Below are 107286 nucleotides of genomic sequence, written 5' to 3' on the forward strand. Positions count from 1 at the left end.
TGCCGACGTCGAGGGGGGAAACTGACACGGAGGGGGCCGCGGAGGCCCCTCTGGACCCGCTGGTGTTTCCCGTGGAGGATTTCCCCCTCGAACAGTCGAGGGACGAGACCCTTCAGCACGCCTTCGGCCAGGTGGTGAGTATTGATGGCTCCCAGCTACACCCAAACGCAGCACTCACTCACCCACACTTTACGGTGGTTAGGGACAGGCTGTATCGTGTAAGCCGTGACACACAGACAGGAGAGATAAATACCCAGTTGTTGGTGCCAAAAAGCCGTCGGGAAATGGTTTTCCAGGCGGCTCATTATAACCCCATGTCAGGTCACCTAGGGTACGACAAATCACTACACCGGATAATGGCCCGATTTTATTGGCCGGGCATTCGCGCAGATGTGAAGCGGTGGTGTGCATCTTGCCGTGAATGTCAGCTGGTTAACCCGCCGGCCATCCCCAGAGCGCCTTTGCGCCCGTTACCATTGATTGAGGTGCCTTTTGAGAGAGTTGGTATGGACCTCATCGGGCCATTAGACCAGAGTGCACGGGGATATCGCTTTGTACTAGTCCTAGTGGATTATGCAACGCGATATCCCGAAGCAGTGCCGCTGCGTAATATCTCTGCAAAGAGCGTCGCGCAGGCACTGTTTCACATTATCTCCCGAGTCGGGATCCCGAAAGAGATCCTGACTGACCAGGGCACACAGTTTATGTCACGCACACTACGCGAGCTGTATGAACTACTGGGCGTCCATTCAATACGGACTAGTGTTTACCATCCGCAGACCGACGGCCTAGTGGAACGGTTTAACAAAACACTAAAGAACATGGTTCGTAAGTTCGTTCACGAAGATAGTCGGAATTGGGATAAATGGCTAGATCCTCTGTTGTTTGCAGTGCGGGAGGTGCCCCAGTCCTCCACGGGATTTTCTCCCTTTGAGCTTTTATTTGGTAGGAAGCCCCGGGGTGTTTTGGACCTAGTTAAGGAAAACTGGGAGGAGGGTCCAAGCACCAGTAAAAACGAAATACAGTACGTTATGGACCTGCGAGCAAAACTCCACTCACTGGGGCAGATATCACGGGAGAATTTGCTCCAGGCTCAGGAACGTCAGCAGCACCTGTACAACAGAGGGTCGAAACTGAGACAATTTTCACCGGGAGATAAAGTGCTTGTATTACTCCCATCCTCTAGCTCTAAACTACTCGCCAAGTGGCAAGGACCCTTCGTGGTCACACGACGAGTGGGGGACGTAGATTATGAGGTGGTGCGTTCTGATAGGGGAGGAGCAACACAGATTTACCACCTTAACCTCCTGAAAGCATGGAGGGAGGTGGCGTCTGTTTCTCTGGCCACCACGGTGATTGAGAGAGATGAGTTGGGACCAGAGGTCATTAAAAGCGACAAATTAGCCCCGGTCTGTTGTGGCGACAATCTCTCACCGGGCCAGAGAGCAGACGTTGCTTCGTTGCAAAGGCAGTTTGCCGACGTGTTCTCTCCGCTGCCAGGGCGCACCTCTCTCATACACCACCGCATAGAAACGGCCCCGGGCGTGGCCATTCGTTCACGGCCCTATCGGCTGCCTGAACATAAGAGGAAAATTGTTCAGGCGGAGCTTCAGGCTATGCTAGAAATGGGAGTGATAGAAGAGTCCACCAGTGACTGGTGTTGCCCCGTCGTGCTGGTACGTAAGTCTGACGGGTCAATCCGGTTCTGTGTGGACTACCGCAGGGTGAACGAGGTGTCCAAATTCGATGCTTATCCAATGCCCCGGGTCGACGAACTCCTGGATCGGCTAGGCACCGCTCGCTTTTACACGACGCTGGATTTAACCAAGGGCTATTGGCAGATTCCCCTTTCTCCAGAGTCTAAGGAAAAAACGGCCTTCTCCACTCCGTATGGTTTATACCAATTCATCACACTTCCTTTCGGGTTGTTCGGCGCTCCAGCCACCTTCCAGCGGCTCATGGACCGGGTGCTGCGTCCCCACTCTGCATATGCTGCTGCTTACTTGGATGATGTCATCATTCACAGTGAGACATGGGAGCAGCATATGCAGCAGGTGGGGGCAGTGCTCGAGTCCCTGAGGCAGGCGGGGCTCACGGCCAACCCGAAGAAGTGTGCGGTTGGACGGAGGGAGGTACGGTATCTGGGGTACCACTTGGGCGGCGGGCAGGTGCGGCCACAGGTAGAGAAAACAACCGCCATTTCCGCCTGTCTGGCGCCCAAGACGAAAAAAGAGGTCAGGAGGTTCATGGGGCTGGCCGGTTACTACAGGCGGTTCATCCCGTCCTTTTCGGAGCTGACCAGTCCCCTGACCGACCTGACCCGAAAGGGTGCTTCAGATCCGGTCCAGTGGACGGAGCGGTGTCAGCTGGCGTGTTGAGAGGGTTAAAAAGCCCTCTGTGGTAAGCCGCTTCTGTATTCTCCTGACTTCTCTCTCCCTTTGGTGTTGCAGACCGATGCCTCGAACAGTGGGGTGGGGGCCGTTTTGTCCCAGCAAGTAGAGGGGGTCGACCGCCCCGTACTGTACATTAGCCGTAAGCTCGCCCAGAGGGAGGTGAACTACAGTACGGTGGAAAAGGAGTGCCTCGCCATACGGTGGGCGGTCGGCGCCCTGCGGTACTACCTCCTGGGGCGCCCTTTCACCCTCTGGTCGGACCATGCCCCGCTCCAGTGGCTCCACCGCATGAAGGATGCCAACGCTCGGATCACTCGGTGGTATCTGGCGTTACAGCCTTTCAACTTCAAGGTGATCCACAGGCCGGGTAACCGGATGGTCGTGGCTGATTTCCTCTCTCGCTCAGCGGAGGGGGGGGAGAGTCAGCTTGCGGCCGGCGGGATCCCGGCCTGAGTCGGGCGGTGGGGGTATGTGGCAGCGGGGTGGGGTTAGGGCGCCGGCTGCTGGAGTGAAGGGAGTGGCTCGGCCGGAGGCCAGACAGCTGATCGGAATCAGGTAATCAGTGCTGGAATAAAAGCATGTCGTAACCTGGTTCTGGTCTGTTTTGCAGTAGGCGGGATCCTGGAAGGGGGCAAAAGGACCTGTGAAGGTTGCCACGCGGGCAACGTTGAAGTAGTGGATACTTTTGTTTGGAGCTAATAAACGCCATATATGTTACACGAACCTGCTCTTCCGTCCATAATTTAACCCTGTGTGAGCGGAGAGCTCACAGTGTGATATCACAAGTAGGTGTGAGATCCTTCGATAGGAGGGGTTATGTGTATTCACACGTAGGTGTGCATTATGGTGTCTAATCAAAAAAGGTTGTGTTTGTGTATGTGTGTGTGTGTGTGTGTGTGTGTGACTGTCTTCCCCTAACCCCTGCTGTGGACCGGGGCTACATCAAATCTTATTTTAGCCCCTAAAGAAAAGCCCCCCATAAACATAATTAAAAAATAGTATTGATGTATGTTACCACTTTCCTTCTTCATCAGACAGCCCTTTCTAACGAGAATCTAAGCTAACATCTTCTATCGTTTCAAAGCCTCCTTCCTTCTGTGGTGATGCATGTATAGACGGCGTGTGTGATATGTCTACCCCCCCCTACCACCCACCTCTCTACTATATTAAAAGTCACCATACAAACTTTATTGTCCTATCTAAATTAGATTTGTGTTAATTAGTCTACTAGCTATGAGGGAGTCTCTGTCTACATTGCAAGGATTAGACCGATTGGTTGTAATATTTTGAGCCATTGACCTAGCTAAGGGTTTATAAGGAGATCTAATTTCTACAGCAAGAGAAAGGTGATGATGAACCATCCTGGCATTTCTTCTCTGTTTTCCCGACCTGGATCTGATCCTGAAAAACTATGGTAAGTACTTCATATAATTATTAAATGTTGTGTGTTAAACAACCTCTGTGTATATATTGTATTTATTGTGTATTAGCACTATGATTCATAATGGTTTTTAAATTTTGGGGAGACTGTTAACTAATGTTGAAGTACTTTAGTTTATAAAGGGATGGAGTCTCACACAGTGTCTGTGAAGGTGTGTGTGTGTGTGTGTGTGTGTGTGTGTGTGTGTGTGTGACTGTGTGATCCTGTCCTCCTCCCCCTTCCTGCCATCTTATCAGTAGAGAGAGGGGGGATGGAATTTAAAAACAGTTACCTTACACTTGTATTGTTCTCTCTAAAACACAGTGTCAGTAAAGTTGGGGGAGACTGTCTCCCCCCTTCCTGCCATCTCTCTGTTTTTTGCTGTAATGCCAGTAGACAGAGTGGTGGAATTAGTTTAAAACAGTCACCTTACACTTTAGTTGTCCTCTCTAAATTAGATTTAAGGTTTTTAAAATGATTAGTGTTAATTAAGCGCTATTGTTATTTTAGCGCTTAAAATAACAATAGATATAAGGGGATAGGAGTTCAACTTTAAAAATGCGCAGGATCATTCTAAGAAGAGTGAGAGGGCTAATGAGCCAGCACCATACTTCCTCTCTGCGTTTTCTTGACCTGGATCTGATCTTGAAAAACTCTAGTAAGTACTTTTTATTTTATAATATCATGTAATTAGTTAATGTTGCTTGGTGTGTGTTAAACAACCTCTGTGCATCTGTTGTATTTATTTTGTAACAGCACTATGGCTCGTAATGATTTAGAAGCTTTGGGAAAGTACCCCTCTATGTACAAATAATGTGGTGTAGATTTGTAATCAAATCTTTTTTGTGTGTGTCTCAGTTCAGGAAAGTCTGAACCAAATAAGAATTGGAATATTAGAGAGGATTAACTCTTTTGGTGGAACCGCATATGATTAATTCCCTGTGGAAAGTGAGTATATATGTATTTAAAACTGTATGTGTTTGTATCTAGCTTATTTTTAAAATCAAATATGTTTTTTGCTGATGTATAAAATATCCAAAATAACGTTTTATATACTTACTCTCTTGTTAAAAGGTGATGAAGTTTGCGGCGTAAGCCAGCCATCAGTGTACCATCACGACGACATATCTATACAGCGTGAAAACCTCCCCTCTCTGGAGTTTACATACAGCCTACCTTCTGCGACAAGTGCTGATCTAAGTTTGATCTTCAGTGATCCTCTCACTCAGAGAGCCAGACAGACTAGTCCCCCTGTAACACCCCCCTTCAACAGGTCTGATGCTAACCCCCAACACAACTAAGGAATTTGTTTTCTTTTAAGGGCCTAGGCAGATTTTGGCTTTTTTCTCTTGCCAAGATACTTTTAGACACACTTTGAGGTATGCAAAACCTTAAAACTAGAAAATGAAGTACATTGTCTGATTAGAATTTTTTCTCTAAAAGGCAAGTTTGTGATTTTAACACTTTTTACTGACACTCAACAGATTTGTGTGTAATTCTCTCACAAAGGAACAGTAAGTCTCTTACTTTTTTGGATACACTTTTATGTATGCAAAACCTTAAACATTTTTGAAAATAAAATACTTTGTCTGAATACATTTTCTTTAAAGGCACTTTTGATTTTAACGCTATTTCAATGGAGAAATCCAGTTTTGTTGACATCAATGCTTTATTCTCTTTTCTTGTGTTGCAAAACTTTATAACCTGGTAAAATATTCATTAATTTGTAAGGAATTCGATTTATTTTAATGGCCTAGGCAGATTTTGGCTTTTTTCTCTTGCCAAGATACTTTTAGACACACTTTGAGGTATGCAAAACCTTAAAACTAGAAAACGAAGTACATTGTCTGATTAGAATTTTTTCTCTAAAAGGCAAGTTTGTGATTTTAACACTTTTTACTGACACTCAACAGATTTGTGTGTAATTCTCTCACAAAGGAACAGTAAGTCTCTTACTTTTTGGATACACTTTTATGTATGCAAAACCTTAAACATTTTTGAAAATAAAATACTTTGTCTGAATACATTTTCTTTAAAGGCACTTTTGATTTTAACGCTATTTCAATGGAGCAATCCAGTTTTGTTGACATCAATGCTTTATTCTCTTTTCTTGTGTTGCAAAACTTTATAACTTGGTAAAATATTCATTAATTTGTAAGGAATTCGATTTATTTTAATGGCCTAGGCAGATTTTGGCTTTTTTCTCTTGCCAAGATACTTTTAGACACACTTTGAGGTATGCAAAACCTTAAAACTAGAAAATGAAGTACATTGTCTGATTAGAATTTTTTCTCTAAAAGGCAAGTTTGTGATTTTAACACTTTTTACTGACACTCAACAGATTTGTGTGTAATTCTCTCACAAAGGAACAGTAAGTCTCTTACTTTTTTGGATACACTTTTATGTATGCAAAACCTTAAACATTTTTGAAAATAAAATACTTTGAATACATTTTCTTTAAAGGCACTTTTGATTTTAACGCTATTTCAATGGAGCAATCCAGTTTTGTTGACATCAATGCTTTATTCTCTTTTCTTGTGTTGCAAAACTTTATAACCTGGTAAAATATTCATTAATTTGTAAGGAATTCGGTTTCTTTTAATGGCCTAGGCAGATTTTGGCTTTTTTCTCTTGCCAAGATACTTTTAGACACACTTTGAGGTATGTAAAACCTTAAAACTAGAAAATGAAGTACATTGTCTGATTAGATTTTTTCTTAAAGACTGTTTCTCTAAAAGACAAGTTTGTGATTTTAACACTGTTTCGATGAAACAATGCAGTCTTGATAACTTGACTTGACTAACATTACTTTTGTTTTTTAGATGCTTTACTTTGATTTCTTTCATGTTATTTTAACACAACATTACTTTTTTCATATTTTTTCAACAATACGGATGACATCAATGATTTTGTTCACTGTTTGCTTTGAGAGCAGAGTTAGTAAAGACCCCCTTCCTGCATCTCCAGCCTCATGCATCTTCTTGCTCTTCTTAATGCAGTCATTGACTTGTTCTTGAAGGGTGGTATCATATTTGCTCAGCAGCATAATAATTTCCAAGAAGTTCCCATGATTCAAGGCCACATTTTCAAGGCTATACGCTGCTTCATGACTACCACCCCTGTAGCTGAGTCCACGCTTACCAATTAATTTTATGACATTAACCACACGCTCCATAACTTGTCTTTTCTTCCTCACTTCCTCTCGGTGGGCTGACATTTGTTTGTCTCTCAGTAGGCTACTGATATCAGCTCTGCTTGCTCTCAGGAAATATGCATTTGCACTATCTCGATGCAACCCGCTTCTTTCATGCTCTTCAATTCTCTGGTGAACATGCTTCCATGCCTCCTTTCACAAAAGCATTGTCACTGGCAGGCCTGGCAAACATGAGACACAGCGAGCAATACAGAGAGTGCGATGATTCACAGTAAGTTAACCATTTCCTATTTGTCCCATCCTTGCTGTGGAATATTTTAGGAATGGCTTTCTTGGAAGTTTGTTGTGGGTGGTAAGAAAAAAATAAGTAAAAATCTTTTGGCTGAGGGCGAGCAAAATAATCGAAAGGCCTCTGTGTCAACTTCCTGTAGTTCCCTGTCTTTCTCCTCAATTGCAATTTCCCTGCTGGACCCTGAATCTTCACTTGTCCTTTCGACCTCCTCAGCGTCTGCTGGTACTGAATAAGAGCCAGCATAAGGATTAAACTGGTATCAACAACTATATGTAACAGTAACTTATTGAGAGAACATGAACATAGCTTGCTTATACTGTTGTCATTACATTTCCTTTGGTTGTGTTCAGTGTTTTCATAGTCATAGCCTATTGAAACAGTTTCCTCTGTACCTGCCAGTTCTGTCCTAGCACTGAGCTCTGCCTGCATCTCTCCCTCAGGGCCATCACCATCAGCGTCATCTGATAGTGTTACTGAATAAGGAGAACATGTAATCACATTAACAACTATTTATGAAATAACATTGTTCAAGAACATGTTTCAGGAATATTTTTGTCATCATTTATGTTGTTTTCAACTGTTCATAGTTTAAATCTCACTAATATCTATAACATGTTCCACTGTGGACTGTTTGCCCTGTACCTGCCAGTTCCTCTGTGCTGGTGCTTGGTTCTCCCTGTGAAGGACCGGCACTGCTATTATCTCCACCTTTGCAAAGGAAAAAAGAACGAGGAGCACAACTTATTTTCAATTGACACACGTGTCAGAGTACATTATAACTGTATAATGGCCTATTCAAGTTTACTTCACGTAGGCCAATGCCAATGTTGGTGGTTTTGAAGGAGATCCAGTACTATAGTTAATTATACAACACTTATTTTTATCACTTAGTTCAAGTTAGTTGACCCTGTATTTGCATGGCCTAATAACATACTTATTGTCTCCCCCTTTGTTGCACAGTTATTCACTCACAGTATTGGGTATGTAGCCCCAGTTAGCTGCACTCTAACGGTTATATTAGCCTATATATTTGCCTTGAGTAACATTAAGGACATGTTTGGGTTTTTTGTAGCCTCACAGTCTCAGTCACACAGGGTCTGCCACTAACATGACATTGGACTGAGAAACTGTTTTGTTGACAGTCAGTCGATGTGCACATCAGGCTACAATATAGAAAGAAATGTTGCTCATAATGTTGGCTAACTTACTTTCGGCTTCGTCATTCTGTACCATACGGGGGGTTCTGAATAAATCTGTGATTTTAGCACATTTAGCTGCCTCCTCCTCGCTGGCTTTTTTCTTTTTCTCCCTTTCCCTCTCTGCACCACCTTTCCTCATTTTTTTCGCAGGATGGGGGTCCATCCTTCTACAATAATTAAGCTTGCCATCGGCGTCAGTTCAGTCGGTCCAGTCCACACTAATTCAAACGGCAGCGCGCCCGCTGGTCTCGTGAGAAACGTCACTGTGACCGAGCGGGTCACAGAGTGACTGACTCCGCCACTGACAGCCGACACACACACACACACACACACACACACACACCAAACATTTCCTGCTCTCTTCCGTCAAATGAACCATGCAATTTCTTATTTATTTTACGTTTGTTTAATTATGGGGAATGATTATGTTAAGAGGTGGTTAACCTGTTTATGTTTGGGTCGGATTCTTTTGTTGAAATGTGGTTTTGAGTTGATTGTGTAACCTGTTGACGGTGAGCCTGTGGGAGGGGCTATGGGGTCAAAAGGGACGGTGTTCCTTGTATTTTTTCGGACTGTGTCACTCGGAAGAATGTTGCAATGATGAAGGCAACAGTTGGGACATGTTTGGGAGTTGGTTGCAGAGAAGGCAACCCAGAGCATGTTTACTCTAATGAGTGATGGACGGCCTGTTTGTGGATTTTATTTTGTTGTAACTTGTTCCGGCTTCGTTATTTTGTTTTTTTTGTTGCTGATATAAATAACGTTTTTTTGGAGCTTAAACAACCGACTAAGCCATGTATCGAATGGACGAATTGAACCCCGTCACATATGGTGTCAGAAGTGGGATGGCTAGTCGGAGGAAGCTGGGCGGCGTTGCGGAGCGGCGAACGGGACTACGATCCCGGCGTCAGCAGCAGGAGGAGAGCGCGGCTGCCGGGTCGGAGCGGGCATGGGAGACGGAGAACGAGGATGAGGACGGGTCCTGGGTGGGCCCAGCGGCTCCTGCGGCCTCGGCCAGTGGACCAGGGCGAGAGGGGTTCCTGTTGGCGGAGCTTCGGAACCTACGGACTTCTGTTTCGGTTGGTGATCCGTATCTTCGGTCAGACTCCGATGGCCGGCCTGGTCGGCCGGCGCCTGGGTGGAGGCACTGTGCGGTGCGGAGATTCCACAGTGCCAGTGCGGTGAGGACATGCAAACTGTTTGTTGCGGTTTGGGACGCATTGCCAAAGCGTGGAGGTGGCTGTTTGCTTTTCCAGGTTGCCGCACATCGCCAACCTTGGGGAGGGAGAGGATAATGTGACGGAGCGGGTCACAGAGTGACTGACTCCGCCACTGACAGCCGACACACACCACACACACACCAAATATTTCCTGCTCTCTTCCGTCAAATGAACCATGCAATTTCTTATTTATTTTACGTTTGTTTAATTATGGGGAATGATTATGTTAAGAGGTGGTTAACTTGTTTATGTTTGGGTCGGATTCTTTTGTTGAAATGTGGTTTTGAGTTGATTGTGTCACCTGTTGACGGTGAGCCTGTGGGAGGGGCTATGGGGTTAAAAGGGACGGTGTTGGTTCCTTGTATTTTTTCGGACTGTGTCACTCGGAAGAATGTTGCAATGATGAAGGCAACAGTTGGGACATGTTTGGGAGTTGGTTGCAGAGAAGGCAACCCAGAGCATGTTTACTCTAATGAGTGATGGACGGCCTGTTTGTGGATTTTATTTTGTTGTAACTTGTGATGGTTCGCTATTTTTTTTGTTTGTTGCTGATATAAATAACGTTTTTTTTGGAGCTTAAACAACCGACTAAGCCATGTATCGAATGGACGAATTGAACCCCGTCACAGTCACATCTTCATTATTCTCCTGAAATGTAAAGGTGCCCAATCGCTAGTCTGACAGGTGCGTGGTTCTCACTGCGCCTCATACCGGTGCAACTTTATTTTGGACACCTGCCGGCCGCATTCATGGATTTGGCCTGCAGTCACTGCATCTGGACAGAATTAAACACGTATTATTTTAGTCTTGTGTGTTTATTACAGGCCATTTCAGCAGCAGGCCAGATCATATTATGCCAGCCTCCCGATGGCCAGTCCGGACCTGGTGGTAGGGGGGGGGGGGGGGGGGGGTAGACATATCACACACGCCGTCTATACATGCATCACCACAGAAGGAAGGAGGCTTTGAAACGATAGAAGATTTTAGCTTAGATTCCCGTTAGAAAGGGCTGTCTGATGAAAAAGGAAAGTGGTAACATACATCAATACTATTTTTTAATTATTATGTTTATGGGGGGCTTTTCTTTAGGGGCTAAAATAAGATTTGATGTAGCCCCGGTCCACAGCAGGGGTTAGGGAAGACAGTCACACACACACAACCTTTTTGATTAGACACCATAAGGTGCTACTACAGTGGGGGCATTTCACACACATCACTCCTCCTATCGAAGGATCTCACACCTACTTGTGATATCACACCTCGAACAAAGGGGAGACGGGACTTAGCTAATTAGCATAATTGGGGGCGGGCCCACCTGTCACTTGTTATGCATACTAATGTGACGAAAGGGGTATGAATATTACTACTCTTCTCTGAGGCTTCTTATTTGTTTCATTAATAGTCAGCAATGTTAGTCCTACCTTTGAATACAACAAAAATGTAAGAATGAAATATGTCCTATTCCCCCCCTGTCGATCCCCCATTGTCCCCACTGACTAGACATGGCCTTGTTACCTTCCATACTTACACAGCTGATGAAGACCCTGGAGAGGCTGGTCCTGGGCAGGCTTCAGCGCCCTGTGAAGCCATCGATGGCGCGCTGCACTTCGCTTATCAACCTGACTTTGGGGAGTATGACGCTGTCCTCTCCCTGCTGCAGAGGTCCCTCTCCCACCTGGAGAAGGCTGGTGGCTCTGTGAGGATCATGTTCTGCCTTCAACACCACCCAGCCCTGCTCATGGGAGGCAAGCTGCAGCTCTTGGAGCTCTCGGAGTGGATCTCCACCTCACTTCGGACCTAAGATTGTCTGCAGTATGGGGCCCCACAGGAAACGGTTCTGACACTGTTTCTTTTCACCCTCTATCTGCAGACTACCCCCACAACATGGCAAACTGTCGCCTGCAGATGGTCCTCGGATTACTCTGCTATGGTCGGCCTCATCTCAGATGGGGAGTACAGAGAACTGACTCAGGACCTCACCCTCTGCTGCCAGAGGAACCGCAGCTCACAGAGGGGAGACTAATGGAGCGTTTCCACTGCAGCGGGTAGCTCGCTTTAAGCGTGCAGAGCCGTGCGGGGCCCGTTTTTGGTTGCGTTTCCACTTGGCCTAGTTTTGGCCCGGGGCTACTTTTTCACCTTTTTTCTGGCCCGACTAAATCGTGGTTCTAGGGCCAGGAACAACCAGGCTGAGTCGGGCTGAGTATGCTAAACTGGAGAGAGAATCGCTGGCAAGGGGGCTACAACTACAACAAGATCAGTGCTGGAATTGGGCCGGTACTCACCGGTACGCAGTACCGGCACTTCTGGTTCTGACCCATGGAGTACCGGCACTTCTTGCTCAGTACCGGCATGCTGGCGGTACTCCGGTACTCATGCACCGTGCCAGTACTCAACACTCTCCCGCCGTTCTTATTATACATCCATATATATATATATATAGCCGCCCGGTACTCAGTAGATGCGTCATGAGGTGCCGAACGGACATTCTCATCGCTCTAACCGCTGGAGTTTCACAGCGGCTGTCAGCTGTTTACTCCTGTCATTCAAACAGAACGTGCTGGAGAGGGGGCGGGGCTTATCTTCTCCATGTAAATACTGTGGTGGAAACGACTATGTCAAAATTAACCTATTTGACCGTGATTTAATAGTAATACACGTTTCAAAATAATAATAATAATAATGCCGAAGTAACAACATACTGAAAACTGTTAGTAAAACCACGTTTTAATGCTTTACAATTTACATACCTAGATGCACGTGTGTTGTGTTTATGCAGTGCAACTCCCACCCAGTGGGTAGCTATGTAGAGTGATAGAACAGAGCAGGCACGCCCCCGAGAGAAGGAAATCAAGTCACGTCACAAATTAGCATTTCTAAAATGTTAGCGTGGATTAATAAAAGTGCAAAAAGACAGCGGTTGTCGCCGGAAGAAACTTCAAATACAGAGAATGCTGTGCCTGTGTTGGAAATTGTGTCTGATGGGGAGCTTTCTTTGGTTGATCCTCCTGCTCTAAGTTCTAGTGCATTAGCATTAGCACTAGCTCCGCCGCCTCCTCCAGAGCCTCTAACGTTAGCTGCTGCTGGCGCAACTGCCACCACCAACACCGGGCAAAGCGATGCACCTGACTGCTGGACAACGGACCAGGTGCAATATTTTTGCAAGACCAATGCATGGCTCCTTCTTAAAGATAAGAAGCTAGGATGTCGGATATGCAGAGATGTCAAATCTTTGGGAATACACACTGGACAAGGACTGAAACTGTCAACTGAATGGGGTGAGTGTGCAGTGTCTCATTTCGGTGTTGACAAGGGCAAACAACAAGCTAGCCTGAGAAAAAAAATCAAAGAACATAAAGAATCACAAGCCCATGTAAAAGCTGCTGACATCCTTACATCTGCTTCACGTGAAACTATTCAACATCAAGTGCAGTCTATGCATAAATCTGAATTAGACACCACTATCAGAGTTTTTCGAACGGCATATAAAATTGGCAAACATAGCCGGCCATTCACAGACATGCCAATTGATTTGAATGTACAGAAACTGAATGGGCTGAACGTGGGCAGGGTTTTGCACTCCAATAAAACCTGTGGCGAAATCATCGACCACATAGCTCATGAGCTGAAGAAAAAAATGGCAAAAGACATTACAGAAAACCAAAGAAAACTCTGTGTTTTGGTCGATGAATCTACCACTATTAGTGGTAAAACGGTGCTTGTTGTGTGTCTACGCTCAGCATTAGCTGATGCTGAGCCCGAAACGTTTTTTTGGGAGCTGATCGAGTTGGATGGAACAACGGCTGATGACATCACAAAGGCGTTAATGGAGTGTCTTGGAAGAGATTTTAACGAGGACTTTTTAGGTCAGTGTTTCGTTTCTTTTGCATGTGATGGGGCTTCAGTCATGCTAGGGAAGAGAACAGGCGTTGCTACCCAGTTGTGTAGTAAATTCCCAAGCCTGTTTGTGTGGCACTGCTCCAATCATCGTCTAGAGCTGGCAGTTGGGGATGTGGTCAAGGAGGTCTCAGGGCTCAATCATTTCCAGATCTTTTTTGACAAACTCTATTCCTTGTTCCATGCCTCCCCCAAAAATCAGAGGCAGTTAGCGCAGTGTGCGCAAGCAGTCGGACAGCGTCTCCTGGTGATAGGGCGTGTTTTGTCCATCCGCTGGGTGGCTTCAAGTGAAAGGAGCGTCAGAGCAGTCTGGGAAAACTACCGAGTGCTTCATGATCACTTCACAAATGCTGCAAACGACACGAGCAGGGATTCCAGAGACAGAGCAAAGTACAAGGGCCTGGATGATGTGCTCACATCTGCAACGTTTGTCAGCAATCTGGGACTGATGTACGATGCGCTCACAGAGCTCAGCGACCTCTCTCGGCAACTCCAAAAAAGAGAGATGACACTGCCTACAGCAGATAGGCTCTTAACTCGAGAAATACGAGTTTTGAATCCATGGTCACCATGCCTGGCCCACACATGACTACAGTTCATACAGCTCTAGCTGAGAAGTCCTTCAAGGGTGTTGCCCTGCATGAGAATGGCAGGCTTGTACAGATTCATGCAGGTCAGTTTTTCCGCAGTATGGTAGAGAATCTGAGACACAGAATGACTTCCACAACCTCCTCTCATGTCAGCACAAGAGAAATCCCATTACATGGCCGGGAGGCCCGGGACAATCAGCTAATCCAGGACATGAAAGTTACCCATCCTGGAAGTTGGCCTGAAGAGGAGTTAGACGTACAGTATGGGGACGTAGAGGTGCTACGTTTGTGCGAAGTGCTGAAAGTGGACAGAAGAGAGACTGTTCAGGGCTTTCGCGAATACAAGGAAACCAGGGCATCCCGTACACCTGCTGCCATGGAGCCTCTACTGAAAGCAGTCCGAACCATCGCTGTCTCCACTAGTGAGTGTGAGCGGGCATTCAGCTGCATGAACGATATCCTTACTGCAAAAAGGAATGCTCTCTCTGTCAGCCGACTGTCCAGCCTGGTTTTCATTAAATGTAATGGACCATCACTAGGACAGTTCAATCCGGAACAGTATGTGAGGTCCTGGCTGGCAAAGGGAAGGAGAAGTGCTGATGAAAGAGCCTGTCCAGCTCCAGCCCCTGATACTGATGTCCCCAAGGCCTTCTGGAGCCTTTTCTAACAATGTGAAGTATATTGCAAAGCAGCTCACCCAGTGAGAAGACTTTTGGCATAATGTGCCGATTTGTACAGATCCTGGAGATAGAAGGACTTCAGACCAACCAGGGAGTTATCTGATCAGCTTGGTGTTCAATGTAACTCTTTACCATGGCTCAGACTTTGTTACTTGCAGTTACAGTTTCTCATTTTAGATTGTGCAAATTTTGCATTTGTTTTTACATGTTCTTTGTTCATGCTCTTTATCATTTTTCTGAGTTGGAAAGTTAGATTGCATCATAGTTTACTTTATACATATTTGTATTCTTCAGTGGTGAAGTATATTGCAAAGCAGCTCAGCCATGTGAGAAGACTTTTGGCACTTTTTCGTTTTCTGAGTTGGAAAGTTAGATTGCATTCAAAATGTACAGAAATAGTTAATTTTGTTAAAGCTTTTTATAAAAAATGCTTCTGACCAGAGCTTTGTTTCCTTGTCATTAATGTTGAACACCACCAGAGGGGCTCTCACCTGAAAGGTCTCTGCTTCATGTGTCTTCAGCAGAAGATCTAGACTTTGATTGCTATATTTTCAGTTAATATTGACCTTACTGAGCTTTAGCCATATCCGCTGCCTATCATAAAAAATGTTAAGTACAGTGAACCTTTCTAAAATATACAGTAGTAAAGAGACAAACCCACCAGCATTATAGTAGCCAAATTCTTGTTTGTGGGCTGTATATATAAAATTGACTTGAAAAAGTTGCTGATTTTAGAGTACTGGCACCTTTTTCATTCCAATTCAAGCACTGAACCAGATGAACATATTTGACCGAGAATTAATTGTAATACACGTTTCAAAATGATGCCGAAGTAACAACATACTGATACCGGTTAGTAAAAACCATGAATTAATGCTTTGACAAGTCTGCAGACAGACGGCAGGCGAAAAATCCTTTTAAAATGCGTGTTTTCTAAATGTAGCTTGGCTAAGCTAACGTTATATATGCTCCGACCGTCCACACTCACAACAACGGCCTATACAGACATAAATAAACCAGCGACTGTATTCGCCATGACACAGGCAGTCTGTGGTTTGTACTTGTTTAACTTTTGTCAAGTTTCTGAACAGATATGAAGAGCTGTGAGCTCTGAGTGCTAAGAGCTAACGGCTGTGTTGTTTTTCTGGGGCTCTCATTGAAGATGACGTCACGGCTCCGCCTACACTGCGTTACTATAGTAACTGCCCCAGTTCCTAAACTGTAATGGAAACGCAGCATTAAAGTGAGCCGGGCCTAATAAGGCCTAACCAAACCGAGCGAGGCCGAACGAGGCCTGCAGTGGAAACGCGCCATAAGGAGCTGGTGGTGGGGTTAGGGTTATAACTCTGTTCTTTATCTAGAGAAAGGACAGAACAGACTGCATCTGCTGAGGAGACGGAGGTCTTTTGGAGTGCTGGGCTACAGACCTTTTATGACTGCTGGGGCATAACAGAATCCAGCTGCTGACAGGAAGAGACTGCACTGATGGTTAAGAAGGCCATCCCTGTCCTGGGGAGTCCTCTGGACACTGTGGGGTACCGGAGAGTGATGGCTAAGCTGTCATCCTTGTTGGGCAACATGTCCCCCTCCCCCCTCCAGGTCCACACTGTGCAGCTCCTTCAGCGATAGGCTGCTGCACTCCATCCTTCCTGCAGGAGTAAGACCACCATGACCCCTGGTAGACCCCCACACACACAGCAACACATCTGTTGTGCAATATATACACTTTTTATACACATAAAACTTCCACCTGTAACAACAATAATGCAATTTAACACTGGGCAATATATACTTATATACTAGTAAATATAGTATTTATTACCATCACGCTGCAGCTACTTCATTATTTTGTTTCACTTTTTAAATGTTTATAATGTTACTTACCTTTTTATACTTTGGATTTGTTATCACTAATATTTTTATTTTACACGAGTGCTTGCCACTTTACTTAATACTTGTTTATTTTTGTCTCTATCATTATTGTTATTGCTATGACAATGTAAGTTTCCCCTTTGTTGGACTAATAAAGGAATTAATTCAGATTCTAATGAATGACATTTCATTGGTGAATTGTAATGCTTTGAGTCAGCAATAATGATAGGAAATATTATAGACAAACTAAAAGGCTATCCATTCTGGCATTATTTGGCTCATGATTATATATAAATCTTAAAATGCCAATAGTGTATATTTTATAATACCAATTGATTAACATTACAGGGACTGTATGGTGGCCCGCTGCCTCCAGGCCTAGACCTTATCTCATTGGCTGAGCTCACTAAGCCTGACAGGATTAGCACATGTGTAGCATTTGATAGACTATATGTGCTGTGTGGTCACTCTGCAGCAGTGCATGTGGTCATGCAACGGTTACATTTGTCTGTGATACCTCTATCAGTATATATTACTAGTGGCCCTGGCCGTATTAATTAAATAAAAAATCAGGCTAGGCATATTCTGACTGTACTGCATGTCTTTAGTTGAAACCATTATTTATTTAAACATTTCCGAATGTTGATTGATGCAGTAGCACAGCTTACTAACTACAATCAGTCACTGCAGGTTGGCATAAAAAGGGTTTCAAATGATTACATCTACTGTATTTATCTAGCACAGTTTAACAGTTAAAACAGGAAAATAAAAGTACTTTAAATCAAAATAATTTTGAGCAGAAGCAATTGCTAGATTAATCGACCATTTCATTGGAAGATAAATAATTGTTTGATTTATTTTTAAAGCAACACGCTAAACATTAGTTTCCATGTTGCTATCTTTGCTTTATATAATTAACTTTATATAGCGCATTGGATATGTTAGGTCTTTGAACGGGTAGTCAATAAGACAGCTGACCACTTCTTGTTGTACTTAAGGATATTGTACATTTGCACTGTGTTCTGATTACCTAGATATTTATCAATTAACCAAGGAATCAATCATCTGCAGGTCATTTGGAAGTAGAAATACTAGATGTTTGCAGCCTTATAACATTTCATGGATTTAATTTATGAAAGGATAAGTCTGATGAAAGTCTGTATTTTTATTTTTATCGACAAATCCGAACAAAAAAAACTGTGAATGTATACTAATACATATTTTTAGCCTGATATATCTGCTTCCTCTGTGCCATAGAGCTCCATTGTTATTAAAGGTCCCATGTCATGGCCATTTGTACTGATCATAATTCCATTGTTGAGGTCTACTAGAATACATTTACAATGTTCAATGTTCCAAACTCACATTGGTTTCTCATACAGCATCTCTGTATAGTATGTGTATTCACTCTCTGTCCTACACGGCTCTGATAACTTCACATCACATTCAAATAGGCATGATAGTATTCACTGAAATGGTCAACCAGCTTGTAAACTATGTATGTTACTGGAGCTGTGTGTACCATTCAGAACAATGAAGAATACATCAGTACATTTGCTTAAATGTGTAAAGGCAAACTAAGCTGATTCAATATCAAGGCCGGCCCTAGACATTTTTGGTGCCCTAGGCGAGATTATGATTTGGTGCCCCCCCCCCTCCAAGCAATACACAATAGAATATATAAAGAATAAATGAAAAATCTCTACAAAAGACCAATACACTACAAAAACAGAAACGTATTGACATAGGTAATATACATAAAGGTTTCAAATGTATTCATTAATGTATGAACATGTTTTAATTGGGGGTGGATGTCACATCCCCTAGGGTCCGGGGGTATTTTTTTTTAACATTTTAAAGTAAAATGCTTCAATCTGGTGCACTTTGAGCACACAATTACTAGAGACCTGATAGGAGGTACAACTCTAAAATACCCATATGAAAAAGATCGGTTTACATTTTAATAACCAAATAAGTATGTGAACATAACCAATAACCCACAGCCAATAAATGTAACATATTTATTTATGTTATCCTTATTATTAATATTGTAGTTATTAAATGAAAATCACTCATCAAACAAAAGTAGCTTCTCTTAAAACTTTAAGAAAAGAAAGTGCAAATGTGGACACAAATATAGCCAACGGAGCTCTTACAACTGAGGTTATTGCAAATAAATTAAGATAATGAACAACATTACACACACTATAAATCAAATGAAACAGGCAATCAGAACAACAAGTCTCTGCTATGTTATTGTGTCCTTTAATTAGTCCACATCCTTAAAGTCGGACACGTCTGGACTTCCTTGCTGCAAATTCATTTATTGTATCGTCAAATGATATTTGCCCCGAAACCTCGCGATTGATGCTTATTAAAGCTAATCCATTGAGGTGTTCTTGAGCCATTGACGACCTCAGGTATGTTTTAATGAGCTTCAATTTGGAGAAGCTCCTCTCCCCAGCAGCAACTGTCACTGGAATAGTGACAGCGATCCTGAGGGCCACCCACATATTTGGATACACTTCGTTCATTTTCTTCTCTTGTAGGAAAGTCAGAAGTTCCAGGGTGGTCATGTTGGCTTTTGGCAAAGCTGGGAAATTCTGCATCTCCAGTGCAAGTTCCCTCTTATCTAGGTCTGACTGTCCACCCCAGCTCAGGGTGTTGCTGAGTGTTCCACACTGCTTAGTCAGATCTTCCTTTGGCAGGTCAGGGAAGTTGAGTAGCACCCCAAACTTTTCCTCTACTTCACCTAAGGCCTTGAATCTCTCCTGCAGTGATGCAATGGAAACATCCACCACCATATTGAAAAAAGAAACTTTGAGTTTCTTTAGTGCATCACTCACTTGCTCCTCCGGGGACTCATAGGAGAACTGTCTCTTGGTTGTTCTCAGCCTCTTCTGCTTGAGAACAACTTCCACATTCATTTGGCCACAGATGTCTTTGGCAGATGCTTGGGCAGAAGCAAATCCATTGCTTCTGTAGCTGACCAAAGAAACCTCTGTTTTTCTCAGCAGGTCAACAGCAATATCCAGCTGCATTGACACTGATTGCAACATTTTGCTGACATGTTTGATGTTGGTCAGGATGTCATACCATACCACAGTGCATATTGCAAAGCGGTATGATCCAACCTCTTCAGCCAAAGATTGTGCCTCCATTTTTACAACTCCATCTGTAGCTTTATCCCTCATCTCTTTAGTGCATCTCTGACTTCTGCAGCCTAATACCTTACAGCCTCTATGCTGTTGATCCGACTCTCCCATCTGGTATCAGACCATGATTTCAATGTGATGTTCACATGGCTTTTCTCACTGTATCACTCAGTGCTGGGCAGTCAGCAGGATCTGAGGGGACTGCAATGGTGGACTCACATACTGTGCTCGTTATTCCTTCACCTGCAGGCAGGCAATCCAAACATGCAAAGAAGTTATTCATGCTTCAGTTTTCATTATTTATCATAATAATAACAATAATAATAATGACAAAGAAGTAGTGTATTAACGATTACACAGAGACCATAAATGTTTGGCAAAACTTACATTCTTCAGAGTGTGATGTACATGGGAGATCAGATGTTCCTTCTCCAGCAACTGGGGGCTTTTTGAGGTATTTCTCAAGTGCAGCTGGAAAATTATAGGGTAGATATTAGCACATTACAAGCAAAAACATGTATATACAGTCAGGCAAAAATAACTGCTGCAATCTGCCTCAGCTGTATGCAAGTTCACAACTGGCCTATATAAAAGTTAGGTCTGGACTTTGAATCAGGGGGTAGCAAGTTCGAGTCCCACTGCAGTCAGCATGTCGTTGTGTCCCTGAGACACTTCACCCCAAATTGCTCCTGTGGGGATTGTCCACAGTACTGAATGTATGTAAGTCGCTTTGGATAAAAGCGTCTAACAAATGACATCAATCAATCAATCAATCAATCAATGTTTATTTATATAGCCCAATATCACAAATGTTACATTTGTCTCAGTGGACTTTACAGTTTGTACAAAATATCAGTATGACAATACGACACCCTCTGTCCTTAGACCCTCACATCGTACAAGGAAAAACTTCCGGAGAAAACCCACAGTTTAAAGGGAAAAATGGGAGAAACCTCAGGGAGAGCAACAGAGGAGGGATCCCTCTCCCAGGACGGACAGACGTGCAATAGATGCCGTGTGTAAATTGAAAAGATAATACATTTGCAACATAGGTAGTCCAAATGTTTGGAAATGCATGTGTGTATAATAGTAAGATGAATCCACGAGGATATCCATCCAGGACCTATGATCCAGGACCACAGCCACGACTCAAGATCCAGGGCTCGCGATCCAGGACAGAGGAGCGCAGGATCATCCATGACTCCGGATCCCGGCGTATATAGACACCAAAAAGAAAGACATTTGGGGAAGCTGGGTTAATCGGAACATGAGAGTACACAGGTATAGACAGAGAGAAGGAAGAAGTAAAATGTCCCCCGACAAACTAAGCCTATATCAGCAAAACTAGGGGCTGAATCTAATCAGCCCTAACTATAAGCTTTATCAAAAAGGAAGGTCTTAAGCGCACTCTTAAAAACGGATAGGGTGTCTGCCGCCCGAACACAAACTGGAAGCTGATTCCACAAATGTGGAGCTTGATAAGAAAAGGCTCTGGCTCCCATTGTACTTTTAGAGACTCTAGGAACAACCAACAACCCTGCATTCTTGGAACGCAATGCCCTAGTAGGACAGTAGGGTATAATGAGTTCTTTAAGGTAAGATGGCGCCTGCCCATTAAGGGCTTTGTAGGCGAGAAGAAGAATTTTAAATTCTATCCTGTGTTCTATAGGGAGCCAGTGTAAGGCAGCCAGAACAGGAGTAATGTGGTCCCTTTTCCTAACTCTGGTTAGTACACGAGCCGCAGCATTTTGAATCAGCTGAAGCGACTTGACTGACCTCTTGGTACACCCTGATAATAAAGAGTTACAATAATCCAGCCTTGAAGTAACAAATGCATGGACTAGTTTCTCTGCATCGTTTTGAGGCAAGATATGCCTGATTTTTGCAATGTTACGTAGATGGAAGTAGGCGGTCCTTGAAATTGATTTTATGTGGGCGTTAAAGGATAAATCCTGATCAAATATAACACCAAGATTCCTTACAGTCTCACTGGAGGCCAAATTAATGCCATCCATAGTTAGTATATCCTTAGATAATTTGTTTCGTAGATTCTTCGGGCCAAGTACAATAACTTCAGTTTTGGTCGTGTTTAACATCAAAAAGTTTAAGGTCATCCACGTTTTTAAGTCCTTAAGGCAGTCTTGAATTTTATTTAGATGATTAATTTCATCAGGCTTGATTGATAAATATAGTTGAGTATCATCCGCATAACAATGAAAGTTTACAGAATGATTCCTTATAATATTGCCTAACGGAAGCATATATAATGTGAACAAAATAGGTCCGAGCACTGAGCCCTGTGGCACTCCATGGCTAACTTTGGTTTGCGTGGAAGATTCATCATTGACACGTACAAACTGAGAGCGTTCAGATAGATAGGACCTAAACCAGTCTAAAGCAGTTCCCTGTATGCCAACTAAGTGCTCTAGTCTTTGCAATAAGATATCATGGTCGATAGTATCAAATGCAGCACTGAGATCGAGCAAAACAAGAATAGAGACACGTCCCTTGTCAGAGGCTATTAGAATGTCATTTGTGACTTTAACCAGAGCTGTCTCTGTGCTATGATGTGTTCTAAAGCCAGACTGAAAAGCTTCAAATAAATCATTGTTTTTTTAAGTAATCACACAACTGTTTTGCGACCGCTTTCTCAAGAATTTTTGAGAGGAACGGAAGATTAGAAATAGGTCTATAGTTGGCTAAAACCTCTGGATCGAGGTTGTGCTTTTTAAGAAGCGGTTTTATCACTGCTACTTTGAATGATTGTGGAACATAGCCTGATAATAAAGACATATTCATAATATTTAATAAATAAGTGCTAATTAATGGAAAAACTTCCTTCAACAGCTTAGTTGGAATTGGGTCTAACATGCACGTTGATGGTTTAGAAGAGAGAATCATTGAATTTAATTGTTCAAGGTTTATGGCTGAAAAGCATTCTAGTTTACTATCTAGTGTAATATTAGAACTTACGTTTCCGGGAGCTGTTGATAACACTATACTGGTCAAAGGCAAGAGGTCATTAATTTTGTTTCTAAGAGTAACAATTTTATCGTTAAAAAAGCACATAAAATCATTACTACTGAGTGCTATGGGAATAGAAGGCTCAATCGAGCTGTGGCTTTCTGTCAGCCTGGCTACAGTGCTGAAAAGAAATCTTGCATTATTCTTATTCTCATCTATTAATGAAGAGTAGTAGGCTGCTCTCGCTTTACGCAGTGCTTTCTTATATTCATTGAGAGTAATATGCCAAATTAAACGAGATTCTTCAAGTTTAGTAGAACGCCATATCCTTTCAAGTTGTCTCGACTTTTGCTTTATTTTGCGGGTTTCGGCATTATGCCATGGAGCTAGTCTATGTTGTTTTATTTTCTTCTTTTTCAAAGGAGCAACAGAGTCTAATTTTATTCGCAGCGCATCTGTAGCACTATCAACAACATGATCAATTTGGGGTGGTGTACATTTTGTATAAGTTTCCTCCCTTACATGCAGACATGCTATCGAGTTAAGTATTGGTGGAATCTCTTCCTTAAATTTGGCTATAGCACTAACAGATAGGTTTCTGCTGCAGGAGCTTTTGACTAATGCTTTGTAGTCTCGTAACAGTACTTCAAATGTTACTAAGAAATGGTCGGATAAAGCAGGATTATGCGGTTCGACTAATAGTTGCTCAATTTCAATACCATAAGTCAGAACAAGGTCGAGAGTGTGATTATAGCAGTGGGTTGGTTTATTTACACTCTGACAAAAACCAACAGAATCTAATATAGAGTTAAATGCAACAGTAAGGCTATTTTTATCATCGTCAACATGAATATTAAAGTCACCTACGATAATTACTTTATCTGTTTTAAGAACCAAAGTTGATAAAAACTCAGAGAATTCAGATAAGAATTCTGAATAAGGACCTGGTGCACGGTACACTGTAACAAATAAGATTGGCTGCAAAGTTTTCCAGGTCGGATGCGTAAGACTAAAAACGAGACTTTCAAAGGAGGTATAATTTAATTTTGGTTTAGTATTGATAAGTAAACTTGAGTCAAAGATGGCTGCAACTCCACCTCCTCGGCCCGTGCCTCGGGCAATATGAGTATTGATATGGCTGGGTGGAGTGGCCTCATTTATGCTGACATATTCTTCATGTCTCAACCAAGTTTCAGTGAGACAGCATATATCAATATTATAATCTGATATTAAATCATTTACCAATATTGCTTTAGATGCTAGAGATCTTATGTTTAAGAGACCACATTTAATCTTCCTGTTTTGTTGCACTGTAGTAGTTGTTACATTTACTTTGATTAGGTTATTATGTATGACACCTCTATTAGGTTTTACCTTGACTTGTCCTTGGGCAGACACACACACCGCTAATATTGGGTATTTTATTGGGTTCGGGATTCCTATGGATGACTGCCTAGGAGAGAGCGCAGAGAAGCGTGTAAGACTGCGACTCCGCCTCCTGGTCTCAACTCCAGTTTGTCATGGATTAAGTCCACAAAGCCCTGAAATGTTTGCCGAAATGAGATCGGCACCTTCCAAAGTAGGATGAATGCCGTCTCTCTTAATCAGACCAGGTTTTCCCCAGAAGGCTGTCCAATTATTTACGAAGCCCACATTGTTTGCTGGGCACCACCAAGACAACCAGAGCTGAAATGATGACATGCGGCTATACATGTCATCATTGATCAGATTGGGGAGGGGACCAGAGAAGATTACGGTGTCCGACATTGTTTTAGCATAACTACACACCGACTCCACATTAAGTTTGGTGCATTCTGATCGGCGTATACGAACATCATTACCACCGACGTGAATAACAATCCTACTGTATTTACGTTTATTTTAGCCAGCAGTTTAAGATGCGCCTCAACGTCGCCCGCTCTGGCCCCCGGAATGCATGTGACTGTGGAGGCTTCGGTCTCTAATTTCACGTGTCTCATAATAGAGCTACCAATAACCAGAGTTGGCTTCTCAGCGGGTGTCTCGCTGAGTGGGGAATATCTGTTAGATACGTGAACGGGTTGGTGGGGACCTGCGGGTTTCGCGTTATGCCCCTTCTGAACAGTCACCCAGTCTCCCTGCTGCTCGGGAGTTGCCGGGGGACGGCTAATAGGAGCTACCTTTTGCCGGTCCGCACCGGCTAACATGGGCTTTACTGTAGCTGAGTTCTTTCTAAGATGCGGAGCCGGGCTTCTATGGCTATGATTCCCGCCTCCAACCTAACAACTATACTACATTTAACACATGTACCGGTACCAGTAAAGGAGGTAGGGAAGTAACCAAACATGAGACAGTTAGAGCAGGAAATAGCACCCGAGGGTGGGGAAAGAGCCATGGCTAGCTATCAAGCTAAAGTAGCTACCGTTAGCAAACCCGAAAAGAGTGTAGGCAACTGTGGAGTTACAGTCGCAAAGAGAAGGAGAGTTGTGAGTGCTTAAGTTATAGTAACGTGTGATTACAACGTCAGGCAGTTGCCGTGATCAAGAGTTTTAAAACGATCGATTAAGTTAAGATAATAAGCTATCAGCAACAGAACAGGCACACGGGATACCCGGAGATGACAACAACCGGAAGTTACAACATGCTTACCGCAATAGTGGTCCGACATGTAATGTAATGCACATGCACTGCGTCAGGCCGTTGTGTCCTTGGGCAAGACACTTCACCCGAATTTGCTCCTGTGGGTATTGTCCACAGTAGATGACCATTACATGTATGATCTGTATGTGTCATGTGTATTTGTAAAGCGCTTTGAGAGTCTTTGATAAAGCGCTATAATAAATATAAGGATTATTATTATTATTACATGCCCATATTGGTTGGTCAGCCTCACTTTATACAAAGGAGCAGTTATCCAGATAGCTTTCTTCTGGCTAACATTCACATTATTTCGTTACAGAAGCATATCAAACAAAGCATTGCACAATAATTAGACATTAAAAAGAGCAGAAAATAAACAAATTCTAAAATATAATAGAAAATAAACAGAAATATAAATATATATATTTATATACACACAAGTTGACCGTGAAAATAAACTATCTGACAAATTAAACACTATTGGAGGATCAATGTACAGCTATCACAATAAAAAAGTAGTATATTATTTACAAAAAGATTATATAAGAATAATAACATAAATAAAAACTTTAAATCATTTGTATTTATCATTCTGTATCAGAGGCTCGCGGCTAGCATGGCATCAAAGCTACCTCAGGCTACCTCCTTAGCTAGCTAGCTAGCTTAAAATCAAATGTCTAACGGTACAGTACATACTGACTTTTTTCTTTTTTACACAAACCGACGTACCTCTGTCTTTGACTTTCGATTCCTCCTGTTCGTTTTTCCGTTTCCTTCCCGTTGTCCCTGAAGGCTTGGACCTTTTCATAATGCTAATTGTTTGCCTCTTGCTGTTGCATCGTTGCAATCTCAGACACTTTCAGCTGGAGCTGCCGCGTCACTTTGGCTGTGAGCCGCGGCCCGTGGGTGCCAGATAAGCGACCATCCCCCCCCTTTCATCACTTACAGTTACTTACAACGCCCATCGTAGGCCTACAGGGCAAATGCAAAATGTTTCCGCCGGCCCGGGGTGCAAAGGGTGTTTACTTTATTCAATTATTAATGTAAACGTATTACATCAAGGGCATACAATTAGGCAGAATAAAAAAAAACATTTTTTTTTAAATTGTGCAGCGCAGCGCCTCTCCAGATCTGGCGCCCTAGGCGACCGCCTAGTTCGCCAGTGGGAAGGGCCGGCCCCGGACGCAGTAACACAATGTTATATTTTGTTCGCTTTATAGGATTTTAACACAATAGGTTTTCCTGAAATATCGGTTACCTTGGTTGGTTATTGGCTAATGGTTACACAAGCCAAATAAATCGTTATGACAAGTGGCCAAAATCTGATCAGCTCATTTTTAGACAGGTTTTTATATAAATGGATCAGGACAAAAAGGGAGGGGGTCTTTTTTCCTGAAACGTTCAGAATCTCTTTACACAGAGGGGACACAGGTTTATGTATAAAAGACATGAACAAGTGGATTTTGCAAAATAGGTGACCTTTAATGAGATAGCTTTGTATACATTGTTGTCAGGACCAGTTTTTTTGTTAAAATGTCATACATGGGTGTTGCACAATAATTAAATGTTTCTGAATGCAGGAAAACAAAAATATGTGCTTAGGGAGGACACGTCTCTTGCAATAATGGAAAATGTAATATGCTGCAGCTGCAGTATTTCTATAATAAGCTTTTTTTATTATCAAGGAAAACGGAAAGGACTGACAAAAATGTCTGTGTGTCCACCTAATATCAATTCAAACACCATGACACAATTCCATCAGATTAATGATAAAAACCTAGAGGACATATACAACTTCTGAAATCCTCCTCCTGCTGCCTTGATATTATTCCAACAGGATTTTTCAAAGATGTTTTGCCTTGCATGGCCTCAGATCTACTTCATATAGTAAACAAATCTCTTCACTCAGGTATTTTTCCACAGGCCCTGAAAACTGCAGTCATTAAACCGCTCTTAAAAAAGAATAATCTAGATGCTTCAGTAATGAACAATTACAGGCCCATATCAAACCTGCCATTTCTAGGTAAAATCATTGAAAAAGTTGTTTTTCAACAGTTGAGTAATTTCATGCTTTTAAATAACTGTTTCGATGTGTTCCAGTCAGGCTTTCGTCCAAACCACAGCACTGAGACTGCTCTTGTAAAGGTCTTTAATGACATCCACTTAAACACAGACAGTGGCAGAACTTCAGTGTTAGTATTATTAGATCTCAGTGCTGCGTTTGACACTGTTGACCAGAACATTCAGATTCAGATTCAACTTTATTGTCATTACATAGTACATGTGCTAGTGACGAAATGTGAGTTAGGCATCTGACCAGAAGTGCAAAATAGCAGTGCAGGAGTCTGCATAATAAGAATAATTATAAATGGAATTATTTTAAATAGAATAATTATAAATAGGCTATAAACAGATGCATATATACAGTGTAAACGGCATTGACAGTAAAATATATAAACAGGTGGGTATGGGCTTGAGTCTATCAGGGAGCAGAGTTCAGCAGGGTAACAGCCCTGGGGAAGAAGCTGAACCTGCTGGTCTTGGACCGGAGGCTCCTGAGGCGCCTCCCAGAGGGTAGGAGGACAAACAGATAGTTTGCAGGATGAGAGGTGTCTTTAAAGATGTTGTGCGCCCTCTGCAAACACCGTATTCCCTGGATGTCCTCGATGGCAGGGAGTGGGACACCGATGATGCGTTGGGCGATTTTCATCACCCTCTGCAATGCCTTCCTGTTGAGCATTGTGCAGTTCCCATACCAGGCTGTGATACAGCTGGTCAGGATGCTCTCAATGGTGCAGCGATACAAGTTCACCAGAATCTGAGGAGAGAGGTGATCTGAATCTTGGAGCCTCTTCTCTTTAACATCTACATGCTACCACTGGCTCAGATAATGAAAAACAACAAAATAAGTTACCATAGCTATGCAGATGACACACACATTTACATAACCATTTCACCAGGAGACTATGCTCCAATTCAAACACTGAGTAAGTGCATTGAACAAATCAATGACTGGATGTGTCAGAACTTTCTCCAATTAAACAAAGATAAAACTGAGGTAATGGTTTTTGGAGCCAAGTCAGAACGTATAAAAGTTAGCACTGAGCTTCAGTGTGCAATGTTCAAAACAACAGATAAAGCCAGAAATCTAGGTGTAGTCATGGACTCTGACCTGAGTTTCAACAGTCACATTAAAACTGTTACTAAATCAGCCTACTATCACCTAAAGAATATATATAGGATTAAAAGACTAATGTCACAGCAGGATTTGAAAAAACTTGTCCATGCTTTTATCTTCAGTAGACTCGACTACTGCAATGGTGTCTTCACAGGTCTCACTAAAAAATCTATTAGGAAGCTGCAGCTGATTCAGAACGCCGCTGCTCGAGTCCTCACTAACACTAAGAAAGTGGATCACATCACTCCTGTTCTGAAGTCTTTACACTGGCTTCCTGTGTGTCAAAGAATAGATTTCAAAATACTGCTGCTGGTTTATAAAGCTTTGAATGGTTTAGGCCCAAAATACATTTCTGACCTCCTGCTAAATTATGAACCATCCAGATCTCTCAGGTCTTCAGGGACTGGTCAGCTTTCTGTCCCCAGAGTCAGAACTAAACATGGAGAAGCAGCGTTCAGTTATTATGCTCCAAATATCTGGAACAAACTCCCAGAAACCTGCAGGTCCGCTGCAACTCTGACTACTTTTAAATCCAGCAAGAAGACTTTTCTTTTTGTCGCTGCTTTTAATTGAGCTATTCATATCTTAGACTGCACTGTAACTTTTATCCATGTATTTTTTCTTTTAATGTTTCTTTTATTATCTTTGCTTTTTAATGACTGTTTTTAAATGCCAAAGGTGGGGTAGGTAATTTTGGAGAAACCAGCTCGAGTGCGCTAGAAGCCCCTCCTCCAACACACACGAACGGGCCGGCTAAAATGATTGGTCGTGCTTTTTACAGTACCACGGCTTCCACAGATGAATTGTTTTTATGGATTTTTTGTCAAAGCACTTAAGATATTCATTGCTATCGGGATGTTAAGAGCATTGCATGGAATATAACAAAAAGTGTATCTCGAGCCGGTTTCTCAAACGTACCTACCCCACCTTTAATGTATTTTATTTTTGTAAAGCTAAATATAAATAAACTTGACTTGCCTTTAAACCAAGTATTATCTAAGAGAAGTGTTTGCAGCAGTATTAGTCGGCTATGGTTACACACTTCTCGTCAAGGCAGGTTGGAGATACACTTATAACAGACATATCGTGCTTGATATTGTCAGAATACGTTTTGCATTGTCGACAATTGGTTAATCCGACAGACCCTGAACGCATCATAAGAAACCCATTCTGCATGCGTCATTACGCACAGCGACGTATTCCTTTTGTCCAATCAGGTGAGGAGCCTGGAGCTCAGGAAAGAAGCAGATGATATGGCAGCTTTATGAGCGACCAGGTGGAACTTGCTTTGTTAACACGGCTAAACCTTTGATTATGAAAACACATTGTCTTAAATACGGCAGCTGCTCGATATGATTTACTTAATATTGATTTCCGCGTTCTCCGGGGCAGTCGTTACGTTGATATTACAGTTCTTGCTGATATACCGGAGAAGCCCTGAGCCCATAGGCAGGACAGTGCAGTATGTCAAAGTACTGCCTGATAACGCATTGAAGGATTACTTTAATACCCAACATGCCGAGCCAGGCCAGCAGCAGCCGGACAGTACAGCATCCAGACAACAAGAGGCCGTGTCCGCGCGGCAGCAGGAAGCGGCTGTCAGCGGCGGCAGCCCCAAACAACAGCCGACACCGCCTTCCCACGAGCCCGGGGATGCGGCCAAGGCTGAGACCTGCCATTTCCTAAATGCTATATTCCTGTTCCTATTCAGAGAGTTCAAAGAAACTCCTGTGGTTAGACACTGGCTCACCAAAAAGATTAAGGTGGAGTTTGAGGAGCTACTGCAGACCAAGACCGCAGGACGGCTGCTGGAGGGACTCAGTCTCAGGGACATATCCCTGGGTAATTCTCTGCCGGTCTTCAAGTCGGCCAAACTTATGAAGCCGATTCACCTGAACGAGGACGGCATGCCCGAGGAGCTCAACTTTGAGGTGGACATTGAATACAATGGCGGCTTCCACCTCGCCATCGACGTGGAGCTGGTGTTCGGGAAGTCTGCCTACCTGTTCGTGAAGATGAGGCGCGTGGTGGGGAGGCTGAGGCTGCAGTTCACGCGCACCCCCTTCTCCCATTGGTCCTTCTCCTTTCTCGAGGACCCGCTCGTGGACTTTGAGGTGAAGTCCCAATTTGAAGGAAGGCCTCTGCCCCAGCTCACCTCCATCATAGTGAACCAGCTGAAGCGGGTCATCAAGAAGAAACACACCCTGCCCAACTACAAGATCAGGTAGGCTCCACCACACACTGTTTACCTTCTCACAACACACTGTTTACCTTCTGAGACAACAACAGCAGAAACCCATGGCTGAAGAAACGCCTCAACACATTCCAAGACCACCTGCAGCTGAGGGTACAGCAGACTAGTTGATGTTCATGTGAGAAAAAACGACATACTGTATGATCTCAAAATGAAGCACACAACAATAATATTGCAAGATGCACTCTTGCAAAATCGAAGGAAGCACAATATTTGTTAAATTCTAAACATGTTTAAATACCATTATGAATAAAGTATTGTGGAGCTTCAGAGATATTCCACTCTAAAAAAATCCTATAGCAGAGACTTAACAAAACATGTTTGGTACACATGCAAAACATTATCACATGATTTGAATCCCAAAAAGAAAAATAATCATCTTTGATTCGTGAAGTCGTGCAGTTGTACTGCATACACATATGTGTCTCACTTAATTTGACTGTAGGCTACTATGTTAGCATGCAACGGAAGTCAATGAACTGTTTGTTGGAGGGACATTTAAGGGTCAATATAGACTACCAAATTCCACTAAGGGCTATCAGAAATGACTACCTAAACTAATATATAAATAGGGTTTCCTATTCTCACGAAACAAGTAAAAAGTGCTAAAGGTCACAATTAGAAGTGCATCCCTCTGAAATGAACAGTTAAAGTGTGTACAAAAATAGGCTTCAAGTGCCTCGAGTTTTGGATTCCACACTTTATTCCACTGGAAGTTCATACAGAGACAATATTATATTGATAGTGGATTCCAATGAGGCAAAACACTGGCTCATATTATGAAGAGAAAGTCAAAAAGAAACATTTCTGACATTTTATTTAATTTTTACAAAAGTGTCTTATCAGCATTATGTTAAAAATTCCAAACGTTTTTTAGTCTACATTAAGGGACTATTAAGTATATTTGAGTCTATACTTTATATCTCTCCACTGTGACTAGGCTATACTGTGTTAAAGGGGACCTATCATGCAAAAGTCACTTGTTGATGTCTTTTATACATAACTGTGTCCCCGGTGTGTCAGGGAACTCATGCAGCATCAGAAAATAAAACCCTCTCTCTTCCTCCGTACCCAAATCTTTTCAAAACAGGGGTACAATGAGCGGATACAGATTTGCTGCCGATCTGTTAAAATCAGTTCGGTCCGGAGTTTGAGAAGCCCTGCTTTATGCAAATGTTTGTTTATCATTGGAACAATGACAAATATTCTCCTGAATATTATCAATACAACAACCTGGAACCTCTCTCTCTCTTACACTCCCTCCCAACCCTGTGTACTTCTCTGCACTGAGCCAGTTGCTCAAACAGACAAGCCTGTTTGCAGTTGTCTGCGAAATGCCGCTCCTCTGTCTTCATAACAGTCAAGGCATGAGAATGAAGTTCCCACCTTGGGTCAAAATAATGCGCTGTGATGTGCAGTCGACACGTTGGATGCGATCCGAATGATCTCACACAGTCCCTCGTCCTCCACAATGTTAATTGTCCTGCAAGCTGTAGCCACCGCCACCCATTTAGCTATTGCTGTTGAAAGATTGCTGCTCTTAGAAGTGTCCAGGTGTCTCCCCGGCAAACTTTCAAGTGTTGTCTGCCGCAAGCGAGCGGCAGGAGCGGGGCTGTCAGCATCAGCTGTGTGCTTGGCTTGCTGTCTTGTATCCATATCTCTCAATAGAATCTCCCACCATCCAACTAACAAGAACAACAACGTCAAGCCTTTGGGCTCTGAAACTACGGGGCGGGCCGAGGACAAATACACATGCGTTAATCGCACGTTAAATCGCACGTTAAATCGCACGTTAAATCGCACGTTAAATCGCACGTTAAAATAATTATTAATAAAAAGTTATTAACGCGTTAACTTGACAGCCCTAATTTTTATATATCTGAGACCTATGCTATTGTCTAAAAATAGCATGTTAGGTGACCTTTAAGTAGGGATGGGTACCGAGCCCCGGTATTAAAGGGGCCCCGGGGCTGAATTATTAAAGACCGTGGTACCGTTAAGCTCCGACGTTAGCGGTCTTTTTAGCGGTACTGGAGACATGTACAAATATGTCATATGTATTATTGCTACACAAACATTATATTGCAGTTTTAGTGTCGCCAACTCCGTTTCTAATACGCACAAAGACTGCAAAATGCTTATATGATTATTTTTAGTATTTTCGATCTCTCTCCACCGCCTGCTTGCGAGGGGGCGGGGCAGTTTACACACACGCAGCTGCTACATGCAGCAACACACACACACGGAGGAGATGGCGGAGAGAACGCGCTCCGAGGTGTGGTTAAACTTTACCCGTCTCAATGCTCGTTGCCAAAAGTGCAATAAGCGTTTAGCATGTAAGGGCGGTAACACGAGCAGTTTGTCTAAACATTTAGCAAAAGTGCACCACATTCAGACGGAGGAATGCACCGGGTTCCACTGTCTTTCTAGCAGCTCTGTAGCCCCATCCACGAGTAACGTTTCCACGTCAGGTGTTATGTATGCTAGCAGCAACACACGGAGATAACTCAATGATACAAACATGGGTTAATGATTAGAGGAAACTGAGTTATTTATTTTGTTAAAGTTTCAGCTATTCTGTTTACAGTTCTGTCATCAGATTATTTAATACGATTTGTTAAAACACTGTTGTTTCTTTTGATGTGAAATATTATGTATTTAATTTAAATAAAAAGCAATGTTAGTTTTGTTCACAATTAGTTTAGTTAGTTTACCTTTTTTTTTTTTCTCCAAAAGAACCGATAAAAGTACCGTTAAAAGACCGGACCGATAAGCGGTATCGATAAAATTAGTAGTACCGTTAAAACCTTAACGATACCCATCCCTACCTTTAAGTTAATAAGCTGTTGGAACACTTGACCTATATAATGTACTTCAACCTTGCCTTTTAAATAGCTTTACATTTTTAATGGTTTAGGAAGATAATGACCTTGATAATAGAATCATCCTACATGACTTTTTTGTCACCACAGGGTTTCACTCAGTTCTGGAGATCGGCTGTATTACAGGTTTTTTTATAATCTCAAATCAAGGTCCACTTATTGACGGTTTATTTCAGAACCATATCATAGTCTGCAGAGGACGTGGACCCTGAAGACTGAGATGCAGTTAAAAGCTCTAAAGCTACTAATGGCGCGTTTCCACTGCAGCGGGTAGCTCGCTTTAAGCGTGCCGAGCCGTGCGTGGCCCGTTTTTGGTTGCGTTTCCACTTGGCCTAGTTTTGGCCCAGGGCTACTTTTTCACCTTTTTTCTGGCCCGACTAAATCGTGGTTCTAGGGCCATGAACAACCAGGCTGAGTCGGGCTGAGTATGCTAAACTAGAGAGAGAATTGCTGGCAAGGGGGCTACAACTACAACAAGATGAACATATTTGACCGTGATTTAATTGTAATACACGTTTCAAAATGATGCCGAAGTAACAACATACTGATACCGGTTAGTAAAAACCATGAATTAATGCTTTGACAAGTCTGCAGACAGACGGCAGGCGAAAAACCCTTTTTAAAATGCGTGTTTTCTAAATGTAGCTTGGCTAAGCTAACGTTATATATGCTCCGACCGTCCACACTCACAACAACGGCCTATACAGACATAAATAAACCAGCGACTGTATTCGCCATGACACAGGCAGTCTGTGGTTTGTACTTGTTTAACTTTTGTCTAGTTTCTGAACAGATATGAAGAGCTCTGAGTGCTAAGAGCTAACGGCTGTGTTGTTTTTCTGGGGCTCTCATTGAAGATGAAGTTACGGCTCTGCCTACACGGTGTTACGGCTCCGCCTACACTGCGTTACTATAGTAACTGCCCCAGTTCCTAAACTGTAATGGAAGCGCAGCATTAAAGTGAGCCGGGCCTAAAAGGCCTAACCAAACCGAGCGAGGCCTGCAGTGGAAACGTGCCATTATAGGCCTTGGGTTTGGTCATATTCTGGTTTACACCTTTTGAAACGATTTTGTTTGAAGAAGTAAAGGCCCGACACACCGGGCCGATTTCGGCCGTCGATAGATGTCTGGCCGTCGATGAGCGTCCTGTCGCCCTACTCAGATTAGGGCTGCAACAAACGACTAATTTGATAATCGATTAATCTATCGATTAATGAAACGATTAATCGACTATTCAGACTATTATGCCTTGCACAATTTCTCAAACGCTCTTATTTAGCCATCAACTTTTAGATTTAGCTTGAGGCTGTTTTAGGCATGTGGAAACTAACAATGAAGACAATAAAGATTAATACTTGATTAAAAAATGCATATATTATTACATTAACTAAACACATTTTGAACAAAACTAACATTGCTTTTTATTTAAATTAAATGCATAATATTTCACATCAAAAGAAACAACAGTGTTTTAACAAATCATATTAAATAATCTGATGACAGAACTGTAAACAGAATAGCTGAAACTTTAACAAACTAAATAACTCAGTTACCTCTAATCATGAACCCATGTTTGTATCATGTAGTTAACTCTGTGTGTTGCTGCTAGCATACATAACACCTGACGTGGAAACCTTACTCGTGGATGGGGCTACAGAGCTGCTAGAAAGACAGTCGAACCCGGTGCATTCCTCCGTCTGGATGTGGTGCACTTTTGCTAAATGTTTAGACAAATTGCTCGTGTTACCGCCCTTACATGCTAAACTCTTATTCCACTTTTGGTAACGAGTATTGTCGACATCGAGACGGGTAAAGTTGAACCACACCTCAGAGCGCGTTCTCTCCGCCATCTCCGCAGTGTGTTGCTGCATGTAGCAGCCTTGTGTGTGTAAACTGCCCCGCCCCCTCGGACACAGACGGGGGAGAGAGGTCGCGTCTGGATTGGAAAGATCGAAAATACATCATAGACGCATTTGTTTGTCTTTTTGAATATTAGAAACGAGTTGGCGACACTAAGACTGCGATATAATACTTATGTAGCAATAATACATGACATATATTTTTTAAATGTCTCCATTACCGATAAAAAGACCAATAACGTTGGAGCTTAACGGCGCGTAAAACACACGTGATGACGTCACCAACGAATCGACGACTGAATTAGTTGGCAACTAATTTGGTAATCGATTAAGTCGATTAGTTGTTGCACCCCTAACTCAGATTGGTGTGTCCAGCACCGTCGTGTCTTTTCGGCCGTGCCAACACCTTCCGACAGCCTCCCAATTCAACATGTTGAATCGGGAAGCCGTCGGCCAAAGAAATCACTCTGATTGGCTGTTCAGCTTAGCGAATCAGTGTATGAGAAGCGAAACGGAAGTGAAGAAGGCACACACAGACGGCTATTATTTTTAATTTTCCAGTACCGCACTAAACATGTTTTCGATTATAAGTCGTTATGTGAAACAGTCTGTGAAACAGTCTGTGATGGACGAGAGTGAAAATGGAATGCACGCTATTTGTTGTTTGTATATATCACGCAGTCTGTCTTCCGGTTGCCTCTTTTGAATTAAGAATACACACTACTGGTAAGGAGAGTTATTGCCACTCACACATGCGCAGTGCGTACGTATTACTTGGCCATCTGCTGAAGTCTTCGCGGTGTTTTCAAGTGCGACTTTTTGGCCAAGACGCAGGAGACGTGAGGCGACACAACAATCGGGTCCGTCGGGACGTGTTCTTTGGTGTCAGTTTGGTGTGTCAGGGCCTTAAGAGAAACCTAGACAGAAATACGGAAGTAGAAAGAGTTTTGAGAGAGAGAGAACAAAACGGAAACTTGTGTTATGAGGTCCATTTCTGCTTTCTCTTTCTGATGTAATGGTAAACTGAATTAGAGCTATGTTTTTGTTTCACTGTTGACTAATCTTCTCGTAATTGTATCACTTATTGAAATACGCACAGAGCCCAAGGTGACCTCTTCAAATGAAATGCAAAGATATTTAGTATAGAAGGGAGAATTTGCTTATTATTTTTATTTTATTTTGGGAAATACATAGTTTTCACTGTGTTGTTGCATACACACAATCTCAAAAACACATACATTATTGTTCTGGGGAGATATGCTCAAGGGTGCCTCTGTATTTCCCAGAAGGCCCCCCTGCTGGACTTGAACCAGCTCCCTCCCCAAAGCAAAGTCCCTCAGCCTCCCCAGTGATACAAACAGTGATGCAAACATAAATAAACGTTTGGGTTATTTAACTATTGTGTGACATTTTCTAGACCAAAGAAACAACATGAATAGAACAAATAACCAGCATATTATTGATAATCAAATACTAGTTAGTTTTAACCACATGTGCAGGGCTGCACATCACTGGTGCGCACCGGGTCATTTGAAACAAAGCGCATTTGCGTACCAACATTGAGAGAGGGAGAGAGAGAGAAGAGAAAATAGAGGAGAGAAGAGAGAGAGAGAGAGAGAAAAAGATATTTGCGAGTTGCATATGAACCATGATATGAACTCAGGGTCGGCCCGTAGCACTGGCTAGATGTTCGCCTAGGGCGCCAGATCTGGGGAGGTGCTGCGCTGGCACTTCTGGGAGGGAACTTTTTTTTTTGACCGTTGGGGCTCATCCTAATATTCGGCCTTGATGTAACAATATTCATAATTAAGTAAATGTAACACCCTTTTCACCCCGGTTACACGTTTCATTTGCCCTGTACGATGGGCGCTGTAAGTGATGAAAATGGGGGATGTTGGCTTATCTGGCGCCCGCAGCTCACAGCCAAAATGCGAGTGAGCGAGGGAGAGAGGGAGGGTGCACCGGTACCAGCGCTGTTGTTATTAGAATCTGGTGCCGTGCTAGCTGCTCTAACGGATATAAGAAGAAGATGTTTCTACAATAATGTGGAGGGAGAGTCCTCTCCAGTCAGACTGAGAAGCTGATAACTACAGCTCAGTGAGGTAAAGGACTCTTAGTCTAAATTCAAACGGTTTGGTCACAATTTATGTAAACACATATTTCCAAGGCACTCCTTTATAATTATTGGAATGAACAGGTTTTAAATCATTCCAATGTATACTATAGGACAGTAACCAAAGATATCCTTTAAAACTGGAGGTAAGGTAAAATAAGATATGAATGAACAACACAAATAAAATAAGTTTCATTTGTTATTGGCTATGGTAGGTTATTGGTTATGTTCACATACTTATTTGATTACATCCACTTGTCTAAGATGACAACAGAGACTTTCGACCCAAAACCAGCTGTTGACTTGTGGATGCAAGCAGCTAATCGCAGACTCAACCAGAGAGGAAGAAGTAGGCCTACATCATCAGCTACCATGTCTGACAGAGAGGAAGACAGTGAGGAGAACAGTCAGGAGGGTAGTGATGACAGCTTGTAGGATTACTGGTCGTGCTAATGTTGTCTTGTGTTCGCCTCTGCATGTGTGTTCTGTGTTCACCTCTGCATGTGTGTTCTGTGTTCACCTCTGCATGTGTGTTCTGTGTTCACCTCTGCATGTGTGTTCTGTGTTCACCTCTGCATGTGTGTTCTGTGTTCACCTCTGCATGTTCTGTGTTCAGTGCCGTGTGTCTGGCAAATAAAGTCAAGACCCCCTTAAAAGTTACGGTTTATTTCATTTTAAGGATGAGCACCAAGCAACATCTCCAGGTGCTCCTTTGAGAACTAGGGCAACAAAGTTATGTGCACCCCTGCACATGTGCCATTTACGCTGGGGACGCTTTTTGAAATGGCCAATTTTGTCCCCACCACTTGGTATCATTGTTTGACAAATGTTCTGATGAGAACACTTTGAGAAAGGTTTATCTGCACAACAACATGTTTTATTTTGAGAACAGTTTATTCGTTCACACTAATATTTCTCGGGACCCAAGTGGTGTAGTTTGGAGTTATAGTACTTGTTTAACTTTTGTCTAGTTTCTGAACAGATATGAGGAGCTGTGAGCTCTGAGGGCTAACAGCTAACGGCTAACGGCTGATGTTGGTTTTGTGTTTCGCATTGAAGATGACGTCACGGCTCCGCCTACACTGCGTTACTATAGTTACTGCCCCAGTTCCTAAACTGTAATGGAAACGCAGCATAAAGTGAGCCTGGCCTACCAAGGCCTAACCATACTGTACTAAGCCGTGCAGTGGAAATAAATGGTCTGCTAAGGCTAAAATTCCTGTGTTCCCCCCCCCCTCCCCTCTGAAACGCCTCCATTGGACTCCTTTGTTTACTTCCTGAAAATAGTGACATCACTATGTAACACTTGCACTTCTACTGTCTAGCACTCTCACGCATTGTGCGTTATACGCTACGAGACGGAACATTTATGATACATCTCTAAGCAGTTAAACAATCACAACAGAGCTGGCCAGCGAACCAATCAGAGTAGACTGGGCTCTGGTTTCAGACAGAGGGTGAAAAGAGGTGCTGCAGCACAGAACAATAAAGACAAAACAAAAGAGCTTTTTGAACATTAAAGCATGGGGACAGAGGCCCGCCCTTCCCGACAAGCAGATCACGCAGACTGCACGGGGCCTCATCTTGCGGAGGGAGCCTCATCTGATGCGCAAATGCGCCCCCCCCCCTGGTCGCCACTCGCGACACAGAGGGCCTCATCACATAACTTTGCTTGGGGCCACAAGTTGGCCAGGGGCAGCCCTGTGGGGACATGTCCAAGTAGAGGCACTACATACTAATATGAACCTGGAAAGGAGCAGAATATGTCCTCTTTAATACGTCATCTTAAGCCAGGAGAGGCAGAAAGGCCTTTTTGTGTAGTCTTTAGCCGCTTTCACACCAAGTACTTTGCCGTATTTAGTTCCCAGCACTTAGTTCCCCATGGAAAGATTACGCAAATGAAGCCGCTGACGTCACTTCGTCTTCTTCTGCTTTGGGTTTACTGGCAGGCCGCAAACAACTTCACGGCGTATACTGCCACCCGAAGTCCCCGCAGCTTCTACTGAAGCCTTGCTAGTAAATCGCCAGAACGCCGAGACCTCCTCATCACTCCCATGTTTTTTTTTGTGTTGCCATAAGTTAGTCTCGCTCCGTTGGTGCGCTGGGCTAATAATGCTAATGCCAGCAAATACAATGGCGGCTTCACAAAACTTTTCAGAGTTTTACGGGGCGTGGTTTGCAATTCGCCCAGAAATTTGAACTTTTTTCTCCCCAGGAAAGTACCTGCTCTCTAGCAGGGACTGAAAAGGGGGAAAAAAATTCTAATGAACTAAGTTCTCTTTTTGGTGTGAACGCAAAATCCCAGGAACTGACGGAACTAAAAGGGAAAAGTACGGGGAAAAGTACTCCGGTGTGAACGCGCCTATTGGAGAGCTCAGGATTCAGGAAGAGCTAAATAAATGCCATTCAGCAAGGATGTTGTGTTGCGATAAACTGTTAAATGCCTCATCAAAGGATCTGTGTTGCCTGTCCAACTGTTAAATGTAAGTGTTAAGACTTATTTACGGCCTGTGAGTTGTTTCGGAGAGTACTGCAGCACACAGAGGAAGTCCAAACGTGCGTAAGTGTGATTCTCCCACGATCCTGCGGAGTGAGCAAGCATGATGAGATGATGTAATGAGGAGCAGGATGAGAGAATGAAAGCTGGACCTTGGGATTTGCTGAATGGCACAGATGGTAGTTCTGTAAAGGGGAGGGCTGGGACCGCGGCCTGCTGGAGGTAATCCAGGCATTACAGCACCCACGTACAGTCACTACTCCGCTATGGGGGAATACTGTTTCAACGCCAATCCTGTGATGCTCTCACTTTGCCCCAGTCATTATTCCAGCTCTCTGCTTGGAGAGAGACAAGTGGTGGGGGGAGAGGAGGAGCAGCATGTGAATTATGAGCATCATTCTCCACCTAGGCTTGCTAATTTCTTTACTAGCTCTTTTCTGGAACTTTCCATCATATCACAGTGTCTTCATTTGTTGATGGAGTCGTCATGGAGGGGGCTCTGTTGCGTGTTATAATTTCATCTGAAGTCCTTTTGGGGCATGTTGGTTTACAGGTTAGGCATCAAATTCCTTTTTCGTCCTTGGAAATAAATAGTTTGACACAATATTGCCAACTCCACGTCCACTAACAAGCTTCTACATGAGCTTTCAACTAGAGGTTGATCGATTACTAATTTTTAAGCAGGCCGATAACCAATTTTGGCATTGAATTCTTAGGCTGATTCTTAATCCTGTTATAAGATGTTTTTATTTAAATATTATTATTTTTCATTTTATGCTTTATGCGAAACTTTTATTTCCAAAATCACACGAAAAATACATTTTTGAAGCTTGTAAAGGGACGAAGACAGGCACCTCTCATTCGCAATCTGCTCTTCCGCAGCGCCGCCCCCCCTCCCTCCGGCTGACATTATGAATTTACGCATATAGTAATCATAAATAACACGGCAGGGTCCGTTTGTTTTCATCTGATTTCAATTAAACAAAGTCTTGGCTTTCAGAATATTAAACTTGTTTCGGCAAATTCAGATGATAAATACAACTTTGAAGCTTGTAACGGCATAATTACAAGCAGGCATAACAACAGCCGGTGTTTCTCATGAGGGTTTTCTCCGGGAAACAAACACAATACACACAAACGCAAAATTACACAAACACACACACACACGTATACCAGTGCATGACATTAAGGATTTTGGGAGATGGCCCTGTGGGCCATCTAAGCTAATTTACAGATGGCCCTGAGCCCAATAGAGATTGCCCTGAAAAATGCGCGCGGACCAAATGACGCACAAAGGGCTTGGGGGGCCTCCCCCTAGAACATTTTTGATTTTTGTAGGTCTTAGATGCTGTCTGGTGCATTCTCTAGACTGAATTATAAGATGAACCACCACAATATTATATTGTACAATTTCAATTGTATTCTTCATTTCACTTGTTTGTTTGTTCTTGTTTGTGTTTGCTCGCTTGCATGCCCTGAATAGCTATAAGAAATACTTAAGTTGTTGGTCAAGACACTTTCCATCTGATGAAGGCAGATGCCTTCCCAGATGTAAAAAAGTAGAAAACATTACATTCAGTTATAACTGCCAAAACTAAAATTATTTACACTATTATGGCCCCTGTTAAAAATGTTTGTAACGTTATCTACTGTAAGTTGGTCGAACGAATGCCTCCTCATCCGGAAGCTGACCGAGCAGCAGTCGAGAGGAGCCGAGCGCATCCGCGAAGCACACAAAATGGGGACGTCAGAGTTCCCGTTAGCCGGCAAATCTAAATCTCTTCGGTCAAAATGTCCGGTCAAAATAATTTCCCTTTAGCGCAATACCGCTTCAGTTGCGCCACTTATGTGACAGACAAGAATAGTATGTGACAGACAAGAAGAGTCCATTATAATGTCTAACACTTAATGTGGAGAAAGAGATGTCCTGTATGGGTTGATTGTGCGTTGATCTGTTGGTAATGCCTGGGGGTTCCGGTGGGCATGTAAACAAATGCATAATGCTGCGCTATACTTTGTGGCCTCACCCAGTTGCATACATAGCGACACTTATTGTTTAGGTGTCTTTTAATAAGCAGGTAGTCATATCATTAGCTAGAACTAGCTGGATCTGATCGATATGGACATAAACGCGAGTGAAGTCTAATCTGACGGGAGAGAGAGATCAGCTGCTGCTGACGAGTCGACACGCAGCTCTGCATGATCACATGCAGCGGTGAGCGGACAAAGCACACACTTCAGGTTAGAATATCACACGTAGCTATTTTAATGACCTCTCAAACTACCTAAACTAGTTATAGATATGTTTAGTTTTACTGTCGGGTCACTCATTACTGGATCCGCGAGCTGCATGATACTGGCATAATAGATTGCCCGATCGGGCAACCAGCAGGTGAGGCTTCATTGCCCGATCGGGCAACCAGCAGGTGAGGCTTCATTGCCCGATCGGGCAACCAGCAGGTGAGGCTTCATTGCCCGATCGGGCAACCAGCAGGTGAGGCTTCATTGCCCGAGCTAAATACTAGATGGCCCCGGACCATCGGGCAGTCGTTAATGTCGAGCAGTGGCGGCGCTAGGGGGTGGCTACTTGGGCTCAAGCCCCGGATGTTTTCTGAAAAGCCCCGGATGTTTCACTTAAATTTAAAAAAAAAAAAAAAAAAATGTAATTACATTTTTTTTTAAAAAACGTCTCGGGAGTAATGTGCAGTACCGGAGTCCACCAGAGAGGCAGCCACTGTGGGACATTAGCCTGCGTACTGCGTATCCTGCCCTGAAGAAGAAGTGATCCTTCCTAGTGCCTGACGAGTTTTAAGCTAATAGCCTACACAGTTATGGATATTAGAAAGTTATTGTCATCGAAGCAGGCCACAAGCTGCAGCAGCAGCAGTATCAGCAGCAGCAGTATCAGCAGCTGACAACAATGTCATCACCAGCAGTCAAGAAATGGATGTTTCAGGTTTGTTAATCTCATGGTGATATCTCTGGCTGACTGAGTAAGAAGTGAAAAAGAGCGATGTAACGTTAATGTTATAGCTAGTAAACATGGAGTAACCACACTAAGTATACCCTTATATGTTAGTATGTATACAGAACATGACTACAAATGATCCTAAGATGTAACGTTAACCCTTCATAACTCAGTCTACTTTTAAGACACTAAAATAATTCCAATTTTTATTTTGTTTTCACGCGTGGAATTATACCGGCTCTCGTTTCAGTACACATAACAACAGAACTGACAGGCAACCCTCTGAATCAGACTCCGATTGGCTGTGACTGCATCCACTCAGAGTGTCCGATTCAGAAACGTGACTCTTACGGCCCGTCCACACAGCGGCGTGCGTTGAAGCTTCCAACGCTTCTGCCCATTCACTTTGAATGGGGTGACGTCACTTTTAGCCGAACTGCATCGTGGGAAGCGACGCGGAGCGTTGCTGGAGTGGCTCGCTGCAAAAGTTGAGCAATGCTCAACTTTTGACGCCTCGGCAGAAGCGTCAGCCAATCGAATCATATGCCAGTACAAGCTCTAGCCAATTAAACCGCTGCTTGTGTGTCAGGGGTGGGAGATTCATGTGATTGGTTGTTGGTCGAGTGTCAGACACGCCCGCCGGCAAGCGTCAACGCACGCCGCTGTGTGGACGGGCCGTTACACTCTTTACGTCACAAACAAAGATGGTGGATGAGAATAGATCTATAAAACGATAAGCAATGCGCCAGAATCAAGGTGAGACTATCCGCATCCTTTAAAACTCTACGCACATTCGTTTCACCTTAATAAGTAAACGACTATTTGAGTGAGTTAAGGCATTAGTTTGCTTCATTAAAGGGTGTTAATGAGTGTTCTCCAGTGCCTTTTGTACGCTTTAAGGTGTTATTAAGGTAGGGTTAATGTTGCTCTCAAAGTGCACCAGATTGATGCTTTCAACTTCCCGGGGGAGCATGCCCCCCGGACCCCCCGAGAGGAGGCGACGACCCCCCTAAAGGATGTTCGGTCCACCCCCCACTTATAAAAAATAGCACTGTACCCCTGCACCCCCAACCCAACGACTCCTGGGCTAAGCCCCGGATCTCCTACAATCCTAAATCCGCCTCTGATGTCGAGCCCTGTATACACACAAACATTCGCGAGCTTCCCCCAGACCAGTAATCCAAACGAAAATATCTTCCCTCCGTAGTATTTTGATCATTTGCTCCGCTAATAATCAATCAGATCGATGGATTCCAGAGAAGAGAAAACTTTGAAGGCCTTTTTCTCAAAATGATGACTCGGTGACAGTCATTATATAATGTGACATATTTCGCTTAATATTTGGAGTACAAAAACAATCCTGATATCATTAGAAAGCTAGGAATCTCCTCTTTCCAGCAGTCTATACAACTCAAAATGTGTCTTCGGGTCAATGCGACTGATTTCGATAGAGCAGGTCACATATCATTATGTTATTAAAATTGATATAAATTACTATACTGGAGAAAAAAAAATAGCAATTACATTTTTAGTTTTTGCTTCAACAGTAGTGATGGCATTTAGATTTGGTTATGTCAGGGCTATAGAATATGAAATCGAATCATAAAGAAATGTATGCTAACGGTTTACCTGTGTGCTATTGGTTTGACTGTGTGCTAACGATTTACCTGTGTGCTAACAGTTTACCTGCGTGCTAACGGTTTGACTGTGTGCTAAAAGTTTACCTGCGTGCTAACGGTTTGACTGTGTGCTAAAAGTTTACCTGCGTGCTAACGGTTTGACTGTGTGCTAATAGTTTACCTGTGTGCTAATGGTTTGACATTTTGAAATAAGACCTTAGTTTCAACACATTGTTTTTAACCTACTGTCCCTTCTATTTGAACTCTGCTTAATTCACTGGTGATGTGCTTTTCACTTTGGTACATATTCTTAGGCCTGTCACGATAATTAATTTTGTTGGACGATACATTTTCCCGGAAATTATTGGGATAAACGATAAAATTGTCGGCACCGTTGTAAGACCATTTTAGACCACTGACATAATGATAATATATAATAATAATTCAAGTACATCCTTTCAAACAGAACTTTTTATTGAACATTCAACATTGCAAATGAAATGTGAAATAATATTCAAATATATAAATTATATATATAATAAATAAAACAAATACATTTAAAGGTGCGGTAGGTAATTTTGGAGAAACCAGCGCGAGTGCTCTAGAATTTGAAAATACACAGCCGGAAAAAATCTGTCACTTCCTTACAGAGCCCCTCCTCCAACACACACGAACGCGCACATGACCAATGAGGGCACAAGATAAGTTTGTGCACAGATGGAAGGCTGACAGGCAGGTAGGCCATCCAGTTATTTTAGCCGGGCTGGCTCAGATGATTGGTCGTGCTTTTTACATTACTACGGCTTCCACAGATTACATTTTTTGATGTATTTATTGTCAAAGCATTTAATATATTCATTGCTATCGGGATGTTAAGAGCATTCCATGGAATATAACAAAAAGTGTATCCAACATGTTCGCATTGTCGGGCAAATGCATCTTTGATAGCAAACTGTCAGGAATGTGGGGGCTCTCCATCTCCAGCTGCCGTGTTTGCTCCCAGCTGGGAAAACGGAATGGGGTGGTTGTGTTTCAGGTGCAGTTTAAGGTTGGTCGTATTGCTAGCTTTTGTTGCTACCTTTTTAAAACAAATGCGACACTTCAAGTCCGTAGGTTCGCCTCGTTGATTTGGCTTAAATCCAAAATATTCTCACACCGGAGATGTGGTATTAGGTTTTGCAACTAGGGGTGGGCGATATGACGTAATATATCGTCGTGACGATATTAGGTCTCCACGATAAGCTTTTTCAGTATATATATATATCATATCTACCGTGATAAAAAATAAATAAATAAAAACTTGAAAAAAAACTTGAAAAAAAAAACAGATGTGAAAGACATGCTCTAAAGCTGTCTAGTCAGGATTCAGACAGTATTGCACTTCATTTATTGTCTTGGTTGATTCTGTTGGCTTATATTTTTATTTGCGTGCATATGAAACGCTAACCATTCCCATTGAGATCATTAAAACTGTCATTTGAACGGCGATCAAGCCTGAAGCCACAGAGACGGACACGATCCCCTGTCCGGCTAGGGTTAGCCAACACACTCTCACTCCATAATCGTCCAGGAGCGACGTAGGGCTGCACGATTTTGTGAAAAAATGTAATTGCGATTTTTCTGACAAATATTGCGATTGCGATTCGAATTGCGATATTTATTTTTAAGCGACCCAACGGAAGTTTATTGTAAAATGCGGCCATAACTCCGGCAAGGAAGGTCGTATCAACGTACTCCCGTCTCTAGCACCCCCACAGCCCGAGCTACGAGTGAAAGAACTAAACTTACATGAAACTTCCATTGGGTTGCTTTAAAGCAGGGGTGGGGAACCTCCGGCCCCCGGGCCGTATACGGCCCGCGAGACAATTTGATACGGCCCTCGAGGTAACACACGCAAAAAAGAAAAACAATTAAGAAATCTAGACCGCAAAATTATTAAACAAGCGAGTGCCTGTTTTTTTTTTTCATTTATAAAGACGTTGGCACAGGCTACCGGGGAAGTGGACGGCGAGGAATCTTAGAGGGTTTTTACTCCAAAGAGCGGGGTACTGCAGCTGGAGCTGTTTTCTGGTGGCTGAGGGAACAACAGACCCCGCCTCATAATTCCATTGTTGAGGTCTACTAAAATACATTTATATTGTGCAATGTTCCAAACTCACATTGGTTTCTCACAGCATCTCTGTATAGTATGTGTATTCACTCTCTGTCCTAAACGGCTTGTTGGAGCTCCTGCCCCCCCCCTCCCTGTGAGCTCAGTGGCTGTCTGCGAGACAGCGCGAAACTCAGCCTGGGCACACACACACACCCGCAGCCTGGCTGGGAGTTTGTGTGTGCGCCCAGGCTGAGTTCCACACGGTCTCGCCGACCCCACACCAGTGAGCCAGCTCACAGTATCCCACTCCTCGCAGCAGCGAGCCTCGCAACGTCCCGCCGAGTGTGTGTGTGTGTGTGTGTGTGTGTGTGTGTGAGGAAGTCCGGATTGGTCCAAACGTAACGGCTCCGTGGACGTAACGTAACTGCTCCGTGGATTGGTCAATTTGGACCAATCTGCGGAGCCATTACGTTACGTCACTATACCCGAAATACGTCACTATACCCAAGAAGTAAACAATGAAAAAAGAGAAATCCCCAACGAGGCGTTCTGGGGCAGCATAGACAGGTATTTTCTGTGTTAGAGTTTTACTCGCTACAGGGTGTACTTTGAGGGTTTGTGACTCTGGTGCACATAACTGGTACGCATGCGCGGCAACAATTTGAAATGCGTTCCGTCACTTGTGTCACAAAGCGCATTTGCGTACCGACGTACTTGTGAAGCTTTTCCAGAAGGCGGTTAGATCACCGGACGACCGAGTCGGTCTCCGTGTACAGGGCTGCTGTTAACGTCGGTCTGTACAACGGAATTGTGCCAAAACTACGCCAACCGGCTGCGGAGGGAGACTCCCCCCTGTCACTACCCGATCTGCAGCTCTTCCCGATCTGCAGTGCGCATGTGCGAGATGGTCCGCCATATTGGACAACTCCGGACGGCAACCCAAGTAGGACACTTGACACAGTGGCTTTTGGCAAATCACAAAAAGAAAACGTGAGAGAGATAAGTTATTGTTATTACAACGTGACTTCTGTAAACCGTGATCGTTTTTCTCGCGTCCAGGAGAGAAGCTTAAAAAGGAGACTAAATGGAGTCTCTGAGAAGGTCCAAAATTGGTACTTTAATTAATAAAAAGCGCGGTAATGTTACAAACAGGATATTGTTCAGTCAGGAGAGAAAGGCTGCAGCTTCCTCTCCCAGGTGCTGGCCGTGCAGAAGAGACACCACGTCTTTCCCGCTTGCTGGCTGTTCGCTCCTCCTCTCTGTGAGCTGTAGTGACGTAGGGGACTTTCCCCCCCCTCGTTCTTCTGTGTCCGATATCGCGTTAAACAGAGGATTTCGACATTTTACATTCATTGCTTACATGCCTTTTCTCCTCCTTATCTCTTTCATAACTTTATATGTAATACATGTTAACGGCGTCAATAGCCACTTTAATGATACTAATGGACGGTAGTCCCGGATGTCGTCATGAAGGATTTTCAGAATAAAAGCTTGGTATTGAGAACTTCCGTTTTTTTCCAGAATAAAATAGCATTTAAACTGACGGTATGTTTAAGATACATTATGCCATAAAACATTGATTTTAATTTCTAACACTTCACTATTATTTATCAACTCTTTTTATTGGGTTCTTTTATTTGGGGTTAAGTACATTGTCAGAATAAGCGAGAAATTGATTTAACTTCTGTTATATGCCATACATTTTTGCATACATTCACAGTAAATATTTATTCAGTATAACAGTCTAACAGAAGTTACATTTCTCACTTATTCTGACGATGTACTGAACCCCAAATAAAAGAACCCAATAAAAAGAGTTGTTAAATAATAGTGAAGTCACGTTGTAATAACAATAACTCATCTCTCTCGAGTTTTCTTTTTCAGCTTTGCCAAAAGCCACTGTGTCAAGTGTCCTACTTGGGTTGCCGTACGGGGTCAAACTGCATGTTTATCTTTGGCAGCCAGGTGCATAAACACACTGAACAGTTGTTTTTGAGTAATCAAGCACCTCTTCAAAGACACATTTGATTTGGTTATTTCGAACGTGTAATATAATAATGAAATGAAACAAGAGAATTATGATACTGTAGAAACGTAAGCAGTATCAAATTGATAAACTAAATATTATTGACTTACAAATGATATATAAACAAATGATCTACCTAATTACACATCCGAAAAGGCGTGGGAAGGAGTTTACACGTATTTAATCCCACCCCTTCTCCCAAAAACTAAATTAACATTTTTGTTTTCTTTTAACAAAAATGTATTATATCAATATTACTACAATATATATATTTATTTTACGTTGTATGTCAAATTTGATAAGACAAATATAAAAGACTATCTTTTTACATCTGACATACAAAATACATTTGTTATTTAAAAAAAAAAAAAAAAAACATAATAAGAAATTGTTGGTAATAATTATAATTTAATTTCTGTAAGAAAAACATATTTTCATGCATTTTTAGATCGTTAATAACAAGCATTACAATGGCTAAAGCAGGGGTATTCAACTAAAATTCAACGAGGTCCAGTTAGAGAAAATCTCCCCATGCAAAGGTCCGGAACATCAAAATGTCTAAGTTGCTTCATGAATTAGTGTGATATATATTGAAGTAGCTGCAGCTTTATCAACGTCTGCATGTAATCAACAACTGACTGCCAATCAAATAAAGAAAGTACAATTAATAAACAACAATGTTTATTGTCAATTAACATTGACACAGTAAATACTGTGGATATGTGTAATGTTCCTCTCATTTAAAAATAAAATAGAGAAAATAAATATAATAGCTTTTGAAAATATGTGCATCTTAAAAGTGCTTAATTTTAGATAAATAAAATAAAGTGTAGCAGCAGCTTGAGTTTCCCTTTTTCTTTGTTAACCGTTTCACATCATGACTTAACAGTTTCAGCCGATTATAGAACAATATCAGTCTTTACACATCATAACAACTGAACAGTTTTAAAGTTTATCTTTCTTTCCCTCTTATATTGCAGTCCCTCACTCACTTTTTTTTATTCAGTGTGATAATTGAGCTCGAGCTTGTCCTGCCAGGAGTTTAGATCTGGGCTGAAATGGTGTCAGGCCCATTCTCATACACACATGCAGGTGCTCATTGGTTAGCCTCGGTTAGCCTGCGCTGGAACGATATTTATTTTCTGTGACCTCAGTTCTGACTTGAGAGGGAATGTTTGGTCAAACACTTTGTGTTTTGTCTCATAGTGGCGTTTTGGCACTTTTAATGAGCGCCACGGTCTCTGAACAAATGAGACACACTGGTTCTGTGCTCCCAGTGGGCAGGATGAACACAAATGAGTCCACTCAGGGTTAAAAGCTCTGTTCTCACTGTCCACTTTCCTCTTCTTGGAGAGCGCCATGTGTAATTATTTGTCTCTCCCTGTCTGCCACTAACACGCCTGTTCTCTCGCCTCTCCGCTTCTCTCCCTGTATCGCTAATTATTCTCCTCACTCACTCTCCGCTTCTCTCTGCCGCGCTCTCGTCTCTTCTTCTGTGTTTCTCTCCCTGTATCGCTCACTCGTCTCTTTCGCCCCCTGTCGGCAGCGGTTAAAATAGAATCGCCCCGTCAAAATTGAAATCCCCTATTAATGTATTGATTATAGGTCTGGGTCCGGACCGCGGTCCGCCTGTTGCCGACCCCTGGTCTAAAGAGACTCGCTGTGTATGAGACTCAATACTCGCTGGTTGTACTTTTGTGGGCATCCAATTCGCTAGGTGGCGATGTTGCAAAACAACTAGGGTCCCAGGAGTGCGGTCCCAGGAGTGCGGTCCCAGGAGTGCGGTCCCAGGACCGCGGTCCTGAAACTGCAGTCTCTGACGCTGCAGCTTCATACAGCGCGCCGGACTGGCAGCCACATCCGCCAGGCTAAAATGCTGGTCACATCCTTATGTAAACAAACACGCATGTAAACGGCAATTTATGGAGCTCAGAAAAGTTATCGAGTCCATTTTTATTTATCGTACGATAAGTCAATGTATTGATTATCGCGACAGGCCTACATATTCTTCCAGTCATAGAAGTGTTACACTGTAGACACTGGCCGGACACTGGGCCTCTGATGAGTCAAAGGTTTCCCTCCATCTGTGGACAATGCACTGTTCATAAAATCCTCTGTGTGTATGTGGCCACCGGACACTACCCACAGCTTCTTCAGTAATGTGATGATTTGTCTGAACAAAGTCCACTATTCACAAAACAGGGAGCCTCTGGCCAACAGCAGTAGCACAGAGAGCCTGAAATAGAAAGGACGGGTGTTTGTGTTTCTATGTGTGTTCTCAGACATCATGTTTATACATTACAATGAGTGTTTTTATCAAAACAGCCTGATGCCCTTAGGGAGTCAGTTCTCTACCAAGCACCTCGCCCAACACAAGTAATCTCAGTGTGTTTAGCTGGTTACCTTCACAACAAATAGTGCAAACCAGATGCATTCCACTCTGAGTGCTGAGTCACACCTCGGGATGGGCCGCTGTTAAGATGTTCCAACTGGTTTGATATTCAGGCGACAGCTGTACGGAATTCAACACTCAGCAGCGGGAGTGGAACATAATGAGAGTAACGTCTCCAGCCCACTGGGTGGAGGTAATGCTTCTGTAAGCTGGTTTGACAACAGCAATCAACCCTAGAAGAAGCAGAGCGGGCAACTCATCAGCCTACACATCCTTTTTATATGACTTATAACAACAATTTAAATGTGTTATTGTTTTGCACAGTTCTGAGATAAATGATTCCATGTCTCATCTTATCTGCCAAGGAAAGATACACTTTGTAATAGACAGTGCCCCCTCCCAGCTGGGCTGAAATGTAAAGCTCTTCATGTTGGTTATTACTAATGCAATTCAATTTAGATGTAATGCTGTGATGCTGTTGGCCCACTACTGCCAGAACGTTTCATAATGACAAATGTTTTCTGGTGTACATACAATCAATCAAACAGGTTCAAGCTTGTACATCGGACACCTTATAAAGCTGTTGGACAGTTTTTTTAAAACTGAGTTGTGATTTATTTGTTTACTGAAAGTTGACAATTGACTTATTGTATTCAGGGAATATAAATATATTCAGAATCAGAATACCTTTATTAGTCCCACAGAGGGGAAATGTTCATCAAACTGTGAATGAAAGAAAACCCATGCCTTTTCTGGCAGCTATGATGGACTAAAAGCACCCGTTATGTCTCTTGTTATGTGGCTCATCTGTATGTGTGCAGTTGCATTAGTTATTGTTTGAGGAGATTTATTTGGGATGCACAGTCAGGTAACATCTTGAAATAAAATGTGTGTTTGTGTTTCTCTCTCTCTCTCTCTCTCCAGATACAAGCCCTTCTTCCCGTTCCAGGTGCTGCCCTCTCTGGGTTCAGCTTGTGATCTGGACCTATCCGTCCAGGAGAACATGCTGGTGGAAGGCCGACTCAGAGTCACGCTCATTGAATGTAGCAGGTGAGACACTTCTCTTCTCTACTGCCCCTATTTGTCCACATATGTTAATGTATTTTTGTTCTGGGGCTGTTCTTCCTGGTTTGGATAAAGTGTGCTTTTGTGCCATCAAAAATAAAATGGTATGCAGTTTTAATGCACACACACAGCCTCACAAACTCAGGTTTTTAAAGAAAAGTCACCAAAATGTCCATGAAGTTCATTTCCATTTTCATTATTTTGTAGGAAAAAAACCATTCACTCAACTGACACAAACCATGACTGAGAAGGAGTAGGGAGTAGAAAACATGTCATTTAGCCAGCTCCTCACTCACTTCCTCAGTTGTTTTTGATATCACCAGTTCATAACCTGCATGAGTTGCTTTTGTATCAGCCTACACAAGTCTTTCTAAGGGGAAGTAATAAACTGCCAGCTAACTAGGTCATGAGTTACATTTTAAATCGAAAACCTATAGAAATTAGCTTTCTTTTTTACCCTGAAATGAAATGCAGTATGGGCGATTCGCCCTTTTTTTCTCCACCTGCCTAAAAGAACTAAAGCAATTTATTTTTTTGTCGTTCAAAGATTAATTCTTTGGCTTAATACTTTTTTCAGTTTGAACCACTGACATGCTCACCATTAGAAAATGGACAAAGTGACACCATAAATCCAATGTCCTGATAACGTGGCCCCTACACACCGGGCCGATTTTCGGCTTCGATAGATGTCGATAGATGTCTGGCCGTCGATGAGCGTCTTGTCGCCCTACTCAGATTGGTGTGTACTGCACCGTCGTGTCTTTTCGGGTTAAAGGTCAAAGGCCGTCGGCTAAAGAAATCACTCTGATTGGCTGTTCAGCTTAGCGAATCAGTGCATGAGAAGCGAAACGGAAGTGAGGGACCCAAACAAACTATTAAGAAGGCAAATCTGAGACACGCTATTAGTTGTTTGTTTATATCACGCAGTCTGTTCTTCTTCTCTCGGTTATCACGCAGTCTGTCTTCTGGTTGTTGCCTCTTTTGAATGATGAATACACACTACCGCCCCCTGCTGGTAAGGAGAGTTATTGCCACTCACGCGTGCGCAGTTCGTACGTGCTACTTGGCCGTCTGCTGAAGTCTTTGCGGTGTGTTCCAGTGCGAAACATGGCCAAGACGCAGAGACGTGAGGCGACGCAACAGTCGGGTCCGTCGGGACGTGTTCTTTGGTGTCAGATTGGTGTGTAGGGACCTTTACACGTTTGTTTCTGTCATTGTTAATAACGGCTGTCATGACCTTTCTGCTTCTTTTGTACATTTAGATACTCTGTGGTATATCCTATGAATGCAAACTGAACATCTTTGAATTGTAGTCAAAACCAGACAATGGAGAACATCATCATTAGTTTTTTTGGGAACATTTCGGATTTTTAAAGACTAAACCACTAATTACTTAATCCGGAAAATAAACAACAGATTATTGGACAATGAAAATAATTGTTAGTTGCAGCCCTAAATAATAAATTCTGAATAAGGGATACACTAAATAAAGAACATAATGTAATAAATAATATAACCCGAATATAATCTGAATCTCTACTGCAGCTGCCATTACACACAGTTTTTAAGACTCTAAATCAGCTGCTGTTACATCCCACTGTCTTTGTCCTAAACTAGCAGTTTACATGGGCTCCCAATTCCACTGTTTAATTAGGTCATATCACATGATCTCTATTTAAGTGATTACATACCAGGTGCAGTATGCCCTGAGTGTCCAGCAGAGGGAAGTATCCTCACATATACCATGACATGTGAAATATAGCCAAAGAGATGGTAACCTTATTAAGGTAGATCAGTCTCCTAAGATGACCATACTGGTATCAAACTATTCCTGAGATATAGCAGTTTCTTTAGAGAGAGAGATTTACAGATCTGAGACTAGATCGGGAGTCCTTTTCTTCAGTCTCTCTGGCAGTGATCTCCTCAGCACACCAGGGGGCAGGAGGAGCCAAACAAATGCATGCTCTGCTCCATCACCATAGCAAACAGTCAAGAATGGTGTGCTAATCGTGCTGACAGAAACAGATGGGGAAGGTTGGGATTGCACCTCATGGTTTGGTAAATATTTGAATAAAGAGTTTTTTGGCCGTGATAGTCTTTGTCTTATAATATTGCTCTTTCATAAAAACGTGGGACATACAAAAGACAAATTCAGATCTGACAGGCTTCAATGAGCCACAACTGTTCTCACAGGCCACAATCCAATACATTTATATTTAGTTATAAAATCAGTGAAGTGCCCCTTTAAGATAGGATGGTGGCCATGTGTGACTTCACCTTTTTCCCATTGTTTTTCCCACTTCAAACCAGTGAACAGAGTATTGAGAGAACTGATCGTTAAATATTCTGCTGTACTTATACTCAAAGTGCTTTTCATTCTACAAGTCATCATTCACACCTCATGCAGAGCAATGTGCCACTTGATGTGTTATTCATATAACACATCACGGCAGCCACGCCATCGGGAGCAACTTAAGCCAATTTCGATTGAAGCACTCCCTCGCAGTCACAGTTGTAATCGATATTTAAGAAACATGAGTACAACTACGTTTTAATTAATTCAGTTTTTAAAAAGTCTTTGTGTGTCCTGTGATCTGTGTCCTGTCCCTGCAGACTGTTCATCCTGGGCTCCTATGACAGAGAAACCTACGTCCACTGCACCCTGGAGCTGAGCAGCCACCAGTGGAAAGAGAAGACCCGCAGCTCCATCAAACAGGTGGGTTCCCTTCAACACCCCACTTTACTCTCTTTCCTCCATGTGTGTCGTCCCTTCTTAGGTTCCTGGGTAGCAGGGTTCAAGAACTTGACTTGGATTTTGAAAAGTTGTAGCATTGATTTACCAACAAATAAACTATACACACTCCATGTGTGGACAGAAGCATGCTTTGAAGCTTTCACCGTGATTTAATATATTAATAATCCCAAAAAGAACACAATATTTGATAACCAAATCAACATATATAATTCTTAGGTTTTCATAGAAGGATAGCACTGTTTGTTTTGTGTAGCAGTGTGTGTGTACAGTAGGTGTGGCACCTAAACTAGCCACTGAAATATCATCAAAAGTCAAACACAAACCCTGCCTCTACAGATATTGGACACCTTGTCTTATTGACACATTAATTCAAGCTTATTTTCATCTTCCTTGCACTAATTAGATTGTCCCATTGTTGACATTTAAAGCACATGGAACATTTTCAGGCTCCTCCGGCAAACCTTTTCTAATTGCTGCAATTTAGAGATATTACAGTTATCACATCAGGCCTGTTTGGAAGTGACTAATGACCGCTTCACAGTGAAATGTCAGCCCTAATTGCTGGCTCGGGCTCTCGCCTGCCTAATGCTTCTATCCCCGCCACACACCTCGGAATGACATTTGGATTGCCTAAAGATTATTTGTATTGCGTTGAACAGTAATTGTTCTGCAGTTTGCTCTCATGTAATGAAAGTTGAACGCTCTTCCAGCAGGGGGCAGTGAAATATTGTGAGTTTATCTCATTACACATAATACATATTTTCTCTCTCATTCCAAAACAACGGTTACATTTACAACATGGGTATTGAATTTGTCATTTTTATATTACTTGAGTTTACACAAACTGAATAAATTCAAATTAGTTTAAGTATGACATTTTTGGGAAATATGGTCAGGTTCCAACTGAAATCAAAACTTGATGGATAATTCAACCTGCTGTCAGTCAATGTGACCTTTCTGCTGCTATTGTTGGACTAACTTAGTTTTATTGTTATGTTATGAGCAATACTCATAATATTCATGTTGAGTCTTGCTTTTTAGAGATGGAGTAGTCCGGTGATTTACTTGATTCCAGATCTATTATTCACACAAAGTTGAGATCTACCGTAAAACCCCGCATATTAAACAACATTAATTTAAGACCTATGGATGTATAACTTAATTCAAGCATAAACCTTCTCTCACATTACATTTGCTTCTCTTGTTATTTGGAAAAATAATTGTTAGTTAGTTTATAAGAATTATGCCTTTTATTATGTTATAAGTATGATTTGATTCCAACTAGACATAGGATGTTCTGTTCTGAGTGTTAATCCCAGAGCATATGGGTACAACGTTAGATTTGTCTATTGTTTTAGGGAAGTATAACCCTAGAGGTAGTGTTTCGCTGAACACATTATAAAACTTAAAGAGTCAAATGTGTGATTTTGGGCTTTACAGATAAAATGATCTTGACTAGTCTGGCTTCTCAGCGTGTGTGGCTGAGTGGGGAGAACTGGTTAGAAGCGGTTGGTGGTGAACTGTGGGCTTCAGCTTTAAGCTGCACGTCACAAGCCAAGAAGAGAGCCATACTGTAAGTGAGCAGAACAAATGATGGATAACATGTAGAATGGGTGGTTATCCACTTCGATCAAGAATATAACCACATCAACTTCGTCAAGCTATATCGGCTAAAGTATGCTACCGGCAACACAGAAATAAGGGAAAACCGGAAATGACAACACGCTTACCGTACGATGTCGGTAGCCCTTAAGGTGCAGCCAGTAATCCAATAAGTAATCAATATGTAAATTGTTCCCCCCCAAACACTCAACCAATACAGCCACCAGAACAGCCCTTTCCAAGTGGACACACTTCAGAGCACTTGGTCCATTTTTTGTTAATACACACATACAAATGCAGATTCACGTTGGCATTTGAGCCTGATTTATCAGACTTCTCCAGTGTGCATGTCCCCAGCAGGACTCTGTACTACGGATTAAAGGCTATACCATCCTGGAAAAGGTCAATTCCTCATCCTTCTCTCCACTCCCTTTCTCCCTGAAGATTGCCAGATATGAGTTCCTCTCTTCTCTTGTGAAAATAGCTGCATGTCTTGTGTATGTTAATGCTTTTCATGCCATTTAAATATGTTCTCATTTAAACCAGTGTGAGCCACTTGCTTCTGCTTTTCACTGGACCATGCGTCTGTCTTCCCAACGGAAGTCATCAGGATCAGGGTCCTTGGAGAGTGTTCAGCAGGTTTATCAGTGCTTGTGTAAACCTTCTACCTCCCAGCCTAGAATCAAGTTTAGTTTCTCATTGTACACACAGTCACATAATAGAAGTCACATAACCAGTTAGAATAGGCCTGAGAAACACAGGCTGGTTTTTAATGAGCCTTTCTGAGGCCTTCTGTTTGCTCAGTGTTTCAATTGCCAAATTAAATGTCATGCTTTATTTGAATAGTTAAATGTACAGTCAGCATTGTGCTCATTCCACTCATTTAAATGTATGGCGTGTCCTCCGCTGCCGAAGACAACATCTGGCATCCTTTTCTATCCATTTGTTATACTTAAACATTTAAAAAACCGTCAACTTAATAAAAAATGGTGAGACAATATGAACTTATTGCAATTAAATTGTAATGGCCTAAATGTTGGCAGCCAGTGTAAGTAAGAAGAAATGTCCATGCAGAAGTTCCAAAAAAACTGAAGCTGTTTACAAAGTTATTCTAATTGATGTTATTGTTTTCCATCATCTGAGCCAGTGATGGTATGTAGAATGGAGGTATCAAATTATATTTTGAAATTTGAACATGCTCTATTTCTAAGAGGATTCAAATCTAAGAATTGCTATAAGTTATTATTTTACCACACCGCTGTTAGGTGACACCATGCTTATTTCTCTGGAAGGATTCTCTTAAGTCATGTTTGTTGTTCTTAAACATGTCCGCTGCCATCTATTGGTCGATCTTTCCTTCAGCCACTTGCATGTGCACACACAGCACCTGTGAACTGGGTAAATTAAGCCTTGTTCCATTACACGGTGGGAGATTGGGTCTGGTTTTTATTTATTACTCATTTATGGTGTGTTGAGGTCGGGGAGGGGGGGGGGGGACTCTGGCAGGCGTGTTTGCACATCTGCCCCGTCGATTCCATCGCCGGCCCTGAAGTGTGTGTGTGTGTGTGTGTGTGTGTGTGTGTGTGTGTGTGTGTCATTCGGTTTCCCAGACTGTAGCACCAGTGATTGGGAAGTCGTAGAGAAATATGGACCTCTTCTCACCTTTACCTGTACTGACTCAGAGCACTTTCAAGGGTTAGAGCAGACCAAAAGCCAGATATTTGTCTTCCGTTCTATAACATCTCATATGATGGATCTGCTTGTCATCTAAAAGTCAAAAATTGCAGATTTTGTTTTTTTGTAGCTTGAATAATTAATTTGCAAAAGTTTTATTATTCAATTTTCCCAATGTTTTTAGTATTATCACTTTTGACATTAATCAAATGGAAGGAAATGGAATGTATTCATTATTGACATACATCTGGTATATTTAATTAAGTGGTAATAGTAATTATAAAGAGTTCTTGCAAATCTGTCTCGCTGAGCATTCAGAGCTTTTTATAATGAAATACTGTAATAATTCCAATTGGACTGATGAGAGCCGTCACATCTGAGGATTCTCTTTCTGGTTAATCATATCTAGAAAAATCAGTCTTGTCCACAGCTGTTACATAAAACCTCAGGATCAGCCACGGCTCTATTTCTGATCCTCTCACTCTGTCAATACACACACACACACACACACACACACACACACACACACACACACACACACACACACACACACACACACACACACACACACACACACACACACACACACACACACACACACACACACAGACAACTGGCCTTAGAGAGGGAGAAGGCCATTTTATGCATGTGAGACACACACACACTGGTTTGTTTGATGTTCCACTTAGGGTGTCTTTGTGTCTTTAATCTGTCCCCGACACCCGATGAAAGACAGTTGGTTGATGAGGTGACACACGCACGCATGTAAACACACACTACAACAAAGAGTGTTTCGAGCAGCAGATGGGCCCAACCATTCGGGACTTAGTGTAGTAACACTTCCATCATGGTATATTTATTTTATATTGGTATAACATTACCATGTGGTAAATTTTCTTGAATATCATTTAAGATATGCAGGGGTTTTTCTAGAAAGATATAGTATGAGGGCAACGCTGTGGGTCTGTTGTATATAAGATATATACATTCTGGCGAGAACATGGCGCCCGTATAAAAGATGGCGCGGCGGACATAAACGCGACGTCGGAGCTCTAAGTAATAGCTGCACTCCTGCTGTCACAATATATTTCATCATAGTCTGTTTTGTAAGTTTGAATGTTTAAATGTTTTCGCAAGTGGAACTCTTTCAGCTTGTCGCAGTCTGATGCTGTGTTAAGGACTTTAAATGAGGAAAGTAGACAGTGTCATTATGCTCTGTCTCTCCTTCCAGAAAACAAGGCTAGCGGCACTGTTTGTCGTGTCAACATGCACATCCAGCACATCATCAAATAGTACCGTGGCTCAGAGTCCTGCACGGGTCTGATTTTCAAGACCCGCTCCCGCCCCGCACCCGCGACGTGCAATACCGAACCCGCCCCGCTACCCGCACATATTGCCAATTAGTTCCGCAACCCGACCCGACCCGTCGGCACAAGATCCGCAACCCGACCCGAACCCGCCTATATATGAGCAGTGAAAACATGCAATTATTAACACACGCAGTTGCATATTTGTCTCACACCAAAAGCCTCCCAGACGTTGGATTTCGCTCTTGAGGAAGAGTTATTGAAAATGCTGTATTCTCCGCTAGAGAGCTTCACCTCAGCCATTTAGAATGTGACACGCTCAGCAGCAGATTGATGCGCTGCAGAGGTTATGATTATGCGCGGTCCCGCGGGGGAGAGGTCTGAGGATTTAAACATTAAACTCAATTATTATTATTTTAATATATTTATTATGTAATAGCCGCGACCCGACCCGCATCATCTTTGTTTTTACCCAGAACCGAACCCGGAAAAAAGCGTTTGAAAAAATACCACCCGCGAGTCACCTTCGGGTACCCGACCCGATGCAGGACTCTGCCTTAGGGAGCCTAACACACACACTGTTAAACCCCGAGCCTGTTTTTCAGGTTTCAGGCTCGAAAATGACATTCCCAGAACAAATGACCATATCTTCCCTTCTAAAAGGGTTACATTAATAATCTTTTTTCTCAAAGTAATGATAAACCTGTGAGTTGGATGTAAAAAAGTCAGAATCAATATAGATGTTTTTATTTTAAAGAAAATTCAGATTGAACATGGTAAAAAAACTGTAAATTATAGTGTCCGTCCAAAATATATTTTGTACTTATAGTGAAAACTAACCTTGGATGATGGGTTAGTAGACTAAAAGCTTTAGGAATCCAAAGTACAACATATAATAAGTACCCTTTGCAAAACAGATTTAGCACAAAAAAACCCTCTTCTGGGGCCATTTGGGTGGATTTTCCATATCTCTGGCCCCCCTTGCTGGATTTTGACATGTGACATCTCTTTCTGACCGTCAGAGCCAATGGAATCGAGGGGAACTCACACATAGTCCTTATTTGGTAATGTGTGTGTGTTAGACTGCCGCATCGCCAAGACCGGAAGCAGCAGCCACTCTGGTGGCTACCATTAGCAGCTAACTTTTGCTCTGCGATTTTTACATAAAAATGGAATTATGGATTATAAATGAAATAATTTTTTTATACAGAGACGTTAAAAACCTATGGATTAACCGATTCAGCCGCGTTTTTTCTCGTTTTACTGCCATTGAACACGTCTTTTGATCAGATTGACAGCTACGGTGAGACGATCTCCCTAGAAGCTCCGTAAAGGTACGTGTTGTGATGTCTGTGTTTGCTTCCCCTGTCGCGAGTTCGGATCACTCAGTGATGATACTATATACCTAAATAATCTGTGGAACCTCAGCTTTAATCGGATATCTTGTAAGTGCAGCTACAATAAGTAATAAGGGTACTTTTATCTTGAGTTCTGTGACAATGTCCGTTAGCATTTTTCGCTAAGGGGTCATTTAGATGCTTCTTATGAGACTTGTGTTTTGTTTTGGTAAAAATGGTTTGTATCGTCAGTTAGCTGAGATTATTTCCGTTAATCTGGTATAACACATTAATAGGTTCTTAAATATTAAGATCCCCTGAGACACAGTGTCGTGAAAAACTAACAGGGTCCCCGCCGGCGGGGACCTTGGGGTTTAACAGGTTAAGTTGTAGCCGGTGCCACATTCATGATTAGTTTCCGCCTTGCCGTGCCAATTAAATGGCCTGTTCTAATTCTGTCTGACAACGGCTGGCCGCGCAGCAAACAGCAGATTAAAGACATGAGAGGTTGGTCCCACAAGCTGTTTATTTCTAATCGCTTCTTCCATGAATCAATTCACCTCAGAGGAAACTCAATAGACCAGCTGTTAGGTGCATGACAGACGGAGCTACAGCCATATTACAGATTTCTTGCTATTTTCATTTGGAATGTATTTCTTTGATCCTATAGGCATGATCTAGTAGATAAACGACCTGTTACTCACTGCAGTGTCTCAACGGCACACTGTTTGGTAATCAGCCAGATTCTGATCCCAGGATACTTGAGCACTGACATTTTTAACCAGCAGTTACTTGCACTAGAGATGTTTACGCATTTAAATACAGTATTAGGCAAAGTGTGAATATGTTGTTTACAAATATTCTTTCTCAGTTTAGTTATTTGTATTCTGAAGCGTCTGAATGAAAGATGTAGTAAACAAAATATCCTTTGTCTCGCTGGATTATTATAGCATTTTACTCGTTTTCTTTTTAACTTTACTTAAAGATATTTCGATTTGAAAATACAGAATATTTTCTTTATTTAGAAACATTTGGTTTTGCTTTATTTTAAGATTGTCATTTCCAATTATTAACATTATCATAATGGTTTCCTGAAAATAACTACATATACTTAACAAATATTATAGAAAATAGGAACTCCCCAAGAGAAATGCTTCATATAATGCCAAGTAAATAATAACAGTTATTTATTTATTATTGGAAATGTCATTCTCAATAATATGTTGAACTTTGTTTGCTTGTGGTCAAATCCCAAATGTTTGCCTGTTCAGAAACATTTGCAATCGGCACTTCTGGATCAGACTAGGTCATGCTGGTGATGTATTGTTATCCTGTAGATTGGAACCATTGCCTTTATTTGACCTACCTATATCTTTCCTGGAAACTTGGTATCAAATGAAAAAGTCCAAATGAAGCGCTGCCAAATATTTGCGTATCACATGCACCATGACTGATGTTTGACATTTTGATTGAGTGCGTTGGAAAAGATCCTGCGGTGTAATGCAAACAGAAAGTTGATGTTGATTTAACAGCTCTGTGTAATCCTGGAGTAACTGATAGAGGAACTCGGTCTGAATGGCCTTTCTTTTCATCAGCCAGGATCTGACAGCTAACGTGACGTAGGCTCGTCTGTTTTTCTTCTGCTATGTCACTGTTATTTAGAGTGATGGTAACCACTGAGTTTATGTGCTCTTTGTACTTCTCCTTAACAACAATTATATTATGTAAGATGTATTGTGCTGCAGCAGAGACAAATGGAATAAAAGCATTTATTTTTGTCGTGTGCTTCCTCCCCAACTCGAAGGGACGGGGTTGTGTGTGTTTTAAATAGCTTATAGTTTTGTTAAAGGGTCGTAACCCCCCTGTCGTGTTCGTTCCTCCCCCCTTTCTTTGGTGTTCATTTCTTAGTCTGTTATATACGGTGGCCCTGAAGTGCAAGACACCACAGCATTTCACAAAACACCACAGCATTTCACAAAACACAACAGCATTTCACAAAACACAACAGCATTTCAGAAAACACCACAGCATTTCACAAAACACAACAGCATTTCACAAAACGTGCAACAACATTAACATGAACCTTTCTGTTGGTCGCTTGTTAGCAGACCCTTCACGTGATGGCAGAGCGAACAGGTACAGGCAGGGTCCATAATGATAGCCCTATAGTTTAAATCTACTACCCACACATGAACATATGGAAATGGGCTACTATTTTAAAAAATAAATGTATTTATTAATGTATTTAGGAACCTATCCATGTGATTTTTAGTGGGGGTGGACCTCAAATCCTCTAGGGGGGTCCAGGGGCATGCCCCCCCGGTAAGATTTTATTTTTTATTTTGGAGTTAAATGCATCAATCTGGTGCATTTTGAGGGGAAAATAAAGAGACTAGATCTATGGAAACACCTATATGAAACAGAACTGTATACATTTCAATAATCATAAAATCAAGGCCATAACCAATAACATACCATTTCCAATATGAAAAAAACACTGAAACTTGTTTATTTATTTTTGGTTCATTTATAGTTGGGAGTGTGTCTGTGCTCCTGAATCAGCCTCTCCTGTCTCCCTCCTCTCCCTCCTCTCCTGTCTCCCTCCTCTCCCCCCTCTCCCTCCTCTCCCCCTGCTCCTCTTTGAGGCAGCAGCAAAGACTAGTTTTCTCTCAACAAGTTTTAAAAGTGTATCTTACCTTTTTTCACCTAGTTAACTTTTTATTTATTTATTCATGCATATTTTACTAATCACATTACATTTCATTTAGCTGACGCTTTTATCCAAAGCGACTTATAATGACCGATTACAGGGACATTCTCTCTGGAGTAACTAAGGGCTAAGTGCCTTACTCAAGGGCACACTAGTGGTGGTGTTCCTGGCGGGATTTGAACTCACAGCCTTCCGATCTTCAGCCCACCTCACTATCCATTAGATCAATCACTACCCTCTCAAATGGAAATATGTGTTTACATAAATGGTGACCACACCGTTTGAGACCCACTGAGAACTTAGACTAAGTTAACTATCTAAACACTCAGAGTGCTTTACCTCACCTGAGCTGAGGTTATCCCGAGCTTGAATGACACACAGAGACCAATCAAGGGCTTTGATTTATGATCTGTATGACAGTGGCCATGTCGGCAGGCCACATCATGTGGACAGCCAGTCACCCTGTGTGAGGCAGGCCACTTAACAGGCCAGAAGGAGGCGAGATCAGAGCAAGGGAGCGAGGGATCATTGTCTACAAGTTAATCGATCGCAGATGGCGTCGTGGTCACGGACCAATAAAAAAAAATATATATTGACATTTTTTTTTTTTAAATACCTAAATGGGTCGCGAAATATACTTGGGCGGCCGTTAATATACCTGGGCGGCCCGCCCAAGTATAGTCTGTGTGGGAAACCCTGATATACAAAACACAGACTGTCTATGTCATGGCGAATACAGTTGCTGCTTTATTTATGTCTGTATGACGTTGTGAGTGTGGACGGAGCAGCTACAGGTTAGTTTAGCCTGATGGATCGGATTCCATACAGAAAACACGCATTTAAAAGCTTTTCGCCTGCCGTCTTGTCTGCAGACTTGTTAAAGCGTTAATTCGTGGTTTTTACTAACCGTTATCAGATGTATGTTCCCAGAAGCAGAATGGCACTCTAGGTAAAAGCCGCTCCCTGAAGAGGGAGATAGGAAGAGTGTTTGCATGACAGACAAGCGCTGGTGTTCAAAGGCGAGGAAACACTGAAATGCCAACTTGATAACGGGGGAATTGGTGTGTTGCTTCTTTCTGAACCAGGGGTAGTGGTTTAGAATTGAGTTGTCATTTATTAAACTAAGAGGATGTAACAGTAGTGGCAGATTGATATTTGTTTATATCGGGACAATGCCAGCTACAGAAAGGAGTGTGTGGGCAACAGAGCCACTGCTGCTGTCCATACAAGTGCAAATTAGGCGAAGCACCTTTTTGTTTGCCTCTGTCTCCATAACAACTCCTTTGTTCTTAATGCTTTTGAGAGCTGCTTCCTATGATAAAAAGGCAACTTGAAAATTCAGATTGAGCCACACAACAAACACAAGTGTTAAACTAAACTAGTTCATTTGACTCAACATCGGCAACTCACTGCTACAGCGTACATCTATCTTTTTTCCTACAGAATAAGGTTGTGAGTTAGTCACTGATACCATCCCATTATTCCATGTGTTGTGTTCAGGGTTTGTTTTCTGTATGGAAATTCTATGGATCATTGTGAATACACCAGAGCAGGGTAGGGTGGGTGGAGGTGGTCAATAGTTGTGAAATCATAAATGGAGAAAAGAGCATCTGTGAGAAAGGAATTGTTATCTGTAACTGATAAACCAACAATACTATCGTTATCTATATTTGGATAGAATATTGCAACTGGGTAAGCTTCATTCAACAGTTGCGTTAAATTGTTGTATTTGACAACATTTAGTATTTATTGGTAATGCATTAGTTTTGCTTTAAAAGCTCTTAATATTGGCATATCATTCACTATGAAATATCTTTTTCAATCTGACCTTTTGAGTCACTTTGAAGAAATGACTGATGCATGGACAGAGATCCAAGATGCTACTGGCTCAGGCACTGCTCTTATAAAGTCATATTCCATGGAAAGATGATGTGTTTTTGTCCCTGTCGTGAATAGGAGAGATCTGAAATGTTTGGGTGCGGACTTCATGCTGTGATTTAACACACGTCTATGATACTGTGTTTGAGAACACGCACGCAGAACATCAGCGTCACTGTTAACCAGCTTAATAAGTACTCACGTAAACACCTGGGCAGCTACCGGCCATGCACACCCCCCCGCCCTCCCCCCAACATCACCACCCTGGCTGCTAATTGGATGTGGCAGGGAATTGTTGCGCACTTGCCTCGCAGCGACTTGTACCCTATAACCATACACAAATCGATCTGACATGTGGTATTAGATTAAATTACCAAGCAGCGCAGTGACAGGGAAAAGGATTTGCTCAACCCCCCACTCCTGTGTCTCACACACCCTCCCAGACCTGTGGGGAGCAGAGGGATGTTCAGCCAAGCAACAGGAGCTGCTGCTCCATCAGAGCTCTCCGGAAAGATGGCTGTAAGAGCAGCCTGCAGCCCCCCCCCCCCCCCCCCTGCAGACGGCTGTCAGAAACACATAACCCTCCCATGACTTCTGCATGAAGGCCAGTCCAAGCATTCTGCTGAAACAGTGATGTTTACAAGCAGGGGTGGGAGGGTTGTTTTTAAAAACGTAATCCGTTACAATAACTAGTTAATGTCTAAAAATGTAATCAATAACCAAATCTGAATATCCAAATATAAAGGGAATGTATCCTGATGAATTTGTTACTTTTGGATTACCTCAATATGCAATGCAAATAAAAACAAGAGATAATAAATAACAATAAGATGTTTTTTACTTAAGTGTAGGTAACAATGTAACATTAGAAAATAAGAAACCAAGATATTTCATATACAAAATGTAGTGCAGTAACGTTTACAAATGCTGTTTGAGCTGCATACATTCATCAAAAGCATAGACTGTATTTTTGTTGAATAAATCAGGTGCCCACTTACTGCCTTAAAAAAGAAATGTATTTAAAATCAAGTATTAAATTAGCCTAATTGTCAGCCAGGAAGAAAATGTATTTCTTACTTCTACCTATCATATATCAATCTTTATTTAAAAATGTATTATAGCACTGTCATCCAGCTAGTAATCTCTATTTTTTATTTATGTAACTAATCTGATGACTTTTTTTATATAATTGTTATCAAATAGTTACCTTTTTAGTATCCTTATTATGTAATCTCTTTAAATGTTATCCATTACTCCCCAAGCCTGTTTACAAGTACAGCTGTTGTGATAGACAACAGCTGTCATCTTAATATAGAAAGTGCTGTGAACATGACAGTTTGTGGAAAGATCCCCGCAAGCCAGTTCACATCCACTCGTCATTTGTGATTTGTGTCAGAGCTGTTTCTGATTAGCACCAAACTAAAAATAGTGTTAGGAATCGGTTGTGAATTTAGTAGACAGAAGCTCCTTTTAGTCATGCTCTTCAGCTAGCAATAGTATACTTTGTTACTGATATGGAATGACGGATGGATGGATAATAGCAGAGGGGATGAAGGTTTAGAATAAAGGAGCATGGTATCTCCTGCTCCAGGACCTGATGCCGCTCTGATGCACACACACGGCTCGGAAAAAACAATGTTTACGTTGTCTTCTCTGTTTCTCGTAAGGTCTCCCTTTCTGTTGGTGGCTTGTTAGCAGACCCTTCCCATGACAGCAGAGCGAACAGGTACAGGAGGCGTAGAGCGAGGGAACATTGTCCACTTGTTAATCGATCGCAGATGGGGTCGTGCTGAGACGGAGAGAAAAAACAAATGAAACGGGTCGCGAAGTATGCTTTGGCGGCCGTTAATATACCTGGGCGGCCCACCCAAGTAAAGTCTGTGTGGGAAACCCTGGTATATATTGCATACATAATAGAATAGGTTTCACTTAGTTCTGCCTTTCAGTTAGTTACATTTCCTGGTTCCCAAGCCAAATATGAAAGTACTGTTTGTCTGTTGGATCTCTGCTCAGATTAGCGAGTTCATGGCTTTATTTGTTTGTTATGCAAGCAGGCTCTGGTTAGCACTGTCAGACAGTGTTTTAATGTAGGTAATGATCTTATGTCATTTTTTTTTCATTGATGTTAATCAAATGTTATTCATATTTACTTTCCAAAACTTGCTTGGGTAACATGAAATGTTATATCAGACCAACAAAAGCTATATGAATTGAAGTGATGAGAAGTTCAGTGAATAAATATATTTCATTATAAATTTGAGTGTTAAATCAATGTAATTATTTTAGACATACATTTGCATTGCTTAAATCTACAATCTGCCTGCTATGCTTACGTCTTCAAACAGCTCACATAGAGCTGGAGTGCCCAAAAGTGAGACAACAGCTTGTTTTATTCCCCATTATGTTCATTTTGTTCCGCAGAGAGTAGAGCTTCTGTTTTATCGAGATGATTCGTGTGCTATCCCCTTCTTTTGTGACACGATACGTCAGAGTACAACAGAAAGTCTCATGCATGTCTTTTATGGCAGTGAGTTTTTGTTCAGGGATCAAAGGACGCCTGGGTTCGGTCCTGGAGGTAGAAGAGATAACTTTAAAGCAGTGATAGCTGCCATTTAAACATATGAACCTTTCATTTGTTCTCCGTGGCAGTGTAGATAAAAGAGAGGCTGGATTTGCTGAAATGGGTCTAGAATTGCTCCATTTACATGTGGCCAGTTCAGGGCTGGTGCGTTCTTTGTTTGTCTTTTCTGCTCAGAGACAAGGAACCAAGAGCTCCATGTTAACAAGGTTAGTGAGTGTTCACCCGGAGAGGAGGCTCCACACACACACACACACACACACACACACACACACACACACACACACACACACACACACACACACACACACACACACACACACACACACTCAGGGAGTCATATCTCACTCTTTTATAGAACTGTGTTTCCCTGCCAAACTGAATCATCACAGTGAACTATTTAATGCACTTTATCACCCATGCAACCAGTTTCATATAACAGGGTCTGGTCTCATCTGGTTTAGGTAAATATATAGATATATACTTTATTTATCCCAGAATCGGAAAGGATTTTGTTGCAGCAGCAGTGTCAAGCATTACACAAGTAAAACATTTTCAAAAGATACAAATGTAATACAAATAGAAATGTATTTGATCTGGCGTTAGTCACTGGACTAACACCAGCATGATTCTTCATGTAGGCACACTGATATATGTTTGTTGATTCAAGGTTTATGTTTGTGATTGATGTATGTAAATTGTGCTTTAGGACATCTAGTCCTGTTCCTCAGCTCTGTCTCAGTTAGCCTGTGTTGCTCTGCATGGTTTCCTGGGCTCAGCTTCTTTCTACCCTTACAGTACACACAGTGTTTTACAGTCTGTTAAATGCAGCTTCATTGACACTTCTGAAACAGACTTTGTTGTCTGGGTCTTGTGAATTGAACGCCGAAATCATGAGTATAAAACCAGCTTTTTTATCTATAAATGTTCCTTAGGTTTATTATAGTAATTACATTGGGACAATACATGTAATCAGAAAGCAAAGGATATCCAGGTGTATATCTTTCACACACTGCTGCAGAGCTGTAGTGTTATCAATGGAGCTGTGTGTGCACTGACATAATTAGGCACATATGAGTGTCTGTGACTGCATATATTGGGGGTGTAAGTGTGTTAAAGGGAGATTGCCACTATTTGCACTTCAGAAGAAAGGGCTTGTGTGCTTGCCTTTGTAAATCTATTGTAGGCAGCACATTGTGTCGCAGCTGTATACACACAGCTACGTTGCCCATCCAATAAGAGATGTTCAGCACCTACTCACCTTTCAGCAGTTCTTACACAAAGGGCAACATGTCAGTGCCCTGAACGTGTGTGTGTCCGTATTGGAGCAGAAGATGACCCACTAAGCACTGGTACAGGACCTGAAGGCACCGCCTTCCGTGGGCCACGCGCCGGAGGAATATGTCGTCGACTAATAAGAACACTCACTGCTCTGCTTGGGAGAATTTCAGGCATCACACTGATTTGTTGTTTGGTTTGAAAATGATTCTTATTTCTTTATTTCCTTTATATTTATATTTTCCTCCATGTTTTTCAAAATACAGCACAACATTGTAAGGATCCAAATGACCACCTTGACAATATGGCCCCATTTTCTTTTTCTACTTATATATATATATATAATGGTAAATGCCTGAATAAATAGTGCTTTTCTAGTCTGAGAGTCCAGAGTGCTTTCATTTATAGAATAATATCATTTGTATTACTAAAAACATATTCAATATCACAATTTACCAGAGTCCAAAAAGAAAATGGAACTACTCAATTTCTTATTTAATGTAAAAAAGCAGCATATGTTTGGAATTATATGTAGAAATAATGAAACATCACTCAAATGGATAATTGCTTTATTGTCCAAGTCCAACTGAATGAAGGCACAAAACAAGTAAATGTGAACATATTTTAACAATACATAAGACTTTAACAATTTTGCAGTGCAATCAAACATGAATGAAGTGTGAAGACCGCCATGGAGATTCTGGGTTATTATACACTCGGCAACATCTGTTAAACATCTGTTCTGTCATTGTGGCAGAACAGTCTGCAGAGATGGTGAAAGGGTCAGTTGTTCATAGTAAACCCCGTAATAAGGAGAACAGTAGAATGTTCTGATGTCTTAAGTCACATTTTGGCGTGAACTGTAGATATCAGTGGATCCATCCTGCCTTGTGTCAACAGTTCAAGCTGTTGATATGGTGTTAGAAATATTTTCTTGACATAAATATACCCCCTTAACACCATTTACCCTTCCCTTAGTCCCGCCCCTTACACACTCATGGCCATTCAGAGTGCAGCGTTGGCCAGCGGCATCCAGCCTCTGACAGCTGTGCAGTTAGCAAGAGATATCTATCTCTAAAATCAGGGGTCTCCAACCTTTTTTAGGATGAGAGCTACTTTCAAAAAATAACACAAGTCGTGAGCTACTTTTACTCCTCTTTTTTTTCGTTTTTAGCTTTTGCAGTGTATATATTTAGCACAATTTAACATTATTATATGCTCACCTTTAACCTTTGTGTTCTGTTTGGGTCTGTGGGACCCGTTTCCAGTGTTTACTAAAATAACATGTATGCAATTTAATAATTTTTAACTGCTTTATTTAGGGGGGGACCTCACATCCTCTAGGGGGGTCCTCACCTCCTCTAGGGGGGTCCGGGGGCATGAAACTCCCGGGAAGATGTGTTTTTGAATGTTGAAGTGAAATGCATCAATCTGGTGCACTTTGAGCACCACATGAATGTATGGATACAGCTCTCAACACTCAGATGAAAGGGAGCTGTTTACTTTTCAATAATCCAAATATCTTTAGAATATGATCACAACCAATAACAAATCATTTATACTTGTTTATTCTATAAACTCCTCTCTCTTATCTTATCTTACCTAGTTAGCATTCTTTCTTTTTATTTATGCATATTTTATTAATCACTCCCCTTTTAAACTGTATTTTTCATTTTGTACTGTCCTATAGTACACATTGGAATGATTTCTTACTTCTTTTTACAACTATAATAAATAGATAACTGTGTGCATTGGAAATATTTGTTTACATAGATGACCAAATAATTTGACACACTGAGGTAATTTAAACTAAAGTGAACTATCCAAACACTCCCTTTCATCACCTGAGCTGTAGTTATCAGCCTCTCAGTCTGACAGGAGAGAGCTCTCCCTCTCCTTGTTGTAAAAACAGCTTCTAATATCCGTTAGCTCTGAGCTAGCACCAGATGCTAACAACAAAAATCCCCGTAGCTGGTGCTTTCGCTCTCTCTCTCTCTGTCTCGCTCGCTCACAGAGGCTGTGTTCTTCTCCGTGGCGATGACGGCTTGCGTTAAATAATAATAATAAACATATTTGTAAAGTGGGGGGACACAAACCGGATTTCTAAAAGTGGGGGGGACATGTCCCCCCTGTCCCCAGTGGAGATTACGCCATGCGTGTGTGTGCGTCAAGTGCAATAAATAAATAAATATGCAAGTTGCAACACACAGAGTAAAGCTCTGGCCCTCATGTGCTGTATAGGCTGGCACGACTAGGCTGTTCAATGGGGCTGATGTGTTGTGTAGATTCTGCCAGAAGGAAAGGTCAAACTCCTTATGAAGCGGTGAGCTGCCGCTCCACATTGCTTTTCTTCCCGACTGCAACGCTGGTCCCGCAAATCAAGCAAGAACGTGATTGGTCGATATTCATTGTGGGGGTGGGGGGAGGAGGGGTGTTAGATAGATATAGAGTTGTAGTAAGTAGATTGATGTTTCATTTATGCATAGGGTAGATTCTTTTAATTACATTTCCTTTTTTTTGGTGTATTTTTTACATTTTGGATTTGCTTGGCGAGCTACTTATTGAGGGCTCGCGAACTGACGTGTTGGAGACCCCTGTCTAAAATCATTACATTTCTATATTTAAATCAGTGGAGCTGTCATTATCCGAGTAAGGCACATCCTTTACCGAGCACCTGTGATCTATGCCTGCTACTGAAACCAAATGCATACACATGCTGCTTTCTCTTTTAATGGTTGTAGCATTGAATAAAGATCTTCCCTGCTGCACAGGAACAGTGTTGCTTCTTAATTACATCTGAAGACATTATGGTTCACTTACACTGTGATCTGTTTAACCTGTTTTTGTTGAGTAACTTTGACATCCTGGTTTTATCATTCAATTGTCAACCTTTCTGTTCTGTTTTCTAAGAAAGAGATTATATTCCATCAGCGAGGGCAGAAGGTGACAGTGTGGGCGCCATGCTTTCTCTGACGGAGTAGTAGCAAGGCAGTTATGTGGGGTTAACGCAATGGGTTTGAATACATATGTTAAATATACATTCAACTGTATAGCGTAATACATTTGCCAGCCGAATTGTGATCAGAAGTGATGCAGCACAGGGTGAATAACTCAATGAGCTGATTGACTCAATCAGCTGCAATATGAGGATAAATGATTATGTGCTATTCCACTTCAATATCCTGTTAATGTCAAATTGATTTTGCATCTCCTGTTGTCGTACGCAGCCAGATCCTGAGTGTTTTTCCAGCAGAACCCACCTGCCTCAGTAATGATCATTGTGTGATGTGAAGCTGAAGAGGCCTATAGCCTGCACACTACCCCCCCCCCCCTCCCAGCAACCCCCGCTCTGTAATCAAATCAAGTTTTATTTATATAGCACATTTTTAAAACGATTTTTGGAAGAGCCAAAGTGCTGTACATATAATAATTACCTTACAGTAAGGACACTATACAGTAAATACAACAGCACAGGTTGTACAGAATATCAGTATGAGAAAACGACACCCTCTGTCCTTAGACCCTCACATCGTACAAGGAAAAACTTCCGGAGAAAAAACGCACAGTGTAAAGGGGAACATGGGAGAAACCTCAGGGAGAGCAACAGAGGAGGTTAGTGTCCTCATGGAAGAGCGGTAACACGGCCAGATCAGATGAAACCTCAGAGAACTTAAAGGGATAGTTCAGCTGTTTTGAAGTGAGGTACTTATCCATAGACAGTGTATTATCTACAGTACACAGGAGGACCAGCATGGACTGTAGGCTATGCTCTGCTGTAGATAAGGGCAGCAGCAGTTTGGGTGTACACTATATTCACAATGGTTTTTAGAGACTTACCTTGTAGTCAGTCCAGCTATCTATGCTCTCGCTGAAGCAGCCAGATTCCATTGACAAGAACTGTCATTTTACCAGTTATCGTTTATAATAATAATACATTTTATTTTGAGGCGACTTTCATAACACCATACATAAAAAAGAAAAATTCAGCAGTGACTGTCTTTGTCCACAAATCCCTTTGGAGTAATTGTGATCTTGTATATAGTTTCCGGGTTATAATAAATACTTTTAAAACACTTTTTTGTCTTGCCAAGCTACATTTCTCCAGCATTTGTCATGATTCCATTTATTTTCAGATAGCTTGAGTCTGGTAACACTGCAGAATGGTGTATGCTTCCTGCTGTGTACCTCATACTAAAAGAATGAGCTGTGCTACTAATTAGGCATGAGGATGGATCAGGACTTCCCCTTAGCCTTCAGTGAATCTGCCCCACCCCCACCCCTTGTTTCAGCTTGTATACATTATCTGCTTATTGGATGGCCAGCTCTAACTCAATCACTGCCTTCACCCAGAACAGTAACAAATGACAGGAAGGGAAATTACAGTCATTCGTCTCCGTCTACCCCCATCATGCCGGCCCCTCTTTTCTCTTTTTAAACCAGGACACCTGTACCACCCTCCTCTGCCTCCCCCTTCTCCACCTCATTTGGCCCTTCCTCTATTCCAGAACATATCCTACCATACATGTGTCTGATTACAAGAGATTTTCAGCTTTCCAAAGTGGAAATCACATGGGTTTCACTTAAATTCACTGATGCTCATCACTATAGGAGACACACACTTAGCTTTTATATACGACCTGTCATGCTTAGAACAGGTGACCTCCGCGTCACAACAGGTGTCTTATGATATGTGCCTTGAGCTGTAAGAAGTGGCTGTTATTAGAGCAGGGGGTGGGTTGATTGCAGCTTTCTCCTCTGCCATACAATACCACTTTCAGTTTGAGTTTCATGTTGAAGTGCTGGAGGCCGATGTCTGTCATGAAGCATTTTTCAATTTACTATTTATTCTCATTCTTATTTTTTTACATAACCTGACAAATTAGCAGTATCTGTTGTTAGTTGCTAGTTTTAGACTTTTAACATGAAGAAATGTAAAATTCATACAATTCTCTTAATATCTAATGTAACTATAGGGAAAGACAATAATGTTGAGATATGAAAGTTGGAAATATTATATCAAAAGTGCAGACTTTGTAGTGAAAAAGGAATCCATTCGGCCCATCATTCAAGCTCTCCCAGGAAGTGTGACTTATTCTGGGCATGTCCATGGATAACTACTTTTCGGCCAAAGTTTGACTCAGAAATTGAAATTATATCGGAAACAAAAATCACCTTCAATTGGGACATTGCTTTTAGGGCTTCTACATTCTATACACCCTAACTCCAAAACTAAACGCCTATTTGGAATACTGAGAGTAGCTGCAAGAAAAGCAATTACAAGGAAAGGGCTCAAACCTGACACATCTATAAACACTTTGCATGACATAATAAACAACATATTGTCAATGGAAATACCTTTTCCCTGAAACTTCAGGAAAACCAATTTGAAGAAACTTGAAAATTGTGGAAGCGATGTATTTTAGACGACCATTCCTTTAGTTTAATCGTGCTTTTGTATAATCCCTGCTGGTTTTTTTTTCTTCATCCTTGAAACCAAAAACCCTCGCTGTCTACGGTTTTATTTATTATTATTATTATATATTTTTTGCTTGTTGATTTACTTATTTATTGTACCTTGGTATGTTTGATATTTTTGGGTCACTAAAAAATATGGAACTGTTAAAGGAGCAAAGTGCACCATAAATACTATGGAACTCCAAAAAAAAAAATGAAAGGAATATTTCAACTGTATTGACCATAATTAATGAATCATGTTTTTGTACACAATTCTAGCAATACATAAAGTAGATAAGTTGTGGCCTTTGACTTCTTTCATTGTAAATGTTCTCTTGTTACATGTGTGCATCAGACGGAGGTGATCAAGGGGGCATGTGGCAGCGTGGGGATGACGTTCAGACACGTCCCTGCCAGTGAGGGGGATGCAGTGCACGTCAGCATCGAGACAGTCACACCCAACTCCCCCGCAGCCCTGGCAGACCTGCAGAGGGGAGATCGGCTCATCGCCATTGGAGGTTTGAGATGTTTTTATTTGGTAACCATCAGAAGATTTAAAAAAACTGTCAGGTCTTTGCTATACTGAAAATGTATTTCCTGTTCTTGAACTTTCTACAGGAGTCAAGGTGACGTCTTCAGTTCAAGTGCCCAAACTGTTGAGGCAGGCCGGAGAGAGGGTGGTGGTTCTTTATGAGAGGCCCGTCCGTCATCAGGCTCACTCTTTTGGAAGCCTTGGAACTCTTCAGGAAGGGTTTGGGCAGCTAGAAGAAACAGGATTTATTCCTCAGCCGGGGGGGTATGAAGAAGACCCAGCTCCCATCACCACCCTCTCCGACATATCAGACAGCAAAGACATCGACTCTGAGTTTGAAGAGTTGATTGTGGACTCCAAACTTAGCCAGAATGTTGGCCCTAACAGCAGCACCACAAATACCAGTGATGCTAAGGAGGAATCCTTACTCACCGTTAACCAAAGCCCCAAAAGGACTGTGGCCAGCCTGGCCTCCAAGCCCCTCGGTTCCATATCCCCCATACTCAACCGCAAGCTAAACCTGGTGGGTCTCCAGTCGCCACTAAAGCCCCAACCCAAAGAATCTCCAAAGCCCTCTCCACAAAGGACCAATAGTGATCCAGTGGAAGGTCTGCAACGTCCCACTGTCCCTCCCCCACCTCCTCCTTCTCGCCCCCCAGTGCCGCCAAGACCTCAAATAAGGTTGACATCAGCCTCTTCAGAAACCAGTATTTTGGAAGGCATTGATTCTGTTACAGCTACAAATGCTGCTGTGGCTCCTACCGTGACTTCCAGCAGCAGCAGCGCTTCTGAAAAAGCTCCAGAAAAAGCTCCTCTCACTGGAGCCAATGAGGACAAAGCTGTCACTGATAAGACCTGTGGCAAACAGGCTGAGGTGAAGCAGCCTACCAGACCAGCAGAGTCCACTGATGAGCCGCCTGGCCATCCCACTGTGACCAGCAGCAGCAGAGCCGACCAGGCAAAGGACAAAGCTTCAGAAAGCTCCTGCAGCACACGGGACAGTCTGGAGGACCACTCCCTCTGGGAATCCCCAGAAACCCTTATCCGTCACCAGACCGCACGCTGGCCCAAAGCCTCTGTAGTGTTTGAGGTGGAGAACAACCAAAAGTACCTTAATGTGGCCCTGTGGTGCAAAGATCCCTTTAAGTTGGGCAGTTTATTGTGCCTTGGTCACGTCAGCCTCCAGCTGGAGCATGTTGCCCTGGAATCTATGGCCACATCTTCAGCAGAGTACCAGAGCACCTTCAGGCTGGGGCCTCCGGAGCCAAGGGCCAACGTCAGCCGCACTGCGCTGCGCAGTCTCAGCACCCACAAAGGCTTCAATGAGAAGCTGTGTTACGGAGATGTTACTCTGAACTTCTGTTACCTCGCCGAGGGGGAGCTAGACTATCCAGGAGGGCTGATAGAGAAGGAGCGAGAGGGCAGTCTCCAAGATGAGGATCTGAGAGAGAGGGAGCGGGAGCAGATCCACACTGCGCAGCGGGATGACCTGGCATATGGAGCCATTCAGCTGGTGGAGGTTCGCCACAACTTCCAGGACACACAGTTCCAGAACCCGACGTGGTGTGAATACTGCAAGAAGAAGGTTTGGACAAAGGCCGCCTCTCAGTGTATGATCTGCGCCTACGTATGCCACAAGAAGTGCCAGGACAAGTGCCTCACTGAAAACCCCCTCTGTGTGGCAGCCACTGAGCGCCGCGGAGCTGACCCTGAAGCCAAATCCACCATCAACCGGGCCACCACCGGCCTCACCCGCCATATTATCAACACCAGCTCCCGTCTGCTGAACCTCCGCCAGGTGCCCAAAACTCGGCTGGTTGAGACGGTGGCTGACTTGGTGCCTGGGACAGTGGAGCCCTCACCCAAGCACACCCCCAACACTTCAGACAACGAAAGCAGCGACACTGAGACCTACACTAGCGGGGCCAGCCCCTCGAAGCAGCCTGTGTGCAGCGGGGGCAGCAGCAAACTCGTACGCAGGGAAGGCGGGCTGGATGACAGCGTGTTCATCGCTGTCAAGGAGATAGGCCGCGACCTGTACCGGGGGCTGCCCACAGAAGAGCGCTCCCAGAAGCTGGAGCTGATGCTGGACAAGCTGCAGCAGGAGATCGATCAGGAGCTGGAGCACAACAACGCTCTCCTGCTGGAGGAGAGGGAGGCCACAGATTCCCGCCGCAAGGCCCTCATCAGTACTGCCCTGGCTAAGTCTGGGGAGAGGCTCCAGGCCCTCACCCTGCTGATGATCCACTACCGGGCCGGCATCGAGGACCTGGAGTCAGTGGAGAGCTCCTCCCCTTCAGAGCAGCAGGGCTTTAAAGCAAAGGCAGTGGGGCTGGAGGAAGAGGCCCTGATAGGGACGGAGGTGTATGACAGTGACATATGCAGCCCTGTGGACGGGCAGCTGCTGGACAACATCACTGAGGAGCAGATCTGTGTGGAGGCTCTGCACTGAAGGACACAGAGAGGAAAAGAAGAGAAACATGTGCTTTGGCAAGAGCACCTCAACAAAATGTGTCTACTTTGTTTTTAGAGATGGGGGAGTTTCAGCAGTCCATTTTAAATATAGGATGTGTTGGGTCCATTGTTTGATTCACACATTTTTTTTATTTTAGTGTGAAAAATGAAGGATGGAAATACCTCCCTAACAAGAATTCATATATTGATGGTTTGATTTGCACAACGTGATGCCGTCTCCATGCTCTTGGTTTTTAAAGGGAAGCTTCAGAGCTACACTATGACCCTCATTCGTGCTGCATGTGGATCTTCCAGCTGGTTTTCTGTGGCTTCAAACTGTCATGTAATGCATTGAATTACTTTTGCTTCTTTGTCTGTAAGAGCTTTGAAATAAGGACTTAAGAACATGTGCACATTTCTGTGTTCTACTCCTCTGAATAATTTGAATGGAGAAGGAATTATTGTTACGTAATTATTTGTTTTTCTGTGAGTAAAGAGCCCATATGAAGGTGATATATTTGAGTCAATAACAGTGTGAATATTACTGAGACAGCAGCGTTGGACATCCAGCTCAGTGGAAAAGGTCATTAGAGTTCAGACCCTGCAAGAGCTCACACATATCTTTGTTTTCAGCACTTTTTTTTACTGTAACATGTTCGGATTTTAGTAGCCACTGTCCTTGGATTTATTGTGATATTGTATATAGTTTGCCCTTTCTTTTGGTTTATTGGTTTGGCCAGACATGTTTTACTGATCTATATTTCCCATATTCTTCTCTCCCCTGTGTGGGTGTAAAGAGGTTACCGTCCTGGGTTAAAATTAATACTTTTTTGAACCTTTTTTTGTCTTGCCAAGCTTCATTATGTTCAGCACACCCTGTCAACTCAATGTTGGCACATTAATAACTGATCAAAACTTTGATTGGGTTCAATTTGAGAAATACATCTTTTTGTATTATTTTCTCTGAAGGAATGTTATCCAGGAGCTTTCATGATATGAACATTCTCTTAACAAATTTGTATTTGTTGTGAATGAAAATGATTTCCATGCCTCGATAAATAATGATGTGATAAAGTGCAGATCCTTTGCCTTCGTGAGTTGTGTTCATGCCCAAATGAATGTATGTTCAGCCCTCTGTGTGTGGTGTGTGTGTTACAGCTGTTTGGCACTGCCTTCCCCATTCCCTTGCTGAACATCAAGCATTAATGTAGCCTGTTACAGTGACTCTATCAGACGCAGCTCCAAAATGCTTTGCTGTTCATCTCCTACCCTTCAGAGATTATTATTATTCACACTGGAATAAATAGTGAGAGGAGGTACCATCTAACAGAAACTCTAAAACACTGAACATTTTGGATTCTATGCTTTTGGTTTTTATTCTGAAGATTATTTTGACGTGACATATTCCCACCACAATTACAGTTGAGTTTGTTGAAGATAAGTCACTAAGAATCAGTTAATGGCTTTCTAAAACTATCAAAGCAGTCAGTGGTATCAGTGTGTCAGAATTGTGAGGCATGGAGGTGAGGAACTTCCATATTGTTTTTCTAACGCCCCAATAGACAGGGTTGCATGGCCTGTTACCGGTACATTTAGGACTAGGATTACAGTTATCTTAAAACATCTTTAGATATTCTTGCATGAATTAAAAAAACAAGCTGAAAGAAGATTTAACACTGAAAATATAAAAAGCCATCACCCAAAGTGCATTGAACACCAGCTGAGTGAGTCAGCAGAGGGCAGATTTACTCTGACAGGATTGGTCCACACTGAGGGACCTGGAGAAGTGAAGAGCCAGACTCCTGTTTGTGTCGCAGATATGTTGCTCCAGTAGATATTTGCTTGCTGGCTGCTATACTTGTTTATCTCTGTCACTCTCTGTATATCCAGATTTTTTTTGTGCAATATTTTTGTAGAAAATTAAGCTAATGATTCCCATGTGTGTGACTTCCTTCTCCTTTCTTTGATTTATGTGTCTATCTGTCTGGTCTAGCTCCCTGAGGGTTTTTGTGGACCAGTGAAAATGTAAGAAGCACTGTTTTGCTGCTGCTGCTGCTGTTACTATGTGCTCCTTCACAGATCACATGCTTCTGCGCCCGCTCCATGAAACTGCTCTTGCAATATGGCTGCCCATCATGGCTTTCAGTAGATGGAGATGGTGTTTGTTTCTCTTTGTGTGTGTGTGTGTGAGGGATGTTGTATACTGTTTTTGCAAAGGCTCATGTGATGAAGCTTTATTGTACATAACCTAAATAAACAAGCTAAAATGATTTCCCATCATCCTGCTTCGTGTTTGAATCGGCTCACAGAATGATACTAAAGGCACGGTCTGCCATCCACCCACAGCAACCCTTCAGACTTCTGTTACATCTGAGTTCATTTTACACCTTTTATATATACAGTCTATGGTTTACATGTTTATGGTTTATATATATATATATATATATATATATGTATTAAAACATTTGTTTTTATTTAAACACCTTGAATTTCAGGGGGGGCGTGGGGCTCCGTAGGCAGGGCGCAGCGCCCCTCCAAGACAATGGTGGGGGAAACACTGGGTTTATGATATCACTGCCCTGTTTAAGACACGAGTGGATCTGACTTTTAGTAAAAACCATGAATTAATGCTTTGACAAGTCTGCAGACAGACGGCAGGCGAAAAACCCTTTTAAAATGCGTGTTTTCTGAATGGAGATCGGCTAAGCTAACGCAGTATATGCTCCGATCGTCCACACTCACAACAACGGCCTACAGACATAAATAAACCAGCGACTGTATTCGCCATGACACAGGCAGTCTGTGGTTTGTACTTGTTTAACTTTTGTCTAGTTTCTGAACAGATATGAGGAGCTGTGAGCTCTGAGGGCTAACGGCTAACGGCTGATGTTGGTTTTGTGTTTCGCATTGCGTTACTATAGATACTAGCCCAGTTCCTAAACTGTAATGGAAACGCAGCATTAAAGTGAGCCTGGCCCATAGACATATAAAGAGTAGACGCCGCATTGGCTGCTGGGGCGCAAGAAATACAGCCGCCATCTTGGACCGGTCATCCTACCCATAGATATATATATAAACAACCCAGTCTCACGGCATTTCGTGTTCACCAACACGATTTTTAATCTATTGATTCGTGTTCACCAACACGATTTGCCCCTTTTTTTCGTGTTGCACAGCACGATTTTAAAAGCAATGTATTTCTACTGCCTGCAGCACGTCTTTTTCTCCGGTCGGGTCGAGGAAGCCCGGAAGCTGTGTGGTTCATAAAAACATGTTCTTACTCAATATCAAGCCACAGTTGTTGCTTTTATTTGAAATCGTATAATTTCTGACTTTTGTTGCCGTCTGTGAGGAAAATAAATGGGTCTCAGAGCCTCAGAATACGGAAATCTGTATTTTAAAATATTTTTTTCCTTCTAATTCGATATTCTTTTCAAAATAACACACTGTTATTTACTCACCAATAACACACAATTATCCTTGCTTTTATTTATTGGTTTAATTCCATAATCTCTGGCTTTTTTGGCGTCCGTCAGGAACTGAATTTCAAAATAAAAATAACCGGAAACAGACGTAGGCCTATAACTATAAGGGACATTTCGAGCATCATTGCGATTGTCAACATTTCTGAGTTTAGGATGGCCGAAGACACTACACTACCCATAATCCCCAGCTATCGTTTAGGACTACAGTCCCCGTAAGGTTACGCAGAGCGTCAAACAGCTGTGTGAAATGGAACGAAACCACGCCAGACTATCCAAAACTGGAATCCAACGCCCCCCCCAGAACTACACATGGTGGCTATTGTGTTTCGCAAAATGTTCTATGGGACGTCTCTACTGAACGTTTTCGTTTTTCCCACAATTAGAAGTTGCCAGTATTAAACACATTGGTGTTATCAAATGTAAAACATATAATTAATAAATGGGTGAAAATCGCTTGTGTCCATAATGCGCAGCATTAATACCCACATGACAGCTCATTGTTACTTTGTAATTCTACTCCACTACAATTCAGAGGTTAACCTGGTATTTTTACTCCACTGCATTTATTTGAGTTACTTTGCAGATTCTGATTCATTATGTGAAATATAAACAACCCTTAAATCAGACTTTAGTTACACCTGAGTAAAATTCAGGTAAGGTGATTGTCAAGTGCCAACAATCAGGAGAGATATTTGATAGTTGGTGCTTGAGAAGACTAAACATGTATCTGTAATTGACGTGAATGGAAACGAGTAATAAAGTATATTCATTACTCGTTATTCTCTACTAATAGTTAATTAAAGACTGTATATTATGGCTATTTTGCACATCCCTTTCAAGATTTTCAAAGGTGTATTGACATATCATATACACAACTACGGTGTAGTTATGCAATGAATGAAACACTTGGGTCACAGGTTCCTCAACAGTGCATTACAAGACATCTATCAATATGTGTGTACCTCCACCATTAAACTGTCATATTCTGCACATTTCTTATTCTATCTACATACATAAGAGTATAATTCATATGTATAATATCAGTTAAAATAAGTGCTTCAACATAGTTAACATTGCAGGAAAGCAATATATTAGACGTTAAGTACTTTGTCAGGCTTAATATTTATCTGTAGATAGATGCCCCCAAAAAAAATTCTTATTTAAAAGAAGACCTTAATATGTTATTTAATGTTTAAATAAAGGTTAATTCGTTTTTCTGTTTTGCACCTCCTCCTATTAATATCTTTGTACATTCTGCACTAAACTGTTTTATTGTAGAGATCACTTATAGTATCTTCTTGATTTTTTATATTCTATATTCAGGGCTGCACATAACTGGTGCGCAGGTGCACATGCGCACCTCGGCCAAAAAAAGAGCACCGGGTCATTTGAAAAAAGGCGCATTTGCGTACCAACATTGAGAGAGAGGGGGAGAGAAGGGAGAAGAGAAAAGAGAGGAGAGAGAGAGAAAGAGAAAGATATTTGCGAGTTGCATATGAACTCAGGGTCGGCCCGTAGCGCTGGCGTTGATTTTCGCCTAGGGCGCCAGGTCTATGGAGGCGCTGCGCTGGCAGTTCTGGGAGGGAAAAAACCATTTTTGACCGTTGGTGCTCATCCTAATTTTCGGCCTTGATGTAACAACATTCATAATTAAGTAAATGTAACACCCTTTTCACCCCGGTTACACTTTTCATTTGCCCTGTACAATGGGCGCTGTAAGTGATGAAAATGGGGGATGTTGGCTTATCTGGCGCCCGCAGCTCACAGCCCAAAGTGCGAGTGAGCGTGGGAGTGAGCGAGGGAGAAAGGGAGGGCGCTGTTGTTATTAGCATCTGGTGCTAGCTGCTCTAACGGAAGAAGAAGATGTTTCTACAATGATGTGGAGGGAGAGTCCTCTCCAGTCAGACTGAGAGGCTGATACTACAGCTCAGTGAGGTAAAGGACTCTGAGTGTTTAGATAGTTCACTTTAGTCTAAGTTCAAACGGTTTGATCACAATTTATGTAAACACATATTTTCAAGGCACTCCTTTATAATTATTGGGATGAACAGGTTTGAAATCATTCTAATGTATACTATAGGACAGTAACCAAACATATCCTTTTAAAACTGGACTTTCGACCCAAACCCAGCTGTTGACTTGTGGATGCAAGCAGCTAATCGCAGACTCAACCAGAGAGAAAGTAGTAGGCCTACATCATCAGCTACCATGTCTGACAGAGAGGAAGACAGTGAGGAGAACAGTCAGGAGGGTAGTGATGACAGCTTGTAGGATTACTGGTCGTGCTAATGTTGTCTTGTGTTCGCCTCTGCATGTGTGTTCTGTGTTCACCTCTGCATGTGTGTTCTGTGTTCACCTCTACATGTGTGTTCTGTGTTCACCTCTACATGTGTGTTCTGTGTTAACCTCTGCATGTGTGTTCTGTGTTCACCTCTGCATGTGTGTTCTGTGTTCACCTCTGTGTGTTCTGTGCCATGTGTCTGACAAATAAAGACCGGTTTATTTATTTCAATTTAAGGATGAGCACCAAGCAACATCTCCAGGTGCTCCTTTGAGAACCAGGGCAAAAAAGTTATGTGCACCCCTGTCTATATTTATACTTTCCCCCTATGAAAGTATGTACGTATGTAAATATGATTTTTTTTTTTTTTTTAACTTTATTTAACCAGATTGGTCCCATTGAGATCATAGATCTCTTTTTCAAGGGAGACCTGCAGCATATAGGTTCCACATGAAACATAAAACAATAAAGGACATCATACATTATATTTACAGGATACATTTACATAGTTAGACATTTACAAGTGGCCATAGTATCAACAAGCATTTCATTTAGCCTAGCTTTAAAAACATGCAGAGGAATGCTCAGTTTCAATTCTTGCTGAAGATTGTTCCAAGCAAGTGGAGCTGCGCACATAAAAGCTGTCTTACCTAAGACAGTCCTTGCTCTTGGCACATCTAACAATACTACATCATGCGATCTCAGACAATAGCTGCTTGCAACTCTCTGTGTTATCAGAGAGCAGATATAATACGGGAGTTTACCCAACAAAGCTTTATAAATAAACGTGTACCAATAACTGAGCCTCTGTACAGTAAGTGATGGCAGACCTGCCTTGGCATACAGGGTACAGTGATGAGTAAGTGCTTTACAATCTGTGACAAATCTCAGTGCGCTGTGATAGGCGGCATCTAACTTGTTCAGGCAATAGGCAGGTGCATTCATATACAACAAATCACCATAGTCCAGCACAGGTAAAAAGGTCACAGAGCCTTTTCCTGGCTTCAAAAGAGAAACAGGACTTATTTCTGAAAAAGAAACCTAGTCTAACCCTCAGCTTTTTAAGCAGGTTATTGACATGAAGTTTAAAAGTAAGACAATCATCAAGCCAGATACCTAGGTATTTATAACAGGTAACCACTTTGAGTACTTGTCCTTGCATAGTAACAATATCCAAAACAGGCTCTGGTGTCTTTTTAGCTTTTGAAAATAGCATTACCTTGGTTTTATCAACATTTAAAATAAGCTTAAGTTCAGCAAGCTGAGTCTGAATAATGTTAAAAACAGCCTGTAATTTAACACCAGCCTCCTGAATGGAGGGACCTGCACAGTACATTACGGTATCATCAGCATAAAAATGTAAAGTAGCTTCATCCACATTTCCCCCTAAACTGTTGATATATATGGAGAAAAAAAGGGCCTAAAACAGAACCTTGAGGAACACCATTAGCTATGTTTAACCACTCAGAAGACAGCCCATCAAAGTGAACACATTGGGACCTTTCAGAGAGGTAGTTCACAAACCAACCCACTGCATGGCTGGATATGCCGATACTGAGTAGCCTCTGCTTTTAAGATGCGATGATCGACGGTATCAAACGCTTTGGAAAGGTCAATAAATAGAGCTGCACAACTCTGCTTATTGTCTAAAATACTCGTAATGTCATTCACCACTTTCATTGTGGCAGTGATGGTGCTATGTTGCTTTCTGAAGCCTGACTGATGTTTAGACAGGATATCATTTTTACATAAAAACACCTTTACCTGTTCACTCACTAAGCGTTCAAGAACCTTGGCCAGAACTGACAATTTAGAGATAGGTCTATAGTTAATTAAAATAGTTGCCTCCCCTCCTTTCAGTAAAGGCAAGACATAAGCTGACTTCCATACTTTTGGAATTGCATTTGTGCTGAGGGAGAGGTTAAAAAGAGTAGTAAGAGAAAGAACAATAAAATCTGCAGCTATCTTTAAAAAGAAAGGTTCTACGTTGTCCGGGCCAGCCGGTTTCTTAGGATCTAGCTTAGATAAGGCTTCATGAACAACATTGACAGTAAAAGGAGTAAAACTGAAAGGGTTTTCCAGACCACATTGTTCAGAGTCACGGATTGGGGTGTTCACAGAAGCAGAATTAGAAACAGAATCAAACAGAGAGCCACAGGACACAAAATGCTTATTAAAGCAATTTAACATAGTGGCCCTGTCCGATATAGTGCCAGATGCTGTGGTAAGGCAAGGAGGTAGCTCAGTACGGATCTCACCGGTGGAAATCGATTTTATGGCTTTCCAAAATGTCCTAGGATTATTTAGGTTTTCTGTGGTAACTGACAAATAGTACTTCGACTTTGCACTTTTGACATTTGAAGTGAAGCTATTCCTTAGCTGCCTAAAACGCAGCCACTCTACCTCTGAGCCTGATTGCCTAGCCTTTGCCCAGGCCGTGTTTCTCTCATGAAGGAGACTAGACAGCTCAGCAGAAAACCAAGGATTGTCTCGTCCCTTTACTCTAAATTTACGCAGGGGTGCATGTCTATCAATGATCTCCATAAAACCAAGATAAAAATAAGACCATGCGGTTTCCACATCAGCACACAGATCGATTTTACCCCAATCAAAATCAAACAGATCATGCACAAAACCCTGCTCAACAAAATGTTTTTTGTCTCTCTTAATGATGATGCGAGGTTTAACCTTTTGGACCTTAGTGTCCCTAATTGTGGCTACAACACAGTGATCGCTCAGATCATTTGCAAATACTCCCACAGATAGTTAAAATGAGATCAATTAGGGAGGATTTATTAGGGGACTTAATATTTGGGCGAGTAGGACTGTCAACAATCTGAGTAACATTCAAAGAGATACAAAGGTTTTTAAAATCCTCTGACACTGCAGTTAACCAGTCCCAGTTAAAATCTCCAAGTAGCACTATTTCCTTGTAGTCTAGTTGTGATAACATATTTGCTAGTGAAGACAAGGAGTCTTTGACAGCTGAGGGGGGTCTGTAACAACTCACTACCATGACCTGTTGACCCTTTGCCACTTCTATATTTATGGCTAAAAATTCAAATTGCTTACTGATCGATTTGGAAACTAATGTAGTTACACTGAACTTATTCTTAACATAAATGGCAACGCCACCACCTTTATTAGGCCGGTCGGTACGATACACATTAAAAACCATTTAAGGCAATGTCATAGGCCAAAATAGACTTGTTTAGCCATGTTTCTGATAAGACAATGACGTCAGCGTCAGTCGATTTTGCCCAGATACGGACAAAATCTAGTTTACCTAACAGACTGCGCACATTCAAGTGGATGAAACCCAACCCAGACCTAGCTTTAAAATCAGCAGGAGTAGCGATCTGACTACTACTACTGGGCGGACCAGGGTTAGGTTGTACATTTCCTGACAGTAATAACAACAACAAAACCAGGCATCTTTTCCTCTTAAACGACACAAATACATTGTCATCTAATTTAGAAACACCGGAAAAGTCTGCGAGAGTGTGATTAGAGCTTAAGAAGCAGTCCTGAAGAACCATCATCGCAGGAAAATAAAAAAGACAAACATATTTTGTCGAGCAGATTGTCTGTGACAAGGCAACCGGTAATTGTTTGAGCAACACAATGGCAGAACAGACCTGAATCCAGTAGTCTTCTCAGAATGACTAGAGATCTTCTCATAGTCCAAAAGAGTTAACAGGCACAGCAGAATCCCGATATGGGCCATTTTCCCAGACCAGCACACAGTATCCGCGATGTTCCTGGAGCAAAATCAGCACAGCAGCAAAGGACAGGCGAAAACAGCAGCGTGGAAGCGCTCCGGTCCCTCCGTGGTATCCCCGGGGTGAAAGCAGGCCTCTGCAACAGCAGAACCAGGACAGGTGGAAAGCAGGCCCCAGCCGTGGTAAAATCCTCCTCCGTACAACAGCACACGCCCGGTGGAAGCAGGCCAAGCCCGAAGCGTGGATCCACTCCGTCTCTCCGCGACGAATCCGGGGTAAAAACCTCTCCAGTACAGCCGTATTCTACAGGTGGGAGCAGGCCTCCGTAGATCGCAGATCGCAGGCAGCAAACAGGTGGAGCCGCTCCGTCTCTTCGCGATGAGCAGGCCTCCGTAAATCGCAGATCGCATGCAGCAACAGGTGGAGCCGCTCCGTCTCTTCGCGACGTCTCCGGAGGAAAAACACCTCAGTACAGCCGCACTCGACAGGTGGGAATAGGCCTCCGCAGATCACAGACAACTAAAACTACTACTTGTATAAGCAGGGATGGCTAAAAGTTTGTAAGCAGGAGAGCTAGATGCTGCTAGATGCTAACAGATGCTAACAGATGCCAGATGCTAACAGGTAAGTGCGAGCCGGATTATGGGTAGTGTAGTGTCTTCGGCCATCCTAAACTCAGAAATGTTGACAATCGCAATGATGCTCGAAATGTCCCTTATAGGCCTACGTCTGTTTCCGGTTATTTTTATTTTGAAATTCAGTTCCCGACGGACGCCAAAAAAGCGCGAGATTATGGAATTAAACCAATAAATAAAAGCAAGGATAATTGTGTGTTATTGGTGAGTAAATAACAGTGTGTTATTTTGAAAAGAATAACAAATTAGAAGGAAAAAAAGATTTTAAAATACAGATTTCAGTATCCTGAGGCTCTGAGCCCCATTTATTTTCCTCACAGACGGCAACAAAAGTCTGAAATTATACGATTTAAAATAAAAGCAATAATTGTGGCTTGATATTGAGTAAGAACATGTTTTTATGAACCACACAGCTTCCGGTCTTCCACGACCCGACCGGAGAAAAAGACGTGCTGCAGGCACGAAACACATTACCAGTAGAAATACATTGCTTTTAAAATCGTGCTGTGCAACACAAAAAAAAGGGGAAAATCGTGTTGGTGAACACGAATCAATAGATTAAAAATCATGTTGGTGAACACGAAATGCCATGAGACTGGGTTGCTATACCGTACTACGCCGTGCGAGGCCCTGCAGTGGAAATGCGCCATAAGTGTTGCACGGCCAGATACGGCTCAAGAAGCTGACACAGATAAGGAAATAATATGATACATTATGATGTGATATGAATGATAATGGGACACATCGAAGTCTGCACTCACACGCGGACTGTACTGTTACTTTGATCCGGTTACTTATGTTGTGGCAGATATTTAAGTAAGCTTTCTTAATGCTAATGTTATATTGGTCAGATTGCTCTGAAGATTGGAGGTGATATTCTATAAATGTTTACGTTCACACAGTCAGTTGATTTTTGCCGGCCGTCTTTCCTGCAACGGCAGTTTTTCTGTATTTCCATTATCCTGTAATAAATCTTGATAGCTTTAAACTCCGCACACTGAGCTCTGATTGGCCAGCAGGCGGTGCTTTCACTGAGTTGATCTCTTATAGAGAGGCGAAGTCCCTCCCTTTCCGGTGGACCTCCATGGGACCTTATTTCGGTAAAAATGTTGAATCATAAATCAAATCGATAGATTTATGATTGATAGATTTATGATTAGAAAATTATAAAAGTAGGGTAGACATGTGGATATTATCCGGCTGAACAAAACGTGATCTGTCTCTTCAATTTGTGTCAACCACAGACCTTATTTCGAGCTATTTTCCAAAATTACACATGTCACCAAGATGGCCGTCACTAGTAGGCCAATTGCCAAACAAGGGATTGCCTACCCTCACTATGAAACACGTCCAGAAGAATGTCATGCAAAGCTGCCTGCCCGCCATCCTTTGATTCTCTCTGAACTGCCTGATCTTTTTAATGTTCAATGTTAACCATTTGTGCAGATAGCATGAAGTAAAAAAGATCGCCGATGCTAATGTAACGTTAGCATGTCTCCCTCGGGGGCATCCAGGCTTAAACGGTGTATTATAGAATGAACACACCAGTGTGACAGTACTCTTCAAAGGGTTCACGAAATATAACTACTCTACTACTCTCACTGTTTAACATTTTGTTACTTAATGTTACTTCATTTTAAGGCTAATACAAATTACAAGGCTAAGGCTGTAATGCTAACTAACGTGCTAGCTACTAGCTAGGTAGCTAACTTGATCCAGCCACTCCTGGTCCTTTCATCAGACGGGAACCAAAAGAACGAGCAAGACCCATTGCTGGTATGATTACAACCTGGTACTAAGCACACAGGCATCTTGTTAAAGTTATCTTATCTTAGCTATCTCTTATATTTAGTGGAGGAAAACAATTATGACATCAGTTATGACATCACTTACGCGACTCTGGGATTTGTAGTCTTTCTAGTTGCGTATTTTTCATAGTCTTATATTTCAACAGTTTTACGACAAACTGTGACTTTTTTTACATGGAAATGATTGTTTAAGATTGACAAACATCATATGTGTAATTCATGGCACAATTAAAACGGGATCGAAAGATACGTTTTCTCTCGCCATTGACTTCAATACATAATTTTTCCGAAATAAGGTCCCATGAGGTCCACCGGAAAGGGAGGGACTTCCGGAGCAGGTTAGCCGTTCAGCATAAGTTACCATGGAGATCTAGCCCGGTAAGAAGTGAACCAGCATCGTAGGACCGGAAACCCAGAGTTTTCCCTGAAGTTAGCTCGCTAAGCGAAAATCTGGCTTCGTAGTACAGGCCTCTGCTCTTTTACAGAGCTGTGCTCCCTCAAAGTGCCGTCTGCTAAGGAACACGTGCTGTGGGTGAAAGCTGCAGGAGTTATTTTTCTCAAAACATGTAATTGTTTCTTTAGATTAACATGGTACAAATGTAATGAACAGAGATGTAGTTATATCTCTCACAGGCTCCACCCTCTACTGGACGCTATGGGTACTACCTTATCATGCAAGCATTCACCTACTGAGATTTCTATGGACGTAGCCGGCCCCGGAGCGGGCCTACCTGAATGCGTGCGCATCTCACTTCCGTATAAAAGGAGGCCTCGCCTCCTGACCACCATCCTTTACTCTTCAGCGAGCGGAGGTGATAGCCTAGCACTGAGTCCGAGACGTCTTTTTTGAGAGAAAGGAAGAAAGAGAAAGAAAGATAGCGGGCGCCGACCCCCACCACCTCTGCTTCGAGTGTTTGGTGGACCAGGATATGGCCGAGGCGGTGCCATTTCACATTCGCCATTCCTTCCGAGTCCGGCGTCCATGGAAGTCCACCGCCCAGGGCTGTACTCTCCCTGGATGATGATCATGGCGGCGGGTGTGTGGGCTACTCGCTCATTGCTAGAGATGCCCCCGCCTCACCAGGTCAGAGCGATTATTGGGCCGCAAGGCCGAATAAGTAGCTTGGTCCACGAGCCTAGCCCCAGGCCCGGTTCCCCCGGGGACCGGTGCTCGTGGCTTCACATGATATAGGGTCGACCCTACTTCATCACAGGCCGCCGACGCTGCCTGCCTTGTGATGTCCCTGGGACATCACGTTGCATGGCATTTTTCCAAAGAGGACTGTGTTGATCTCCTGGGAGCCCCCGTCTTTACGGAAGGGCTCTATGGATCGATCTCCTTGCTCACGGGATAAGGAGTAATCGCAGCGTGGCTGATTCTTGCCCATCCCCAGCGGAAGAAACACTGTCCTACACTCCCCGCCCCCGCTGTAAACCCCAGTATAGGGAGCCAGCAGGTGGGCGTGTGCACGTGAGTGGAATAAACCGTGTGCTGTCAAAGCACTGTGCGGGTTCAAGAGACGCTATTGCCGGCGTGCTGTTGTCAGAAAACACACATTGCCTGGTATAATAGCTCCGATTAATGCATTTCACCGTTGAATGGGAAATACAGCGTTAATACGTGGGCGCGCGGCCCTCGTGAGAGTGGCCGCGGTGCGTTCAGCGACCTCCGCAGGGGAACGGTGGTTTACGTTTGTAAACTCTAGTTCTAGAGCAGGGGTGCCCAACCAGTCGATCACGATCGACCGGTCGATCGCGAGATGTGTCTACAAATAGAACAACAACATTCTGTTTTATCGTTAACGTCCTGTAACATAATCTTCCTGTGCCAGAATAATGCACTTGAACGCATCAAAGCTTTGTGATTGGCCGGCGTGACCCCATGTGTCGGGGCGTGGCTGGTGGGCAGTGGGCACTATTTAGCTGACGTTGTCCGTGTCAACAGGAGTGACAGTCCGCACACACACAAGACCGCAATTATGGCAGAAGCAAAAAAGCCCAAAATATATAATTTTCACTCCGAGTGGGAGGATGATTATTTTTGTATCTATTCCAATTCAAAGTCCATCTGTCTCATCTGCAATGCGAGCGTGGCTTTATCGAAGAAGGGTTATTTAGGAGCGGCATTTCAAAACAGTGCACAAACGCTACGAGACGGAATTCCCTCCCTACACAGCAGTCAATTTTCACCAGGCCCAACAACAAGTGCAAGGCTGCTACCAGAGCATCTTATCATGTCAGTCACGTTCTTGCGAAACACATGAAGTCTTTCAAAGACGGCAAAGTTGTGTAAGAAGCATTCCTGGAGACTGCCGACGAGCTTTTTGGGGGACAGTAAAAATAACAGTAGCATTTCAACAGGTTTTTGATAAAAACTCAAGTTAGATACCGTTATTAATCAGCTGTAAGTTTTAGTTTGTTTGAACTTATTCATTAGGGCCCAAGCACGGAGCGCTAGGACCCAACGGCGTCCTAGCACGAAGTGCGAGGCACCTATTGTTATTGGTGGAATTATTCTTATTATAATTATTGTACATAATGGTATAAGAATGCAAACTTAAATTGATTATAGTCATCAATTCAGGTTAAGAAACTAGTGTTGCTTGCATCCTATTTTAAAGGCATTTCTTTTTATACTCTACTAAAATGCTACAAAAAAGGGTTTGATTCTATTAATGTTGTCTTTTTTATTGCACTTTGGCAGCAGATTCCTGTGTAGCTTCAGATCTGAGTTGTCTTATTAGTAAGCCTAATTTATACTTTTGTAGCAACACTATTTTTATATAATGGCAAAGAAAGGGTTCAGAGTCTTTTCTTTTTTCCCTGTGTCATATGTGGCAGCACTGTTCAATGTTTCTTGAAAACATTTCCCACTGTAGTGACGTGTGAATAAACTCCAACTCTGTATCAACAACACTGTTGTGTAACTTCAGTAAAATACTTGTATGTGTGTAGATTAGAAAGAGGTAAGATAAAGGATCTGCAGTATTTTATGAAGTATTAATCATACAAAGGTCAGTTTTATACAAGTAGAAGTGTGTATTTACCTGGTAGTAGGCTGTCAGTAATGGCTACGCCTCTCTATTTGGACTTTTTTGGCGTCCATCAGGAACTGAATTTCAAAATAAAAATAACCGGAAACAGACGTAGGCCTATAAGGGACATTTCGAGCATCATTGCAATTGTCAACATTTCTGAGTTTAGGATGGCCGAAGACACTACACTACCCATAATCCCCAGCTATCGTTTAGGACTACAGTCCCCGTAAGGTTACGCAGAGCGTCAAACAGCTGTGTGAAATGGAACGAAACCACGCCAGACTATCAAAAACTGGAATCGAACGCCCCCCCAGAACTACACATGCTGGCTATTGTGTTTCGCAAAATGTTCTATGGGACGTCTCTACTGAACGTTTTCGTTTTTCCCACAATTAGAAGTTGCCAGTATTAAACACATTGGTGTTATCAAATGTAAAACATATAATTAATAAATGGGTGAAAATCGCTTGTGTCCATAATGCGCAGCATTAATACCCACATGACAGCTCATTGTTACTTTGTAATTCTACTCCACTACAATTCAGAAGTTAATCTGGTATTTTTACTCCACTGCATTTATTTGAGTTACTTTGCAGATTCTGATTAATTATGTGAAATATAAACAACCCTTAAATCAGACTTTAGTTACACCTGAGTAAAATTCAGGTAAGGTGATTGTCAAGTGCCAACAATCAGGAGAGATATTTGATAGTTGGTGCTTGAGAAGACTAAACATGTATCTGCAATTGACATGAATGGAAACGAGTAATACAGTATATTCATTACTCGTTATTCTCTACTAATAGTTAATTAAAGACTGTATATTATGGCTATTTAGCACATCCCTTTCAAGATTTTTAAAGGTGTATTGACATATCATATACACAACTACGGTGGAGTTATGCAATGAATGAAACACTTGGGTCACAGGTTCCTCAACAGTGCATTACAAGATATCTATCAATATGTGTGTACCTCCACCATTAAACTGTCATATTCTGCACATTTCTTATTCTATCTACATACATACGAGTATAATTCATATGTATAATATCAGTTAAAATAAGTGCTTCAACATAGTTAACATTGCAGGAAAGCAATATATTAGACGTTAAGTACTTTGTCAGGCTTAATATTTATCTGTAGATAGATACCCCCAAAGTGTTTTTCTTATTTAAAAGAAGACCTTAATCTGTTATTTAATGTTTAAATAAAGGTTAATTCGTTTTTCTGTTTTGCACCTCCTCCTATTAATATCTTTGTACATTCTGCAATAAACTGTTCTATTGTAGAGATCACTTATAGTATCTTCTTGATTTTTTATATTCTATATTTATACTTTCCTCCTATGAAAGTATGTACTCTTAATATTTTTTTAATCAAATAAAACACAATAATTCAATAACGTGCTTTAACCACTAGGAGGTGCACACAAGGTACACACAGCCATAATAACGTTGTATTATTAGTGTAGGACACTTATGTTTTCGTACAACATCTGAAGATGTGTAGTTTTATGCATGCTTTCACATAATTTTACAGCATATTGCTATACTATTTCAGACTCATTATTTACATTCTTACATTCAAAGAAAATCAGTAATATCTTTAAAAACTAGTCCTTTTATATCAGCTGTGCACCGTTATGGTGTAAATATAATATGGTGAATTATATCAAATGTAAAAGTCAGCCAAATTAGTATTGATACTGCAAGGAGACGTATTGTGTGAAGAGAAATTGAAGATGTTGTTTAATTGTTGAATATATTTATGATCCACATCAAGTATTCAGTTTCGGCGGCATTTTCTCAGTTTTTCCAAAGGTCTTCTCATCAGGGCTCTATAAATAAAGAATTACGGCAGATCTGTAATATACAATGCAGCCGAACCGTGTATTACAATGCCGTTATGTGATGACTTTCAAAGAGAAAAGCAAGAGCGCTCGGAATTAAGTATTATTTTATTCTTTTAAAATGTTTTCCGGATTTCATATCATATAAACACCAAATCCCAGCATGCATTGCGGCTAAAACATCCAATAAGCGAGCTTAAAACCATAGCTGAGGATCTTGGGTAATCGCTCGAATGCCTACGTCTGTTTCCGGTTATTTTTATTTTGAAATTCAGTTCCTGACGGACGCCAAAAAAGCCCGAGATTATGGAATTAAACCAATAAATAAAAGCAAGGATAATTGTGTGTTATTGGTGAGTAAATAACAGTGTGTTATTTTGAAAAGAATAACAAATTAGAAGGAAAAAAAGATTTAAAAAATACCGATTTCAGTATCCTGAGGCTCTGAGCCCCATTTATTTTCCTCACAGACGGCAACAAAAGTCTGAAATTATACGATTTCAAATAAAAGCAATAACTGTGGCTTGATATTGAGTAAGAACATGTTTTTATGAACCACACAGCTTCCGGTCTTCCTCGACCCGACCGGAGAAAAAGACGTGCTGCAGGCAGTTACAAATCGTGTTGGTGAACACAAAATGCCGTGAGACTGGGTTGAACTATCATGCAGACTTTGAGTCTCATGACGGCTGCTCACATTGTGGTCCAACTAGGCCAGGGGTGCCCAACCTTTTTTGAACCGAGAGCTACTTTTAAAGTTTCCAGTCTGCCGAGATCTACCAGTCCAAATAGAGAGGCGTAGCCATTACTGACAGCCTACAACCAGGTAAATACACACTTCTACTTGTATAAAACTGACCTTTGTACGATTAATACTTAATAAAATACTGCAGATCCTTTATCTTACCTCTTTCTAATCTACACACATACAAGTATTGAACTGAAGTTACACAACAGTGTTGTTATAAGTGGGTAATGTATTCAAGAAACATTGAACAGTGCTGCCACATATGACACAGGAAAAAAAGAAAAGACTCTGAACCCTTTCTTTGCCATTATATAAAGATAGTGTTGCTACAAAAGTATAAATGAGGCTTACTAATAAGACAACTCAGATCTGAAGCTACACAGGAATCTGCTGCAACAGTGCAATACAAAAGACAACATTAATAGAATCAAACCCTTTTTTGTTGCATTTAGTAGATTATAAAAAGAAATGCCTTTAAAATAGGATGCAAGCAACACTAGTTTCTTAACCTGAATTAATAATAGACTATAATCAATTTAAGTTTGCATTCTTATACCATTTTGTACAATAATTATAATGAATTAGTTCAAACAAACTCAAACTTACAGCTGATTAATAACGATATCTAACTTGAGTTTTTATCATATCAAAAACCTGTTGAAATGCTTCTGTTATTTTTATTACGCATCGGCAGCCTCCAGGAATGCTTCTTTCACAACTTCGCCGTCTTTGAAAGACTTCATGTGTTTCGCAAGAACGTGACTGACACGATAAGTATCTATGGTAGCAGCCTTGCTCTTGTTGTTGGGCCTGGTGAAAATGGACTGCTGTGCATTTAGCTGTCCTTTCAGGCCCCTCACCTTTTGGAGCGTAGGGCAGAATCAGGAGGGAATTCCGTCTCGTAGCGTTTGTGCACTGTTTTGAAATGCCGCTCCTAAATAACCCTTCTTCGATAAAGCCACGCTCGTATTGCAGATGAGACAGATGGACTTTGAATTGGAATAGATACAAAAATAATCATCCTCCCACTCGGAGTTAAAATTATATATGTTTTGCTTCTGCCATAATTGCGGTCTTGTGTGTGTGCGGACTGTCACTCCTGTTGACACGGACAACGTTAGCGAACTAGTGCACTGCCCACTGCTCACCAGCCACGCCCCGACACATGGGGTCACGCCGGCCAATCACAAAGCTTTGATGCGTTCAAGTGCATTATTCTGGCACAGGAAGATTATGTTGCAGGACATTAACGATAAAACAGAATATTGTTGTTCTATTTTTAGACACATCTCGCGATCGACTGGGAATCTCCCCGCGATCGACCGGTCGATCGCGATCGACTGGTTGGGCACCCCTGAACTAGGCCATAAGGTGAACCCTGTTATCGTTTCATCCCGCTCCACAGAAGTGGAACTACACAATCGTTAGTTCATAAAAAAGAACGAGTCATGCTTATCCACCAAAAAAAAGTTTGTCGCTAAAATTCCTGTCAATTCTTCTAGGCACGTAATTATTGGCTGAACTAGTCCCTTCAAAGCGTAATAATATCTTGGTCAAAAGTAGTGCCACGGTCCGTCACGTGATCGTGCTACACCAAATGGGTAGCTGCATATACCGGTATCAACAAACAGATTTGGAAAAAATGGCGACCGCCATGGTTTCATCGAGTAGCGGGGACGAGGAAAACGCACCAGAAAGTCTCAAAAAGTCAAAATTATCAACACACAAACATTGTTACATGCATATTACGTCTGTGAAGCACGAAAAGGTTGATTATTTTACCAATACAAGATGGAATACGTACAGGACAAGCTTACAACGGTGGCATTGATTTTGAAGTTACAAATACAATATTATCATATTACAATAATAATAATAATAATAATAATTAGGGCCGGGACTCGATTAAAAAAATTAATCTAATTAATTAGAGGCTTTGTAATTAATTAATCGAAATTAATCGCATTTTTAATCACATATAAATATTTGACCTGAGAACAGTGAGAAGCAATTTTTTTCACATGGATTTTAGTATACCATTAGGCGCATTCACACCGCAGTACTTTTCCCACAAAGGTTCATGAGAACTTAGTTCATGAGAACTCTTTGAACCTGGGGGTGGATTAGGCAAATGAAGCCGCTGACGTCACTTCTTCTTCTTCTGCTTTGGGTTTACTGGCAGGCCGCAAACCACTTCACGGCATATGCTGCCGCCCAAAGTCCCCGGCCGGAAGTCCCCGGAGTTGGGGACTGGCTTCAGTAGAAGCTGCTGGGACTCCCAGCAGCTTCTACTGAAGCCTTCCGAGTAAATCGCTAGAACGCCGACACCTCCTCATCTCCACCGCTCCCATGTTTTATTTTGTGTTGCCATACATTTGTCTCTCTGCGTTTCTGCGCTGGGCTAATGCTAATAATGCTAATGCGAGGATAATAAAATTCACAAAACTTTTTGGGAGTTTTACGGGGCGTGGTTTGCAATCCTTCCAGCCAATCAGAAATATAGCTCTTTCTCACAAGAGAGCCGTACGAAAGTCCCTGCTCTCTAGCAGCTCTCTGCTCTCTAGCAGGGACTTTCGTGGGGGTAAAAAGGTTCTCATGAACTAATTTGAGTACCGGCTCTTTTTGGTGTGAACGCGATAAAAGAGGCTAACGTCCACGCTAGCTGCTATATGTTTTGCATTGAGGTGATACTTGAGGCTTGATGTGCTGCGGTGATATGCAAATTCCTTTTTGCATAATTTGCACACAACCGTGCTCTTATCGACGCTTCCATCCGTCCGTTTTTTTAAAACAACATTTCCCACTGTTGTTCACTGTGGTTTGTTGTTGTCTGAAGTCATGAACGTTAGTTGGTGCTCCAGTATAATCGGTACGCCTGAAACTCATCCAGTGAGAAACGTTCCGCGGTGCAAAAATAAGTGCGATTAAAATGCGTTAATTTTTTTAACACGTTAATTTTTGTGTAATTAATTAATCTTAATTAACGCGTTAAAGTCCCGGCCCTAATAATAATATAATATATATATATATATATATATATTATATATCTATAATAATAATCTATATATATCTATAATAATAATCTATAATAATAATAATAATAATAATAATGTAATTCATCAAATTATTATATGATGAATGAGTAAATAAATGAATCAATGGTCATTGGTATAAGTACTGCATTTTATTGATCTAAATTACTTAACGTAACAAGTTAACCTTCTTCTTGGACGCAGCCATGTATGAAATCAAGTCATGTTTATTTTAAGAGTGCATTTACCGTGTACAGGGTAACAATAACAACAGACAGACAGACAAAAAGTCCTCAGTCTAATGGAATAATCCACGAGCTCAGCCAATGAACCTAGCGATGCGAACATGGTAGTCCAGGAATGTTGTTGTAGCTGGAGTTGGCTGATAAACGCTGCTAGCCAATGTTGATTCGATGGTCAACTCTGTTCCCAGATAGTAAAACCTCTCACAAATACCGCGTATATAACGCAAATACCTCGGACTTAGTGATGTATTAAGACATATGACAAAACATGACATAAAACAAGCATACAGCACTGTTTAGAATCCATTTGGTCTGGTTTAGTGTAACCATGGAGGCGGCCATCTTTCACTTCTGTTGACAATATGCAGCTACCCAATTGGTGTAGCACGATCACGTGACGAACCGTGGCACTACTTTTGACCAAGATATTATTACGCTTTGAAGGGACTAGTTCAGCCAATAATTACGTGCCTAGAAGAATTGACAGGAATTTTAGCGACGAACTTTTCTTTGGTGGATAAGCATGACTCGTTCTTTTTTATGAACTAAAGATTATGTAGTTCCACTTCTGTGGAGCGGGATTTCTTTTCTAAAGGACTTTTCGAGGTTCACCTTGCAGCCTAAACCCAGTTTCATGGCATTTCGTGTTCACCAACACGATTTTTAATCTATTGATTCGTGTTCACCAACACGATTTCCCCCTTTTTTTCGTGTTGCACAGCACGATTTTAAAAGCAATGTATTTCTACTGGTAATGACGCTCATGGAAGCATGGCATTTGTTTGTGTCGGCTGCCCTTAAAGGCAATGTGAGCGTCCATTCTCATTGGATAACGGAGAATTGTACAACCGGAAGTAAGTATTCCCCTTACTGTCGATTGATTTTACAGTGATATCTGCACTACTCATCGACTAAAAAACACCAGATTATCCTTGTTAATTACACGACATTGATTGGTTTAAATTGTGTGCAATGCTTTTGTATTTTTCCCCTTCGATTCGGAGAAACAAATATTTTTTCGGAGTAAAGGATGGCAGAAGACACTACACTACCCAGAATCCCCAGCTATCGTTTGGACTACACCATGTGCTCTGCTGGCGTCTATGTCACGTGATCTTCAAATTTCTCCCTGCGGAAGAAAAAAAACATGGCCGAACTTCGTTTTATTCTCGGTGGAAAATGCCTATTTTAAAGTTAGTTTGGCCATTAAAATGCGTTTTGATGTCATTTGATGCGAGAAATATGAGTTGTTATTTCAGATTATGTGTGTAGTGGATTTACATGATCTTTAGTTTGCTAGTTATTACGAAGATTACTTCAGGAAGTTTTCATTGTTACCAAGGTGGTTGCTAGGGACGCTGCTATCGATATTATTTCTGTTATGTTGTGTAACTGTTTAATGGTGTTATCTTTATTGCTACCCCCTTCCCCGTCAATGTATAGTGTTGGTCCACAGCACAAACATATTATAACAAAATCCGCATCTAAAGATTGCCTACGTTATTTTTCCCTGTGCAATTCCAGTCTCACATCTCACAGCACATCGTCATTAACAAATACCGGAAACAGACCGAAAACATTAAAAAAAAAAAAAAAATACTTTATTCCGAGTGTGCTTGCTTTTCTCTTTGAAAGTCATCACATAACAGCATTGTAATACACGGTTCGGCTGCATTAAATATTACATATCTGCCGTAGTTCTGTATTTATAGAGCCCTGATGAGAAGACTTCTAGACAAACATGAGGAACTGAAAACGTGACGTGGATCATAAATATATCAGCCATTAAACAACATCTTACATTTCTTTTCACACAATACGTCTCCTTGCAGTATCAACACTAATTCGGCTGACTTTTATATTTGATCCAATTGGTAGATAGGCTGTATTTACACCATAAAGGTGCACAGCTGATATAAAGGGACACCTAGTGGTTAAAGCATGTTATTGAATTTCATTATTTTTATTATTAGATATGAATAGGATCCCTATAAAGTATATTAATTACTCGTTATTCTCTACTAATAGTTCATTAAAGACTGTATAATGACTATTTTGCACATCCCTTTCAAGATTTCAATATTTTCTAAGGTTTATTGACATATCATATAGGCCTACACAACTATGGTGTAGTTCTGCATTGAATGAAAAACTTGGGTCGCAGGTTCCTCAATAGTGCATTACAAGACATCTATCAATATTTGTGCATACCTCCAGCAATGTTAACTATGTTGAAGCACTTATTTTAACTGATATTATACATAATGTATTATACTCTTAGAAGATGTATGTAGATATTTCATCTCCGGCCTTGTCAGTTATTGAACAATCAATAAATAAAGAACACAGAATTGTTAAATATAAAACACAGAATTTGTGTGATTATACTAAATGATTTACAAATAAACACCACTGCATACAACTGTTACACATGCTGATGTAACGCAAATGTTCCAACTTGGGATCAATAAAGTATATCTTATCTTAAGCTGATCGATGGCTACTGCCATATTTGCAAAATGTGCCTCTGAACCTTGACAAGTGCATGTTTCAGGCTTATCAATTAATGTAATGTAATGTTATCAATTAACAACAGGGGTCACAAACATAAGACCAGCTGTTAAATAAAGCTCTTCTGACCTTAGCTGGCATGTGTGTATATATATTAATGCTGCCCATTATGGGCACATGCAATTTTCACCCATTTATTAATTATATGTTTTAAATGTGAGTGTTTCCTATCCCCTAAACCTCCAGGGATGTACACAGTTTAATACTGGCAACTTCTTATTATGGGAAATACGAAAACGTCTTTTAAAACTACAACTCCCAGTAGAGACGTGCCATAGATAGAGAACATGTTGCGAAACAGAATAGCCAGCATGTGTAGTTCTGGGGACGGGGTGGGGGAGGGGGGGACGCGGTGGACCCGTTCAAATCCAGTTTTGGACAGTCTGCCATGGTTCCATCCCATTTCAAGTGCTGTTCGAGGCTCGGCGTAACCCTCGGAGCACACTCTCCAATCACAGAGCTTGAGGACTATCACGGGGTTTGTCAAACAGAGCACATGGTGTAGTCCTAAACGATAGCTGGGGATTCTGGGTAGTGTAGTGTCTTCTGCTATCCTTTACTCCGAAAAAATATTTGTTTCTCCGAATCGAAGGGGGAAAATACAAAAGCATTGCACACAATTTAAACCAATCAATGTTGTGTAATTAACAAGGATAATCTGGTGTTTTTTAGTCGATGAGTAGTGCAGATATCACTGTAAAATCAATCGACAGTAAGGGGAATACTTACTTCCGGGTGTACAATTCTCCGTTATCCAATGAGAATGGACGCTCACATTGCCTTTAAGGGCAGCCGACACAAACGAATGCCGTGCTTCCATGAGCGTCATTACCAGTAGAAATACATTGCTTTTAAAATTGTGCTGTACAACACGAAAAAAAGGGGAAAATCGTGTTGGTGAACACGAAATGCCATGAGACTGGGTTGTGTGGTCCCGCAGGGGTTACTGCATATGCGCCGCCTGCAGAGCTGGTTCTCCAGCCTGCGTTTGGATCCCAAGAGGCACAAACAGCGGCTGGTGACCATCCCCCCCCCTCAGTGGAGGGCAACCTCTGGTTCTGGGGGTCTCCCGGGCGCCTCCGGAGGGGTTCTCCACTGGGACGGGTAACCTCCTACATCACAGTGTTCACGGGAACAGGATGGGGAGGGACCTGCCTGAAGAGGGTTATAGGTGGGCGCTGGTCTCTAATGGAAACACGACACAGCAACCTCCTAGAGCTACGGGCGGTAGTGTTAGTCCTCCAGCATTCCATGCCCCTAATTCAAGGGAGACATGTATTGGTCAGGAGCGACAACAGCACCACAGTGGCTTATATCAACAGGCAGGGCGGAGTCCGCTCCGCCGCCTTGTTGGCCACAGCGGAGAGGCTGTGGTTGTGGGCATCAGAGGTGGTGTTATCTCTGAGAGCCCTCCATATCCCGGGACTGGAGAACAGGGGAGCCGACCTCATGTCGAGGGGCGGCTCCCTGCCAGGCGAGTGGGTGCTTCACCCAGAGGTGGTGAAGCAGATCTGGGCCTAGTTCGGGAGAGCGGAAATTTATCTGTTCGCCAGCCGGCGCAACGGCCACTGTGTCCTGTGGTTTTCCATGGCCCTGAGCGACGACCCGCCCTTGGGGGTGGACGCGTTTGCACACGAGCCATGTTCAAGGAAGCTGCTCTACGCCTTTCCACCGTTGCGTCTCATTCTCCCTATCCTGAGGAGAGTGAGGCGAGAACGTTTGACAGTCATCCTGGTAGCACCGGATCGCGTCGGGGCACTCAGAAATGACGCAGATGAAGGTGGGCCAGCCCTGGGCGATTCCCCAGTTCTGGCGGGCGATGTCTCAAGAGGCAGGTGCAATTGGGGCGTTACCCACTCTGGGCCGTCCTCTCTAGGCTTGGCTCCTGAGTGGGACAGGGTGGATTGTCTGATAGCGTTATTCAGTCTATCCAGGCAGCTAGAGCGGGATTCACCACAGCCTGTTATGGCGCGTTTCCACTGCAGGCCTCGCTCGGTTTGGTTAGGCCTTATTAGGCCCAGCTCACTTTAATGCTGCGTTTCCATTACAGTTTAGGAACTGGGGCAGTTACTATAGTAACGCAGTGTGGGCGGAGCCGTGACGTCATCTTCAATGAGAGCCCCAGAAAAACAAGACAGCCGTTAGCTCTTAGCACTCAGAGCTCACAGCTCCTCATATCTGTTCAGAAACTAGACAAAAGTTAAACAAGTACAAACCACAGACTGCCTGTGTCATGGCGAATACAGTCGCCGCTTTATTTATGTCTGTATAGGCCGTTGTTGTGAGTGTGGACGGTCGGAGCATATATAACGTTAGCTTAGCTAAGCTACATTTAGAAAACACGCATTTTAAAAGGGTTTTTCGCCTGCCGTCTGTCTGCAGACTTGTCAAAGCATTAATTCATGGTTTTTACTAACCGGTATCAGTATGTTGTTACTTCGGCATCATTTTGAAACGTGTATTACAATTAAATCACGGTCAAAAATGTTCATCTTGTTGTAGTTGTAGCCCCCTTGCCAGCGATTCTCTCTCTAGTTTAGCATACTCAGCCCGACTCAGCCTGGTTGTTCCTGGCCCTAGAACCACAATTTAGTCGGGCCAGAAAAAAGGTGAAAAAGTAGCCCCGGGCCAAAACTAGGCCAAGTGGAAACGCAACCAAAAACGGGCCCCGCATGGCTCGGCACGCTTAAAGCGAGCTACCCGCTGCAGTGGAAACGCGCCATTACAGGCCAAAGTGGCTGGGATTCCAGCGATGGTGTGAGGAGCGGAAAATAGAGCCCCTATCTTGTGAGTTAGGCTCTATTTTGTCCTTCTTACAGTTAATGGTGGACAGAGGACTAGCTCATTCTACTATAAAAGTGTATGCAGCAGCCATCTTGTCCTGTCATGAGGGATTCAACGGCAGGTCAGCCTTTTCTCATCCACTGATGTTGTGGTTTTTACAGGGGGTCAGGAGGCTGCGCCCAGTAGTGCGCGCCTCCACCCCACAGTGGGACCTGCCGCTGGTGCTCGAGGCTTTGGTCACAGAACCATTTGAGCCTCTGGAGCTCTCCTCCCTGAAAGCACTGTCGTGGAAGACAGCATTGCTACTTGCCTTAACGTCAGCCAAAAGAGTGTCCGAGTTAACCGCTCTGTCGGTGCACCCGAGCTGTTTACTGATTCGGGGTGACCGGAGCGGCGCGACACTGAGATCGAACCCCTCCTTTGTGCCCAAGAACCTAAGGAGTGCGTTCAGGTCGAGGGTTATTCAGTTGGGGGGATTTAGTCTTCCACCCCATGGTGGGGCCAGGGAAGCTAAATTACACCTCCTCTGCCCGGTGCGCGCGTTAGCATGTTATGTAGAGCACACAGATACCCTGAGACGCACTGAACAGTTGTTTGTGTGCTTCGGGGGCGGGGTGACTGGAAAAGCTCTGTCCAAGAAACGCCTGGCAGGCTGGCTTTGCGAAGGCATTGCACACGCCTACGAGCAGGCAGGGAGAGCCTGTCCCACGGGGGTCTGTGCGCACTCCACACGAGCTGTGGCTGCATCAACAGCCTTATTCAACGGTGTGAGTGTGGAGGATATATGCACGGCAGCGTCTTGGTCAACGCCAGGCCCCTTCATAAAGTGTTATCTCTTGGATATGTCTGGCTCTTTCTCAACGTCTGTGCTTGCTGGGGCAACACAGGACTGGTGAGGAGGGGGGGGGGGCTGTTGGTCAGTGGGCATCTGACCCTCTCCCCGGGCGTAAAATGCTCTGGGCCCTTTTCAGGGTTGGAGGGCTCCCCTCGCCTGCCTGGGGGCAGGAGGGGGAGAGCCCTCCATACTATAGTCCCTACACACTCTGCACAGGGTCACTGTTTGAGTGTGGGGACATAGGGGGCACTTGCATTCTCCCCGTGCTCTTTAGGGACTCAGGAGGGAGAGTGCATAGTGAACCCATACAGGGCTGTTTTTTTTCCCCTGTCTGCCTATAGGCGGACGCAGGGGAGCCTTCAGCACTGTTTTTTTCAAGCACACTTTTTTCCGCGAGGCAAGCGCGTCAGGGTGTGCTCTATCGGCCGCAGCCCAGACTTCTCCACGGTTACAACCGAGGGAGAGGTGAGTGAGGCGCAGTGGCTGCTAAAGCCGGTCAGGGACAGTGAGGTGGAACGGTGTGCTGGACGACAGTGCGACCATACATCGGGGCTCTGCCCACTGTACCCATAGAGTCCAGTAGAGGGCGGAGCCTGTGAGAGATATAACGTTGGGTTACGTATTGTAACCCTTGTTATATTAGCACAGGCGGAGCCTTCTACCTTGGGGCACTGTCTGTCCTATACCGCTCGCTGAAGAGTGGTGTAGGATGGTGGTCAGGAGGCGAGGCCTCCTTTTTTACGGAAGTGAGATGCGCACGCATTCAGGTAAGCCCGCCCCGGGGCCGGCTACGTCCATAGAAATCTCAGTAGGTGAATGCTTGCATGATAAGGTAGTACCCATAGAGTCCAGTAGAGGGCTCCGCCTGTGCTAATATAACAAGGGTTACAATACGTAACCCAACGTTCTTGTGACGGCCCCAGAGCCTGGGGCCTGTGAGTGTTCAGGTGTGTTGCAGGTCCTGCGATGGGGGTGGAGCTGAAGAGGCCAATCAGCATGACACCTGGCCGGAGCCGAGGTGCTACTTAAGCCCAGCTGCCCGGAGTCACATGGCCTTCGTGACTCTCTCCAAGCCTGCTGCAGGAAGACTCTCGCCGGGATCCTTTCTCGCCCATCCTCTCATATTCCCAGTGTTGTTTTTGGAATTGCCACAATAAAAGTGCAGTGGTTTTTGGAACCCTCGAACGTCTACGGGCCGGTCATAACATTCTTCATAAACAAAATTCCATGAAACACCCAAAACCAACAATAGGATACCCGGTGTTCTGACTGAAACCAGCACTGTGTAAGAAACATGAAGCAGACATACTGTATCACCACACCAGCTGTATCCTAATGCACGGTGAGAATAAGTCAAGTGTGACATTTGGCTGACAGGGGCAAACAAGCTACAACGGCCCCAAACACTTCCATCAGGAGAACAAGCTGCACTCAAAAACTATGCAGACATGATAACACAAATCTGCCAAAACACATGAAACATTCACAGCATTTAGAAAACATTTAACACCTTGAGAAAACGTGCAGTGTTTACTAGATTGCTGTATTATTCTGTGCAGTGACAATAAAGGAATCTAATCTGAATCTAATCTAGGAGCGCCTCATAAACCAAACGCTGCGAATACAAAAGGCTGCAAGAAGCTCAAAACACAACGGAAACCAGGGTACAAAAAAATGTATTTTGTATGTGTGACGCACACACAGCTGGGACCGGAGTGCTTGGTGACGTGTGGGGATTGTAAAGTTGGCCTAAATCAGTGTTTTTGAAAATATACATTTCATCGGCTTATTTTAACAATCATCAAGTCATCTCATGATTCCTTTTGATATTGCTCTAGATCTGCTGTAAGGTAACTAGCTAACGTTGCTCACCTAGTCATTTCAAATATACTGAAAAAACGCTTGTCACACAATTATAAAACAGATTATCTATGGAGCTATATCATGGTCATACATTTTTATCATTCAAAAATATACAATTTATTTTATCCTGAACTTTGAAAAATACAATGATGTATTCAAACTAAAAATAAGTATTTGAAATAATTGTTCAGATTGAATATTATTTTGATTCAGTTCAGCAATTATTTTGAATAAAATATTTATTTTCATATTTCACTTTTATACATATTTTGATATTTGAATATTTAGAAATTGCAGATTTTACGTTTTCAGATTCAAAATAATAATTGTTTCAGTTTCAAATCTTGTTTTTTCAGGTTTCACTTTTTTTTCCGCCTTCAGCTCGTTTTTCACTTTCAGATTTTTTTTCTCCACTTTTGGCCCTGATGTTG

The 107286-nt window shown here is 42.4% G+C and overlaps 2 protein-coding genes and 1 long non-coding RNA gene across 3 annotated transcripts; 2 read left to right on the plus strand and 1 right to left on the minus strand.

Moving 5' to 3' along the window:
* The first annotated feature begins 4213 nt into the window (after window positions 1-4213).
* On the plus strand, window positions 4214-5298 carry LOC117545289. Its single transcript, XR_004568807.1, has 3 exons — window positions 4214-4471; window positions 4672-4761; window positions 4888-5298. It is a non-coding gene; the product is annotated as an uncharacterized LOC117545289 (long non-coding RNA).
* A 13662-nt stretch (window positions 5299-18960) lies between these two features.
* LOC117545305 lies at window positions 18961-20521 on the minus strand. Its single transcript, XM_034215027.1, has 2 exons — window positions 20257-20521; window positions 18961-20112 (listed from the first exon to the last, which is right to left on the minus strand). Exon 2 carries the CDS (start codon window positions 19978-19980, stop codon window positions 18997-18999), a length of 984 nt encoding a protein of 327 aa, XP_034070918.1. The 5' UTR covers window positions 19981-20112; window positions 20257-20521; the 3' UTR covers window positions 18961-18996.
* Window positions 20522-29836: 9315 nt separating this feature from the next.
* On the plus strand, window positions 29837-80236 carry pdzd8 (PDZ domain containing 8). The gene is made up of 5 exons (XM_034214998.1): window positions 29837-30854; window positions 52257-52382; window positions 55011-55113; window positions 75326-75488; window positions 75589-80236. The coding sequence occupies exons 1-5, from the start codon at window positions 29983-29985 to the stop codon at window positions 77952-77954; spliced, it is 3630 nt and encodes a 1209-aa protein (XP_034070889.1). The 5' UTR covers window positions 29837-29982; the 3' UTR covers window positions 77955-80236.
* Window positions 80237-107286: the final 27050 nt, after the last annotated feature.

The sequence above is a fragment of the Gymnodraco acuticeps genome, unplaced genomic scaffold, assembly GCF_902827175.1.
Source record: "Gymnodraco acuticeps unplaced genomic scaffold, fGymAcu1.1, whole genome shotgun sequence".
In the NCBI taxonomy this organism is placed as follows: Eukaryota; Metazoa; Chordata; class Actinopteri; order Perciformes; family Bathydraconidae; genus Gymnodraco; species Gymnodraco acuticeps.

Coding starts and splice junctions, on each gene's coding strand:
- LOC117545305 (XM_034215027.1), bottom strand. CDS start 19,980: ATGGGAGAGTCGGATCAACAGCATAGAGGCTGTAAGGTATTAGGCTGC.
- pdzd8 (XM_034214998.1), top strand. CDS start 29,983: ATGATTTACTTAATATTGATTTCCGCGTTCTCCGGGGCAGTCGTTACG. Junction 52,383..55,010: donor ACGCTCATTGAATGTAGCAG/GTGAGACACTTC, acceptor CTGTCCCTGCAG/ACTGTTCATCCTGGGCTCCT. Junction 75,489..75,588: donor TCGGCTCATCGCCATTGGAG/GTTTGAGATGTT, acceptor AACTTTCTACAG/GAGTCAAGGTGACGTCTTCA.